Genomic DNA, 144,179 nt, shown 5'->3' on the forward strand with positions numbered 1-144,179 from the left:
CCTGCGGTGCCTGGCCTGCCCCCATGTATGCCCCTTAGAGTTTATTACCCCGGTCTTTAGCAGTGCAAGCAAGCAATGGGTGACAGGTGTCACTCACACCCTATTTGGACTTTGGATTTTGACAGGACATTGGCTTTTGTCTTTTTTGGGACTTTCCCTTTCTTTTTTGAATTTGCTGAATAAAGCATTTTCTGTTATCCTTGTACATTTGATTTTGCTGTACACTATGTTGATGATGTTTACCATGACCTTGATGTGATGATGCAGGATTTTCAATGTCGGTACTGAGGTGTTGATGTGATGTACTCCATGTGGTCCATGAGATATGTATCCTGTTCAGGTTGGTATCCATGTCATACTTTGCAGCTAACTGGGTTTGGCATGATTAACTCATTTAGCACAGGGATGTTAACATTTAATTTGCATGGCCACATCTGTGGCTTGCACCCATGCTCATATGATGGCATCCCATTGTCCAATTTGTATCTTTCACTGACTGTGGGCCCATCTCCATTGGACATGCAGGTGTGGGCATCATTGGTGTAGGAGTCAACTGCCTCGTGTGTGCAACTTGCTAGACATATGTACTGTGACTGTGCAGATGACTTAAGGGATACTACTGTACCCAGGCGGATGTGACCAGTGCCTACATTGGGTGGTACGTGATGGGTGACTATACCAGTGTTGTGCTGACATGACTGTGACCTGCTGGAACTGTGTTTGGCACAGATGTGCTTCCACAAGGAGTTGAGTCACATATAGTTAGTGTGTTGTTCAGTGACATTGCCTGTGCCCATGTTGTGTGTTGTGTGGGCATGTCTGTGTGTGTTCCCATCCCTTTTTCTACACAGGCTACGTCCCCCTCTTATGTTGGTGTTGGTGATGCTTGCTGAGTTGTCCTGTGTTCATCACACATCTTTGTCTGGGCCTCCCAGATATGTGGGTGCACGACACACTACTGTTCATGTGTGTCATCATTATGATTTGTCAGTTCTGAGTAGTGATGTTGTGGTCAGACGCAGATGTTACACAGTCAGGGCTCCCCTGAGCACTTGTTTGTTCGCAATATCATGTAGATGTCCATAGGTGGTAACTTTCAGTGATTCAGACATGTGTGTGTGTGTGTGTGTGTGTGTGTGTGTGGGTCTTCTCCCACCCATCAGGTTCACAGGTGCAATGTTGGCAGGTTACTGCATGTCTGCCTTGTGGTTATCCTTGGCTTCTGCATTGTCCTGGGACTGTGTCAGGGATTCCTAAGGTCAATGGAGGTCTGAAGTCTTGGCCATGTACCTCATACTGTGCAGTGTGTGTGACATTCACCGTGTTTGTAGACTGTCCTTGTGTGATGAGTCTGTGCACCTTAGCTCCTCACAACATTACTGTGTTTATCACGGGTGACAGTGCAATGTTGCCGGTCCATGTGGGCTTCAGTCATGCACATCAGTGCAGTTCAGGGTGTGTGGTGTTGAGGGTGGACAGATGTGAATTGTTGCATGTCTGAACCCCTACCTCCCTTTTGTCCCTGGTTGACGTGCCATGCTGAGTGATTGGTGTTTGTGTCACAAGACACCGGTCTGTGTTTCCCAGTTTGCACGACATCTCCCTTTGACATCACAGTGGACCTTGAATGCAGGCTTGTGTCACCCCAATTTATGGTCCCTGGGGGTAGTGCTGTTGTGGGTCTGTCTCATGCTGTTTCAGTTGATGTTCATTCCAGCTTGTGTCACATGAGTCTGTTGGTATCCCTTTCATATCACGATGCCTGATTCCCCACTAAGGTGTGCACAATTGATGTCATACTTTTGTGTGGCACTGGGTAAAGATCGGCGTCATTGTGGTTCAGCCGCCCTCATGTGTTGTGTAGTTGCCTGGGGATACTGAGACACACACACACACATGTTGTGTGAGATGTGCAGTGTGAGGTTGCTTGTTGGTGTTTGTGCATCTGCACCAGTGCATTGGAATTGCTGTTGTGGGCAATTGTCCGGATGTTGTTTAGTTTATTTTCCCTGCTGTCCCTATGAGTCATATCTCATCATTCTGCACATTGTTCCTGGTTGTCCTCCTGTCCAATTGCTGCCATGGAATTGGATTTTGTGGACTGACACCTACAGTCTACACAGGGTGTATTGCTTTGTGTGTCTAGTTTCGAGATGTGTGTATGCATTATGATGGTCACTTCTGCTTTTGTGTCATTGTACACTGTGTGCAATGTCAGGCCCCATGAGTGTTGCTTTTCTGCACATGGCCGAGTGTATGTTGTGTTTTCACTGCACTATTTGCCTCACCACAACTCTGTGGGTATGTGACACAACCACTACGTTGCCACAAAAGCGTGTGTCATGTTCTGAGACCAGGACTCATACATGCTGTTTGGCATTTGAAGCTATTTCCATGATGCCATTTACCTTTATGTCACTGTGATAATGGGGGATTTACACTCTTTGTCACAATGCCATCTTTTTTCTTGCAGTTTATGCCCACACGGATAGGATCTACACAGTGATGGGGATTTTGAGGCGCATTGGCACAGTGCTATTGTGAAGCTTGACTTGTGTAGCTCACAGTCTGATGTTGGTCACACATGTGATGGTAGTTAAATTGTGTGTTCGGACTCATATTTACTGTTGGGGCTATTTATCAAACACTACACACTGTTGTAATGATGTTATGGGGAATGTATTGGCTGACATACCTGAGGTTGTTGGATGATGGATGTGTTGTCCATCCTATGGGTTGGGGTGTCAATGTTGTTAGACACACACAACCCTATGGGTGGTGGTGGCTGTAGTGGTGAGCAACATGACACACAGCCGCGGGCCGTGGAGGGAGTTACGGTGGGGCAGGGAGGCGGGGAGGGGGAGGGGCGGGGTGGAGGGTGCGAAAAACAGGCAAATGGATCATTGCAGGTAAGTACCCAATTTAATTAATAAAACGAAATTCGTAGCGAGCACAGCATTGCTTTTTGCCATGCAGTGCTCGCTACGAATTTCGTTTTATTAATTAAATTGGGTACTTACCTGAAATGATCCATATGCCTGTTTTTCGCACCCTCCACCCCGCCCCTCCCCCTCCCCGCCTCCCTGCCCCACCGTAACTCCCTCCACGGCCCGCGGCTGATGACACATATGGGTAGGGATGGCAGTAGTGATAGGCAACATGACACATATGGGTGGAGGTGGCAATGGTGGTGGGCAACATGACACATATTGGTGGGGGTGGCAGTAGTGATAGGTAACATGACACATATGGGTGGGGGTGGCAGTAGTGATAGGCATCATGGCCCTATGAGTGGGGGTGGCAGTAGTGATAGGCAACATGACACATACGAGTGGGAGTGGCAGTGGTGGTGGGCAGCATGCCCCTATGGGTAGGGATGGCAGTAGTGATAGGCAACATGACACATATGGGTGGAGGTGGCAATGGTGGTGGGCAACATGACACATATTGGTGGGGGTGGCAGTAGTGATAGGTAACATGACACATATGGGTGGGGGTGGCAGTAGTGATAGGCAACATGGCCCTATGAGTGGGGGTGGCAGTAGTGATAGGCAACATGACACATACGAGTGGGAGTGGCAGTGGTGGTGGGCAGCATGCCCCTATGGGTGGGGGTGGCATTAGTGATAGGCAACATGACATATATGGGTAGGGGCGGCTGTAGTGATAGGCAACATGCCCCTATGGGTGGGGGTGGCAGTAGTGATAGGCAACATGACACATATGGGTAGGGGTGGCTGTAGTGATAGACAACATGCCCCTAGGGGTGGGGGTGGCAGTAGTGATATGCAACATGACACATATGGGTGGGAGTGGCAGTAGTGATAGGCAACATGACACATAAAGGTAGGGGTGGCAGTAGTGGTGGGCAACATGACACATATGGGTGGGGGTGGCAGTAGTGGTGTGAACATGACACATATGGGTAGGGGTGGAAGTAGTGGTGGGCAACATGACACATATGGGTATGGGTGGCTGTAGTGATAGGCAACATGACACATATGGGTAGGGGTGGCTGTAGTGATAGGCAACATGCCCCTATGGGTGGGGGTGGCAGTAGTGATAGGCAACATGACACATATGGGTAGGGGTGGCTGTAGTGATAGGTAAAGAGCCGCTATGGGTGGGGGTGGCAGTAGTGATAGGCAACATGATACATATGGGTGGGAGTGGCAGTGGTGGTGGGCAACATGACACATATGGGTAGGGGTGGCTGTAGTGATAGGCAACATTACGCATATGGGTAGGGGTGGCAGTAGTGATAGTCAACATGACACATATGGGTAGGGGTGGCAGTAGTGATAGGCAACATGACACATATGGGTAGGGGTGGCAGTAGTGGTGGGCAACATGACACATATGGTTGGGGTGGCAGTAGTGGTGGGCAACATGACACATATAGATGGGAGTCGCAATAGTGAAAGGCAACATGATACATATGGGTAGGGGTGGCAGTAGTGGTGGGCAACATGACACATATGGGTGGGAGTGGCAGTAGTGATAGGCAGCATGACACATATTGGTACTGGTGGCAGTAGTGGTGGACAACATGGCACATATGGGTGGGGTGGAGTTCTGGACTTTTTGGTTCCGTCCAGAGGTGTCAGGGATAACACCCGAAGACCCCGGAGTTCTACCTGCCTCGGTGCACAAACAAACAGAAACACGGGCTTCTCGATGGTGGCGTCAAAGACCAAAGGTTTATTACTGCAGGGACACAGAAGTCACAGAAACTACACATGGGCAGTATCTAGGAGCCTGTTCAATTTGTACAAAATGGGTTGCTCCTTAAATACTAAATTTTCTGCTTGGGGCAAATTCTTTACATGCTAGTACAGTTCTAAACATTCGTGTCCTAAACAATAAATATTTGGCATTTACACAAGAATCGTCCACAGTGTCTGATGTCAAAATATTAAGAACGAGGGGTTCCCACTATTCCATCATAATCTCATGTCAGCTTTTCATTCAAGAGCCGGACCGCCTCATCGTAAATTTCGTTACCTCCCCCTAATAAAGGCCCAGAAGGGAAGGAGCAGAGCCAGGTGCAGAAGATAGAAAAGTAGGATAAGAGATGTTTGTAGGTCGTAAATGGGCAAGGTTACCAGCTTCGGCCGCCTAATCATGATCAGGCCAACGGACACAAGAACCAGTATAGCAGGACTGGCCTCAGGCTAGGGAGGCAGCTTTTGCTGAGTCATGCTGCCACAGCGTTGCTTGCCTAAGGTGCACGTGTCACTAGCAAGGTGAATTGCCTGTTAAAGCCTATGTGTCCTTAATTGAAAGAGGTCATTGCGTGTCCATTGACTATGTGAGGGCAAGGAATACAAAATGTCTGCCGTAATCTAAGATGGATGCCATGGGAAGAACAGAAATGTGTTTGTAACAGGAGTGCTCTTGCTCGTAGCATAGCGAAAACACCAGGATATACTAAATGGATCATTTGCGGTTCACTGATACCAAAATTATGTATTTGCGACAATGTTAAAAACACGAGTTCAAATCGTCACGGAACCTCAGGGGGTGGCAGTAGTGGTGGGCAACATGACACATATGGATGGAAGTGGCAGTAGTGATAGGCAATATGACACATATGGGTAGGGGTGGCTGTAGTGATAGGCAACATGCCCCTATGGGTGGGGGTGGCAGTAGTGATAGGCAACATGACACATATGGGTAGGGGTGGCTGTAGTGATAGGTAAAGAGCCGCTATGGGTGGGGGTTGCAGTAGTGATAGGCAACATGATACATATGGGTGGGAGTGGCAGTGGTGGTGGGCAACATGACACATATGGGTAGGGGTGGCTGTAGTGATAGGCAACATTACGCATATGGGTAGGGGTGGCAGTAGTGATAGGCAACATGACACATATGGGTAGGGGTGGCTGTAGTGCTAGCCAACATGCCCCTATGGGTGGGGGTGGCAGTAGTGATAGGCAACATGACACATATGTGTAGGGGTGGCAGTAGTGGTGGGGAACATGACACATATGGGTGGGGGTGGCAGTAGTGATAGGCAACATGATACATATGGGTGGGGGTGGCAGTAGTGGTGGGCAACATGACACATATGGGTGGGAGTGGCAGTAGTGGTGGGAAACATGCCCCAATGGGTGGGGGTGGCAGTAGTGATAGGCAACATGACACATATGGGTAGGGGTGGCAGTAGTGGTGAGCAACATGACACATATGGGTGAGGGTGGTAGTAGTGGTGGGCAACATGACACATATGGGTAGGGGTGGCAGTAGTGGTGGGCAACATGACACATATGGGTAGGGGTGGCTGTAGTGATAGGCAACATGCCCCTATGGGTGGGGGTGGCAGTAGTGATAGGCAACATGACTCATATGGGTAGTGGTGGCTGTAGTGCTAGGCAACATGCCCCTATGGGTGGGGTGACAGTAGTGATAGGTAAAATGACACAAATGGGTAGGGGTGGCTGTAGTGATACGCACCATGCCCCTATTGGTGGGGGTGGCAGTAGTGATAGGCACATGACACATTTGGGTAGGGGTGGCAGTAGAGGTGGGCAACATGACACATATGGGTGGGGTGGCAGTAGTGGTGGGCAACATGACACATATGGGTAGGGGTGGCAGTAGTGGTGGGCAACATGACACATATGGGTAGGGGTGACAGTTGAGGTGACCATGGCATCCCAATGGAGGCCTGCTGCTAGTGAACAGGGTCTGGACCCCCTGGGCGTGTGTGAGATTTGGTGGGTACTTGTCGTTTGTTTGTATGGTGGGTATCCAACTTACCGTCTGCACCGTCCTAGTCTGTTCCTGATCCGGTCAAAGATGTACAGGACTGGTATGACCTGCGCGATGGTATTTACGACACGTTCGTGACGTACCCATTGCTGGCTGGTCAACCTCGAAGCCGCGGATTGTGTTCTGGCGCGATTTGTTCCTGATATGCAGCTCTACCGGATGCTGTGACATGCTGTACGTGGCGACCCATCCGGCATGTAGGAAGTAAGCATCATGGTTGTCCGGCTGGAAATTGCAGTGTTTATGGTGCCGTGAGACACGAATTGTGTGTTTACGGGTAAGGCTCGTATGGAAAAGGCGGATGGCTTTGGAGTGTACGTGTCGGTTGCGAATTTGGCACGTTTCCGCATCGTATGTCCTCACATGGACGGTCCGGCTCCTGATATGATTCGGCCATAAGGTAAGGCTACGAACAGCTCTTGGGGAGGTGTCCGACCCAGATAAGAATCGACCCGTAAGTTCTTATTTTTCAATGATTGCAGTTCTTGACGTTCTTTCAGTGAAAGATTCCCGTTTTTCTTACCATGTCCAATGTTTTCCATAACTTTTAGTTCTACCACAACTAGGTCATGGAAGGTGTCTATTCGATTGCCAGGATGGAGAGCAAGCAGAATTTAGATCGATTTTTAAACCTAGTTCGTGGATGAGTGTCTACTTGGATTCCCATTTCCTCCAATACTTGTGAATCTGTCATTTCTGTCTCATCTATTTCATGTGCCAGTTCATAGGCTGTTCTTAAACTGCTGGTTTCTGCAATGATATATCCTTCAATTTGTCCAGCAGTATCTGTAACTTCTCCTGTTGTGCTTTGAGTTGCATTTGGAGACATTTTGGCAAAGAATGTTTTGAATTTTAATTTACGGATGTACTTGTACATATCTATTTTGGTTTCTAAGGCATCTTGATGTTTTTCGGCACAAAACGTTAGTCCTTTATTTAGCAAGCTACATTTAGCTTGGGTCAAACTGTAGTTGGACAGATTAATTATCAAATTGGGTTCCATTGTTTCTTGACTGTCTGTGTTAATTTCCTCATTACTGTGCGGTTGCCAAGATGTTATCTTTGTATTTCTGCCTCTTTTTGTCTTTCGTCGTTGTCCCCGTTACCTGATGAGCCCCTGCCTCGTCCCCTGGTTCTTCCACTGCCACGTCCTCTTCCCCTTGTTTTGGGGTTTTGCTGGTCCTAATAAAGTAATTTAATTTCCTCTAAAAAGACAATTTCTTTGTTGATGTGATTTTATGTTCACCCTCACTGAGGTCTGACTCTGATTCACTTTGTGTTGTGTTGGGTGGTTCACGTATATTGGTTCTCTTGCTGTCCAGCTGTTGTTTCAAGATGTCAAACCTCTTGGCAAATGTGAATATGGTTCCATTTTCATAATCATACTCTTCCCTTTTGAATTTGCGTTGCTTTCTGTCTTGCACCTCACTTTCGTGCTTATCAACATTTTTATCCATTATCACCCATAGTTTGTTAACGGCTTCTTCTTCGCCTGATGCCTTTATTTGCTGTTCTATATCTGCGATTTGATATGCAGCTCCTCAACATCTTTTTTAGCGTATTTAATAATGATGAGCATCATGGAGCTGGAACAGTCCATGTTGTTTCTGACCCACTCATCAAGCATTTCAGGCCTTGTATCTGGATGATTAGGTAACGTGAATATGCGTAATCCTCGGAGTACGCGACAATATTCTACATATTTTTCCAGCGTGATTATCTCTCAGCTACGTGATATTTCTTTGCATAGCAATCTTTCCAATTGAGTGAATAGTTGTTTCAAAAGTGGTGGCAATAGGATTGGAGGATTTGGCCCCCTCATTTGATTTTATTATATTTGCGGCTCCTTTGATAAACATGCTTTCTGCTTTCTGCATGCAATTTGCTAATCTTTCTTCCATCGTATCAAGCGAGATGGATGAGTGTATTTAATTATTCCAGAAGACTTTGTAGGTCTGTACTTATTTTACTTATTTTCCGGACTCTACAGGAGCAACTTATCACACTAGTGTGGAGATTAAGAGCATAACTTTTATTTAATGGGGGTTTGGCTACTCCCCACGGTCTGTGGTGAAAACTACAGTCCTGTACCAGTAGTCTACCAAGCTCGATCAGCACGCGAATCCTATCCACCACATTAAATGATGCACATTTTATATCCGACAGGTTTGTGGCACCGCGTCCCGCGCAACAACATATACATATGAGGTCGCACCAGCTGCTACTTTGGTATGCGATGGGTAAGCACTACCAAGCCGAGCATTACGTCATGTACGTATGGGGTCGTGCACGCTGCGTGTTGCGTTTTCTCAGTTTGGGAGTAGTAAAGTCAGGACTCCTAACTTTAGGACTCCTAAATGCCTTCTGTGAATACCGAAAGTCTTAAAGTTAGGAATTTTCTCAGTTTAGGAATCCTAAAGTTAGAAGTCCTAGCTTTACTACTCCTAAACTAAGAAAAATCTTAACTTTAAGACTTTCGGTATTCACAGAAGGCATTTAGGAGTTGTAAAGTAAGGACTCCTAACTTCTGTGAATACCGAAATGAGTAAGTACCTTCTGTGAATACCAAAATGAGTAAGTGCCTTCTGTGAATCCCAAAATTGTAGTAAGTTTAGGATTTTGTCTTAAGTTAGTTCTGTGAATCGGGCCCCTCATACTTTGTAAAGTAGCCTTCCACCTGTGATAGCCATAAACATAAAAGTTACATAACCGAAGTTTTCTCCACTTCCAGAGGTAACATAGTTGCATACGCTGTCCACAGCACAATGTAATAATACAGAAAAAAGTTGATTTTAAAAGAACAAAAAGACAAAAGGAGTGGTGGAGGGTCCAAGGGGAAACTGTTTTTATAGACCAAATAGTACCTAGTCCCCCAACTTAGTAGTGAATCTGAGTAGCCGGGTTATTACCCCCAGTGAACAGGAGGTTTTGAATAGAGGTCTCGGCTTCATTCCCACCAATAGCGGAGAACCTTTCCTAATACGAGGAGAAATCGAACGATTCTTCAGAACAATCAGGTTACACTACTTTTTTAAAGACAAAGAGCAAGATACACTGATTGAAGACACTAGCACAGGGTTAAAAGTCAAATCTACCTTCATGCCTTACTCCAGCAAGTACCATCTAAAGTTGGTACCTTTGAGGCAGCTGTACTACAAGATCTCAAATCCATCGATTTTTCCAAAGATGGCAACTATCAAAACCTTTCAAAAAAAGACAGAGTTGCCCTTGAAACCCTCTCTAAGGACACCAAAATAGTGATCAAACCTGCAGACAAGGGGGGTGCCATAGTTATTCAGGACACTACTGCGTATCGAAATGAATGTCTCAAACAACTAGGCAACACACAGTTCTACACCCCTCTTGCTGAGAATCCCACCGCTAGACGCACAAATGAGATCAAACATCTAGTGGAAGAAGCGACCATAGAAGGATGGATCACTCCACAAGAGGCAACTTTTTTGGTTACCAAGTGTCCTATCACCCCATATTTTTACACACTACCAAAGATCCATAAACCGGCCAGACCACCGCCGGGCCGTCCCATTATTTCGGGAATTGGATCTTTGCTGGAACCTTTATCAACTTTTGTTGATGTCTTTCTGAGTCCGATTGTGAAAACGATGCCTACATACCTTCAGGATACGAAAGATGTTTTACGTACATTACCTGAGGTTCATTTCGATATCAATTCAGACATACTAGCTAGCTTTGATGTCAAATCATTGTACACATGTATACCTCAAACTGAAACGCTACAAACTGTACAAGAACTACTAGAGAATTTTTCTGTTGACTTGGTAACACCTATTCATTTTGTAATGGAACTGGCAAGAATTGCCATGACTGAAAATTTTTTTGCTTTTGAAGAATCCCTGTATCTACAGATATCAGGGACATCGATGGGCAGTAAATTTGCGCCCAGTCTGGCAAATTTGTACGTCCACCATTTTGAAACTCACCATGTACTGAATAACAACAATCCACATCATCAGCAATTGATGATGTGGAAGCGGTACATTGACGACATCCTTGTTGTCTGGCGCGGTGATGTACAATCCCTTTTGCTCTTTCAGGAGTGGCTAAACTGTCAGAATCCCTATTTAAGGTTCACCCTAGAGTACAGCAGAACTGAAGTTCCTTTTCTGGACCTTGTAATCTTTCCACAAGAAGGGCATCTGGCCAGTTCCCTATATCGCAAACCAATGGCCCGCAACTCACTGCTGAGATTTGACAGCCATCATCCCCGTTCCCTCCGAGAGAACCTCCCGTTCGGGCAGTTCCTGAGGGTTCGGAGGAATTGTTCTAACACAACAGATTTCCATTCAAAAGCAAAAGATCTCTCCACAAAGTTGAGAATGCGGCGTTACCCTAATACTCTAGTTCGCACTTCCTTAAAACGTGCTGCGAACAATCATCGCGAGGCCCTGTTGGAACCTCCAGTCAAGAAACCACCTATGGATAGGTTGGTATGTGTGACCACGTACAACACCTCATCTTCTAAGATCCAGAAGATAATCAGACAGAAATGGCGGATCTTGAACAGCTCTGGTGAGAACATTCCTCTCCCACTGTTCTCATTCAAAAAAGGTACTAACTTGAAAGACGCACTGGTCCACACGAGACCTCGACAAGAAGTCGATGAAGCCACGTCTACCTTGTGGAACCTTCCGCCAGTGCAAGGACATCATCTTGCGGGAATTGCTCAGTGTGTCCACAAACAACGAAGACCCTAGCAGTCGACATCGGCACCACTCGACCATGGCTACTTAAACGCCATACAAACTGTAACAGTGAGAAAGTCATCTACCAGATTACCTGCCCCTGTGGTTTGAGGTACATAGGAATGACTACAAGAAAGATCAAATTGCGCATACAAGAACACAAGAGCACAATTAGGCGCAATAAGCAGGCGACCCGGCTCACCTCGCACTTTCTTGAGAAAAAACACAATCCTGATGATTTGAAGTGGCTAATCTTAGAACAACCATATATACCTGGTCATGTTACAGATGTCTCACTTTTTCTATTGAGGAAAGAACAAAGATGGGTCTTCAAATTACGCAGTGACACGGAGGGATTGAACGATGACATCCCGTGGATGCAGTTATGAGTCTACTCTTGGTGCATACATCTGTACACCCACTAATTCAACCTCTAGAGTTGACTTCATCTATTAATGTTATAGTGTGACCCAGAAAGAGGCCCTCCAGGAGCTCCTCTAACATCGTTCAGTCCTTTCTATAACATCAACTGAGTAGCCCCTAAGTGTTTCGCTAGACTTTCCACTAGGGTCTCTTAATATTAGGTGGCACATATGTTAAAATCTCCAGAGTCACTTAATTAACATTACAGACCACATTTTACATTTGATTGACTAGTCGTTTTTCAACTGGTGCCCTAACCAATGCACTGTGCGTTTGTTCACTTCTTCAATTACAGATCACTGGGCATAGTGCCCTCCAAGTGTTTTGCCGGATTCCTAATTAAGGTCCCACATTATGAATTAGCACAATCGTCTAAGTCTCTGCATTTACTAGAATACCATCTGACCACACATTACATCTGTGTGATCTGCTGTGTTTTATCTGGTGCCACACCAATGCCTTTGTGTTATTTATTTTCAGCACAACACTGACCTGGCGATCCACACTTTGAGGACGGGCGCGGGTTGCTCTATTATCGCAGCTTTACACCTGACCTTTTGCTCTCACTGCGCGAGGCCTCTACAGTCTATATGTGCCGTTTAACACTTAAACATGTGCGCAGTAAAATATATATAGATATAAGCTTCCAGAAACTGCATGATCATGTGTCATTGCTTTCATTAGTACTAGTTTACATCGGGGACTGTCTGCCTCCGTTTTTCGCAAACAGATAACGAATCAAACGAGGTGGCATACTTCCGGCGGACTAAGGGACAGTTGTTATTGGCTCAGTCTACTAATGTGGGGTGAACCAATCACAGCGTCTTTTTTGATAGTTTCCGCCAAGGTCCGCCACTCACGGACTCTTAAGTCCGCTACGCGCTGATAACAACAGCGGCCCTGTAGTTAACGGTTCCTATTGGTCCTCACTGAACCAATTACAAAACCCCCGTGGACAGCCCTTCCCCGAGTCGTCGTACTGAGGGAAGGCTGCCATTGGTTCAGACCTTTGACACTCAGTGAGCCAATTAGAGCTTTCCTTTCGATAGTTCTCTCTAAGGTCCGCTATTCACGGATAAAATCACGTGTACAACTCTGCGTCACCACCTCCCCCTCGGCTCAGTTTCTAACCCGAGGCAACGACGGAGAGGTGAGTGATCGCGGCTTGATACCATACTTTGAGGTGGCTTCGTTCAGACAGAGGGTTCAGAGATCTCATACTGGGAACTAATTACTTTATAGCTGAGGAGATGGCGCCCTTGGTTCCTGACATCTGTTTACTCTGCTACCTTAGTCACTATGCAAGGCAGCTCAGTTAAGCCAAATCGGGGCTTCTAGTTAGATGCTTTTGCATCCTCATACATTCATAATCTAGGCCTTGCATATTGCCTTCATTGTATCACTAATGAAATGCTTTTAATTTTAATTTTTGTGACTGATTCTGGAGTTAACTTCAGATCTATGCGCTTATTTCTAGTGCGTGGCCTCCTACTATCCTGAGCAGTTGCCAGGTGAGGTGAGGTTTTTTCTCCCTTCAACCAGGGTGAGTGATAATCATTTAATCAAATATGTAACTTTCACAGAGACAGGAGATACATGCGACAGATGTGTATACTTTTAATCCTGTCTTGTTTTTGTTTCCCACATTGTATATACAGGAGAAGATACACCAATTTTCTTTTTCAGAAATTGGAGAGTGGGTGTAGATCACTTATCACATCACATTAAGTAAGTGTTGCAGTAGCACATCATAGGTCCTGACGAAAGCCGTTTAAGGCTGAAACATGTTGACCAATTAACACACATGATGGATAGCAATTCCTTGCATGCTATCATTATACTGCTTTTAATGATACCACATTGATGGTCAGACCTAATAAAGTTTCTTATGACATCAAAGTAGGTATTTTTAAATCACGTGGATCATTTTCCTTCCTTCTTCTTCTTTTGAGCACTGCAACTTTTGCCCCTTCCGCTCACACACTGTCATCTGTTGGTTGTATGCTTGATCATTGGGTCCGAAATTAGACAGCCTCAGATTCTCTCTGAGGAGGAGCCTACAGGATACCATTCTCTAATACAAACAAACCCAGATGACGAGATTCCACTTTTGAGTGGGCTGATGGGTACTTTTTCCAGTTTTTCAGACTCTGTATCTTCTCTTTCTCACTATTCCTGGTATAACAATGTTACTTTTCTGGATCAACTTTGTGGTCTCAGTATGAATGTGGGACACTATTAGGTTCCAGTAGATTCTTTGAATTCAGACTGTTAGTACCTCTCGTGTGATTTTAAAAGAACCACAACTTGTGGTATTCTGAGACACAATCAATAGATCTGAAATAATACACAAAAGGATTATATCATAAACACTGCATCAGTTCTAGTGCACTCACATAGCCACATCAAAGCATTCAGCATGTGCACAGCCAGCGATGATGCATGCTGCGGGTGGGCTGTACTAGGAGCAATATCTGTTGCCATCAACACTGCATCATCTGCAATAGCGAATCGATTTGAATTGTGAACACTGCTGTCTGCAGTGTAGGCCAGACAGAGCGGTCAGCAAAGGCCCACATCCACGTGGCATTAACTTGAGCTGCCCAGTTTGTCATGCGCAAAGCAAAAAAAAAGCTTATGCGGAGCCTGCAATGACGCATATGCGTGATGCGGACAGAGCGCACTTGAGCAATCTCCTTTCCCACAGGACTGCATCATCTACAATACCGATTCAATCTCAAATGTGAACACTGCTGTCTGCCGTGTTGGCCAGAGAGAGCGTTAAGCAAGGGCCCACAGCCACATAGCATTGACTTGAGCTCCACAGTTTTCAATCCGCAAAGCCACAAAGACCGTGTGCGGAGCCTGCAATGATGCGTATGAGTGGTGCAGACAGAGCATACTAGAGCAATGTCTTTTCCTACTGAACTGCATCATCTACAATAGCGACTCAATCTGAATTGCGAACACTGCTGACTGCAGTGTTAATTGAAGGCAGTACTCACACACACAACCATGAATACTTTTTCCCACTGCCTCTTCACAAAATACACCAACATAAATTACGGAAAACTTTGCAATAAATAAATCAAAACAATTTGAATTGCGATTTCATCTGTCCACACTCTACACTATTCACTGTTACTTTTGACTTGCAAGATAAATTTGGTCACTTTACTAAACCTATAACTCATCTAAAAAAGTTTTTCAAGCAAATATACTAAACCAATATTGTGTATATTTCAATAGACGTTGTAGTTACTTGACTACTGGATTCTGTAATGAAACAATCACCACTCAATCTAAATTGTGAACCCTGCTAACCACAGTGTAGGCCAGAGGCAGTGGTCATTAACACCTCACAGCCACGTACCGCTAGATTCAAAAGCATGGAGTTGGTTGCACCTGATCGGAGGGGGTACACAGAAATCAACACAGACTTTAACTTATGACATCCTCAATCATAGAATCAAGACCCCGTTTCATTGTTCGGACCTGCTGTACCGCGGTGTACTCCACCGACTAGTGTCAACCAAGCACAATAATCATGTGCATCAGTTAGCTATGCAAGCACAGTCTGATGCACCTCAACGGAGGGAGTTCTGTGAAAACCAAGCAGCAGTTAATAACGGACATCTTCCATTGTGAGATTAAGACACCATTCCACTGTTGGGACCTAGAGTTGGTTGCATCTGGTCGTAGGGAGTACCTTCATCTCCATTCTCAGATGCAGTTCTAACATTGTCCATTGTGGGATCAAGACACTGTTCCACTTTTAGGACCTAGAGTTGGTTGCTCTTGGCTGGAGGGGGTACACAGAAATCATCACAGACTTTAACTTCTGACATCCTCAATCATAGAATCAAGACCCCGTTTCACTGTTCGGACCTGCTGTACCGGGGTGTACTCCACCGACTGCTGTCAACCAAGCACAATAATGATGTGCAGCAGTTTGCTTCGCAAGCACAGAGTCTGATGCACCTCAACGGAGGGAGTTGTGTGAAAACCAAGCAGCAGGTAATATCGGACAGCTTCCATTGTTGGATCAAGACACGTTCCATTGTTGGGACCTACAGTTGGTTGCACCTGGTCGAAGGGAGTACCTTCATCTCCACTCTCAGATGCAGCTCTAACATCGTCCATTATGGGATCAAGACACCGTTCCACTGTTGGGACCTAGAGTTGGTTGCACCTGGTTGAAGGGAGTACCTTCATCTCCACTCTCAGATGCTGTTCTAACATCGTCCATTGTGGGATCAGGACACCGTCCACTGTTGGGACCTAGAGTTGGTTGCACCTGGTCGAAGGGAGTACCTTCATCTCCATTTTCAGATGCAGCTCTAACATCGTCCATTGTGGGATCAAGACACCGTTCCACTGTTGGGACCTAGAGTTGGTTGCATCTGATCGGAGGAGGTACACAGAAATCATCACAGACTATAACTTTTGAAATCCTCAATCATAGAATCAAGACCCTGTTTCACTGTTCGGACCTGCTGTACCGCGATGTAGACCTAGAGTTGGTTGCACCTGATCGGAGGGGGTACACAAAAATCAACACAGACTTTAACTTCTGACAGCCTCAATCATAGAATGAAGACCCCATTTCACTGTTCGGACCTGCTGTACTGCGGTGTACTGCACCGACTGGTGTCAACCAAGCACATTAATCATGTTAGCTACGCAAGCATAGAGTCTGATGCACCTCAACCGAGGGTGTTCTGTGAAAACCAAGCAACAGGTAATATCGGACATCTTCCATTGTGGAATCAAGACACTGTTCAACTGTTGGGACCTAGAGTTTGTTGCACCTGGTCGAAGGGAGTACCTTCATCTCCACTCTCAGATACAGTTCTAACATCGTCCGCTATGGTATCAAAACACCGTTCCACTGTTGGTACCTGTTGGACTACTGTGTTAGTAGTATACAGAGCACTCCACGCTGCTGGGCCTCAGGCTGGGAGTTGTGTGCTTGTGTCACAGCAGCCAGCGTTAATCTCAGGAGCCTTCCGAGCTTGCAGACCTTGGCCCAGTAGCTTCTGCCGGTACGTGGTGGGCCCTCTTTCACATATAGCAGTATCGAAAAGTGAGCTGTGGAGCATATGTGTGTTGCAGCGGCCATGAAGGTTTCTGGATACCAGCATGCTGAGAGCATCATTCACACATCCACCTTCGCTCACAGCGTCAGCCTCGTGGCAGTGTAACCTACGCAGACCTAGCAGACACATTTGCCATTTTGGAACAAAACCACACCCAGAGAAACCTGCCTCTTCTTCATACCCCTAAGCTACCCTTGCGTACGCCAAGCCAGCCCACTACGCTAAACATTTTGGCGGGGAGGCACGTACGTGTTGCCTTTCCATAATCTTTCCTACTGACTGTACTATCATGGTTGTGTCCACTGTCTACTTCACTCAATAAACCATCAGTGTATGTTGACATGCACATGTCTGTGCTCTGCATACTTAAGTCTGTCCGGCACATCCCCTCAACACTTTGCATTGTATACTTTTATAACCGAGAATTACTTGCCACCTTCGCACATACTTTGCTCCCTTCTCTCCCCTCATTCTGCATTGTGTGGCAGAGGTACCATGCCATGTTATTTTATATACATGGCTAGCCACTGTTCCCACAGTACATAGTGTTATTGTGTCTGCTAGGTGTACATGTTGTTTGTCATGTTGTATGTGATGATATAAAGTAGCTTGTTTATTCACGGGCAGTAGTTTTCCCGTTTACATATCGCTGTTTTTAAGAGCATACAGAAGTTTTTGTCACAGGTGAAAAGTGCGACCACAATGGCAGTCATTCATTACTATCCATGAATGTCCTACTATACGGAGCTTCTAAGCTTACAGCCCCCAATCTTGCGTCCTTTCTTAAAAGGACGCCAACTCCCACAATCAGACCAATATTCACGCAGCTTTCTAACGGCAGTTATCTGCTTCTCAATAACATGCACTCCTACGGAATGTGAGCTGGCATACCGTATGACCTTACTGTTTCAAACCGAGTAACTTCCTGTGGGAATGTCTATTCAAACCCACACAAACTAACTCCCAAACTTCAACTTGGCCTTCATTCCCTACTTTGAAAACAGATTTCATGAAACAAACCAAACTGAAAGCGCTTTTGTTCACAACAGAAGTGCCCGTCACTTCTACAAAATAAATGTATCGACTGCAGATACCACGAACTTCAAGTAAAATACACTCCCTTTTAAATACGAACCTCCAATTACACGTTGCGAATTGTTACACAATTTTCAACACATCTCACACTCAAGGTCTAGCACACATTTTCAACACACTCTCCTCCAGGCTTCTCACATGCTTTTAAACTGTTTTTCTTTTAATACCAGATGTCATTCATTCGATCATCTCTGGAATACCAGGAACAGTGCCCATAATTCTCACTCTCTTTACGGCCATCCTACTACTAATTTTGCTTGTAAAAAATGGCTGCGCTCTCTGTGGTAACAGCCATGTCCAACAGAATATGCCTCTATGCGAAGCTACATCACTACTGAAAAAAATGGAAAAACTTTTCGGCTGCCTGCCTCTATCTATTATCGGAACCAGCTACAACATAACATTTATTTACATGCAATCTGCGTACAACCATCTTTTTATTGCAAAACTTGCCCATTCGACTAGCGAATGGATCTATGCCGTGCCAACATCCCAACAATTGCTCCCGATTCCCAGCAGATAATGCAGTATCTTGAAAACCATGAACTTGATTGTTCAGGCAGTGGAGAAATGGCGAATGCAATGCAAAAAGGTAGTGTGGCAGAATGGGATTTCCGTGCAGCCGTGAAAGATCTCCTGCACCGTGAGAACTTTCACAAGATCGCAGATTGCCTGCCAATTCATATTGCTGCTCCAACATTCGAGGAACATTCCTGTCCCTTCGTGGATATGATTTGGATCACTTTGCTTTTCTCACATGATGGCAGCAATAGCCTTTTGGAACATTACGCATCTCAAGCCGCTGAAGATTGTCTGGACTGGAATCTCCAAGAATTGTAAGAAACACACTTTATTGTTGGATGGATTTTTACCATCTTTTTTACTTTTACCTTTAAATTATTTTTTAATACACTTCAATTGTGCTACTTTAATATAATAACTTTCTAAGTATACTCAGGCATTTGAACTCTGTCTTCATTACTGCCCCTTACATCTCCACTCTAACCAGGGATCGGTGATGTGTGGCCTATGCAAATATGCAATTTACTTACTAAATTAGCCTAAACTCGACACCCATTTAGAAACCATGTCTATTCTTTGTGCACACATCTCTCTGCCTGCCTCTTACCCACGAAGGACTTTCAGACAAATGTATTCATCCTCTGCCTCTGCTCACAACCTGGCGATCAAAATGAAAAAAGACCACATTGTTTGGGAACTGGTTGGCACAGTGTGGTAATCGTATCCTACCTTTATTTTTATTATACAATTTAGTAATGTTTAATAGCTATTATTTATGTCACATAGAATGTTAACATGTGGAATTCACTGATGCAGGAGCTTTGGTTTGAATACAGCAGAAGCGGTTGGAGTTTGCCTCAGCTGGATGCCTTAGCTCTCTGCACAAGAATGTTTTTATGACAATAATGTATGGTTTGACCAGAAAGTTACCAAATGTGCTTCCCAGAAGGGCAATGTTTGTGTTCCTCTGAAAGTTCCGATGTGGGTAGAACTATTACCAATGCTCACATGCACCAGATTTAATCTACTGTTCAATAGATTTCTGACTGTTTTACTGTTGATAAATTTGTGTTAGGAAAAAAACGGAGTACCAGGTTACCTAAGAAGTTTGATAATTACATTTTACATTTTTTTTTTGTTTTCTTAAAGGATACATGTGGTAATCGTATCCTACCTTTATTTCCATTATAAAATTTAGAGTCATTGAAGTGTAATAGGTATTGTTTATGTTATATGGAACTCTAACATGTAATGTGGAATTCACTGATGCAGGAGCTTACGTTTGAATACAGCAGAAGTGGTTCAAGTTTGCATCAGCTGGATGCCCTAGCTCTTGCACTAGTGGGTCCATTTATGGCACTTAAATAAAGACACTTTCTATATAATTTTCATACTCCATCGCTTTATTACACACAGCCACTTTCTTAGACACACCTAATTTCACCATTTGTCTTCTGTGGCATTGCAACAATCATTATTATATTCTTCATGATTATTTCTTCATTCCTGCTTGCTAAAACACTGCATTTGAGTCTTCAGACCGGTAGGGGTAAGTAGTTCGCTTCCCACTCCCTGTATAGTATAAACGCATACTAACACTACATCCACAGGTATGCTACAGCGGCCAATATCCAACAGCGCCCACAGCACATCACTTTACAGCAATCAGCTCACGACTTAGACTCACAGTTTCATCCCTGAGTCCTCAGAGCGGTACCAGTGAGTAGTTTCCTTCCCACTCCCGCTATAGCCAAAACGCATAATAACACCACCTGCAAGGCTATGCTACAACGGCCAGTATGCTATAGCCCCCAGATCACATCAGTTTACAGCACTCAGCTCACAGTTAAGGCGCACGGTTTCATCCCCGAGTTTACCAGTACCTCACCTCAGCACCATCTCACTCTAGGCAAAACAGCACTTTCACACCGGTAAGGGTAAGTACTTCGCTTCGGCCAGTACCAACTATGGTACCGGAGGCCAGAGAGGTCATCTCCAAAAACACGGTTTACAAAAAGAGGGAGGTACCCTACTATTCACAATAGGGACTGGGTGAGTACAACAACAAGATCAAGTATGCCCCAAAAGAATGAGAGAAAAGAGCATATTACAAAAACACAACGCAATTAGGATAACCGAAACATTCATAATGTCAGCTAATATCGGAATAATACACATAGACCCAAAGTTTAATATGTCAAAAAATCATTTGTACAATTTATGACACATATAAAGTTAAAATACAGTTTACTCATAAAATTCATAAAAACATAATCAATTGTTGCACAATTTTAGAAAACAAAGGTCGACGCGGCGTTTCGGTGATTTTAATTGATGTTCACCTTCTTCAGGACAGGTTATCCTAATTGCGTTGTGTTTTTGTAATATGCTCTTTGTTTAAACATTTATGACATACCTGTGTTCATTCTTTTGGGACATACTTGATCTTGTTATCTCTAAAAACACCACACTATCCAGTGGGAGGCGCACCTAAGGAGCATCTGGGAAGCCAAAAGTAGAACTGATCCAAATGTATCCATTCACATTGCATCTGATGATGACGAGGGGCTAATCGTGCATGGGGGAAGTCAAGAACCGACCGACATTTTTTCTGGTACACCCAGGACACCTGGAAGCAGCACTGCAGTGGTAGCGCTCACACCCTCTACCCCTGCAACATGTTTGAGGCACACTAAGGGCCAGATGTAGGTGATTTCGATTTACCGACTCTTAAATACCGACCCATACCGAATCGGTATTTAAGAGTCTATAAATTTGAAGGAGGCAGATGTAGGTAAAAAATTACCGATTCTGTAAGAGTCGGTATTTACCGATTCTGTAAATACCGAATCTGTATTTCACATTGATTCCTATGGGCCTTGACGCCCATAGGAATCAATGGGAAATACAGATTTGGTATTTACAGAATCGGTAAATACCGAATCCTGCAAGGGTGCAGGGGGTGTCACTTTGACACCCTCTAGCACCCCAACTACAGGCTTGTGTGCCATGTGGCACACATACATGCCATAAGGGCATGTCTGTGTGTCACATTGCACAGGTGTGCATGCACACCTGAATTCAGTATTTTACCACCCAATGGAATTGGGTGGTAAAATACCGACTCTTAAGGGCCTGTGGCACTCTCAGGAGTGTCATCTACATATGGATTTACAGAATCGGTATGTTTACCGATTCGGTAAAATACCGAAGTGGTAAATATACCGATTCTGTAAATTCTGACCCACCTACATCTCAAAAGCCAAATACTGGTCGGTAACGGCCGAAATCGGCCGTTACAGACCGGTATTTGGCTACCTACATCTGGCCCTGAGAGTCTGGGAGAGACACCAATGCCAAAAAGTACATCAATGAGCCTAATTGGTTTGAAGAAGTATGCATCATCATCATCACGTAAAACGGTCCAGACCACCATTAGAAGCATGTTTTGGTCGGATGCGCCATTTGAACGCAACCACCCAACGGCACGTCTGTATAACGCAAAGCTGGCTAAAACGCTAGCGCTGGACCTACTCCCTTTTTCTTTCGTGGAAGGGGTGGGTTTTCTATAAATTGTGGCAACAGTCTGCCCTAAATGGAAGGTTCCTAGCAGGTCCTATTTTGCCAGAGTTGCTGTTCCAGCACTACATCAAGATGTGCTGGGGGTGATTGGCGCAGCTATTCAGAAGAGTGCTGTTCACACTATCCACCTGACAACAGACATGTGGGCCAGTTGCCAAGCCCTTGATTACATGTGCATCACTGCACACTGGGTCTCTTTTGCAGGGGTTAAAGACAAGTTAAAAGCAGGTGTTGACACGGACACAATTTTTCAAGCTACTCGGAAACATGCAACATTAGCCATGTTTGCCATGGAGAAATCTCATACTGCACCTAACCTTTTGGAGGAGCTTGACAGGAAGGTCTATGAATGGCTGCATCCAAGAAATCGCATGGTTGGTTATGTTTCCACGGATAATGGCAGTAACATAGCTAAGGCCATGCAGCAAGGTGGCTATTTCAGAGTGCCATGCTTGGCGCGCAGTATTAACATTGTTGTGCAAGATTTCTTGAAAAAAGAAATCACAGTCAGCAAGTTACTGACCACCTGCCGAAGAATCTGCACATATTTCAGCCATTCTTTTAAGGCCCCGAAGAAGCTGAGGAGCATGCAACATGAACGTAGACTGCCAGTCAAAGGATTCATCCAGGAGGTGGCAACACGTTGGAACTCAACCTTCTACATGCTTGAGCGTCTGTCTGAGCAGTGGGGGGTAATCAATGCCCCAAAAGTCAATGGCCTTGACGTACCGGTATTGTTATACGCGGACGATGCCGTGTTACTGTCAAGGACACCAATGGGGCTTCAACGTTTGATGGACAGGTTCTCCACTTTTATCAAGGATAGGAAATTACTCATAAATAAAACTAAAACTTATACCATGACCTGTGGCGTCTGTCGCAGGGGACCCCATACTTATTTTATTGATGGGCACGAGGTCCACCAAGTTGACAAATGGTGTTACCTGGGAGTTATATTTGCAAAGGACTGTACCTGGGCCCATGAAACTACCAATGTGCGTGCTAAGGTGGTAAAAGGTGCCCATGGGGTATTCAAATTTGCAACTAAAAGAGGGGATAGACGCATTAGGGACATGCTACAGATTTATCAATCGCGATACGTGTCTATCTCCCTTTATGGGGCTGGGGCGTGGAGAAACGTCTCCAATAGTAGTCTGCAAGTTGAGGAAAATCTTTTTCTCAAAAAACTCTTGTATCTACCCAAATCTGCCCCAAATGATTTAACCCACAGAGAGCTAGGGATCAACTATCTGTCAGATCTGATATCTTTAAGGCCGCTAATGCTATGGCGGTCAATCTGGCAGAAGGATGAGACAGCCCTGAACAGAGCAGTTATCAATGACTGTCTCTCTGTTGATAATCACCTCAAGATCCCGTGGTTAAAATATATTATCTGTAGTTTCCAGGACATCTATGGCATTAGTATAGTTGCTGACAGCTATGCTGCTACAGCATTGTCAAAACAGGAAATGAAGAATACATTTATGAATTACAGGGCAGAGAGGCGGAAGAGTAGTATTGGCCAACTATCCACTTGTATGTTTTACAACTAATTTGTGGGAAATGAAGGCTATCAAATCTATTTAAGTCAAGTGACCAGAGCGTCCCATTGATTTATTCTAACCAGACTGAGGCTTGGGATTGTACACAACCTGGTGGCCTTTCCGTCTCCTACTAAACATCCAGTTGGCCCCTGCCCGTGTGATGATACCTCAGTACAATGTAGCTTGCATTTTCTTTTGATATGTAATTTGTACAGAAACCTAACCATAGCTTTTTTAAAACCAATTTTTGTAAAATATGGAGTTTGCACCGTGCATGATTCTATGAAACTGCTTTTTAATATGCAACACCCCGACGTTTGTTTTTTTACTGCTACCTACCTTCTTAAATCAAATCATGCGAGGAAAAGTATGATGTTTTAATTGTTTTATCATATTTTTAGATGTAATAACGACCCCTGTAATTTTGTATTATGTAAATATGTGTATGCTATTATCATGCGCTTTTATGGTCATCGTTTGATATGTACCGAATAAAGCTTTATGGAATGAAATGAGCATGTCTATGAACTGAGTTCTACTTAACCCTGGGCGTAGTGGGCGTAGTGGGGCTTCGCGAAGCTACGCAAAGTGGGCAAAAATCTACGCCCACCCACGCACTTCGCGTAGCCCCACTACGCGCCACCCGCCTCCCTCCCGCCTCCCTCCCACCCTCCCTAAATGCTTAAATGACATTATAAATGAATTATAAAACCACTTACCTTGTCCGTCGCGTCCCCCGGGCTACCTCTCGTCATCGCGCCGCCGGCGCGCACGTCTTGGATACTAATGCGCGAGAAATGCGCCTGCGCGGTCGGCCGCGCATGCGCATTAGTATCTAGGGAGGGTGGGAGGGAGGCGGGAGGCGGGCAACTTCGCTACGCCCGCCCACGAAGTGGGCGTAGTGTTGCCTGCTTCGCCTACTTTGCAAAGGGCGAAGTAGGCAACACTACGCCCACTTTGTGGGCGTAGCGATGTTGCCTGCCCAGGGTTAGTTCTACTATGAAAGACATGAGGCTAGAGTTGGAGGAATGGAAGCTAGTTGCAAGCCTGACAGACATGCTTCGTCCTTTTGAGGTTTTCATGCGTGAAGTCAGCAGGTAGGACTGTTCTTTGGGCAAAGCTATCCCATTGTTGCGCATGCTAGAGCACCAACTGAAGGCGGTGTCTTCAACGTTCCGAGATGATGCTGAAAAGCAAGACGCATAACAGTTGGTGGAGAGGTTATTAAGCCGCCTAGTTGACAATGAAAGGCTTAAAAAAACTACATACAGAACAACATTACATTTGTGCCACTATTCTGGATCCACGGTACAAAAAGGCCGTGGCCAGCAAAGCATTCATTCCTTTTAATGAAGCAGATGTTTCAAAGTACAAACATTGGCTAGCTCTGTCAGCCACTCGGTTCGAAAAAGAGCAGCAGAAAATTGAAGAAGCCGGCGGAAGTACTACTGAATCAGCAGGCCACCCGGCGTCAAGTTCCACTTCTGAATCTGTGGCCGAAGGGAGTCACTTTCCCTCACAGCCGTTAACAACACCAGCAACCGTATCATCATCCTCACCTGCACCAGGCTCAGCCATAATATTGTCGGAAGCGGATTGGCTAACTCATCAAATGTTTGCTCGTTCCAGTGATGCAAAGGCCGCAAATGATACGCAAAGTGGAGCAACCCTGTAGAACCTTGAGTCGATGGTGCAGGCCTATCTGGATGACCCAACAGAGGTCTTTGTTAATCAGAAGAAAAATAAAGGAGGCCCCCTTAGGTAACAATTAAGGGACCACGGGAAGTGATGCTATAAAAATCTGAAATGTCCCTACCATGTGTATCCAATGGATAACTCCTTAAGTCCAGAAAGAATCTGTACTTACAAGTTAAGAGTAGTGGATAAATCTATTCATAAGGGTAACCAACCAACCACACTAGAATACAGGGAGAGATGAGTGTATTTACTATCTAAATTTACAGATTAACACACTATGCACAGAACACAAGATATGTAGGTACGTAGCAATTTTTTACCATTAATACATAGTCTAAAAAAAGAAAAAGAAATTGTAAAGAAACATTTGCATTTATTCGGTTTCACAAAAATATATTCATATGATATTAAAAAACATATATATGTCATTAGCCGAATTCACAGTTATACAAGATTTAAAAAAACTTAAAAAACATTTAAAAAAACATTTTTACAATCATATTTAAAATTGTTCAAGAGAACAAATGTCGACGCAGCGTTTCGGTGAAGTTAATGAACACCTTCTTCAGGACTGTTGCTCTGTTCAATGAGACACACAATTACTATACATATCGTAAACATAATTTTCTCCAATGCATATCTATCATTTAGGGGTTCTGGCTCACAACTAACAAATTTTTTGTAAACGTTTGACTAATCTATAGTCAACATAGTAGTTAAATAAACATTTTTTACTTTCATCAGCACATCTCACATATTTACATTTATATTCCTGTAGTTCCACATACTGGTTGGTGAAGGTTCCCAGATTTATGATGTCCTAAATTAACAATATTCGCATATAAAGAGACAATGCGACAGAAATCTGAAACTCATTCTGTTGTGTCTCTTACCTTAAATATCAAGGATCTCGGTCTACTCAAATCTATTGCACAGTATCGCGTCCTCATGTGGTATTAACGTACTGTTCCAGCACTGGCATCAATATTTCTGCCTGATACTGCCTGTTCAATTTCTATATTGATGATATGAAAAGTAGGTATTAGTGCTACTTTTAATCATAGGCCTTCATTGTAGAGGGCAAATCCCTTACATGAGAATACGTCTAATGTACCTGTATTGGTTTGATTCAATCATATATCCTGTCTGGGAGGAGTCACCGATCTTAATTCCGGTGTGGGAAATCTGTGGAGGACATATACATTTTAAATATTAATTTGTGTTCTACTCAATTCCCATACAGGGATCAATCAACCCAATGAAGTCGAACACTCACCGCCTATATTTTTGTATAGGTCGAATCGCTGTAGACGGACCTTTACTGGAAAGACACTCGGCACTATTAAACACTGGGATGGCCTCGGGTTTATATGCGATCTAGAAAAAAGAATTGTGATGTTTAAAGTCATGCTGCGGGGTAATTCAAATGTCTCTTAATTAAAATGGAATCGGTCTAGGGGACTTTTGTGGTTCAGTTTATCTAAATGTTGCACCCATACTTTCTATATTGATATCTACACGGTATGCTTATAATCTTTGCAATTATTTGGCAATTAAACTAATTTGGCTATTCAAAATTAGACGTCCCGTGTCTCATAGTAATACGTCAAGTTTTATCCTTATATACGCACTTGGTGACACGGTACTGTCAGTGTAACCGTGATTCTCAGCTCCATATTGTTCTGTATATTTACAAGTACGCCTAATTTTTACCGAACTTAAAAATGTGACCCACAAGCTCCCACTATGCCTTTCCATGTCTGAGAAAGTATTACGCGGTTGCCTTATTAAATGCAGTACATCGTGCGGGCAAATAACCGACTACCACTAGTTTCTACACGTGGTCCTTATAAGTATGCCCACTTCGACAAGTGAAGTATGCCATGCCCTTACCAGGTTTCGGGTCGTCGGTCTCCCTGCTCCTCCTCAGTCGGCGTTCCTCTTTTCTCATCACGGAAGTAGCGAGGCTTTGCAACGGATGTTGTTTAAATAAGAACGCGTGCCTGATTGGATAACTAAAACGCGATGCTCATTCGTCCTTTTCAGTCACATGCAACATCATGTTTACCTTTCTGTATATATCGTTTTTTTGGTTTGGGTCAGTCTCGAGGTTATTTTTTTGTATTCAATAAAACTTTACTCGTAAGTTTATCTCAAGAAACCCAGAGGGAAGCTATTACATAAGCGTTTTCAAAGGAAACATACATTTATTTATTTATTTATTTTGAAAGTTTTGTATAGCGCGAACAAGATCTTTGCAGATATCAGAGCGCTTCACATAGAAAGGGGGAGCATGAGGGAACATAGTCAAACAGGTAAGTAAAAATGCTAGTAGTACAAGCATGTGGTAGCCTAGAAAATCACATAAATCATTAATACATATAAAACAAATAATCCACGGGGTCGAACAAGGAGTACAGATCAGTGCGGAGTCTTAACAAAGTTCAGAATAGCACTTCAAGTGTATTTAGCCATGAGGATAGCTTTTACTTCTTTCTTAAACAGTGTAGTGGAGGAGATAAGCCTCGTTTCAGGGGGGAGTGAGTTCCAGATCCTGGGTGCCATTCCTGAGAAGGAGCGTTTATATGTTTTTTCCTTCCGGAATCTTCGAGGCTTCAGCAGAAGATTGTTTGAGCCTCTGGTGTTTCTAGAACCGCCAGAGATTGTCAGCTTCTGAGTGAGATAGCTTGGTGAGCTCATGTGGACTGCTTTGTGCGTCATGCAGGCGATTTTCAGATGTATTCTGGCTTCGAAAGGCAGCCAGTTCAGGTGTTTAAAGTCAGGGGAGATATGTGAGTGTTTTTTTGAACCAGTGATGAGTCTCGCTGCAGCGTTTAGAGAAGCTCTTAGGGGAGCAGTAGTAGTTAGGGGGAGTCCGCAGAGGGCGATGCTGCCATACTCTATTCGAGGGATGACTAGTGCTTGTACTGCAGTTTGGAAGTCATTGGCAGGGAGGAAGGGTTTAAGTTTCCTCAGGGTATTGATTTGATAATTCGCACCCTTAGTGGCCTTGCTGATATGTTTCTGCATGTTGAGATTGGTGTCAAGTGTAAAGCCTAATGATTTTGCTGAGTCTACGATGGTGGGTTGGACATTGAGTGCAGTTAGGTCTTTAAGCCAGAGTTGTGTGGTAGAGATCCTGGCGGGAGGTGAGATGAGAAGGAACTCTGTTTTCAGAGCATTGAGTTTGAGATGATTATCGGCAAGCCAGGATTGGGTGCTTCTGATCGTTGAGTTCAGGAGCAAAATGTTTTTGGGGGATTGCAATTTGAGATATAGTTGGGTATCATCAGCGTACATGTGAAAGTGTATATTGGACTCTTGTAACAAGGTGGTGAGGGGTTCCATAACTAGGTTGAACAAAGTTGGGGATAGGGAGGAACCTTGTGGGACGCCTAACGAGACAGGTATAGGCGAGGACATCAGGTTGTTACTCTTGAATTTCTGCGACCTGTTGTGTAGAAAGGAAGTGAACCATTTGAGGACTGTCCCAGATAGACCCATTCTTGTGTTTAATAGTTCGAGTAAATTCTCATGCTTAACGGTGTCGAATGCTGAAGAAAGATCAAGAAGGATGAGGAGAAAGGTATCGTTTTGATCTAGCATTTGAAGGGCGTCGTCAATTATGTGAGTCATAGCCGTTTCAGTGCTGTGCCCCGCTCGGAAACCTGATTGATGAGGATTGAGGAGGCCAAACTGGTCAATGTGTTTAGTCAATTGTAGTTGTGCGCATTTTTCCAACAATTTGGCGAGAGTGGGGATATTGGTAATGGGACGGTAGTTGTTTAAATCAGATGGGTCGGCTGTAGGTTTCTTTAGTAACGGCGTGACTTGTCCTACTTTGAGGGAGTCAGGGATGGTTCCTTGTTGAAGTGAGCTGTTGATAATTTTAGTCCAGAGTGGGAGGAGCAAAGGGATAAAGTCCTTTACAGCGTTAGCAGGGAGGGGGTCTCATTCAATTCATTATTTGATGTCAGACTGAAAAAGACCTTGTAGCGCTTACTATTTATGAAGCAATTGTAGGTTATCTATCAGTAGGTTTAGAAAGGGGGTAACTTGATGGTACACATCCACATTACTTTAAGTGCATCTCTGTGCACGAACCCACAGATGAAAATCAAATAATATTGGTTTGGATATGATTCAAAAAATATCAGTATGAGATACTATACGTACTAGACTAAAAATACAAAGCACAGTTTGTCTGTGTGTATAAACTTACATGTTCTAACATATAAAAGTACGTGTTCTGTTCTCAGTTCATTATTCGTTCCCAGTCTTCTCTATTGTTAAGACCATGTCTGACACTATTGCTTCTAGACATGTAGTACTGTTCTCGCTTCTTCCATTTTTGATTATGATCTCCTCCGCGGGCACTGATCGTAATTGTTTCCAGACAGCACCATCTAAAATCATTAATGGTATGCTTGGCATTCTTCCAGTGCTCTGTCAACGGAGCACCCTTTTAACCATTTCTAAGTGCCGATTTGTGTTCATTCATCCGTATGCGGACCTCACGGGATGTCTCACCTATGTATGTAAGGTCGCACGGACACTTGATCATATAGATGACATTCTTAGTCCGGCAGTTCATAAAGCTGTTGATTTTTAGATCTCCTGTCTGATTTTTAATTGTACTGCCTCCAATTATATCCTTACAGTTTGAGCAGCCTGCACATGGGAAAGTGCCAGTCGGTAGAGGTAGTTTATCAATACATGGCTGGCTAGAGATTGTAATATCTCTATATGTGTGAACTAAACTGTTCCGTATTGTCCGATTCCTCCTGAATGAGAACATTGGCTTTGGTAAAGTATTCTGTTGTTTATCCGTCACCAGATGCCAGTTTCTATTAATGATGTTTTTTAATCTATTGCTGACCTGATTGTAATTGGTAACAAAAATGATAAGGAGAGAGGGCCCTTCTGCTTTTGGTTTAGAGGTGAGCGGTCTATCACGATCATAATACTTGGCACGCTTATATGCATGTCTGACCATTCTTTTGGGGTATCCTCTGTCTATAAATTTTTGTTTAAGGGCTGTGGCATGCTTGTCAAAATCTCTGATGGTTGTACAGTTGCGTTTGAGCCGCAGAAATTGCCCAAAAGGAATGTTATTTTTTTGACAAGGGGCATGGTTACTTTTAATTTAAGCATAGTGTTCTTGTCAGTTGGTTTTGTGTAGAGCTCCACATTAAGATATCCATTGGTATGTTTGATAATAACATCCAGGAACTCACAGCTATTTCTATCAGTGTGTGAAGTAAATTTTAAGTTCAAATCACCTTTGTTCAACCAGTCAATAAATTCAACCAAGATGTCTTCAGGTCCTGTCCAAATAAAAAAGACATCATCAATATAACGGCTCCATTCAGAAATATTTTCATAGAACGGTGCCATTGGGTTGAAAATATGTTTTTCCTCAAACTGAGAAACATAGAGGCAGGATTGAGGCGTGGCAAGGTGCACAGCGAATTGTTTGTATTATATTAGCTGTTTTTGTTGAGGAAGTTTGAACAAGTTTAAAGGATTGGGTGCTCCTTGAGGTAGCTTAACTGTCCAAGTACGCTGGATTAATGAAAATTGCAAGCACACAAACAAAAGTAAGTGTATCCCTGCTGTGGGGCACACCGTGTTGGGTCGTCTGGCCGGACTGACTCCGTAAGGTTATTCAGATGATAATCACACAAACTCAGTTCGTTTATCGATGCCAAGTTTTTATTTTGTAGATATTTCATTTCATATCCTCATTTTATATATCTCCAAGGTTCAAAGTTGACCAAAACGATAACTAAATTACATCACGTAATCTATTTCAAAAGGAGTGTGGAAAAGAAACGTACCGGGTGTTTCTTGTGGCTGTGAAATGCAGAAAATGATTTGTGGTTGAATCTGTTCGGGGAAGAAAACACGGGATTAGGGCGGTTGTTGTGCGCGGTTGGTTCTGCATTTCACAGCCACAAGAAACACCAGGTACGTTTCTTTTCCACACTCCTTTTGAAATAGATTACGTGATGTCATTTAGTTATCGTTTTGGTCAACAATATTTTGCTTTTGACACTTAACCAGACTAATGCTTTATTTATGACTGTTAACGTGAAATTTAGTGATGCACCTCATGTTAAGATGAGCGTATTTGAATCGTATCATTTTTTACCAACAGAGCTTCTTGATAAAGGGCGTAGCCCGAAATGCATTGGAGCGTTTGTGCTTCTCATTACCAATGAACTTTGGAGATATATAAAATGAGCATATGAAATGAAATATCTACAAAATAAAAACTTGGCATCGATAAACAAACATAGAGGCAGGCCAGACTAGGGGCACTGGTGGCCCCCATGCTGGTCCCCTTAACTTGTTTGTAAAGGTCTTTGTTAAACAAGAACAGGTTATTTCTTAAGACCAAGGAGACACAGTCCACCACAAACACTTCGTGGGCAGTCAAATCTCTACCGTCTACCCTAAATAGGGATTCTACCATCTTTTTAGTGGCTTCTTGAGGTATATTAGTATATAAAGCCTCTATATCTAGTGTGACTAGGATCTGATTCTCGGGATTAAAATTGAGGCATTCTGCTTTCTGAATAATCGCTGTGGTGTCCTTTATATATGCTTTTTGGGCAATCACCAGCGGCTGAAGGAATAGATCTACATATTTACTAAGAGGTTCGGTTACTGAACCGATGCTTGATACAATAGGCCTCATGGGCGGATTGGCTATATCTTTATGGACTTTGGGAAGTCCATAAAGGGCAGCAGTTATTGGATTATCATTACTGAGGAAGGCGAGTTCCTCATCACAGATAACCTCATCCTCTCTTGCTTCATGGAGTAACCTTTTGATGGTCTCTTTTAATTTTTCAAGTTCATTTATGTTAGATGGAATATAGTGTTTTCTATTGTTTAAAAGCAAGTACATCCTGTTGTTATAATCACTAGTGTCCATCAAAACGATGCCACGGCCTTTATCTGCTGGTTTTATCGTTAGCGCAATGTTATTTTCTAGATTTCGTAATGCTCCGCACTCATCTTTAGTCAAATTGTGGCTATTCCACTGTTTCTGTGTAAGCAAATCATCCACACTCTTATATACACTTCTTTCGAAGGCCTCAATATCTTTAGAGACCATATTAATACTGGGGGTCCAAGAGGATTTGTTTCTCAGTCCTGATTTATTGATTTTATTCTGCCTCTCTTTACCTTCAAAGAAGATTGCTAACCTTATCTTGCGAAAAAAACTTTGCAGATCTCTTTCCAACGAGTATCTATCTACATTGGAAGTCATGGCAAATCCTAATCCTTTCTCCAGAAGACTAATTTCACTGGCAGAAAGTTTATAAGTGGAAAGGTTTATAATTGGGGCCTTGTTGGAAGTAGCTAATCCCAGGTCTTCTGACTCCTTGTGCGGGGACGTTGCAAAAACTGAGGTACTTGGTTGTAGTTCCCCCTGCCCCTCCCTCTCCCCCTGGGTTGCGCGAAATTTTGATGGCGTTGCTCCAAAAAAGAGAGCCCTTCTTTAGAGGTGCCAGGTGTTGTCTCTCTTTCTTTGGTATTTCTGCCTTCATTAGATGTTTCTCCATCAGAATCCGAACTAGTATACGAGGTGTCGAAAAATCTAACCTTTTTTTTGGGGTGATTACGGGGCTGATTTTGCCACTGTCTCCTAGGTTGGAAGTTCTCTCTGGATCTTTCATAAAAATCTTTTTGCTGGTGGGGATAGACAATCTCATCATTATAGTTTGAGATGTCTTTCCTCAGTTTATTGGATTTTTTGTTAATGAGGTAGTCGCTATAACTGGTGATGTTGTTTTGAATCTCATCAAGCTTTTGTTTTGCATCTAATAGTGCCGTATTGAATGTCTGACATAATATCGACAGACAGAATATCTACATACAAAAATATCGACACAAAAATATCGAAATCAAAAATATTGGAATCATATCTTCATAAAGGTAAGTACAAAAATATCGAAAAATTAATATATTAGTACAAAAATATCGAAATTAAAAATATCGTTTTTTTAAATGTATAAATAATAATGTAAAAATAATTTTAAAATACATATAATTTTACAAATATTAAATAAAAACATTAAAACATAATTAAAAAATTAAAACTAATACATATACATTTAAAATAAATTAAAAACGTAATAATTTAATGTAATTTTATTTTTTTTAATTTCATTTAATTGATTTAATTTAAATATAAATTTATTTTATTTTTACCCTGTACGCCTGTACCCCAAAAACCCAAAACTGACCCTGAACCCTAAAAATACCCCTTTACCCAAAAACCCAAAACTGACCCTGAACCCTAAAAATACCCTTTTACCCAAAAACCCCAAACTGACCCTGAACCCTAAAAATACCCCTTTACCCAAAAACCAAAACTGACCCTGAACCCTAAAAATACCCCTTTACCCAAAAACCCAAAACTGACCTGAACCCTAAAAATACCCTTTTACCCAAAAACCCAAAACTGACCCTGAACCCTAAAAATACCCCTTTACCCAAAAACCCAAAACTGACCCTGAACCCTAAAAATACCCCTTTACCCAAAAACTGAAAACTGACCCTGAACCCAAAAAATACCCCTTTACCCAAGCACTAAAAACTGACCCTGAACCCTAAAAATACCCCTTTACCCAAAAACTGAAAACTGACCCTGAACCCTAAAAATACCCCTTTACCCAAAAACTGAAAACTGACCCTGAACCCTAAAAATACTCCTTTACCCAAAAACTGAAAACTGACCCTGAACCCTAAAAATACCCCTTTACCCAAAAACTGAAAACTGACCCTGAACACTAAAAATACCCTTTTACCCAAAAACTGAAAACTGACCCTGAACCCTAAAAATACCCCTTAAAAAAACTAAAACATATAAAATTTAAAATATTATTATATACTTACCTATACTTACGTTGTAATGGTATGCGTCGTAAAGGTACCTGCGTTGTAAAAACATGCGTTGTAAACACATGCGTTGTAATGGTTTTTGCGTTGTAAAAATGTTGTTGTAATGGTAGTGCGTTGTAAAAGTTGCGTTGTAAAGGTTGTTTCCCCGGTGGATAGCGTAGGGGTAAAAATTTACTATTCACACTCCAGAGGGTGCAACAGTAGGGAAAGCGTTGGATAGCATGGGGGTAAAAATTAATTCCCACACTACTCCCACTTTAACACACAACACACTACACATATAAAAAAGACAATTAATATAAATTTCAATTAATCAATTAATAGCAATTAATATTACTAAATTGATGTATTTATAAATGAACTGAATAACACATATTAATTACTACTTGATTAACAATAAATACCAAAGAAAATTACAATCTCTTTAATTAATTACATTTAATTATATCACACCCTATCCCCCTATAAACATACAACCCACTACACAGAAATAAATCATATCATTTATTCAATTAATAAATATTAATTACCAATTAATTATTATTTAACAATAACAAAAAATTAAATATATTAGCACATTAACTCTAAATAATTTAATTACATAATTAATATTATTTAATTACCAATTAATTATTAATTAACAATAACAACACATTAAATATATTACCACATGAACTCTAAATAATTTAATTACATAATTAATATTATTTAATTATCAATTAATTATTAATTAACAATAACAATAAAGTAAATATATAAGCACATTAGCTGTAAATAATTTAATTTACTAATTAATATTATTGTTTACCAATTAATTAATTAACAATAACAAAACATTATATATATAAAAATTACTCTAATTAATGTAATTAACTAATTAATATTAATTAATTACCAATTAATTATTAATTGAAAATATGTACAAAATTATATAAATTAATTAACTAATTAATATTAATTAATTACCAATTAAGTATTAATTACAAATATTTACAAACATATATTAATTAATTAATTATTATTAAATTACTTCCCACCCTATTCCCCTATAAACCCACAACCCGCTCTGATACTAAAACGCAAAATGTAAACAAATTTACAAATTTTCAAACATACATTACAAAACATGTTTAACAAACATATAAACAACACATTAAAATACATAACACTAAACAAAATTTCAATATTAGTAAAATTCGATATTAGTAACATACATACCTTAAAAAAACGATATTCTGTCTGTCGATATTTTGGACATCGATATTCTTTACTATCGAAATTAAAACATCGATATTATTGTATATCGATATTTTAATTTCGATATTTTGTCTCACTACCGCCGTATTGTCATTGAGTTTGGCCTCTAGGTCTTCTATATCTTTACGCTCCACAATTAAAACCTCGTAGGCTGTCTCAATGATTAAAAGCATCCAGTCGCGACTACAGCGATTCGCCACTAAGGTCCAGTTCTCAATAAATTTTCTGTTGTTGATGAAAATACCAGTCGAGTATAAAGAAGAATACATTTATTTTTCTTCTTTATACTCGGCTTGTTAGTTGAGGAGGCAGTAGTCTGTGCACAACATCAGTGCATTATAATAGTGGATTATCATATTCCACAGTAACATGGAAGGTATTAAAACATTAGGTTACTTTGAAGACCATTTTAACAGAATAATTAATGGGTCTACATCAAAGAATGTTTCAACAATAAGGTTAGACAAAGCCGATGAAGAACAATGGCGGACATTATGGAATCTCAAAAAAAAGGTCATTAGAGCAGAATTACATGCAGACTTCCTCGTGGAGTATTGTAAAAATGGCATTATCCCTAAGGGCCTTCAGGTTATTAATGAACCTGGTATTTTCATCAACAACAGAAAATGGATTGAGAACTGGACCTTAGTGGCGAATCGCTGTAGTCGCGACTGGATGCTTTTAATCATTGAGACAGCCCGGAGGTTTTAATTGTGGAGCGTAAAGATATAGAAGACCTAGAGACCAAACTCAATGACAATACGGCACTATTAGATGCAAAACAAAAGCTTGATGAGATTCAAAACAACATCACCAGTTATAGCGACTACCTCATTAATAAAAAATCCAATAAACTGAGGAAAGACATCTCAAACTATAATGATGAGATTGTCTATCCCTACCTGCAAAAAGATTTTTATGAAAGATCCAGAGAGAACTTCCAACCTAGGAGACAGTGGCAAAATCAGCCCCGTAATCACCCCCAAAAAAAGGTTAGATTTTTCGACACCTCGTATACTAGTTCGGATTCTGATGGAGAAACATCTAATGGAGGCAGAAATACCAAAGAAAGAGAGACAACACCTGGCACCTCTAAAGAAGAGCTCTCTTTTTTGGAGCAACGCCATCAAAATTTCGCGCAACCCAGGGGGAGAGGGAGGGGCAGGGGGAACTACAACCAAGCACCTCAGTTTTTGCAACGTCCCCGCACAAGGAGTCAGAAGACCTGGGACTAGCTACTTCCAACAAGGCCCCAATTATAAACCTTTCCACTTATAAACTTTCTGCCAGTGAAATTAGTCTTCTGGAGAAAGGATTAGGATTTGCCATGACTTCCAATGTAGATAGATACTCATTGGAAAGAGATCTGGAAAGTTTTTTTCGCAAGATAAGGTTAGCAATCTTCTTTGAAGGTAAAGAGAGGCAGAATAAAATCAATAAATCAGGACTGAGAAACAAATCCTCTTGGACCCCCAGTATTAATATGGTCTCTAAAGATATTGAGGCCTTCGAAAGAAGTGTAGATAAGAGTGTGGATGATTTGCTTAAACAGAAACAGTGGACTAGCCACAATTTGACTAAAGATGAGTGCGCAGCATTACGAAATCTAGAAAATAACATTGCGCTAACGATAAAACCAGCAGTTAAAGGCGGTGGCATCGTTTTGATGGACACTAGTGATTATAACAACAGGATGTACTTCCTTTTATCTTTTTTTTTTTTTAAATAAATTTTCATTTCATCAACATCAAAGTTACAAATTCATAAGACATTGCCAGAGAAACAAAAGTACCTTACAGTTCAGAAAGCATTATCTTCGGGTTCAAAACAAATAAATAAAACATTTTTCAAAAACGTAACATAAAGAGCTATGGTCTGGGAAAAGTAAATCATAAGAAAGAAAAAGATTCCTTACAAGAACAATAGAAAACCATCATAAAGAAATATCATACAGTCTTAGTTGCGTTAGACTTTCCCCCTATTTCAACTTATATCTCACCCAGCCTTCGTTTCCATTCAATTATTGGGGCCCATATCCTCCGTCCAACTTCTTTTTTTTCCCTCCCCCTTTTTTCATATAGGGCCATTTCTAAGATATATATGGCCAATACCCGAGAGATCCATTGCTGTAGCGTTGGGGGGTTGGGATCCTTCCAGAGTGTGGCTATGCATAGTCTACTGAGAGTCATAGCTAAATACAGAAATTCATGGTGGAGAACTTCTACACCCTCCCTCACTACACCCAAAATCATAACTTCATCAGTCAAAAATAAATTATTAAACAGAGAATCAGCAAAAAATTGTTCTAAAGATTTTTTATACACATCTAAAGAGGGGCATGATGCAAACATATGAATTGTGTCTGCTTGCGTGGATTGGCATCTTGGACAGATGCCCCCGTATGTTCCCCCCACTGCGCTATTCTATGAGGGGTTTAGTAAAGTTCAAACAAAGTCTTATATTGTTGAGATTGTAGGTTTGCCACTCTTAGCACCGAATTTGACAGTTTTAATGACTTCTCTGCCTCATTTCCTATTAGACCTAGTTTGCCTCTCCACGTCTCATACATTCTGCCACAATCATCCTCTTTATATTTGCAAATTTCCCCATATAGTTGCGAGATAGAGGATCCCCCTTCATCCCTTACACATTCCATCAGCTCAACTCTTTGAAAGTTCATGTCCCCCCCCCTGTTTCTTTAGCAAAGATGACCTCACTTGTGGGTACTTAAAAAAGTCTCTACGCCCTAAATTATATAAGCGTTGTGCCTGCTCAAAAGTATTCAGACAGGCTGCCCCTATAAGATCCCCAATAGTCTTTACCCCTGATGCATCCCAACCCCTCATATCTGGGTCATTAAATACCCCCGGCAGCGATGGATTCCCGTATAGAGGGGTATAATAATTCATTCTCCCTAGTTTTAATTTTCTCCTTATCCCAGACCAGACTAACCTTGCGGCCACCAAAGTCTTAAACCTTACTTTTTTGTAATAGCTCCTTTCCTCATATGTGAGTAGCCATTGATTGGAATCTTTCACTACAAGTTCATATATGTCTGGGACACCATCTCTACCTCTCCATCTATCTATAACACTCCCCCCCAGCATACCTCTGATGTATTGCAAGACCGTTGCCCAATAGTATGCCTTAAAGTCCGGTACCGCCAGCCCACCTCTCTCTCTTGGGAGCGACAACATTTTTTGACTGCGGCGTGTTTGGCCCTTAGCCCAAATAAATCTATTTGTCACCTTCTCTAACTCCCTGAACCAACTATTGTTAAAAATTAGCGGTATGGTCCTAAATAAATATAACACCTTTGGCAAAAACACCATTTTAATAACATTGCAACGACCGATTGTTGTTAGGTGTAGGTTGTTCAATTTATCAAAATCAGTTTTAGCCTTATTTATGATGGGGCTTAAGTTCTTTGACACTACTTTAGAAAGATCTGAGGTTATACGAACCCCCAGATATACTGCTGTCTCTACTACTCTTGGATCAACTAAAGATATTTCCTGATTTATTACCACTTGGGTCTTATTTGCATTTAATTTGTACCCAGATAGTCTTCCAAATACAGCAGCTTCATGTTCTATTTCTCTTAGGGCTGACACTGGATCGCTTGATGTTATGGCCAGGTCATCCGCATACCCTAGGATTTTAGTTTCGTGCTTGTTCAGTGCTATGGGCAAGATGTTTCTGTTCTGCTCTATCCTCTTAATAAATGAGTCTATATATAGAGCGAAGAGTAACGGGGAGCAGGGACACCCCTGCCTAGTTCCTCGTCCAATATCTATTATACCACTCAGCTCCCCCATGGTTCTAACCCTTATTCTTGGATTGTGGTATAGAGCCAAAAGAGCCCCCACAAAACCCGTCCCCAGGTTCAGCTTCTCCAACGCAGCCCAAAGAAATCCCCACAAGACCCTATCAAACGCCTTCTCAGCGTCTAAAAGAATCAGAGCCATAGGGTCTCGTGAGGATGCAGTACCATCGAATAACGTAAGTACTCTTCTAACATGCTCCGCCGTTCCTCTCCCAGGGATAAACCCGTGCTGCCATGGAGAAACTATCTTCCCAATTACAGCTCCTAGCCTATTTGCCAGCATCTTTGAATACATTTTCACATCGCTGTTCATTAGACTTATCGGCCTATACGACCCAGGGCTGGTTGGGGGCTTATCTTTTTTCAGAAAGACTATCATAGTTGCCTCTCCCCATGACTCCGGGGGTATCGCACCCTCTTGTATATTTACAACCATCTCAAATAGTTCTTCTTCTATCTCGGGTAAAAATGTTTTGTAAAATTCCAGGGGTATAGAATCTGGGCCTACCGCTTTACCTGACGGTAAGCCATAGATTGCCCTCTGCATTTCCGTTTTATTGAATGCTATCTCCAAAATCCCCTATCCTCTGTCGTTAGCTTCTCTAACATGACACTCCCAAAGTACCCCTCTATATCCTCACTAGACACCATATGATCGGCTTCATATAACCTCTGATAGTAGTCCCGAAAGCTAGCACAAATACTTTCCGGTGTTGTTGCAGCTCTTCCGTTCTCAGCCCTGATCTCAGAGATATCCCCCTTAGTAGCAGCCTGCCTAGTTCGAACAGCTAACATCCGGCCTATCTGCTCACTATACTCATATTGGTCCTTTCTCCACGCCAGATATTTCCCTACTGCCTTAGACGCGAATAGCTCCCCAACCGCTGCCTTAGCCATAGCAAGCTCATATGTTATTCTGACAATATCCTGGTTCGCCCTGATTGCGCTGCTAAGTTCTTGTTCTAATCTAGCGACTGCCCTTATTCTCGTTTCTACTTCCTCCCTCTCTGCCTTGTTCCGCCTAATTGAGTACCTAATTGTCTTCCCCCTTATACCTGCTTTCAGCGTATCCCACACCACTGCAGGGGGGGCAGAGCCTTTATTTAGCTCCAAAAAATTTCTCATCCATTCTTTCATTAAGGCGATATACGCCGGATCCTGTAACAGGGCTCTCTCAAATGTCCAATTTGTCACCTTCTTTTGTTGGGCAGAAATTTATATATCTAAGATAAGCGGGTTATGGTCAGACATTACCCGGCGGAATATGCTAATCTTTGCAATAGAAGCTACTGCTGGTGATACCAAAAAGTAATCTAGCCTTGCTAAAGCCTTATGAGGGGCAGAATAATATGTACTACCACTCCCAAGTTATTTTGCAACTCCCACATATCTATTAGACCGTTATCACACATCAATTGAATCAATGCCCTGTGGCTTTTCTTCTTCCGACCGAAGAACTTCCCCGGATCGTTCTCCACAAACCATTCAGGCCATTGACATTTAGGTCCCCACAAACTACTAATGGCAAAGGCCAATTGGCTATTTGTGCGTTAACAGAGTCCATAACTTCCGAGTCGTCTACAGTTGGAGCATACACTGAACATAGTGTGAAATTAAAGCCCTGTACCTGACACTCCACCAAAACCCATCGGCCATAGCAGTCTGATTTTTGTATATTTACAACCACACATCCATGCCTTGCTAAGATCGCCACCCCTCGTGTTCTTGTTCCTTGCGTCGTATATGATATCCCAGTTGTTCTAAAAAAACCTTTTGAGAAACCTCTATATGTGTTTCTTGCAAGCAGATCAACTCGGCATGCAAAGTTCTTAAATATTCCCTCATAGCTCTTCGTTTTTTACCATCATTTAGTCCACAAACATTCAACGAGACTAGCCACATAGGCATTTCTGTTTCAATTTCACTCTCCCCCATTCTGCTTTTGTTGCCCTGCCTTCTTTAGTTTCTTCTATATCCTGACGTGATGAAGTTTTTCCCCCTTTTTCCTCCCCGGTCCTCCCTTATCCCCCCCTGACCCCTCCAGCTTCTCGTACCTCCCCCCCTACCAGTCCGTGAGGCATCCTGGGACCGAGGAGCCCCAGGTGTGGGCGATCGAGTGATCCGAACATCACCGCCTGCTTGATCGCCTGAGATAGCAAAAAGTTTGTAACCATATAATGCTTCAGTTGGTTAACTTTAGTTTCCCCCCTCCTATTTTCTTAGATCAGTGAGTTCACGCAGGTAAGCTTCAGCTTGAATTTCGCTAGTGAAGTTCTTTGATGTTCCTTTGTACATTACTTTCAAGCGTGCTGGATTCAGCAAAAAGACGGTTGCTCCAATTTTCTCGAATGGGGCAAAGAGTTGTCTCAGCCTCCATCGGCGTTCAACCGTTGCGTGTGCGAAGTCTGGGCGGACAAAGAACTTATTGCCTTGAAATTCTTTTCTGGTCGTTGGTCTAGCCAAGTCGTAGATTGCTTCTCTTAAGAGGAAGTTTCCAAAACAGACCAGAATAGCTCTTGGGTACTGATTTTCTTTGATAGGTCTCTTAGGAAGTGTCAGAGGAAAGCGGTGAGCACGATGTACTTCTCGTTCCAATTCCCAATTTGAAAGTTCGGGCATGGAAGACTTCAAAAGATTAACAATATATCCCTTGACATCACTTCCCTCTGCCCCTTCTGCAATTCCCAAGAAGCGGAGGTTGTTTCTTCTTCCCCGATTCTCAAGGTCTTCCACCTTTATCATTAGGTCTTCGATAATGGCAGATTGAGATTTTTCTTTCCCTTGGAGTTTAATAATATCTGCTTCTAGATTTTCTGTGCGGCTCTCCACCGAGGCCATTCTGCCCACTATCTCCGTACAGGTATTCTCTACCTTTTTGATAGCGCCTTGGAGTTGTTGAATCGCATCGTGATTCCTTTGACTATCGGTTTTGACATCCGAATGAAAATCCTTTATGGTCTTCAGGACCTGGCTAAGTGATGGTTCTACCGAACCTTCTGGTCTATCGGTATCATGATGCTGTTGTTTTCCCTTGCTCAATTCGACTACCCCTTTTTTAGTATTTTTAAGTTCTATATCTCCTTTAAATATAGGGGTCGGACTCTTCCGGAGGGGTCTATGTCTTTTCTTTACTTGTTCCTGGTTGCTCCCCTGATCCGTTGTTTCATCATCTAGTGATATATGTGATTTTCTATATTTGGATTTCCTCTTTTCCATTTTCTTTTTGGTTGAAGAGTCTCGACCTGGTTTGTTATTGTTCTTTATATCTATTGCTTTCAGATCGGCGGTTGGTGATTTTTCGTCCTCGCTAGCCGCACTTGTGCCTCCAATTTCACTTTCAATTTCGCTAGTGATTGAAACCCCAGTTTCATAGATTTCAGAGTTAGATTCCTCTGACGTATCTTCGCCCCCAGCTTCCGTTTCCTTACCCCCAGCTTTGATTTGACCGTTAGCCTCCACATAGTCCCGTTCTTGATCAATCAGATCTGTAGCCAATCCCACCATTTCTGCACCTGTGGTAGTTGGAGTTGTTCCATCACTGGATCTCTTATTGTTCATTACGTCCTTTAGTTTCCCATTGTCATTAAGTATACTGCTACTATCATCTCCCTTCTCGCCTTCCTTCAAGGATTCCTTTGAGAGTGGCGTAAATATGTTAGATATCCTTGGTTGTGTTTCGTCACACCGACCCGTTAGCTTTGCAGCAGCCTTCAAATTTTTAATAGTTTGCACTCTTTTAGCTTTTTTAAGCAAAAGTTCCATCTTTTCATCAACTTGTTCATCGAATTTCTCTCCTTCGTTGCATTCATTTAACTGTTCTTGTTTCTTCTGTTTTCCCCTTTCACCATCTATCTCCTTCTCTGCGTTTTTCAGGGCATTTTTGCTTTGACTTTTACTTTTGCTTTTCTCCAGGTTGTTTTTATATTTTGCTTTGCCAGTGGTAGTGCCCTCTATACCTTCCTCTCCATTTTTGGCCTCTTTAATTTCTTGTGCCTTCAATCCTCTAGTTTCAGGTCTTCTAGTGGAGCAATTATTTTTTAACTGTTGGCTAACCGGTTGTTTTGAGCTGCTTTCATGATTCACCGTCGCCGCGTTTTTTGTTATTACTTTGGTCGCCTCTTTTGGCTCTTTTGGCTCATTCGGTTCATTTATCTCATCCATTTCATTGGCCTCATCCTCCGAAAGAGCTTTACTTATAGGATTCCTCGAGACTGTTTCAGACATTTTCTGTTCTATCTGCACTTGAGTTTGAGCATGCGGTGTCACCATATAAGCCATATAAGCCCCAACAAGATCCTTGAGATTAAGATTGACAATGCCTGAATCAATATAATAATCCCGCTCTTGTCCTGTCTTAAAGTTGAGCTTTATCGTGATCTGTGTGATCCTGTGTTGACTTACTCTCTGTTTAGGCAGTAATAACTTTTGCAGCAGTCTATGCTTATTTTGCTTGTTCTGCTTATCTTTAAATCTTTTTATGAGAGGCTCCTCCTTGGGCTTACACCCCCTTCCAGATCTTTTTAAGATGATGATTTGAATAATCTGAAGTGTGCACATGTAGACTATCAGGTTCTCTTACTCCCCCGCAAGAGTAAAAAGGTGCCTGCTCCAAAACCCCTAAACAACAAAGGGGCTTTTTTTCCCCCTTTTTTTTGGGGGGGGCAGTTTATTGACGCTCCCTAAGCCCTGTGTACTTGCTTTTAAACAATAGAAAACACTATATTCCATCTAACATTAATGAACTTGAAAAATTAAAAGAGACCATCAAAAGGTTACTCCTTGAAGCAAGAGAGGATGAGGTTATCTGTGATGGGGAACTCCCCTTCCTCAGTAATGATAATCCAAGAACTGCTCCCCTTTATGGACTTCCCAAAGTCCATAAAGATATAGCCAATCAGCCCATGAGGCCTCTTGTATCAAGCATCGGTTCAGTAACCGAACCTCTTAGTAAATATGCAGATCTATTCCTTCAGCCGCTGGTGATTGCCCAAAAAGCATATATAAAGGACACCACTGCGATTATTCAGAAAGCAGAATGCCTCAATTTTAATCCCGAGAATCAGATCCTAGTCACACTAGATATAGAGGCTTTATATACTAATATACCTCAAGAAGCCACTACAAAGATGGTAGAATCCCTATTTAGGGTAGACGGTAGAGATTTGACTGCCCACAAAGTGTTTGTGGTGGACTGTGTCTCCTTGGTCTTAAGAAATAACCTGTTCTTGTTTAACAAAGACCTTTACAAACAAGTTAAGGGGACCAGCATGGGGGCCACTTGTGCCCCTAGTCTGGCCTGCCTCTATGTTTCTCAGTTTGAGGAAAAACATATTTTCAACCCAATGGCACCGTTCTATGAAAATGTTTCTGAATGGAGCCGTTACATCGATGATGTCATTTTTATTTGGACAGGACCTGAAGACATCTTGGTTGAATTTATTGACTGGTTGAACAAAGGTGATTTGAACTTAAAATTTACTTCACACACTGATAGAAATAGCTGTGAGTTCCTGGATGTTATTATCAAACATACCAATGGATGTCTTATTGTGGAGCTCTACACAAAACCAACTGACAAGAACACTATGCTTCACTTTAAAAGTAACCATGCCCCTTGTCAAAAAAATAACATTCCTTTTGGGCAATTTCTGCGGCTCAAACGCAACTGTACAACCATCAGAGATTTTGACAAGCATGCCACAGCCCTTAAACAAAAATTTATAGACAGAGGATATCCCAAAAGAATGGTCAGACATGCATATAAGCGTGCCAAGTATTATGATCGTGATAGTCTGCTCACCTCTAAACCAAAAGCAGAAGGGCCCTCTCTCCCTATCATTTTTGTTACCAATTACAATCAGGTCAGCAATAGATTAAAAAACATCATTAATAGAAACTGGCATCTGGTGATGGATAAACAACAGAATACTTTACCAAAGCCAATGTTCTCATTCAGGAGGAATCGGACAATACGGAACAGTTTAGTTCACACATATAGAGATATTACAATCTCTAGCCAGCCATGTATTGATAAACTACCTCTCCCGACTGGCACTTTCCCATGTGCAGGCTGTTCAAACTGTAAGGATATAATTGGAGGCAGTACAATTAAAAATCAGACAGGAGATCTAAAAATCAACAGCTTTATGAACTGCCGGACTAAGAATGTCATCTATATGATCAAGTGTCCGTGCGACCTTACGTACATAGGTGAGACATCCTGTGAGGTCTGCATACGGATGAATAAACACAAATCGGCACTTAGAAATGGTAAAAAGGGTGCTCCGTTGACAGAGCACTGGAAGAATGCCAAGCATACCATTAATGATTTTAGATGGTGCTGTCTGGAAACAATTACGATCAGTGCCCGCGGAGGAGATCATAATCAAAAACGGAAGAAGCGAGAACAGTACTACATGTCTAGATGCAATAGTGTCAGACATGGTCTTAACAATAGAGAAGACTGGGAACGAATAATAAACTGAGAACAGAACACGTACTTTTATATGTTAGAACATGTAAGTTTATACACACAGACAAACCGTGCTTTGTATTTTTAGTCTAGTACGTATAGTATCTCATACTGATATTTTTTTAAATATATCCAAACCAATATTATTTTATTTTCATCTGTGGGTTCGTGCACAGAGATGCACTTAAAGTAATGTGGATGTGTACCATCAAGTTACCCCCTTTCTAAACCTTCTGATAGATAACCTACAATTGCTTCATAAATAGTAAGCGCTACAAAATCTTTTGCAGTCTGACATCAAATAATGAATTGAATTTATGTTTCCTTTGAAAACGCTTATGTAATAGCTTCCCTCTGGGTTTCTTGAGATAAACTTACGAGTAAAGTTTTATTGAATACAAAAAAATAACCTCGAGACTGACCCAAACCAAAAAAACGATATATACAGAAAGGTAAACATGATGTTGCATGTGACTGAAAAGGACGAATGAGCATCGCGTTTTAGTTATCCAATCAGGTACGCATTCTTATTTAAACAACATCCGTGGCAAAGCCTCGCTACTTCCGTGATGAGAAAAGAGGAACGCCGACTGAGGAGGAGCAGGGAGACCGACGACCCGAAACCTGGTAAGGGCATGGCATACTTCACTTGTCGAAGTGGGCATACTTATAAGGACCACGTGTAGAAACTAGTGGTAGTCGGTTATTTGCCCGCACGCTGTACTCCATTTAATAAGGCAACAGCGTAATACTTTCTCAGACATGGAAAGGCATAGTGGGAGCTTGTGGGTCACATTTTTAAGTTCGGTACAAATTAGGCGTACTTGTAAATATACAGAACAATATGGAGCTGAGAATCACGGGTACACTGTCAGTACCGTGTCGCCAAGTGCGTATATAAGGATAAAACTTGACGTATTACTATGAGACACAGGACGTCTAATTTTGAATACCCAAATTAGTTTAATTGCCAAAAATTTGCAAAGATTATAAGCATACCGTGTAGATATCAATATAGAAGGTATGGGTGCACTATTTAGATAAACTGAAGCACAAAAGTCCCCTAGACCGATTCCATTTTAATTAAGACACATTTGAATTACCCCGCAGCATGACTTTATAGATCACAATTCTTTTTTCTAGATCGCATATAAACCTGAGGCCATCCCAGTGTTTAATAGTGCCGAGTGTCTATCCAGTAAATGTCCGGCTACAGCGATTCGACCTATACAAAAATATAGGCGGTGAGTGTTCGACTTCATTGGGTTGATTGATCCCTGTATGGGAATTGAGTAGAACACAAATTAATATTTAAAATGTATATGTCCTTCACAGATTTCCCACACCGGAATTAAGATCGATGGCTCCTCCCAGACAGGATATATGATTGAATCAAACCAATACAGGTACATTAGACGTATTCTCATGTAGGGGATTTGCCCTCTACAATGAAGGCCTATGATTAAAAGTAGCACTAATACCTACTTTTCATATCAATATCATCAATATAGAAATTAAACAGGCAGTATCAGGCAGAAATATTGATGCCAGTGCTGGAACAGTACGTTAATACCACATGAGGACTCAATACTGTGCAATAGATTTGAGTAGACCGAGATCCTTGATATTTAAGGTAAGAGACGCAACAGAATGAGTTTCAGATTTCTGTCGCATTGTCTCTTTATATGCGAATATTGTTGATTTAGGACATCATTAATCAGGGAACCTTCACCAACCAGTATGTGGAACTACAGGAATATAAGTGTAAATATGTGAGATGTGCTGATGAAAGTAAAAAATGTTTCTTTAACTACTATGTTGACTATAGATTAGTCAAACGTTTACAAAAAATGTGTTAGTTGTGAGCCAGAACCCCTAAATGATAGATATGCATTGGAGAAAATTATGTTTCCGATATGTATAGTAATTGTGTGTCCCTTTGAACAGAGCGATTCAGAAAAGGGGGTGGTGATGAACAGAGTGTCTGAATTAAGCAGACCACTCTTACCCAGTCCAAAGATCAGGGCTTGATCCATCACCGTTATTTATCTCACTGCCCCATCCCAGCTCAGAACCTGGCTATATGCAAATTAGTCTGTCCCTGGCCCAGTGCATCATGGGAACAGGGCAGACCAAACTACCAAGCCAATTCTTCACCAGAAAGGAGACAAGCTACCGCAGGACCGGTTTCTGGCATTTCAGCCTCTTCGGCCCGGCTTGCTTGAATCCTGATGGAGCAGTGAGAAAGGGACTCATGTCTGAGTATACCCTGCCACACCTATAGTGGCCAAAAACGATTCAGAAAAGGGGGTGGTGATGAACAGAGTGTCTGAATTAAGCAGACCACTCTTACCCAGTCCAAAGATCAGGGCTTGATCAATCACCGTTATTTATCTCACTGCCCCATCCCAGCTCAGAACCTGGCTATATGCAAATTAGTCTGTCCCTGGCCCAGTGCATCATGGGAACAGGGCAGACCAAACTACCAAGCCAATTCTTCACCAGAAAGGAGACAAGCTACCGGGGACCGGTTTCTGGCATTTCAGCCTCTTCGGCCCGGCTTGCTTGAAACCTGATGGAGCAGTGAGAAAGGGACTCATGTCTGAGTATACCCTGCCACACCTATAGTGGCCAAAAACGATTCAGAAAAGGGGGTGGTGATGAACAGAGTGTCTGAATTAAGCAGACCACTCTTACCCAGTCCAAAGATCAGGGCTTGATCCATCACCGTTATTTATCTGAACCTTTGAACAGAGCCACAGTCCTGAAGAAGGTGTTCATTAACTTCACCGAAACGCTGCGTCAACACTTGTTCTCTTGAACAATTTTAAATATGATTGTAAAAATGTTTTTTAAATGTTTTTTAAGTTTTTTTAAATCTTGTATAACTGTGAATTCGGCAAATGATATATATATGTCTTTTAATATCGTATGAATATATTTTTGTGAAACCGAATAAATACAAATGTTTCTTTACAATTTCTTTATCTTTTTTTTAGACTATGTATTAATGGTAAAAAATTGCTACGTACCTACATATCTTGTGTTCTGTGCATAGTGTGTTAATCTGTACATTTAGATAGTAAATACACTCATCTCTCCCTGTATTCTAGTGTGGTTGGTTGGTTACCCTTATGAATAGATTTATCCACTACTCTTAACTTGTAAGTACAGATTCTTTCTGGACTTAAGCAGTTATCCATTGGATACACATGGTAGGGACATTTCAGGTTTTGTTCATCAGAACCCATTGCTGTATTGGTATGGGAAAAGGCTTCTATGGCGACTGATCACCAACCTGGCTCTAAATTATTTGTCTTGCCCACTCGCAAGCGTGTCTTCTACATGTGTTTTCAGTGCTGTTGGTGCCATTGTAACTTCAAAAAGAACCCACCTCTCGCCCAAAAATGTGGAGAGGTTAAAACTGATCAAGATGAATCAGCACTTCATACCACCAGATTACAAAATACGTGAATGCACGCTGGAAGAAGAGATCACCAACTTAGGTGACGGAAGTTCTTTTCTGTTAGCTGACCTACTCCCGTCTCAATTCATAGAGTTTGAGGACGAGCTCTACTTCCTTGACACCGAGGCCTGAAAATGACATCCTTTTTTTCTTCCTTATTCACTTCTATTCCTGTGTGTCTTTCTTTGTTTTGCAACTTTTACCACAACAAAACTCTAATCACCTAATATTCACAACAAGTCCATCAGCAGCACTGTCTTCATCTTATTTCCTTATTGATTTGAAGGTGCCGCAGTCTGCATTACTGAGGTTCACAAGTTCACAACTCAATCATGCTCCTCTATCCTCCTCCTCCAGACTCCCCCTATCCATTTCCCTCAAGGCAGCTGGCTGGATTAAGCAGAATAAAGAATCTTTGTCTTCGTAGACGAGTCCCCTCAAGTGGGACTGTAATTACTGACCAAATGCTTGCTGATTGCTGACAGTTACTTCTGAAATTGACAGAAGAGGCTGCCCTGTTGGCCGTCACTTTCAGAAGAAGATGTGGACGAAAAGTGGAACAGGTAATGAATAATGAGAAGAAAATGGCATGCAGTCGACAGCAATGGCTGTCTGACTCTGATGAAAGCAATTGCTGTTTTTGTTGGGCATGAAATGAATCATATGTCTTCTGTTAATATTTAATCTTTTACACACTAAATGTAACTAAAGTTTACTCTGCTTTTTTTTACCTTGTTTAATTCAAATTGTACTTAAATTGCAGGGGCCACTACGTTGCATTTTCCAATATGCAAAATGTCCTTGGACTTACTGTTTGCCAATATACCATGATGATTGATTAAATAATATATCTTTTTTCTTTACAGTCACTCACTGGGATGGATGGATCATCCGCGTCGGTTTACAGAAGAACTATGGCCAATTTGTGAGTGGGAAACAGGTAAACCAATCTACAACAACTACTACAGCAGAACTACATGTCTGTCTAGTCGTTGTATGGAGTGGTCGAGGCAGTGTAGTGTTGTTATGCCAGGCAGAGTCCAGACAGCAGTTCATGTAAAATTGGGGCTATGTGGCTTGCTGCATACAATACAATATGCTTTGTCTGTCTGTGACAAAGAGCCTAGAGATGCTACATCAGGTTGCTTCACTCAGTGGTGCCTTTCTTGACCGTCTGCATGGCCTTGCCGCAAGCATGGGCCAAAAATTAGTTCCGCTCGTGAAATTTGTGGATTTGCGGCGGCAAATTCGCAATCCGCAAATCTTGCGAAATTGCCAAAAATTCGCAATTTCTTGAGCGTAACGGATTTCTGGCCCATGCTTGCAGCTGGGCCATGCAGACGGTCAAGGCAGTCACCACTGAGTGAAGCAACTTGATGTAGCATACCTAGGCTCTTTGTCACAGACAGACAAAGCATATCTAGGGTTTAGGGCTGTTTTGGGGGTTCAGTGCTGTTTACTATGGTTTTTGGGTTGAATTTGGTAGGGTTCCCGGAGTCTCTAGGGCTCAGGGGCCGATGCAGGCTCGTTCATAATGATGTTAGCAAGGTTTTAGTGGGGTTTGGCATTTTTTGGTCCAGAATTGGCTGAATTTTGGCCTTTTTTGGTGTTTTGCGGGTGCGTGTGTTTGGGTGAAAAGTTGTACACTTTCCAATGGATCAATTTTGTTATGCCTTGCTGAGATTCTTGGGAATAGCTAGAACAAGTGTCCTGGTAAGTTTCAAGAGGGTCGAAGTAGTGGAAGTGCTGAAAACAGCAATTTTTTGTCAAGGCGCAATTTATTTGCCATGTTTTGGGGATAGAAGTATTGCAAGTTTTTGGGGGGCTGTTTGGGGGTGTTCTAGATTTTTGGGAGTGGGTTGAGGGGTCTGGGAGCACTGCTGAGATTGTCTAATTTTGATTGCAAGTGCTTTGAAGACAATCCATGGTGGATTTTCTTTTTTTTTAGCTGTATTCCATGTATTTGGGGGGATGTTTGGGGGTGTTCTAGATTTTTGGGAGTGGGTTGAGGGGTCTGGGAGCACTGCTGGGAAGGTCTAATTTTGATTGCAAGTGGTTTGAAGAAAATCCATGGTGGAAAAGGGGGGGTTGGGCCTAGTTGCAGAGAGCGTTTTGGCACGATTTAAACTTAGGCCTAGCAGTACTGCATGTTTTTAGGGGGCTGTTTGGGGTGTTCTAGAGTTTTTGGGGGTGGTTTGAGGGGTCTGGGAGCACTGCTGGGAAGGTCTAATTTTGATTGCAAGTGGTTTGAAAAAAATCCATGGTGGAAAAGCGGGATTTGGGCCTAGTTGCAGAGAGCGTTTTGGCACGATTTTAACTTAGGCCTAGCAGTATTGCATGTTTTTGGGGGGCTGTTTCGGGGTGTTATAGATTTCTGGGGGTGGGTTGAGGGGTCTGGGAGCACTGCTGGGAAGGTCTAATTTTGTGTAAAAGTAGCAGTTTGGTCGTAGGTTGAGGGGAAAGGGGAATTTGGCCCTGTTTCTGTGGTGCATTTCGGCGCATAGGCTAAGATTGCCGGTAATGCGTTATTGCAGATGTCACTGGAGACAACTCTTCTGGCACTTTACGCAGCTGTAGTATAGGAAAAGCACTATACATTTCCCAACGAGATAGCACTTACTGGATTAGCCAGTAGAAAGTACTCCAGTAATAGTTACACAAATCGCAACAAAATCCGTGAGCTTGCGGGAAAAACCGCGAATTCGCCGATTTTTTTTGCAATTTCGCACAAATTCGTGTTTTTTTTTTGCCATTTCGCACGAATTCGCGGACCGCAGATCCGCAAAATTCGCCCATAGTTATTAATTACTATCCTTGAAAAGGAGACTCAGGGTATGCACTTTCGAAATGATGCTTGTATGTAATACTGTCACCTCTGAAACTGAAAGTGTTATTTTTGCACTACACAGCGTACCTTATATTTTTTTCTCCGTGGTGTTTTAATACCACTTCCTGTTTTTCCATCAACAATTACAGGCCGGCTTTAACCCTGTGCCTTGGAACAAACAATTAACTCAGGCTTGCCATTAGCGATCTGCAATTCCGCATCAGGCAGGCAGTGTACAGTGTCTCTGGTCACCAAGATTGATCGACGGAGCGTCAGATGTAATGGAGGAGTACCGCGAATAAGAGGAATGGCTGGATGCATGCTACTTCACAAATTCAAGAGGACAACTACAACATACAGTTACAGTATCCTCTTAGCTTCTCCTTATCTTTTAAATGTAATTGTTGTGAACTTGAATTTCTACGAGTGTGACTGTGCGTTTGTTTGCTCTCTGCTTCAAATTCATCCCTCCAGCTATTTGATAAGTTTCTTTGCTATTTTTAAAACTAATTTAATGTACTAATAAGTGTTTATTCTCTCTGAGGGCAGAGAGGCAAGTGAAATTGCGTAATTATTACTGCAGCCCTGTGTTGTCAAATTGTTTCTTCATAGTTGCTAGTAAGTTGTAGTAAGTACTACTTTTCAGTAACCTAATCATCCATTTAGCAAACAACTTCATGCATGCAGTAGTGCACTTCCTTTATGTCCCTTAAAAGATTTATGGATATCTTCAAATCCAAAGATTTGTTTTTCTTCATTTGTTGCTTGCCCATGCTGTGTTTTTTTTTCCTCTCTCCACAAAACTTTCCCAAAAAAACCCATTCCCATCCAATTTTCTAACCCTAACCCTCTTTCCCCGGGCTGTGTGGTTTTTCATTGAGGTGTGACTAAATGACAACAATAAATTCCACACACTTGCTCGGGAGGATAAGGTCAAAGCAACAGAAAAATCATTCTAATCAGAAATGCATTGCTCCATCGTGGATTGATCATCAACAACATCCTCCTCCTACACGTGACGAATCGAATGCTTAATGCTTATGTTGCTGTGTCCTTTGCCTTAATACTATTTCTTATAGTAGCCATACTCCACGTGATGCAACTAGTACTTATCTTTTGAATACTTTAGCACTTCTTAGGCTACAATTTATGGCACTGTTCTCTACCGTACTATCTATCGGATTGTTTCTAATGCTACGCTCAGGCCAATCAATGTTTCATTTCCTTTTTTTTCATATGCTGCTACTGTCAGTGTGTAACACTACTACTACCAGCACAACGATGATATTTCAACCATCCAGGATTCAAGTCAACACCCAACCTTAATCGCCATTTGCCATGCAGCCAGCCCTGTGCCTAGCCCTATTCTCAAACACGAATCACAGGTATGATAAGCATTTTGGGGAGGTAGAATAATGGGCTAGGACTCGGAGGAGAGGAGAGACTGACAGTAGCTATTGGTACACAGAGGCATTTTTTAGCAGAGACTGTAAAAATGTCCCTAATCATTCATTCATTCATTAGCTGGACGCCCAGCACTAAAGGTACATTTGGTATCACAATCATTGTGGGAGACATTTATGTTGTCCCATAAAATTACCTTATTAGAACCATTGTTATAACATTGGCATGTTGAGCGCTCTATTGAAGACAATGGAGAGCTCCCGGCTTCTAAGGGATGGTAGAAGCTATCCCCCCCCTCGGGCTCCATTAGTCCTTTGTTTTACAGATTAGAACATTCTGCCCTCTATGGTCGTAATATTCTAATAGCTTTAGAGCCCTCCGTAGCCGGGTCTACTATTCATTAAAGCCCCGCTCCAAGGATAAAGGCCCTCGCCTTCTGCTACGTCCTTTAAAGCTGGAGTGGGTCTTTAATTGGGGGGAGGTAGAGCCTGCTAAATTGGGCTCTAAGTCTATAGTGAACAATCATGATGTCGGCAGGAGTTGTAAAACCTCTGAGAGGTTCCCTTGGCATATAGTAGAGTGGACTGGCAGGAGACGGATATTAGGGACCTAAACATCTGTACAGTCCTTCCCTTCTCCAGTACATGGCTTTCCAGAAGAAACTTTTGATTATTGCTGCTACGGATGTCACAAGTCTTAATATCGACACTAGGAAAAAGAGTCTTACTTTTGTATTATCTAGCAATCATAAGAGGATCATGATTTTCAAGAAAGTAGCATTATGTATGAGTCATGCAACCAGAGACATTTTAGGGCATGGGCAGAGTGGGATTTGGCCCAGGGCCCAAGACTTTTAGGGGGTCTGATCTAGCTACCTCTTTTCTGCATTTTGCACTGATGATTTTGTATAATTCCTAAACAGGCTGTAACAGACATTCACACGTCAGCCATATTCAAAATAAATTAAAGGAAAATGGTATTTGAAACAGACATTTTGCAGAGAAATGTTGCATGTATGTTTCATTCTTTCAGATCCTAGCAGGACCTTACATTTTCATATGACACAGATTATTTGCAGTAATATTAGTGAGCTGCTGCTGTTTTACAATATTGAAAACACACCTCTCTATCCCTAAATATTAGATGTAAACACGTGTAGAATACGGACCAGTGAGCCTGTCAACTGCCAGTGACCTGGCACGAAAGAGCTGAAAATGGATCATAAAATCAAAGATGTTCCGAACACCCCCTAAAATACGTTTGTCCCAGAGCCCCCAAAATCCTTAAGATGACCCTGCATGCAACTGTGCACTCAGGTACATTGGTACAGGTGTATATATATGATGATGGAAAGAGAATACCATAATATGAAAGAAAAGGACACATAGATAACTTGACGGCCATTCAAGCACCGCAGCAAACTTCTTTTGTTACTAGACTGAAGCATGAACCCATGATGCCTAAAACATTGAGAAGAGGAAAGCTAAGACCTCTATTGTGCACGAAGAAGTGGCTCATGTCTGAATGTGTACTTTCATAAATGCACCAAGGTCACACCAGGCTTACAGGCGCATGGAAAGATGCAGCAAAGAAACAGGAACATGGAAAGCTAAGAACGACAATGATACGAAGACGAAATGGAGAGAAATAAGAAATAGATGAACAAAGCATTAAAGCACACATATTCAACACTTTGCCATGCATATTTATTAAAAAAATAGACGTGACAGTGGGATGATCTTCGGTTCATTTGCAATAAATGTATTGACCTTTGTTCTGGAAATATTACAAAAAATAAAAGCCATCAGTCTTTAAGTAGAGTGGTAGCTTAACAACTATACTGAGTTTTATGCAGATTATGAACAAATCAAACTCTCGGTGCAGTAGCATTTCCAATCAACATCTGGAATATCTTCCCACATCTGGACTACTACCACATAACCTATATAAGGCTCTCGAAAAAAGGCACTGCCAAGATGCAAAGTCTGCAGAACCAGATGTAGCAATACAGAACCATCCATGAAAGGGCACCGTAAGTTCCTGGCGGATGCACAAGGGAAATTCAAAATACTCTGCATCTTTATAAGGCGCAGACGCGCAGATGCGTGGGTAGGATAAACATTTAACTCACTCTGTGGGGTGATTGATGAAAAAATCACGTTCAAAATATGTCATAATATCTTAATAACATGTCAAGAATATCATTAGAAAATATTGTGTCACAGAATAGCTTTGTCAGGAAAATCGTTTTTTAGGTATTTAATACAGTTTGACGTCAGGAAGGCCATTTCTGCTTGTAGGGCGTGTAAGATTGCGGGGCTGGATGGCCTTTCTGTAGAATTATATAGATTCTTGGGAGAGGTCATAATTCTGATAATGACAACCCTTTTCAATAAAATATTGCTCGAAGGAGTTAGGCCTCCTACCTCGTGGGGAGTAGCCACCATAACATTGATTCTAAAACCTGTGAAGCCCCCGGTCAATTGTGAGTCATATAGACCTATTTCACTATTAAACACCGTCTGTAAGGTTTTTACTAGAATTATGGCCGACAGGCTGGGTGTGGTGGTGGGTGATTAGTTGCATGCATGGGAGAGGAAGGTAGCCCTGTATGTTGATGATGTACTAATTCTTTCATCAGAGGTGTCTTATCCCCATATCATTCGTTCAGCACAGGATTTTGGTCTACAAGTTCCTCCGCCTCTTCGGCTCTGGCGGAGCTGCACTGGCTTCCTGTGAAACAAAGAATCCAGTTCAAATCACTCTGCCTGGTATTTAAGGCCTTGCATGGAATGGGCCCCACCTCTTTTCAAAGTAAATTTGAGGGTGAACAACACTTACAATGCAACTTTTACAACGTAGTGCTTTTACAACGCGGTATTTACAACGCAAACCTTTACAACCCATTGCGCTGGGGGGCGCTCTAGGATAGGGAATAGATTTAATTTACTATCCAACACCTTCCCTACTATCCACGGGGACTGGAGTTGGAATAGTAAATTAAACTATTCACTATCCAGCACCCCAAAGCACTATGCGTTGTAATGGTATGCGTTGTAAAACTCGCATTGTAAAAGCATGCATTGTAATGTCATACATCCAAATTTGAGTGGTATGTTCCTGCTCGAACATTACGCTCATCTGGGGCAAAACTGATAAAAATCCCTAGATTTAAAAAAGTTAGAGTAGGTGGTAGATCCTTTGAGGTCGCTGCTGCGAAGCTCTGGAACACCCTGCCTTTTGAGCTGAGACAAATCAGTGATCTCCTGCTATTTAGAAGGAATTTTAAAAACATGGTTATTTCCTAAGATCTAGGGGTGAGCCTCAGTGGGTTCTGTAGAAGGTAGGCTATGTTAATTCACTATTAGCGCCAGGATGCCTGGCAGGTGACAGTGCGCTCCAGAAATGCTATAAATAAATAAATAAATAAATGCAGGGAAAACGAGATAATGTCAAGGAATTTGCCGGGGTGTCGACATCAAATTAAGAACGAGATGAGAAATCTGGGAGTGAAGATTGTCCAGAATATAGACAAGATCTCGGAGACTAATCTCGTGAATCTTTCAAGAGAATGTCAGAAACTCTTGAAATCCTGGGCCAATCTTCCTCTGACTATTTTGGGGAGAATTAATTTAATCAAGATGATAATCCTCCAAAAAGTCACTTTTCTTTTGAACACCATTCCTTTATATTTTGAGACAGAGGCTGTGGAAAAGTCAGCCCATAACGCTCCTGATGCCCAGGCTGCTGGCGCAGGACGCCTCTTAGTTCCCATCTTGAATAATTACAAAACCAAAAGAAACGTGCGCTGGAAGCAGGAAAACAAGAATAGAGTTTTATTTCTGATGAGGAGAGCCTGTCATTTAGGACACCCGCGTGGTGTCTACAGGGTGTGCTCTCTCCTCCCTACCCACCACACACACCAGTTTCTCTGAGGCTTCGTCTTTTATACACATGTTTATGATGCACAAACATTCCTTATTACAATAAAGACGCTTTGAAGTAGGAAAAGGCATGCTTGGAATCCCAGCTTCAGGCCTATTCCCATACCAGTTGCTCAAAAGTCATCCTCCCCTCCTAAATGTAACAAAAGATTGTGATCTCTCAGCCGGACATTCCTACCGGACACGAGGGCAGGAGGGGATGATCAGATCAAAGGTTGGGCAGGTGATAAGCTCGAGCACGTTGGTTGGTGTATTACGGTTTTGTTATGCTGGGCAGGGAGAAGGGGAATGTACATCCACGAGGCTTGGTCTTAGGACTTGGGACCGGGTCGAAAGGTCAAGTGTAGCCGGGGGGGGGGGGTTGTCAGCTGAGGGGAAGGGTGTTCTTGGGAGGAAATGGGGGTGTGTGGGTCAAGCAGGAGGGCTACTTTTAGAGCAGGGTCACGCAGAGGGAGAGGGTCTTGTGGCCGATGCATGAGCAGTGCGCGCGGGGAGGGGTGCCGGGAACAAATGGGCAGAGAGGCCATGGCTGTCGTGTACGTGTGCATGGGTCTATGCTGGCGGGATAATACAGTCAGGGTTTAGCGATATCCGTTCTGCTTACAACATGGGGTACTGTGAATGGACGCCGCTTATGTACATATACATTGTCATTTTCAACAGTCACCGCTTTTTTACATAAGCTAGTTCAGTTCTATACAGTCGATACGATAGGCGGAATGCGATACATGTGAATTCACATTTTGTCGGGTTATTCATACAAGTCTAGAGATCGGTATAATACTTAGTCGGGGTTAATAAAGAAAAATGTTCAGACACATTATAGAATCAGGTTCTGACTTTCTCTCCGGTGACATCAACATATAGTAGAAAGTGCTCTGATACCTTCGGGTCTTGTCAGTGCTATAAGAGACTTTTGGAAAACTAAATACATGGGTGACCGATGAAACATTTTTGAAAGCAATACAAAATGGTTGAGGGAGGAATTCAGTTCGATACAAGCAATTAGTCAAGGGGGTGAGTAGAAAGTTCAGGAAGGGGGGGGGTCTTCGTCACAATGTCCTTTTTAACAGAGTCCGTCTTCTTTTGTTGGCGCTGTTGAGCACCGGCGGTGGAGCTATAGGTCCAGCTCGGATTCATCCTTACACGTTGCAGGGTGCGATCAGTCCTCTGCTGTTAGATCACAGTCCTGTTTCCTCACTTATTTTCTTAGGGGTGCCCCATGCTGGGCACCTGCGTGTCTTTCTTCTTCCGTGGCAAAACCTTATTCTATAGTCAAAAGTTTATGCAAAAAGGGTGATGTTTGTTGAATAATCAAGGGAAGAGAGGGCGGAGTGGGATCAGATCTTTGAGCACACCAAGGGACCACAAGGAGCAAAGGATGATGAGCAGGCAGTCCCATCAGTCGGGCTCAAAAGGGACGGGGACTTCAGGCACGAGTGGGTCAGCAAATCGAGGGCTTCAAGGTAGCCCTTCATTCCTTAATCTGCTGAGTTTGAGAGTGGTGCCTCGTCCCGCGTCTCGTTGCTCTGTGACTTCACCTTTGGTCGCGGTCACACGTGCTTCATGATCTGTGGCCAGGCTGTGCGTCACGTCCAGCTCCTCTCCTCCGGTGATTGTATCTTTGAATGGGTATAAAGCAAGTTTTAGAAAAACTGGCAGGAGAAGACATTTATACATCTCAATTCCGTCCCCAATCCTAAGTAGGTGGGGGATAGGTTCATCGGTCACAGTCAGAAGTCATCACTTATGGAGTATGTAGGAGGGCATTTTCATTGAACTCGTAAACCTATTTGGCGTTCATTCCTGACGTATGTGGAGAGAAATTGGACTTTTATACACAGTGTATTATAGCAAACTCAAAATCGAGTCCTTATGTAGAGACTCGCCCTTTTTCTTTTTAACCCAAGTACTGACAATATTACATTTCCCTTCGGGGTCGGCTAACTCTTGCAAGCAGGGGCGTTATCGTCATGAAGAAGGGGGAGGGGGCAAATGTTAAACATGCTTTTCTTGGGGAGTGACCGTTAATCAAGGTCATCAATTACGCTTCGGGGGTAGCTGATATGGAGCTGGGGTTAATCGGGAGAAGCGAGGACGCTTTGGACAGGGAGCTGGGGTCAATCGGGAGAAGCGAGGACGCTTTGGACATCCGCACTTAAGTGCAGAGGGGTGAGGTAATCTGGGTACTGGGAATTGCATTTCTAACGAACTGGAAAACAGAAGGCCATTGATGTTATAGTCCCCCTATAAAAAGGCCAGATTAGGGGACATCAGTCGTCTTACCTGTCCTTTCCTTCATTACCAACTCGGGTTCTATCGTTTTGCAGAAAGGAGAGGTAGTAATATGGCAAGTCACAATCGTTTTAGTTCCTGTCAATTTTGCCGAATACCTTTGTGTTCGAAGAGACCCAATTAGGTTTGTGCCGGGGGGGGGGGCACAACGTTACCATGCAAGGGAGGAGGGAACAGGGGGACTTTAGAGAGAGTGAGAGAGAGTGAGAGAGAGAGAGAGAGAGAGAGAGAGAGAGAGAGAGAGAGAGAGAGAGAGACCGCACTCTAAATGGTCCATTCGGTACACGTATGACATGGAGAGAGAAAGAGAGAGAGAGAGAGAGAGAAACGTGTACAATAATGGGCCAGTCAGGGCACACACAACACAGAACAGCAGGGGTTAAGAAATACGGAGGCCAGGCAGAGGGATGCCATAGATCCATATATTACGTACACACAAACTCAGGCGGGGGAGACAGTACATGTATTATATACAAAAATCCAAGACAAGACATATAACCGTTATTGGCCATAATGATCTCTTCCTGTATGCTGCGCATCCTTAGCATCCTAAGCTCTTTTTACCCTTTTCTTTTCTTTCATCGTCGGCTGCCTTTACTGGTCGTTTTGGTGGTACACACTTACGTCCTTGGCAATTGGTCAAGAGCTAACCTGGTCGGGCTAATGTGTTTCCAGGCTGAGGCAACAGTGGGTGTCAGTTGGGAGAACAATAGGGCAGCTTTGAGTTTCCGGTCCATGAGGGTGCGGAAAGGATGTAGTAAATTTTAAACACTGACAACATTCCTAGTCCTCCAAGCGGAGGGTACTTGGGTAAACCTCACCTCGGAATATTCCTTAAACTTTCCCTATTTAATTAAACGTAGGATGCTTATTCATTAGTGAGCGATATTTTTGGTTGTATTATTCGGGGTGCCAAGCAAAGTCACATTTTGTAGTTTTCGCTTCAGGCTGTCCTCCCAAGCGCTAAGTTCAGGGCATTGTTCGCTCATCGTGTGTAGGCACCATACTCGAACCCCTTTTTCCCATCTCTTCGTCCGCTAGATCACCATTTTCTTTTTCGTATTTTAATCGACGTTCCAATGTGACCTGCAGAAAGAGGGAAAAAGAAGGGGGCGGGGGCAGCATTTAAAAACATATTAGCGCGCCTAAACCCGAAAAGGCTTTTACTTACTACATACTCGGCCTATCTCCACGGATTGCAGTCCTGGCCAACTCGGCATTTAAGCCCAGATGGACCTTTTAGTGTGGGAGAGATGATTATCGGAAGCCGGTGGATAGCATAGGTCACCCAAGTGTGGTATTACGGATCTTATGCAGGGAGGTCAGGTGGCACTCCTTCGGGGCGGCTTAGGGGCATTTTTAGCACAATTTTCCGGATACCGGTAGCATATAAAGTATAGGCGAAATACCAGGATCTTTTAGCGGTTGCTTTAGGCTGTACAAAAATGTGCAAAATACATACAACAAACACCTGAATCATTCATATTTGCAATATTTCTGCGTACTATACTTTTTAACCCTTAACTAATCGAGCTGAGCCATTTCACCTGTAATTCAGTTATATCGGAAACAGTGGTCATTTTTTCGAAACTTACCAAGTTACACGTGACAACTACGTACGTTTTCTCCAAAAATCTTTAATAAAAATGTTGGTGCATAAATACGGGCCTACAACCCCGTGGGCCGGCCAGAACTGTACATGTGGGGATACTTATCAGTGGAAAACCTAATGGAGTCGGTGGTCGTTGATTTCATAATTAAACTTCAGTGTGAGCAAGTATCATAAGTGTTGAAATTCGAACTTTCAATAATCATGATGCGCCAAACTTAACAACAATTCATTGTCCGAATGTTCAATCAGCACCCATCTCACTTCAATTCATTGTCCGAACACATAATCAGTACCCATCCCATATCAATTCATTGTGTTTAAAAACTGTATACATATTTCATGACATCAAGGCTGAGCAATCGGGGTACAACAAGGAGTTGAAAGTTTCATTTGTACCAGCGCCATTTTGGGTGCAGCCAGGCAGATCCAGGCATAGTCAAAATCTCTACCAACTCGTGGTTGGCCCAGAACCTCATTCGGCAGTCCAAAAGTTCCGTTAAAGGGCAACAGAAAGGATCGGCAGTATGAACCATCAGTCAAAGGGGGAGGGAGGCAACATTTTTTTCTACCGGGTCACACTGGGTTTTCACCGGAACTGATCCGAACTGTAGTCTGCAGGATTTTAGTCATTCAAATTGAGGCTGGCGTCAGCATGGGAGCGCCGACGTCCCGCGGCTACTTTTTCATCGTTCCGCGGGCGATCATGGCAGTCATTCCCCATCGGGGGTGTCTGCGGGGGTCGGGGGCCCCGCGGCTCCTATAGAATCTTCAAAGTCGAGGAGAACTTTTATGATGGTGGGACTCGTTTCTTAATCAACAAGCAGCCGGGCCATCTCTTCACCCCGGGCCCGCTCCAGCACGGTCGATCGCCATTTTACGAGTGGGCGAACCCATGTCGGGTGAGTGGAGCGTTGGGGGTGCCGCTGGGGGCCTCCACCTGGGGAGGTGGGAGAGGCTCGTTCGCGCCGCCTCTCCCTCCCAGTGCACCCCGCGCCGTTTTTCTCGGCGCTAATATACATGATGGCCGGACCAGGCGATGAGAGGGGGGGGTCGGAGGCATAGGCTAGACATCCCCCCCGGTGGCCTGCAAGGCGCCGCTTCAGGGTCGGACGGGGAGCTTCTACCAAGCCGTGGCTGGACCAGGAGATGCGAGGGGGGGGGGTCGGTGGCACGAGCAAGACATCCCCCCCCAGTGTTGTCGCAGCCATTATTGAAGAAGTGGGGACGCCCGGATCCCGTCGGCCTCGGCTCTTCTTCGGGCCCACCTTACTCGATGACCTCTGGCCGACGGCTGGCAGCAGGACCCGCCCTACACGTGCCGAAGATCTCGTCTTCTGGATGGGCGTAGCCGTGAACCTGTTGCACTTCGGGAGTTTCCAGAATGGGGGTAGGTATCTGTTGACTTGTATCTGTCTCATGTTACCGTTATTGGGGCGTGGCAGGCGGTGGGGCAGACACGTTTGGAGCAGTGAGGGGTGGTGAAGCCTAGTTGCCTCGTGGCTGCCGTGATGTCAAGCTTGGCTTCTTTCACCATTTTCATGTTTCTTATTACGGGCTTATTTCTAACGTTTCTTATTTGTAGCGAAATCATGTGTTTTATCGTGAGCTATTTTCTAACGTTTTCCTATTTGCAGCGAAATCAAAAAACTCATCAGTGGCCTACTGATTTTGCCTTCTTATTTCTTTCTTCCCTTTTTATTCCTAGCGTGTTTCATGCTAAATTTTCTGTTAACAGGATACGATAATTACTTCATTATTATTGCATATGTCCTTTTTAGGTCTCGCCTGTCGATGCGCATGCGCATCGAGCAAGCGAGAGTATTGCGACTTATCCACTCTTTATCCACACTGCAAGGAATCGTGGCGATTCCTTGCAGTGCCCGTGACTTTTAAGGTCAATGCGCATGCGCATTGAGCTTATGCGCATGCGCATTGACCTTAAAAGCGCGTGCACGTCCGTCTTTGTTTACCCGCTCCGCCCCCTCCCCTTCCCGCCGTGTCGCATTTCTCCTCCCCCTCCCCTCTCTTCCCTCCGTCTTGTTTTAGCACTTGTGCCCTGGGTGTAATTTCAAGACTTTATGTTATAAATACATAAATTCCCACTGTCTAAACATTAAACTCGGTCACCACTGACGCGAGAACAGAATGGCTGTGGCTACCACACGCATGTAAGTTTCTTTTTCTTTTTTCGAGTCTTGCGCAGTGTGTGTGTTCTTGCGAAAGGGCTGACCGTGTGCAGAAAAGAACGTAAACTTCTGCAAACCCTTTTAAAGTTGCATCTGACGCATTGGCTGTGTTTTGCTGCTCCTCGTGCAGTGTTTGGTGGCGGGTCCACTCTGAACGACTTCTTCTCATCCCTGGTATGCCTGTGTTTAGCGACCATTTGTTCTGCCACTTACCCGTATTGACACGGTTACATTTCCTTTAATCACAGAGTGTAACTTTGCCCTGTTTTCACGAAGAATGTCGTTGTTTTGTGTTGTTACCCGTTCATGTGCCTGTCATCAACGGGTATTTTGCCATAGCCAAATATAGTGAGCGGACAACAGACTGATATAGATTGTAGCATGCTCAATAGTCATTTTGTTGTTCTGAAATATCAGTGGGTGTTTTTTTTCGGTCAGTCTTTTGCTTAAACCTCAGACTAGTAAATTTGGCAAATGTTGAGCAGCCCGTTCTAAAGATAGAAGCTGTTTGCAAACAGTTTCAATGTGCGGCTGAAAAGAAAATTGCCGTGAATTGTGTAGACAGGATAATGGGCAGTCGGCAGGGTTTTTCTTGTAACCCAGTTCCCACCTCCTAGGCTCCCTGCCGCCAGCAAGCAGAAGCACACCAATTAGAGGGCACGCTTCATAAACTGCCTTTGTGTTCTTCTGTATAATCAAAACCGTGCAGCTCAGCCACATAGATTTTCATCGAGTAGACGTTTTTTCAAAAATATGAAATACTTTCAGAAGAAATATCCGAACTTAATATACATGAATATGTAAAGATTGCTTACTTAAAACTTCTCAAAATTATAATGAACAAGGAAGAGATTAAGGACCCAACCATACGGTGAGCATCTCAGCCATTGTATCATTAGCCCTGAGAGCACAAGAAAAATGTGACAATGCTCTAGGAGACCTCCATTGAATAACAAGGAGTGACGTACCACGCCACGCAGTATAACATAACATAACACAACCTTCTCAAACTAACCTATCATTCTCTGTTTCGACGATCCAGTAGAATGCTCGAGTAGAAGCTAACACTATTTTACTCACCGCTCACTCTCTCTACATGGAGAACTAATCCCGTTAATTTAGATTGCACCGTTTTGTCAGTATTTGGTTGTAGCTTTTTTCATCCTTCTATTGTCATTTAATATTAAAAGTGCATATACATTGTGCAGCTCTACAAGTCCACGTAAAACTGCCCACACATAGTAAAATACACATTTTAACATTCACCATGTAAGGAGTTACATCAAGACCATGCTGTCAGAGCTTACTGAAGACTCTGCGACCTATGGGCATACTGTGTCTTTTAGTGTATATTCAGGACTAAGGCAGGAGTGGGTAACCCTCTTACTTGCAGAAACATCTTTGTGAATCAAGCTTTAAATAGCACCTTGTGCAGAATAAAGATGAAGAAGTGGATGTCTTGGCAGTAATATCTTTGATGCCACCAATGTCAACATCGCCGATGTCCTATACAGGCGGTACCGCCACAGAAGGATTCACTGAATTTGTCTCTTTTGATAAAGCTTAACCAATTGTAATCTCTGGTTTCTTGGTTAATCTGCCTGTAATGCTGTAAAAACTTTGACAAAGAGAGATAGATCCTAAAAATCTGGATATCTCAGGGACGCAGCATGCAGGCATACTTTGGCAGAATCCAGACCATTTAATTTACTAACAAGTTGTTTTTGCATAATTGTGAAAGTACTCCTAGGTATTAACCCCGAGTGCCCATAGCAGCGTTTTAAGTGTACCCTCACCCTCACCCACCCTCACTCACCCTCACTCTCACTCACCCTCAACCCCTCACCCTCACTCACCCTCAACCCCTCACCCTCACCCACCCTCAACCCCTCACCCACCCTCAACCCCTCACCCTAACTCACACTCACCCTCACTCACCCTCACTCTCACTCACTCACCCTCACTCTCACTCACCCTCACTCACCCTCACTCTCACTCACCCTCACCCTCACCCACCCTCCCTCACCCTCACTCTCACTCACCCTCACTCTCACTCACCCTCTCTCACCCTCAACCCCTCACCCTCACACAGTGCAATAGGTCTCGGAGCATTTGAGTTAGAGCTTTTAGAATTGTTTATGGCTTTTTTTATTTGTAATTCTTTAGCATTGGCTACAGGAAACAAAAATGCTAAAGATTTACAAAAAAAACCCATAAACAATTCTAAAAGCACTAACTCTAATGCTGCGAGACCTATTGCATTTCCAATGCTTGTTATTAGGGGTGCCCTCTGATCAAGCCAGGTGACCTACCTCTAATAAATGGTCCGGTGGAACTAGTTTACCAATCAGTGGGGAGTAGATAGGCCCGAGAGATTACAACGGGGGACAAAGGTCCGCATTACCTACCCTTCACTACTCGCAAAGATTAGACAGAATATTTCCTTTCTGTGTTATTTGCAAACAGACAATACCTCAAAAGAACTATTCCTTGAACAATAAATGTCCAGACAATCAATCAATCAATGGGGAGAAAAACAGGCATGACGGATTACAACGGGGACAAAAGTCTGCATTACCTATCCTTCACTATCTGCAAAGGGGGGCAGAATATTTTCTATTCTTCCCTGTTTGTAGACAGAGAATATCTCAAAGAGCAATAATCGATAAAAATCGATAATAACAATCAGTGGGGAGAAAAATAGGCATGACGGATTACAATGCGGGACAAACGTCTGCATTACCTATCCTTAACTATTTGCAAAGAGAGAGGAACGTTCCTATTCATCGCTGTTTGCAAATAGAAAATGTCTCAAAGAGAACCAATACTTCAAATACAATCAATCAATCAATTAGATGGATAAAGCCATCCTACCAATCGGACGTAAAGACGTCCTACTTAATCTTACCCGGACCGGACCGTGTGGGCAATTCTTCGCCTTCCTTTTTCCAGCGCCCCATCGTTCTCTTTCTCCATGTTTTTACCGCAGCATTCCTGTGGGATTCCAGTCAGGACAGTAGGTCACTTGAGAGAGGTCCGTTCGTAATCGGTGAAGTTCATTCAATCGGCAGCCGGACGAGGGCCCTCTCAAGGCAGGTATACTCCAATCGTTTAGATGTTCACCCCATCGTCTGGACCTCTCTTACCGGACCTTATGTCGCTGATGGACCCCGCGTTGGGACGCCAATTGTGGAAAAGTCAGCCCATAACGCTCCTGATGCCCAGGCTGCTGGCGCAGGACGCCTCTTAGTTCCCATCTTGAATAATTACAAAACCAAAAGAAACGGGCGCTGGAAGCAGGAAAACAAGAATAGAGTTTTATTTCTGATGAGGAGAGCCTGTCATTTAGGACACCCGCGTGGTGTCTACAGGGTGTGCTCTCTCCTCCCTACCCACCACACACACCAGTTTCTCTGAGGCTTCGTCTTTTATACACATGTTTATGATGCACAAACATTCCTTATTACAATAAAGACGCTTTGAAGTAGGAAAAGGCATGCTTGGAATCCCAGCTTCAGGCCTATTCCCATACCAGTTGCTCAAAAGTCATCCTCCCCTCCTAAATGTAACAAAAGATTGTGATCTCTCAGCCGGACATTCCTACCGGACACGAGGGCAGGAGGGGATGATCAGATCAAAGGTTGGGCAGGTGATAAGCTCGAGCACGTTGGTTGGTGTATTACGGTTTTGTTATGCTGGGCAGGGAGAAGGGGAATGTACATCCACGAGGCTTGGTCTTAGGACTTGGGACCGGGTCGAAAGGTCAAGTGTAGCCGGGGGGGGGTTGTCAGCTGAGGGGAAGGGTGTTCTTGGGAGGAAATGGGGGGGTGTGGGTCAAGCAGGAGGGCTACTTTTAGAGCAGGGTCACGCAGAGGGAGAGGGTCTTGTGGCCGATGCATGAGCAGTGCGCGCGGGGAGGGGTGCCGGGAACAAATGGCCAGAGAGGCCATGGCTGTCGTGTACGTGTGCATGGGTCTATGCTGGCGGGATAATACAGTCAGGGTTTAGCGATATCCGTTCTGCTTACAACATGGGGTACTGTGAACACAAATGAACGCCGCTTATGTACATATACATTGTCATTTTCAACAAGGCAATTGCTAAACTTCAGCAATCTATTAATTCATTAGTGTGGGCTTATAGAGCTACGAGGATGTCCGGGAAAAAACTAAGGCGTAGGAGGGAAAAAGGGGGCCTCACATTACCAGATTTACAGTACTACGCCTAGGCTTTCCAGCTGAAACACTTTCAAGAATGTTGTTGAAATCTCCAGACTCATCTGAGAGGGGGCAATATTTTTGGCCATGTTAGATCAGGCAGGGCTTTCTAAGGAGCGCTTTCTTTTTAAATATGGAGACCAGACGTTTTTCAAGAAAATAAGGCTGAAGGTCTTAATGAGTACGGCTCGTACATGGGCCAGAATCAAACAATGCACAGGTTTAGGCTACTTTTCAAGTTTGGCTCCACTGTGGGATTCTCCGGGGGCCCCGGGATGTTTGAAGGATAAATTGGCATCCCCTCTTAAAACAGCTGGGTTCCTGGTGTGGGGAGATTTGGCTGTTGAGGGTTCCCTTTTACCTTGGGCACTACTAAATGACAAATTGGAGCAGGGCATGTCTAGGTTTAAATATTTACAACTTTTTAAAAAACCCATAGGCATAGGGAACGTGCTGGAAGAGCAACTGGTACAGAGGCCAGGAGGGAAGAGAGAAGTATCTTTCTTTTATTGGTCTATCGAGGAGGCTATTGATGGGGATTTTAGGTTAGCCAACAAATTGTGGGGATCATCTATACCAGACATAGATTGGGTAGATCTCTGGCAAAATTCCTTTAACACCTTATTTACAGTTGTAAAGCCAGCCTGGTTTTGGAGAAACCACTTTTTTTCTACACAAAGGCTTACCTTTCCCCGGCTGGACTTTATAAAATCGCTAAGGGTCCCCCTGCCAGTTGCAAAAAATGTGGTATGGTGAATGCCTCTGATATACACATCATGGGACTGTCCATCCATCCGTGAATTCTGGGAGAGAGTAGGGAACACCTTAACAGATATTGTGAGTCTCCCAGTACATGTTTCTCTCGGTCTAGTCTTCTTTGGTATATCAAGTGAAATCACACGCCTGAGCAGGGGTTTCCTGTTTTATTCTATCTTATTGGCTAGACAAGAAATATAAAAGAGATGGGTTGAAGTCACACCCCCTACATACTCAGACTGGTTGTCCTCCTTGTATAAAGCCTCTCGGACAGACTTGGCCAGACTAAAAAGTAGTAAAAAGAGAGCTATATGGGATTGCTTGATAAATTGGTCTCCTGGTTGAGCATTAGTTATTCATCTCTCTCTAATGAGCTCAGTAAAATATTCTTCGGTCTTATGATTAAGCCTTATGGGAAGCTCGCAGATGGTGCTGGGCCTTGCCTTTCTGGTGCCCAGGTCGATTTTGGGTGGTCTTTAAGCTACAGTCATCGGTTACGAGTAATCATCAGAGAGTGCGACCACCCTCTCCTTGACAACGAGAGGTCAGCAACATGAAGGGGGTTTGTCTACTACTGGTAGGTGGGCGACAGATCTGCGGAGTATCCATCGAGGGCCTACGTCTCAAAATTGAGTAACATATGTATTGTATGTGCTTTTTATGTTTTTTTTTTTAAATCGAATAAAGCGTGCTTTGACTGACTGACAGTCATACAAAGGAAAGGAGTAACAGTGGTGACTTCCTAACCGTTCTAGTTGTCAGGGGTTGGAGTTGAATGAGGAATTCAAATATATATTTATATAAAAATACAGTTTTAAATAAAATTGTTTTCTCCAGTATAGTTTTCTTAAACTTGATTGTAAATAATATCGTTTATTAACTATTTAAAGATATGCTTGTTAAAGTATTAATTTAAGCTGGTAATATGGGGGAAATTACATTTCATTGCAGCTGTTTTAAGGCATGCTTTGTAGCAACGCATGAATATCACAACTCAATTTTTTACAATGCATAGACCCTTACAACGCATTTACACGAATTTCGTTGTAAAGGCATGAATGGTAAAGGGATATGATTTTCAAATAAAAATATTAGGTAAGTATGGGTTTTGGGGTGGCAAGGGTAATTCTAGGGTTTAGGGTGGGTATGGGATTTGGGGTGGCAGGGGTAATTTTAGGGTTTAGGGTGAGTATCGGTTTTGGGGTGGCATCGGTAAATTTAGGGTTTAAGGCAGGTAAGGGTTTTGCGGTGGCATCTGCAATTTTAGGGTTTAGGGTGGGTATGGATTTTGGGGTGGCAAGGGTAATTTTAGTATTTAGTGTGGATATGGGTTTTGGGGTGGCAAGGGTAATTTTAGGGTTTACGGTGGCTATGGGTTTTGGGGTGGCAAGGGTGATTTTAGGGTAGGGTTTTGGAGTGGCACGGGTAATTTAAGGGTGGATATGGATTTTTGGGTGGCAAGGGTAATTTGAGGGATTAGGATATGTATGCGTTTTGGGGTGGCATGTGTAATTTTAGGGTTTAGGGTGGGTAGGAGTTTTGGGGTGGATGGGCAATTTTAGGTTTTAGTGTGGGTATGGGTTTTGGAGTGGCAAGGGTAATATTAGGGTTTAGGATGGCTGTGGGTTTTGAGGTGGGAAGGACAATTTTATTGTTTAGGTTGGGTATGGGTTTTAGGGTGGCATGGGTAATGTTATGGTTTAAGGTGGCTGTGGGTTTTGAGGTGGCAAGGGCGATTTTAGGGTTTAGGTTGGGTATGGGTTTTGGGGTGGCATGGGCCATTTTAGGGTTTGCGGTGGGTAGGGATTTTAGGGTGGCAAGGGTAATTTTAGAGTTTAGGGTGAGTATGGGTTTTGGGGTGGCCTGGGTAATTTTAGGGTTTAGGACGAGAATGGGTTTTGGGGTGGTATGGTTAATGTTAGGGTTTAGGGTGGGTATGGGTTTTGAGGTGGCATGGGTAACTTTAGGGTTTAGGGTGGTTGTAAAGGCATGAATGGTAAAGGGATATGATTTTCAAATATAAATATTAGGTAAGTATGGGTTTTGGGGTGGCAAGGGTAATTCTAGGGTTTAGGGTGGGTATGGGATTTGGGGTGGAAGGGGTAATTTTAGGGTTTAGGGTGAGTATCGGTTTTGGGGTGGCATCGGTAAATGTAGGGTTTAAGGCAGGTAAGGGTTTTGCGGTGGCATCTGCAATTTTAGGGTTTAGGGTGGGTATGGATTTTGGGGTGGCAAGGGTAATTTTAGTATTTAGTGTGGATATGGGTTTTGGGGTGGCAAGGGTAATTTTAGGGTTTACGGTGGCTATGGGTTTTGGGGTGGCAAGGGTGATTTTAGGGTAGGGTTTTGGAGTGGCAAGGGTAATTTAATGGTGGATATGGATTTTTGGGTGGCAAGGGTAATTTGAGGGATTAGGATAAGTATGCGTTTTGGGGTGGCATGTGTAATTTTAGGGATTAGGGTGGGTAGGAGTTTTGGGGTGGATGGGCAATTTTAGGTTTTAGTGTGGGTATGGGTTTTGGAGTGGCAAGGGTAATATTAGGGTTTAGGATGGCTGTGGGTTTTGAGGTGGGAAGGACAATTTTATTGTTTAGGTTGGGTATGGGTTTTAGGGTGGCATGGGTAATGTTATGGTTTAAGGTGGCTGTGGGTTTTGAGGTGGCATGGGTCATTTTAGGGTTTGCGGTGGGTAGGGATTTTAGGGTGGCAAATTTAATTTTAGAGTTTAGGGTGAGTATGGGTTTTGGGGTGGCCTGGGTAATTTTAGCGTTTAGGACGAGAATGGGTTTTGGGGTGGTATGGTTAATGTTAGGGTTTAGGGTGGGTATGGGTTTTGAGGTGGCATGGGTAATTTTAGAGTTTAGGGTGGCTATGGGTTTTCAGGTGGCAGGGGTAATTTTAGGGTTTAGGGAGGGTATGGGTTTTGAGGTAGCTAGGGTAAGTTTAGGGTTTAAGGTGGGTATAGATTTTGGGGAGTCAAGGGTAGTTTTAGGATGGGTAGGGATTTTTGGGTGGCAAGGGTAGTTTTAGAGTTTAGGGTGGGTAGGGGTTGAGGGGTTGGATCTATATATAGATTTATATATTTCAACAGACATCATTGTGTGTGGAATATATCAAAATATATATATTTTTTTTGCATGTATTTTCAAGCATTACCATGCATGCCATTACTAAGAAATTATAAGTACTTTACAGGGAAATATAAGGAGAAATTATGGACCCAGATGGGGAAAATGGGCTTTGAGGAATATCTCATCACCCTCCTGCACAGGCTGCATGTGTCCACCACTGTCGCCTTAAGTTTTGGTCCTGGGGATAGAAGACTCGGCCTATTGTCTCCACAAGGGGAGTTCACCAGGACTGTATACTGGCCCCTTTCATTTTCCTTCTGTATACAAATGGCCTAGAGCCATCTCTAATTGAGCAGGCATTAGACTTCTCTAGATATGGAGGCAACCCTGTCCCTTTGTTTTCGTATGTGGACAACGCATTCTTAATGGCCTTAATCGCCAATAGCCAACAGAAATCTTTGAATGTTTTTACTAATTTTATGTCAGCATTGGACCTAAAAGTAAATTTTGCCAAATCTTTTATCATGGGGTGTGGCCAGAGTCGAACTGAAACAAGAACATTTACTATACAGGGCAAGACCATTGACAAGGTGTCCAATTTTACATATTTGGGGAAAGTTTTTAACAATAAATGGAACTGGGACCATCTTGTTATAGCTAGAGCACAGCACACTAGTCACATAGTAGAAGGTCTATTACGCTTCGCTTGTAAGTTGGGCTACAAGCCGTTAGTGGAATTAATCACTTTATACAAATCAAAATCTTTGTCTGTTGCAACCTACGGCGCAGGAGTGTGGGGACACAATAAAAACACTCACTTACAAACTTTAGAAAATAAGTTTATAAAATGATCTCAAAAAGTGCTCCCACAGTCTTTTGTCACTCTGATTTAGGGCTGGATTATATAGAGGACCGAATTAACATCACCACATTGGTCCTTTGGGCTACAATTTGGCTGTCAGCGGACTTAAAGTTCACAAGGAAAATTATCAAGGATTGCATGACCCTTGATAATACCCTGGCCATTCCATGGGTTCGCTTTGTCAAAGAAAAATTTAACAAAATAGGTCTGTGGCATTATTACAAGAACCCTGCTAGTATGCACACAAACATGAAAATGATTATAAAAGAAGCATACTTTGTTGAGTCGCCCAATTGCCATCAGCAATCAGGATTGCAATATCATTTAGATTGGTCTCCTTTACAACAACAATTTTATTTGTCTTTTACCATGAATGCATAGTTCCGATTTCTCATGACTAGGCTCCGTCTTTACATGTTGCACTTTCTTGTAGCCTTTCCTAAACAGGCTGGAGGGTGCAATGCAAGAACCTTATTACCTGTCCTTGTAATAACTTAGCCCAACAAAGCACCCTGCACTTCATGCTGTTTTGCAGACTTTACAAAGAGCCACGGGCAAAGTTCCTTACCCAAATTCTAAGAGAAATAAACCATTGTACCTATCAGGAGGGTTATAATTTCTTACGGTCTTTGTCCACTGTTATTTGCACTGCTGTATTAAATTCTATCAGAACTGCACTCTCAATAAGGAAAAGGTATGTATTGTAAATAAAAATTATGGGGTATATTATCAAGGGGTTTTATCTCCGCTTTTTTGGCTTTAAAAGCCAAGAAAGCGGAGATAAAATTATCTCCCTATTACCAAGCTGTCGCTAACACCAGTTAGCGACAGCTAATAGGAGATAGCGACCATCATGGGCCCCACTTTGCATGTCAGTGATATTTATCACTAATGATATGCAAAGTGGGCGTGCCAAGATGTTAGCGACTGAAAACAGTCGCTAACATCGCTATCTCCTATTACCAACTTTTGGAGATATTTGCGCTAAGGGCGAATATCTCCAAAAGCTAACACCTGCCCTGAGCAGTTCTTAGCCATGTTATCCAATGGGAGGTGGATAACATGGCTAAGAGCATTTGCTCGATAATGCATGAATATCGCTGACTTTTCAGCGATATTCATGCATTGCGGGCGTTTTTTATCGCATTTGCGATAAACCTTGCTAATAGCAAGGTTTATCTGCGATAAAAATCGCCGATGTGCGGCGATAATTTTTGTCTCTAAACAAGTTAGAGACAAAAATTATCGCTAGTTGTTGATAATATACCCCTATGTTTTTTAAGCAGTTTGAAAAAAAATCTTTTTTACATTTGTTTTTAAATGTTGAGCCTCAGAGCCATGAGTTATATTATTGTATAAATTGGACACGACAATTTAAAGGATTTTTTTTGTATGTTAAACTTTTATGGTCCATTTGAACCGAATAAAGTTATCTTGACTGACTAAAGCTATAATGTATACATAAATAGCGTTTACATTTACCTGTAAAATACATATTTTTTCAATCATAACTTTAACCACACATATGCTTTTACAAAACATGCTTTTACAACAACATTTTTTGTAAAAGCATGCACTGTAAAGGTATGTACATGGTTAAAGTTTGCGTTGTAATGGTAATGCGTTGTAACAACACTTACGTTGTTACAACCGCTTTGTAAAGGCAAGCGTTGTGGACACATACAACTGTTAATATTCTTACAAGGACTTTATTAAAAACAAATAATAGGAATGGCAGACACAAAAAGGAGTTAAGGAGCGGAAATATAGAGAAGGAGTAAGAGGTATTGAGAGTATTTATTCATGATTTCCTTTCTGTGCAGTACTAATTTGCATCAATAAGAAACAATTCCAGGGCACAGGATATAATCGTAAATACCAACAATGGGCATAATTTGTGTAAAATTTGTGAATATGCACCAGAACCTCAAAGACAAGGATGAAGAGTGATAACTTTTCATAATACACACAACTTTCTAGAGCTGAACAACAGAGCCAGCCACATGTTTTCAGGCATATAAATGTAAATTGATACTTTAATAGCGCACTACACACCCGCAAGGGTCTCAAAGCGCTTTTACGAATACCACTGTGGAACCCATCCTGGCTTTCCTTGTGAGGTGTCCACTCATGGGCAACCCCAAGGTGGAGGTCAGGCATCCTTAGCCTTGTGGGGGCCGTTGTGGAGATTAAGCAAGCTATTGCCCAGAGTTGCAGAGTGGGACTCCATGATTGGAATTGGCACCGAGGCGAGAATTATCAGGTCCGTGGTATTTTGAGCCCAAGACCCGCCGTGGCAGGGAATTGAACCCTAGCCCCGGGCCAAACCTCTGCATCAGGGTCTGCCGCTCTAACCATTGAGCCACACTTCTCCACGATGAAAAAGTTGAATGAATTCTGGTTTCTCAAGCACAAATATACAGATATATGTTATCTCATTTCAAAAACACAAAGAAAAAGCTTGTGAATAGACTAAACTATTGGCAGTCACTCTGTGTATTATTCCAACCCATTGTTTTTGCCTGCTGTGCTGCTAATTGTTATTTTTTTAATTAGAGTTTGAAATAAACAAATATCTTTTTTTAAGTTAAATGAGTGATTCATAATGTTATAGGTTTGTAGGGGAATAGGATGGGAAGTAATTTAAATTATAATTTATTTTATATTTATTATATTTTAATTAATTTTGTAATAATTAATTTTGTATTCCTTAATACTTATATAGATTACTACATTGTTTAATATGCTCTGTAAGTACGTTTATTTAGCTATTTTAATGAATATTTAAATTTAAAATGTTTGTGTAATTTACTTTTTAGTACTGGATTGTTTCATTTGTAGGTGAATAGGGAAGGAAATATTATTTAAATAAAATATTTTTATATCATTGTTAATTCATTTTTAATTGTTACTTGAATGTGTAATTCATCATTATTATAATTAAAGTTTTTATAAATGCTATTTTAATTATTTTATTTGTATAGTATATTTAGATTACAATTTTTGCTAAGAGATATAAATTTGTATTAATGCCTTGTTTGTGTTTTACTGGTATAGGGTGGAAAGTTAATAAATCCAACATTTGAGGAAATTCAAGTCAGACACATTACACTGTGCAACAGCAACATAACAGCTCAGATCGACACGTTATAGATCAAGTCAAGCATTCAGAAACATGCAGAATACACCTTACAGCTAGCAAAGAAACATTAATGCAGTGATCACAGCTCCACTAAACAGGGGTCCCCACTCTCGGGGGGGGGGGGGGGGCACACATACAGTAATATCATCAGTGAGGGGTGCCAATGGGTGGAGGAGCCCACAGGAAGTGAGGGAGCAGTCACTGACCATCACTGGCAGCCGCCGTGGACGCAGGGCCGGCGGGGAGCGCGTGAGAGGCAGCACCGCTGGATTGAGAATGGGAATGGAGATAGGTAACCAGAGGGTCCTCCAGCCAGCTCTCCACTCTAGGAGCAGGTCTACGACCCCAACAAGCGGCCAGGAGGCACAAAGCCAGCACCCCAGGCCAGGCGGAGAAGCCCCGGGGATGACAATCGTGGTCCATAGGTCCAGTCCCCACCGCATGCAGCACTAGGAAGACTCCACGGTCCGGGGTAGGCAAGGCCAAAACTTGCGGTGTCGATGCTGCAGGCCCAGCGTCAGCCACAAATGGTGCCTCTCTGCCCCAGGACCCAGCTGGGAGACAGTGGTTCGATGAATCAGCGCCTCGCGAGCAGGGGAGTTGAAGATCCACGTTGGTGTGCTGCTAGGGTAAGGATGCCTGCAGGATTGTATCTGATTGTCTACCTTGGCCGGCAGAGCCCACTCAGAGTGCGGCCATCTTGCAGCCGGCCAAGCCAAGCCCCCAATAAATGTAACATTTTATGTAATAATTGTTAATTATATTTTATTGATTGGAAATTTTATATATTTTTCCAATATACTAGATATGTTCCTAATTTTTGAATTCTGAATTTTCCATTAATCTACTGTTTTTAATAATTTATTTTAACTGTATTTTAATATAATATATTTAAAAGTTATTATAAATTTTTTTTTAAACAAATTGCATTTCAGTCTAATAGAAGGTAACATTTCAGATGTTTGCTATTTTTGTTTAGGTAGGAAAGTAAGGTTCAATTGATTTAATTTTGTACAGTTTTAATTGTATTATGTATTAATGTTATGTTATATGTATTTGTAGAGTGCACTAATCACCCGTGAGGGTATCCATTTTGTAATTAAAAATATTATTCTTTATACTGTTGCTTAGACTGGAATGGGAACAATACATTTGAGCCATCCAGAGTCCAACACTTTCCCTACTGGTGCTTAGGGCCTTATTATGAGCTTCATGCCACCACGGCTCAACAAAAGGAGAGGTAGGGAGAGTAAAGCGACACTCTTAGACCCCGGTAATGATAAACAAACAATAGAAGAGTGTCAAATGCTATAAACTTAAGCACGACCACACATGGGGAGCACGACAACGGCTTCAGTTAAGACGTTTTTCAATGGTTGAAAGGAAGCCCTCACTCACCACCTAGTGATGACATGCTTCATCATTGGGCCCACCAAAGAGACCGAGTGTCTCTTCGGTGTGCTGCGACGCCAGATCTACTGCGGAGCGGGTTGGTGAGTTTAGGCAGTGTTGTGCGGAGGGAAAGTAACTAGTGAGTGTTGGGTGGTTAAAAACCAGTCCGTAGTGTATCAAAAAATAACTTTATTAGAATGATCACTAGGGAAAGACTTAAAATTATGTGTCTGGAAATTGCGTCCACAATCAATGGAGTGGGAATTTCTTAGGTATCAGTCGACATGTTTCAGCCACGAAACGGTGTGATTTTACCTGGCATTCATCAGGACATTGGTGAAATAAACCCTGGTGGAAATGGACGCGCTAAGGCCCACCCTAACCATGGGACGTGAAAGTGAAAATTAATAAAAAGTGAAAAAGTGCAAAAATAATTAGGGAGAAAAATTGGTTCTACCTAATAACTCCTGGTTTAGGAGGCTTCCAACTTGAGCGTTTCTGCACCTGGGAATATAAAGGACAAGACGTACAGGTATAACAAAACATACATTCAGTTATGATGTTAAGCACTGTATATCGGTAGTGCTCCAACACGTGATTCAAGAGGCAGGGGTGATGAGAATACTGGTATCGTTATCACCACCACAGTCCCCGGGTTCTTAAATGATACATGATGGGTAGTGCTGTGTGCTATTCGTGCAAAATAAAATTCAGGGTAATTAAAATAAGGCAAGAGGTATTACACCTTGTGTCTATCAATTAAAACTGCAGGCACAGCCGTGCTCGCAAGTTCACATTTTCAAAATAAACATATCTCACTTTTCTGGTGTTCAAGGTTCGCACCATGGGTCTCAGGAGGGGGGTGGGAACGTAATTGGCACACCCTACGATTTGTCAAAACAAAGGAAAAAGCAGTACGATTAATCGTTTGGCGCTTTTAGGAATACTTAGCTCGATTGTCGCAAAGTGGAAGGTGGGTGAACTCTACTCACGCCCTCGACGTTCGGCACCCGCTTGGCACCTATGTATTCCCTCAACCGGACCCTGAAGATGTAAGCGCGGGGCCGGGAGAGCGTTTTAATGGAGAGTTTGCCGGGAAACAGGCTTCCGGGTGGGCGTGGTCATACGCTACCACTGCCGCATTGCGAGCCAATCGGGAAAGGTCAGCGTCATTTGACTGAGTTACCACCTGATCAGGAAATGAAACGTTAGGGTTAGTTGCCGTGGCAACCCTGTACCGAGTCTAGTTTTTAACGGTGAATAAGATAGCCCTCCACGTTATCGTATGTTAGTACTGTTGCATTAAGAACCACTTGGAGAGGGCCATCGTCACGGGCAGACTCAGCCTCTGATCCGGAAATGCAACGTTTGGATAGGTTGCCTTGGTAACTCTCAGCTAATGTCAAATGCCTAGTGTTGTCAGAAAATAGAACAACCCTCCGTGTAGGAAAGCCGACCGACTAGATCTGGTGATCTATCCTTGAAACTACTAGTAGGAGAGGCCGCTAAAGGACTAGATTTGACTGAAAATCACTAAATGCTGATCATAGAAGCGCCTTCACGATCTTTATGATTAAATAACGAGGGGGATAACGGTTATCTGGCTGTCTGATACAATAACTTGCTTCTAATCATTTGATCACAGAATTCCATGGTATATCATCATTAAGCCCATGAAGGTGGGTCCCAAGTCTGTAGACCCATCGCTGTTCTTTCTCGAAGAGGCGGGTGGTGATATTATGGCTGTTGTCCTAGTGTTCAATGATAGTCCAATTCATATCATTTGGGGTGTGATTAAGTTCAAAAAAGTGTCTGCTCATTTTTGTTGTTTTTTTTTTGCATCGTATATTTGATCGGTGCTCACAGATTCTGAGTTTCACCCTTCGGCTCGTCATCCCCACGTAGCGTAGTCTACAAGGACAGGTGATAAGATAAATGACATTTTCAGTGTTACAATTTGTATGGTCTCTTTGGGTCCAAGTTTTTCCGGGTTCAAGTTCTAAAGTTTTTGAGTGTACTGTCAAGTGACAGACGCTGCAGTTCGAACATGGGTAATGACCAACCACTCTTGGTAACCCCCAGATGTCAGTTACACTTCTTGGAGTTGTTGTTGTCTGTGGTTTTGGTCGGGTGTGCACCAAGGCATCTCTCAGACTGCGACCTTTCTTGAAGGAAAACAGTGGTTTTTCCCAAGTCCTATTGGTACTGGTCAGGATTCTCCAGTTCTTGTTGATTGATTTTTTTATGAAGTTTGACAGTGTGCTGTGTGTCGTCACACATGTTAGTGGGATGTCTTTCACGGTGGTGATCTTATCCTCCAAAAGCACTTCCCTCGGCTGATTCCGTGCTCTTTTGTAACCTTTTGCCAGAATTGGTTGTGGATAACCTCTCATCTTTAGTTTGGAAGTTAAATCATCAGATTGGGTTTTGAAATCCTGTAATTCGGAACAATTTCGTCTCAGCCGTAGGTACTGACCATATGGGAGATTTTCTTTAAGTGGACGGGGATAAAAACTTGTGTATTCGAGGAGGTTATTTTTTGCAGTTGGTTTATGATATGTCTTGGTTATGAGTCTCGTACCTTTGACTTGTATTGTTACGTCAAGGAACGAGGCCTCAGATTTACTGCTGGCATGAGTAAATTTCAAGTTTCTGTCTCTGGAGTTGACCCAAGTATAGAAAGCCTGAAGCTGTTCGTCATCACCGACCCAAATGATCAGGATGTCGTCGATGTAGCGTTTCCAGAAATAAATGGAACTTGAAAATGGGTTGGGTTGTAGGATGTGCTTAGCTTCAAAATCAGCTACGTACAATCCTGCCACGCTCGGGGCAAAGGTACTACCCATCGAGGTACCAGTACATTGAAGAAAGAGGTTACCCTTGTAAGAAAATAAATTTTCTTTCAGAGCTAAAGTTGCACAGTCCAGTATGAAATTTTTAGAAGCCTGATAATTCCATTCAATGGAATCTAGAGCTGACCCCAGGACCTTGATTGTATCGTCCTGTGGGATGCTCGTATATAGGCTCTCGATGTCTAGAGTGACCAGTGTAACTATATTCTCAGGGAAAACGAGGCCCTGGATTGACTGGAGGAGGCTTTTTGTGTCCCTAAGGTAGGTTGGAGTATGCTGTACAATCGGCTTGAGGTAAAAATCACAAAAGCGCGATAAAGGTTCCAGTAGGGATCCGATCCCGGATACAATGGGTCGTCCAGGGGGGTGCATTCGGTTTTTGTGTGTTTTGGGCAGAGTGTAGAAATACGGAATTATGCTTTCATTAGTACTGAGGAAAGCTGCCTCATTCCTCGAAATTTGACCGTCTTCATCTGCTCTAGTGACCAGATTGAAGATACGTGTTCTCAGGTCCTCTGTCGGGTCAAATGTCAGTGGTTTATAATTCTTTTTGTCATTGAGTAGTAGTTGACAGGCCTTGTCATAATCTGTGGTGTTTTGTATGACAAGACCGCCTCCCTTATCAGCTGGCTTGATCGTGATGCTCTGATCATTTTGTATGGTTTGTAATGCACGGTACTCTGCAGTACTGAAATTGTGATAGATTTTTGGGTCTTGGTAGGTTTCCAGGTCAAGAGATACTGCCTGCTCGAAAGCAACGATGGCAGCCGGTACTGTATGGGGGGGGGTTGAACGTAGAGTTCAGTCTCAGGCTTGTGTCCCCATTGCGAACCGCTTCAATAGGATCTTCTTTCCCTTCGAAGAAGGCCTTGAGTTTCAGCTTCCTGAAAAAAGCAGCGAGCTCACAGTGGAGCAAGAACTTGTCAGGGCGAGATGTGGGAAGAAATCCTAAACCTCTTTCTAGGATTTTTACTTCCACCGGAGATAGAGTCTTATCAGAGAGATTAGTTATTAGGCTCACATGTTGCTCGTTCCCGGTTGTTGTTCCTTGTTGCGGGTGTGGTTGCTCACCGCGTCCTGATCTTCCCAGGTTACTTGATTCGACCCTCTTCTCCTCCCTCTTCCTCTCCGGCCCTGGTCTAAAAAAGGCTGGCGATATTGGGGGTTGAAATGTGGTGGTGGCACAAAGCCCGGGTTCCATCCCATAAATGGGTAAGGCGGTTGGGGGAAAGGGAATTGTTGTCCCATCCCCATCATTTGAGGTGGAGCAGGCCATCCCTGCGACTGGTTATTCTGGGCAGACCGTCCTCGATAATTACGGTTACCTCTATTCCCTCTTTTTCTGCCTTGTTTAAAGAACCCGGAACTAGAACCACTGCTGTTGGACGAAGCATCGTTGGTTTGGTCATTACTGCTTAGGTTACGTGTAGGTGGAGTGTAAGCGGCCGCTGAATATGGGTAGACTTTTTCAAACTCAAATTTGGTCAGGCCTTCATGCCACCACTCCAGGACTGCCTCAAGTCACCGCTGCCCGCCCACCACAAGTAACAAGTAATTTTGTGGTCTGGCGGGCAAGCAGTGTGGCGGTCCTGCATTGTGAGGCTTAAACAGCACCGCCATGGGACTACTAGTGCAGGATCCTGCGAGGGGGTTAATGAATGCACCATGTTGTGCATTCCTTCCCATGCAGGAAGTGGGGGCATAACTACAGGGGAGTCAGCATGTGCCCTCCTTCATGCACCCCCATGCATAGAGGCACAAGGGGGCCCGGTAGGGTCCTCTTTGTTGCCTCACCACCACCTTTTCTTGGTGGTGCGACAGAGAGGCAATTGAAAATATGCTTGGCACGCATATTTTCAATGCAACACCACCAGCATATTTTGGCCTCGAACCGCTGCCAGACTGCCTCAGGATCCTTGATCTGTGTTTGTAGCAGAGGTTCAGTGGTGGTCCGACTGCCACACTTATAATACTGAAGGCCGTCCCGCTGTGTGGTGGTCGGACGTCTACCGCGACTAGTGTGGTCCAATTGATCAATGTGTTTAATTTTGCACTAGAGGTTTTATTTTTATTTTTCATTGTTTGCCAACATGCTTGCTCTTTCATAAGACAGAGCTGGGCACAAAGGTTTTAAGTGGTTTGTAGGAAAGGTACTAGTGTGACCATGTATTATATGGAATAAAAGTTCCCCTTGGAGTTCCATAACCTTATAAAGGAATATTGGCCTTTGGCCATGTTCCTCCCTATGGTTTTGGAGCTCCTTAGTGACTTACAAGATCCTTATGATGTACATCAGGGGTTACTTTTCTCCCGTATCTCTTGTATTCGTTTAACTACCTATTGTGTTATTTAACCTTGTGTTTGATAATTTTTTTTAATTTTTTATTGTAAGTTTTTGATAAGTACATTATATGCTTACAATTGAAAAAAATAAAGCAAAATTATCAACCAGAAACACAAGGTTAAAAGACAAAATAGTTAATTAAGTGAATACAATAAATATATAAGGGAGAAAGTACCCCCTGTATTACATTATAAGGATATTGCAAGTCACCAAGGAGTTCCATATATATCACGACTTTAAGACGATACCCTTTCAGGCTTAGGATGCTGGATAAATTATGCAAAAGAGGAAGCAGGGAACATTTTGGGTAGTTACCAAGTTTAGGCGGAGAGCTCGCTTTATATACATATCCAAACTAGATTCTTCTAATGTTCCTATGGCCGTTTCTTATAGCGGTACAATTGCGGGAGGGAAAACACAGAGAAATCAAGATGCCAATTTCTTTAACCCGTTGAATGGTCGTGACGGCCGTCACGCGTCACGTTGGGCGTGTGCTGAGGACGGCCCCCAGCTGTCCAAAACCCGCCCTTTAATTAAAATCCCCACACAGCGTGAAAATTTGTGCCGCACGCAAGGGGTTAACCCAGCCCTGGAAAAAAAACATGTGCACACCAGTAGATGGTAAACACTGGTGTATATTATTGGCAGAACAACACTCACCCTGGTCAAGGGTTAAGTGATGGCGATATAAAAATATTTCATATTGTGTATTCAAAAAAGTGCATTAACATAAATGACAGATAATAACGGCAATGGGAGCCTGTTTAACATGGATAACTGAGCACCATCTTGAAACCCTGTTATGAGCTGAGGAAAGCTCAATGTGATAATATTACAATACATAATATATTCAATATAGCAGTCCTCAAATTGTGCACAATAGATAGTAATGAACAGCGCAAAAATCTGTAACCGATTCCAATCAAACCAAAATAACAAAATCCCAAATAATATCCATTGAAGTATTGGGCAGGATAATAAATGAGGGTGCTCAAACCCACTGAAAGTTGTGCAGCATACATTGTTTCAACAAACTTATCAAATACTCTGTATTAAGTGGGCAAAATCAAAATAACACCGTAACATCCTGAATAAATAATACTAGTAGCCAACCATATCAACCATTCTGTAAAGTGCTGCCAATAAACTATAGCAGCGAGCAAGGCATGATGTATATACTATATACTATAGAGGGAAGCTTCGCATAAGCTCCGCCCAGTCACGGGCCTATTTTTTTGTTTGGCTCACAGCCTAAATGCTGCCTCCTGATTGTTTTCCGTCTTGTTAGTCCCTCCTCCTGACGGCCATGACGTAATTGGTACACTTCCAAGGCTATTGGCCCCTTTACTGAACACTATTTTTTCCCCTGTGCCCCCCATGCAGTCCGTAATTTTTCGCCTACCCCTCACCCCCACTCCCGTTTCTGTATTTTTTAACAGCCAGTCTCCCATTTCCAATGCAAAACGTCTCTCGTAAATACGAGCCGTATTGCATTGCAAATGCTTGTTTAAAATAGTGCACATTAACATGCGTGCAGTGCCTTAGATACTAGGCATGCGCCAAAAGTCCAATCGCTAGTGGATTCTCTGACTCACCCAGCGGGTGAAAGTGTTTGGTCATTTGTTTGCACTCCTGGATGAGGATGGGTCATGATAAATACCTAAAGATGCTCTTTCTGGGTCAGAAATCCAGAAGGCCGATGCAAAATCATAAGATGGCGTACAGCAGCCTGGTAACTGATATCTGATTTCTTTGGGAACCAAGGCCGGACTGGCCAGCCGGGAAAGCGGGCAATTCCCGGGAGGCTGGAGCCCCAGGAGGCCGGTATTTACACTTAGAGGCCGGGTTCAGCCTTTCGGAATGGTGGTGCTCATTACCGATCCTGGCCGCAAATTGAAAGAGTTGCTTTTATTCTAGCGCACATTAGGACGTCTGCCCATACGGGCTAAATTTTTCATTTTTGCCAGGGCTGTTTTAAGTTTCCAGTCCGGCCCTGTTGGGAACCAGGGGGCACTCTTGCACTTGCGACTACTGCTAATGATTGACTCCTAGCACTAAGGGAGCGATACAAGAGGCAGGAAACGGGCAGGGCTCGAGTCGGGGTACCAGGCGGGTGGACGCCGTCCCCCCACTTATTTTCCGGGAGCTCGATAACTATAAACTGCAACTGAATGCAAGCCAACTTTTGTGACGTTACTTCCTGTCGTGACGTCAGAGTCCCCCCACTTCCTTTTTTAGGACTTGTGCCCTGGAAACGGGACCATTTTACAACTATGCCCGTCACTGGTGATACTTTCACTAGGCTGCAGACAGACTTGTTCTCAGCATTAGAGCAAAGACAGTGCTAGAGTGGAGTTCAGAAAGAAAGAGTCCACGGTCAGAGCGGAGCCTCCAGGGTGAGGCGTGTTCTCCCTAGGGCGCACTGAGCTATGTGAATATAGGGAGTCTGTCAGTATTCCCGAAGGACTGCTTCAGTGCGGGAAGAAGAGAAAGGCGGGGCCGGCATCGGCCCCGCTGCAAGTATGGCGGGCGCTCCGCCCCCCCTCTCTGTGGTGGGGCACGCCCCATCGCATCACCATGATGCGGCGGGCGTGCCTCAACATTGATTGGACCCAAGTGATCTAATCACTTCCGGGTCACTGTGGAACAAAGGCCAGGCCGGTTAGATCCGGCCTGGCCAGCGAGGGGTTAAAAAGGCCAGGGAGCGCGGGAGTCTGCCTCTTTGACTCCGCGCGCCACGGCCTGCCCCTCCAGCCTCTAGGAGGCTGTAATTCTTTTTCACCACAGCAGGTCTTTAGGTCACTTCAGCCTCGCTAGGAGGCTGTCCTTTAATTTTGTTCTTGTTTGTTGGAGGCCGACGAGAACGAGTTTGGAGGACCGAGCCAGAGGTGCGGTGTTGTTGGTGGATAAGGACTCGCAATCAGCAGAGGGAGCAGCCATGACCGGCAAGGCTAGCAGGGTGGCAATCCGGAACCTGTTCGTATCTGGGAGAGCTCCGGATCATGGGACGGATCGCGGTTCAAAGTTAGGGGGTCTGAGGCGCTAGTTCTGTGGAACGTGCTCCCCATAACAGTGTAGTAGGTCATGGGTTCGAATCTTCCTCGGTGGACTGGCCCTACCGTTCATGCTTCCAACTCTGAAAAATGATTTAATGTGACACAACGTGTTGTTGCAGCGCAGGTGACGTACTCTGTTTAAAACACAGACAGACAGGAAGGGGGGGGGGCGCTGTGTAACCGTAGGCTAATGCCGCTTCATACAGAGCATTATCAGTTTGGCGTAGGGTGGGTGATAGCATGCTGAAGCATGGCATAGACTGGTGCAGGTTACAAGGAACACTGCCATAACGTGGGCACAATAAAGGTTGAAACCTATGGCATCGACATGCTACATACTATGTATGGCATGGCATCCCCAGCTGTTCAATCGCTAATTTGTAAGGAGCAACTGCCCACTCAAGTTACTTTGGGTGACCACATTTTTAACAAAAGCAAGTTCAGGTAGGACGCAAGAATTATAGTAGGGTTCCCCTCCTTTCTGGTGAAACTAGAACAATATGTTTAGCCAAAAAACGGCCTAAGAGAGGTTACATCGGTTCCACTCCTTTGTTTGCAAGTGGCAGAATCGGTGTTGTGTATTGAGAATAGCATGCTCTGCTGGTGACCCATTGTTTGTTTCCCGACGCCGTGAGGATACCCTGGTCGTTTTTCCTCTCACCACACCTGTGTCAGCGCTACTGTTTGCCGCTCCCGCTTCGCGGGAGCCGCTTCACGGGAGGATTCGTTGCCAGCACTCTGTTTGCCCCGTGTCCATCTGTGGTGCAGAGAGGCTGCAGGGGAGGCATGCGGCAGGGACTCACTCTCCCAGGAGTCCCTGCGTGACCACACAACATCCGGTCAGCGCCCCCTGCGTGCCCCGCCCACAGCCAGCAAACGGGTTAAAGGGACTTTGAAGCACCAGAGCGGCGTGACCCATTGTTTGTTTCCCGACGCCGTGAGGATACCCTGGTCGTTTTTCCTCTCACCACACCTGTGTCAGCGCTACTGTTTGCCGCTCCCGCTTCGCGGGAGCCGCTTCATGGGAGGATTCGTTGCCAGCACTCTGTTTGCCCCGTGTCCATCTGTGGTGCAGAGAGGCTGCAGGGGAGACGCGCGGCAGGGACTCACTCTCCCAGGAGTCCCTGCGTGACCACACAACATCCGGTCAGCGCCACATGCGTGCCCCGCCCACAGCCGCCTTCCTTCTTATTAAATTAGGTGAAGGACCGTCTTGCGGGACGCAAGCGGGACGCCGAGTGAAGCCCGGGCAAAGGGCGGGCCCTCTGTGGCCCTCAGGGGTCCGAGGTGGACGGGACGGGCCACCCCCTTAACATCTCCCGCTGAAATACCCTGTAACAAGGTAATCCACGTACTAGTTATACGGCGTATAGATACACGTTAATCATATAAGGATGTCTAAAGTCCAGAAAACTCCAATGGCAACAAGATCCACAACGAGATTAAAATCTGTGAGTACTGTGGTATATAAATAAATAATACCGGATCTATTTTTGAATGAATAAATGAATAACAGATAGCTCAATAAATAAGAGTCAAGATTCGAGGTAGTAGGAGTTTTGCAGGTTTATTACAGCATAAAGGACAGGAACAGGACAACCTGCATAGGAATAGGATGGCAGGGCCCAGCAGCTGCTGGGGCTGGATCTGGGATGAGCGCGCTAAGGAAGGAATAACTTTTTAATAATAATACATGAGCATATATACATAACGCAAACACATAGCATTACATCGCAATAGGCGTAGCAGTGGGAGGAGCAATAGGTGTGACGCGTAGCAGTCACGAAAGATAAGGGTGAAAAGAGGTGTAACAGGGCGTATACATAGACATGTGATGCAAACGTAACAGAATATGTCATGAATGGGGCGGAAACATGGAGGGGGCTACCTGAGGAGCCGGGACCTCTGACCTGATGGTGCGCGCAAACTGGCAATGACGTGTTACTAGGAGAAGCTGGGGGCTTCGAACTCTGTGCTAGGAGCAGAGACTGAAGTCTGGAGAGTCAGGGCGACATGTACCTAAGCAGTATCTAGTATCTGGTGTTTAGAGAACATGTTGATATAAACTAGAAGTCAGGAGGGGAAAGGCTAACTTGATTCTAAGACTAGAGCATGCATTATTCTACATGTAGTGCGTGATGAAGAATATTAAATGACCATTAATACAGTATTTCTCTAACATGGAGACGTGAAGGCTAGACAATGACGGAAACTATTGATGCGATTCAGTAGCTTTAGGAATGCAGAGAAGGAGGGCTGGACTGATAACTGGAATCATAACATACTCTTGGCAGACTCAGAGGCAGAGCCAAGCTGAGCCGGGCACTGCGAGGCAGGAAGTAAGTGAAGGGTCGAGGATACAGGTGGGGGCTGTATCGCTCCTCAGCGAGGGCTCAGGAGACAGGAGCTGAAAACTGGTGTCCGGGCCCTTTTGAGGCCTAGAAACAGGGACTTTACAATGGAATAACGTGCACACTGAGAAACGTGGCAACGTGGCTTTACATAGGCCTGATATTCGTAGTATTCACGAGAACTGGAAACTGACATACTAAAGGTGGACACAACTATAATTGCGTCTTTAATCGAACATAGGGAATACATATGCATATTTAATCATGCACACATAACATATGATGGATGACACGTAGGGACACAGAACATGACAAAATTTACTTTTCCACATTCCCTCCTTGTCACTACGTTTCCATCAGGAAACATCAATATTCATGATACCATCTATCATTTCATACAGTATCATTTGCTCGTCTCGAATTATCCTGGAACGGGATTTAGAACGGGGCTTGGGACTAGGAATACAAGAGGTAGCACAAATGCCGCAAATCGCAGGGCCACATTGTATACAGAGGCAGCAGCTAAATATGATCGCTACTGCAATACCTAGAAAGGACAAGACTTTCCATCCCCAAGCGGAAATTATATTCCAGAACCAACCGGACCATGTCCAGGTGCCTGGATTTTGGTGTAACAGATGGGCAATTTTATGGAGTCTGGTTATAGCTGAATAAACAGACGGCGCGTTATTTGGAATGAAAATACAGCAACTAGATCCGATGACTCTACAGGCCCCGCCCCTATCGGCCAATATGACGTCAAGGACGAGACGATTCTGTAAAACGACAAATCTCATAGCAGATTGCTCTTCGGTTAAGTTACCTAGAGCAGAGGCAGTTTCATTGACTACTACTTCAAGGGTTCTTGTTAACCTACGGATTAGCTTACTATTCTGGATAGGTCCTATAAAGAAGAAGAAACCTCTATTGAAATCTGTGTACTGTTCTAGAGCAGTTTCAGTATAATCGACAATTGGGGACTCGATCTCCCTTCTATGTCTAATGTGTACTAGATGTGTGTTTCTATGATAGTCAGGTGGGGCTAGAAAAACTGGTGGCAGTAGGAAGGCAATGTAACAGGTTCCCTCCCAATCGAGGGGCAGACGAACATATGCAGTTTGACCACAAATAAAATAAGAATGACTTGAAGCTTTGAAAATAGATTTCCCACTGTCACTATACTTGACAATAGTAGTACAATCACTATGTCCTACATGTACGGAACCATTATTTCGGACACATAATTCGCCTTTAATTGGTAGTACTGAAATAGCAGGTAAGTCTGGAGTGGTATCAGACTGAACATTCAGGACCATGAAATTCGAAGAATAGTTACCTAAATTATACACTTCATTTTCTAGATCTAACCCGGTTCTGTGGGGGAGACCTTGCTTGTCTGGAAAACATGTACTGTTAAGAAAAGACATATCTGTTGAGGATGACGTTAACGTGGACCATGCTCCACACGAACCATTATGTGAAAAAGGATAAGGAAAAAGTGGCAGAACTCCCTTCGGTGTCTGGAAAGGGGGGAGTCGACCACATACCCAACAATTAGTGGCATTGCTGGTCTGGTGTGAATAATGTAACATGCGGATGAAAGAATTATTTCGCATAGCGAGGCGGTAAGAGAGCTCATGAGGAGGTAGATCACTAAACGTATGCTCTACTGTAGCATTAGCAGACTTATTTACATGAAGAACTGGGAAATACAGGTAAAATGCGTAACTGGTGCAGGAAATCATAATGCTGAGAAATAATATGAAACATAGAAAAACGATACATCGGATTGAGTTTTGACTAACTCTCTCACTATGGGGGTCTATTTTATACATGTCAGAAACAGTCTGACCGTTTCACCTAGGGGAGGACTTAGACAATCAAACTGGCTGACTTATTTTACTAGACCGGAGTTTCAACTTATACTCCTGTTGCGGAGTTTTCTCTAACAGGGGAGGGTTTGTAGCAATGTCTTTTGCGGGACAGTCCTTGAGAACAATATTTTGGCAATCCTTCAAATCCTGGGAAATGTTCTTTGAGACGGGTTTCAGTCCATAAAACTTCTTTATGTGCGAAAGGTGCACCCAGCCTTTGCGACCCTCCAACTTCACGGCTGTACGGGTGGCGAGGAGGACCTGTCGGGGCTCCTTCCAGCGAGGCTCCAGCGGACTTGAGCGGTCAAAATTCCGGACAAGGACCATGGATCCTGGAACGATTTCATGCGGTGCCACCTCGGTGTTGTCTGGAAATGCGGCGGCAACCTGTGAACGACAAGAGTTGAGGGCAGACATCAAGGAAGCTAGGTAATCTGTCAGCATATTACTTGAAACATCGGTAATACTTCGGGGTCTAGGAGTACCCCACATGTTAGGGGGGCGGCCGAAAACGACCTCATACGGGGACAGACCTGATCTGGAATGTGCGACCATGCGCATATAGAACAAGGCAACTGGCAGAGCTACTAGCCAGTCCACACCTTTCTCTTTACATACTTTGGCGATGCGGATTTTCAGAGTCTGGTTATGTCTCTCTACGAGACCGGCTGCTTCAGGATGGCGTACACAATGGAACTTCCACTGGTATCCTAACAATAGGGAAACGTGCTTCATCAACTCAGATGAGAATGGCTGGCCGTTGTCAGAATATACGACTCTAGGGAGTCCATAGCGGGGGAAGAACTCACGGACCAGCTGCTTGGCAGTGGTCGCGGCTGTGTAATCTGGGACTGGATATGCTTCTGTCCACCTGGACAAAGCGCATACAACTACAAGAACATACTTGAAACCTCGACATCGCTCCATCTGAATATAATCCATCTGGAGGACTTCAAAAGGGTGGTCAGGAGGTTGGAATCCACCTTGTTCCACCGGGACACTTTTACCTGGATTAAACTGACAACATATCATACAGGTACGGACTTTCTGCTTGGCTGCAGCTCGTAAATGCTTGTTGAACCAAATATTCTGGATACTGTCTAACATAGCTTTTTCTCCTAAATGTGCTGGACTATGTGCGGTATTGATAATGACTTGAACCATAGAGTCGGGGAGAAACCATGTGGCTTTTCCCTTCGTCACCCATCCCTGACTTGTCTGTACCCCTCCTTGTTCAGACCATTTCTTGATTTCTTCAGGAGTAGCATGTAACTGGATATCTATGACATCTCGTGTAGGGTCCTTAACTGTCATACATGTAGTCGGATCTGGAGTAAGTGTCTGTGTCGGATTAACTGGAATGTCTGGAGTCTGTGCTGTAAGCTTGGCTGTGCGATCTGCTAGATCGTTACCTTGAGAAATGGTGTCAGTAACTTTCGTATGTGCTTTGCACTTCATGATAGCGATAGATGTCGGTAAATGTATGGCGTCTAACAGAGCTTGAATAAGGAGACCATGCTGAATCTTGGTTCCATGAGAAGTCATGAAACCTCTCTCCTGCCAGAGCACTCCGAAGTCGTGTACAACTCCAAATGCGTAGCGTGAATCTGTGTAAATATTAACTTTCAAGTTCTTGGCGTGTATACAGGCTTGTGTCAGAGCAACTAGCTCTGCTGCTTGCGCGGACAGGGTGTCAATACGGTGTGTCTCAATAACTTCAGTATCAGTAGTCACTGCATACGCGGCGACTAGTTCTCCTGTACTTGTCCTCATACATGAACCATCCACATAAAGTGTCAGGTCGGGGTCTGGTAACGGAATATCTGTCAGATCTTGTCTTGGCTTTGTCGTAATGTTTACTTCCACACAGTCGTGTGTGGCAGAATTCGAAGTAACTGATGGGAACAGTGTAGCAGGGTTCAGGATGTTGCAGCGTCTGATTTCTATGTGTGGCTGGAACAGTGTCAATTCATAACCTGTTAAACGTGCAATTGTCAAGTGCTGAGTTTGTGTTCGGTTTAAGAGAACTTCCACGGAATGTGGAACTTGTACTGTCAGGGAGTGTCCTAAGACTATGGAATCACTTTGTCTGATAGCTAGGGCTGTGGCTGCAACTGACTTGAGGCACGCAGGCAGAGCCTGGGCTACAGGATCTAATGTGCTCGAAAAATAAGCACATGGCTTGTATTGTCCTGCTTGATCTTGTGTGAGAACAGATAATGCTGTACCTTCGCGTTCAGTGACGAAAAGTGTAAAAGGCTTACTGTAGTTCGGTGTAGCTAGAACTGGAGCTTGACATAGGGCTTTCTTTAGCTCATTGAAACTAAGTGTATGTTCAGATGTCCAAGGGAGGACAGTCGGTACGGCTGCCTCCTGTGTTGCTAACTGTATCAGCGGTTTAGCTAGAAATGCATACTGAGGAATCCATTGTCGGCAGTAAGAAGTGAGGCCGATAAAAGCACGTACCTCCTTCTGGGTCTTGGGCTGAGGAAGACTCGCTATTAACTGGATACGGTCTGGTGTCAACTGCCTACCCCTCTTGGACAGTAAGTGTCCCAAGTAGACCACTTGCTGGACACAGAATTGAAGCTTAGAAGGGGACACCTTGTGCCCCATCTCGGCTAGGAAATACAAGACTGTAAGGGATGCTCGCTCGCAAGCACGTTCAGAACGGGCCGTGACCAGTAGATCATCGACATACTGGAGCAGGGCAGTGTCAGTTGGCATGTGAATGTTGTCTAGTTGTCTCTTAAGTGCTTGACTATAAATACTAGGACTTTCTGTGAAACCTTGAGGAGCTCGTGTGAACATATAGCTCCTTCCATTTAAACAAAATCCGAAAAGGAACTGGCTGTCTGGATGAATAGGGACACTGAAAAACGCGTTCTTGAGGTCAATTACAGTAAAGAACGTGGCTTCGGAATCAATGGCTGTCAATAGGGAAGAGATATCTGGAACGACTGGGTACTGAGGAATAATACATTTATTAAGTTCTCGTAGGTCAATCACTAACCGATATACTGGGGGTGCATTTGGATCAGTACGTTTCATGACTGGAATGATCGGAGAATTGCATACATTGGAGTCAGTTTCTACAACCACTCCTTGAGCCATGAGCTCGTCAATAATTTTGGATAAGGCTGCTACAGCCTCAGGTGGCAATCTGTACTGTCTGATTCGTGGTAACACCACACCTGGCTTGAGAGTCACACGATGGGGTGTGATTTGCATATAACCAACATCAGTTGGACCTTGCGCCCATAGATGCTGCGGAACATTGGACAATCTGGGATCAAAATCTCGTAATACATAGTGACCCTTGAAGTCACGTAGGAACAATCGTATTCCCTCTGGGGAACAGCATATAACTGCACCTAACTCTTTCAGTGTTTTAATACCTAATAGATTTTCTGGACATGACTTAGTAAGTAACAAATCAGTAGTACGGGACAATGGACCTACTTCTAGAGTAACTGGCTTTGATATTTCATTTACAATGGGTTTTCCTGAAAATCCAAGGGAAACATTTCTTGAGCCTGAGAGCGGAGCCCCTGGAACTTCGGCGTGACTGATGGTGGTCCTACTTGCCCCTGTATCAATCAAAAACTTTCTGTCTTTCCCTAATACTTGACTGTGAACATAGGGACCTTCTTGATCTACAGGTATCTCGATGAGAGGCAAGCCTACCTCCCTCTCTAGGCTGTTTCATGAATATGGCTGGTACTCTGGATACTCAGACTGTGCATACTGGTACATCTGCTGTGTAACGTGCTGTGTTGCAGCAATAGGCTGCGGAGCTGTAACTGTCTGTGGTGCATTCTGTGACTGAGGAGTCTGTGAAACTCGTTCGTGTCTAGGCGGACGTGGTCTTTCTTTAGTCTTACCAGTGGCTATGTTGTGTTTCAGAACTGCACACTCGTTTATAAAATGACCTGGCTGTTTACAATAATTGCAGTTCCCTTTAACGGGAGCTGCAGGATGACTGGCTTGATTCGGACCCCTCTTCTGACTGTCTTGAGGAACAGATTGTGCAACTAGTACTTTCATTTTCGTGTCTTTCATACGTTTTCTCTCGTGTTCTTGTTCTTCCCTGATCCTATTCTGGTGGTATTGGAGCATCTGCAACATCTGGGACGGGGTATTAGCTTGCCAGGTACTTTCGACTTTCAAAACTCGATTTTTAATTTGTGGACTTGAATTCTCGACTAATTTAGTAACAAAAAGGTGAGGGTATGACTCACTACTTGTCTTGAGGCCACTGTTGATGCTAAAACATTTCTCAAATCTAGAATAAAAATCACTAATGTCTTCGTCTTGTTTCTGTTTACAGGCTGAGATTGCATCCCAGTCTTCTTTTCTAGTTGTCAATAACCTAGGCAAAACTTGTATTAATAATTCCGGTAATTCTTTACATTTCGCTCCAAGACCGGTACCTGGTACTCGTGCCTTGTCTTCGGCTTCTAGAACTGCCCAATCGATCTTTTTCTCTCCCACCTCCCATTCTTTTTCCTTGAGCTTTTCATACACCCCTGCGGGCAGCAGAACCTTTAACATTTTAATTATATCTGGATACGTGTATTCTCCCATACGGAGCATGTCTTTTAATTCTCTATGGAACCCTGCTGGATCTTTATCATGACAGGGGATTAATTTTTTCATCTCTAGGAGTTCCATCTTTGTAATCGGAGTGTAAACAAACACTCGTTCTAGTTCGCCACCCGTTCCTCTAACTGGGTGGACTTCTCGTAACGGATTCTGTCTGTCCATGTAAAATGGTTTACTTTCTGGGGGTGAGACATGAACAAAATGCGGGTTCAAAAACGTTCTATATTTGTGACGCTGTTCTAGAATGACACTAATTAAATCGGTACCTAAACCTTTCCATCTATATTGGAGTAACTCGTTCAGGATATCATGTAACGGGCCTGGATCAGAGTGTTGACCCTCATACAATGTAATGAGGTGCTGGATCATATACATACCCGCCAGTCGTTGCTCGGCTGGGGGCATTTTCAGAAACATTTGTGCCACTATTTCGTCTGGAAAAGTGGTAGAATCAGTAGTCCATCGGACTGCTGATCGGGCTAGTTCTTGTTCATGCATAGTACTTAACTCGCTATAACCGATTCGTGATTTCAGAATGTGATCGGTAGCTTGAAACACTTGTTCTAGAGAACCTTGTTCTGGTGCTGGATGATGGAAAGTTGACTTGTGTTCTAGGCGTAAATGGCGATCTGGAAATCTAGATTTTCCTACATACGCTATTCTGTCGGGATTCTCGTCGTCTACCTCTTCAGGATCAGAGTTACTTTCCTTCTCGCTTACTTGCGCTGCTTTACGTTGTTCGTGTATTCTTATTATTTCTTTACGGATTTTCTTGTACATACTCTCCATAGCACCGACGGTCTTGTGCTTACCCTCGGCTATATTATCACTCCATCTTGTCAGGGTTTTCATTTCAGCCGGATCTTTAGACGGGTAATCTTGTTCTCTTATTAGACAATTGATCAGAAACTTTAATATCATGAGCTGGGTCTCAGCTTTCCTTTGAGACATGGCCTCGCCAATGCTTCCTGGATCATCCCCTGTACGGATGAAACGATATATTCTGTCTAGGTCTTCTTTCATATTCGGTAGGGTGACTAGATACTCGGCCACCCTTCTTACACGTAATGAATATAAAACCATATTATCCTCTCCTGGGACTGGATCATAGCCACATTCATTAAGGGCTTTTCTTATTTCTGCTACAGACTGATGTCTGGGCGTACGCTGTGACGCTTGTGTATGTAATTCGGCTGTCGTTAAACGCTTGTGTGGCGGCGGGGTTTGAGGAGTACCTCCTCCTGCGGCCCCTAAACTAGAATCATCGACTGATGCTCTTCGTCCTGGCAGAGTGGGAAATGGAAATGCAGGCTGGACTTGTATGGCGTGCTGGACCAGGGGTACCGTAACAGGAACTCCGGTGTCTGGAGGAGCGGGGAGTGCCTGATTTACAGGGACTGGCGGGGCGCGAACAGGATTTGCATATTCTGGGACTGTGTCGTCCAAATAGGACGAAATGAAAATATCAGCTGCGGTCTGTTTGTGACGTAGCTTGGTCGGAACTAATGGTGGCGGGAAATTACTGGATGCCTCTGGGGTCGCTTTTGGCAAGCCCTCGGCAAGAAGAGGATACATACCCTTAATAAGGGCATGCCTCTGTCTGTCTGACTGTTCGGTTTTAACTCGTTCACCAATCTCGATTAATTCCCTTTCTTGGGCTCGTTCCAAGGATTCTCTACTTAATTCTGACTTTCTGATTTCTTTTTCGGTTCTTTTATGAGATTCTTTGCGCCATAACTCGATGGCATCTTTCTATGACTGTCTGGCTTTCTTTTTCCATAATGCTTCTTCTACTCGCATGATGCACTCGGCATCCCATGTGCCTGATACAGGCCATCTATACTTTTCCTCTAACTGTTTGGTATACTCGACCCATAAGTCTAGATATAGTATGGCACTTATGCCATGCTTCTGATACATAAAATGACCTGGACTGTCCCTAGGCGGGACAGGAACTGCTGCTTCCAGCAGACCTTTTCTAGTTCTCAACTGACGCAGTTTTGAAAAGAGCGGCATGACTGAACTATAATCTGGACACAATACGATACACAATAAACACGATAACTACTTCACACTCATTCCACGACATCAAGATACATGAATAACATTCAGAATAACAGTTCGAACAGAATACTACCTGGAATACGGAAAACAGAATACATGACTTTTCTCGAGAACAGAACTGACTAGAACAGAAACTAGATGCACTGCTGAAACAGTACGAAACTTACCGGTCTCATACAGAGACACGTCAGGACCCGTATCCACCGGAGTGAACACTTCGTTTGTGGGACTGTGTACCACCAACCCACGGACCAGAGTCAATTAGATTGACCCTGTCTAGATACTACCCCAGTAACGGTACTCACCGGGCAGCAAGAACGGAAGGCCTCGGACTGGACTGGACTGCTACGACGACGGACGACGAACTTCGGACTTCAGTTACGGGTGGACCTCCGGATACCTCGGACCTTGGACTCTCGGCTTGGGCTCTGGTCGGGACTCGCCGCGTTCCTCCACCGTCTCGTCTGGATGCTGGACCGCCTCCTCCGTCTCCTCCGTGGGCCTGAGGGATACTTGAAGCAGAAATATCTGCACGTGCACGGTATGGTTCCATCACGGCTGCAGAGGGTCAGGGGGTCGGCGTGGCTTCACCGACGCGTGGGGAAAGGGCAAGTCCCTATTCGGGCGCCATTATGTGGTATATAAATAAATAATACCGGATCTATTTTTGAATGAATAAATGAATAACAGATAGCTCAATAAATAAGAGTCAAGATTCGAGGTAGTAGGAGTTTTGCAGGTTTATTACAGCATAAAGGACAGGAACAGGACAACCTGCATAGGAATAGGATGGCAGGGCCCAGCAGCTGCTGGGGCTGGATCTGGGATGAGCGCGCTAAGGAAGGAATAACTTTTTAATAATAATACATGAGCATATATACATAACGCAAACACATAGCATTACATCGCAATAGGCGTAGCAGTGGGAGGAGCAATAGGCGTGACGCGTAGCAGTCGCGAAAGATAAGGGTGAAAAGAGGTGTAACAGGGCGTATACATAGACATGTGATGCAAACGTAACAGAATATGTCATGAATGGGGCGGAAACATGGAGGGGGCTACCTGAGGAGCCGGGACCTCTGACCTGATGGTGCGCGCAAACTGGCAATGACGTGTTACTAGGAGAAGCTGGGGGCTTCGAACTCTGTGCTAGGAGCAGAGACTGAAGTCTGGAGAGTCAGGGCGACATGTACCTAAGCAGTATCTAGTATCTGGTGTTTAGAGAACATGTTGATATAAACTAGAAGTCAGGAGGGGAAAGGCTAACTTGATTCTAAGACTAGAGCATGCATTATTCTACATGTAGTGCGTGATGAAGAATATTAAATGACCATTAATACAGTATTTCTCTAACATGGAGACGTGAAGGCTAGACAATGACGGAAACTATTGATGCGATTCAGTAGCTTTAGGAATGCAGAGAAGGAGGGCTGGACTGATAACTGGAATCATAACATACTCTTGGCAGACTCAGAGGCAGAGCCAAGCTGAGCCGGGCACTGCGAGGCAGGAAGTAAGTGAAGGGTCGAGGATACAGGTGGGGGCTGTATCGCTCCTCAGCGAGGGCTCAGGAGACAGGAGCTGAAAACTGGTGTCCGGGCCCTTTTGAGGCCTAGAAACGGGGACTTTACAATGGAATAACGTGCACACTGAGAAACGTGGCAACGTGGCTTTACATAGGCCTGATATTCGTAGTATTCACGAGAACTGGAAACTGACATACTAAAGGTGGACACAACTATAATTGCGTCTTTAATCGAACATAGGGAATACATATGCATATTTAATCATGCACACATAACATATGATGGATGACACGTAGGGACACAGAACATGACAAAATGTACTTTTCCACAGTACGCCACTACCCACGATAACTGTTATAGATCTTATGCTACAAAAAATGATCACTGTAGTGGCGGATGCTATCCAGGATACAGAGAGACGTCTTTCTTTGACCCCAGACATGTGCTTTCCAAATTTGTCTTTGCACACTACTGACAATACACATATTTTGGATACCACAATTAACTCTCAAGAATCATTATTAATGCAGTCGTTTACAGATTTACCAGGATCGCATATTAAGGACACCACATCTAAAACGCTGTTTACATGCCCTACAGGGAACACCATGGAGAGCAACTCCCTGGTGTCGATTAGTCCTGGTAGCAAGATAAGCTGTCTGAATACAACGCCTCCAGATTTAGACGTTCAACTAGTGGAAAGCTTCATACCTGCCACTCAGCTGGAACCGATGATAACTCATGTACCAACAAGTAAAACTCAGCGTCAAAAGAAAAAACGAAAGACAAAACATCTATCGAAAAAAATTCTCTGCCCATTAGGAAAACCGAAACACTCAATCAAAGATATGTGGCAGAAACTTAAACAGGGGAAATCCTCCGTAACACTCATAAATGGGCCCCTGCCTACATCTACCCAAGACCCGGATACACCCCGAATTGAAAAAGATAACATCGAGAGTATTTCGGGTCAAGATCAGATAAGGCAAATAGTTCAGACACCTAAAATGAAAATACCTTCTCTGAGTGAAATAGAAACTTTGGTCAAATCTCTCTTACAGCCCATCAGTAATCGAATTGTCAATATAGAAAAGGCTATAGGAAAATTCGAGAGAGCACAAAATGAAGTATCCTCTAGCATTCTTAAATCGTTAAAAATGCCTAATACAACTTTCACCTTTGTTTCAGCAAGTACAACCCTCAAAGATAATAACATTAAAATTGTAAGAAACACTAGCGCTATAACAAACAGTACTGACAAACTGATATCGCCTCAGCAACAGGGATCTCCAGTCATAACCCATCCAGTAACGATTACACAGGTAGTACCCAACTTACCGCAGTTAGTAGCCACGCCTGCAAATAACACACAAATTACTAATGTATGTGATGAGATTGATGACAGTGAATGGGCTGCGGAAGGTCACTCTCTGGAAGCAGGTATAGCAAATGGGGAGACACTGAGGCACCCTACCTTATTAACGGCCAATATTTCCACCAAGACGGCAGGAGTAAATCAGCCTAAACCGACGATAACAAAAAGACCCATCCATACAAATCTTCCACCTGAATTGAACGCATATAGAATAGTTATGGTTGGGGTCCCGAAACTGGCTGATAATAGGGGGGAGACCTATGTGGAACTAAAAAAAAAGGTCATGCAATGGCTAACCACACACAGGCCACTCCCCTCTCATATAACTGGGACTATTTCTTATGTGAAGAGAGTAGATTGGGTGGGCTCTAGATTTAAATCAACAGAGGGAGACTCCATAGTGGTCAACTTTAAAGATAGACGAGTGGCGAAATTCATCGTTAATTGGAGGAGTCCCTCGACAAATAGCCTGATACGTACGATGGGTCTAAGCTATTTCTAGCCTTATAACATAAACGGGCTAAATAATAACCCAAAACCTTATCATGGCTACGAGGGGTCTCTGGAGCCTCAAGCCCATTTTCAATCATGGGCACCCCCCTTTGCTCAAAACCAGGGGACAACCTTAGACATAGAACAGCAAAGACATGTACACTTATGGGAAGGTAGATCACACCACCACCCTCCTCAAGTAATGTATGAGAGAATGGAACCGGTACAACATCAATATAAACGAGATCATGTGTTTCCCTATTTGTCTTTAAATCAATTTGAGATTCCAACATCAAATAGATATGACGCCTTGTACTCCTATGATTACTTAGACGAGGTGGATTGACTGACATCTGTCTTGCCCCCTAGTATTCTATCTGACCTGTCAAACTGCAAGGAGCAAACTAATAAAATAAGTACTGATAATCCAACAAGTACCTTAGCCCTCGCAAGAGAGGAACCAGTTATCAATACAATAGAGCCCGTAACTCCGTCCTTTGAGAATCTCTCCACACATATCGCAATTACTTTCCCCACTCCCGAACTGGGTAGCTCCTCTTCTAACATAGCCCATAACCTGCTATATAGTACCAGTAATCAACCAACAGCTGTAACAAGTCAACATAACCGAAACCTGTACCTGCTATCTACCACGACTCAAGAGCTACCGAATGATCATGATGAACCTAATACCATAAAAATCCTGTCGTGGAACATTGCAGGATTGGCCGCAAAAGTAAACGATCAGACGTGGCTGAAATTTGTTAGGAAATTCACTATACTGTGTTTTCAGGAAACATAGCTCATAGATAACAACGTCTTCATTGAGGGGTTCCAGAGTTTCTTTGTCCCAGCAATTCCATCGCCCAGTGGTAGATCTAAGGGAGGCTTAGCAACATTCATTAGCCTCTCCCTCATCTCCCAGGTCAAGACTAAACAGTTGGACAACAGGAACATCCAGATCCTGGAGATTAGGAAGGGCAAAAAAGCATTAACCTTGGTTAATTTTTATAATTCAGTATCATCAATAGGAGAGTGCAACATCATCAAGCTCCACAACTACTTGCGAGACAATTTGGTAAAATCGCCCCGGAACAAAATAATCATTGGTGATTTTAACGCACATATCTGTGGAAATCCATCTGAGACAAGCTTGGACTCTTTGGGATGTGGGAACAGGTCAGGCCCTCATTTTGCGCACTGTCCGCGAGGAACCAACATGAATAACTTAATAGATGACCTGACCCTGAGTATTGCAATGTCGTTGAAAGATGACTTTTATTTTTGAAGTACCAACTTACAAAGGCTCTGAGCACGGCTCTTTCATTGACCATATACTTTTTTCTGTTGATCTGGCAAATTTAGCCCTAAATTTTAAAATACATGAAAGCATCTTTAGTGACCACAATCCAATCTCAGTGGAACTAGGTGAGGGTCTTTTTGAACTACGGAAAAATTATAAAGACACGGGTGCTTTAAAATTGATCAGCAGTAATCGCCGTTTGAAATGGTCCAGGATAAACAGCGATTCTCCGTATAAGGCTGTCGAATTGAGCTGTAAAAAGGAACTCAATCTCTGTGTCTTTGAGTCCACATCACCTGAATCTATTCTATCTGCTTTTGCTGTGGTAGTTCAAAGGATTGACCAACTGTTAACTGTTCCAATAAAAGGCCGAACTGACTATCAGCCAAGATGGTTTGATCATGCCTGTTCAGCAGCAGGCCGAAATTTGAAAATGGCTCTCAAGGTAAAGCCAAGGGACCCCGCATATATTAAAATCATGCGATCTGAATATAAATCTACCTTGGCATCTCGCAAAAAGGACATAAAAGCAAATATCTGGGAGTCTTTGCTTGACCCATCAATTCTGGGAAACAGCTCCAAGTTTTGGAGCATAATTAACAAGCCGATGTTTGATGATCCCAATGCTGCTAGCCTTGGAACTAATATACCTGAGAATGAGTGGGTTTCCCATTTCAGTCAAATCTTTAAGAGCAATGATCCTCAGATGACACAAGCAACCAAATTTCAAGAAGAAGCACCCCTGTATTTTACAGACAAAGAAGTCGAAAAGGGGATTCGTAGTTTAAATAGTAATAAGGCCCCGGGCCCAGATGGCCTTCCCCCTGATTTATTTAAATCAAACATCTCACTTTGGGCCCCAATCCTCACTGCGGTTGTCAACGCTGGAGTTGTAATCGGGACCCCAAAGTCCTGGGGGGCATCAACTATAGTACCCGTTTATAAAAAGGGCGACAGAAGCAATGCAACATGTTACAGGCCAATCTCTTTGATAAATTCAGTTGCCAAAGTAGTGGGAGGGATAATTTTAAATAGGCTGACCACGTGGGCTAAAAACAACAATGTTATGTCGCCCGTTCAATACGGGTTCAGACCAGGACATTCAACAATAACTCAATGTCTGAACTTATACTTAATCAGTGGCAAGTACACTTTGGCTAGAAATGGATCCTTAAATATGGCCTTTATGGACCTTTCATCGGCCTTTGATTGTGTTGATAGAAATAGACTCTGGGACGTCCTATCAAAAATGGGGGTTGAGAAGAATCTGATCAACTTTTTAGCCGACCTCCATAGTGACACGCGAGCAAATGTCCGTTATACTAAAGATCTGAAAGTAACCAGTGATTTTAAGATAAATCGGGGGTTAGGCAGGGCTGTATTTTAGCACCTTTTCTTTTTAATTTATATATTAATGGTCTTGAGGAGCATCTTTTAAAAACAAAAACTGACTATCCATACATAGGGAGAAAGGGCGTTCCTGTTCTGCTTTACGCAGATGACGCAGTCCTTATCTCCAGAACCGCATTAGGCCTTCAAATACTACTTGACTCTTTCTTCCTATTTATGAAATCACGGGGCCTGTGCATCAACAATACTAAATCATTTGTTATGAAGTTAGGATCTGGCTCAAAAAAGTCTTATCCCTTTTCCGTTAATGGGGAAAAAATACCAATAACTAAGACTTTTTCATACCTCTGGGTATTGTTTGACCAGAAACTCACATGGGGTCCTGCAGTAAGAAAGAAGAAAGGAGAAATAGTAAGGACCAACGCTGCGATAATTGATTTTGCGCGTAAAATGGGAAACACACCAGTGGTTGCCTTGATGAAATTGTACCAAGCTAAGAGTACTGCTCTAGCTTGTTATGGGAGTGATCTTTGGGGTTTTGTCCCAGTGGGCGATCTTGTAACTATCGAAAACAATTTCCTAAAACAAGTCTTATGTTTACCCAAAGGCACAGCCAACTTTTCTACTCATGAGGAACTGGGTATGCCTTACATAGGGGACAAGATTGCTGTAAACCCCTTGTTGTGTTGGTTAAATTGCTGGATGAATAATGAAATACCATTTACACAAAATATTCTCCTCGAAGCACTTAACTGGGAAGGGAAATTTAAGATACCCTGTTTAAAATATATCAGAAACTGTCTCCATGATTTGGGTCGGCTGGAACTCTTCCTAGCACCACAGCAAGTATCCAAACATGACGTAACATATGTGAAGGACACTTTTCTGTTGAAACGACAGCTTGCTAGGGAAGAGTTAGAGCTGAAAAAGGGAAGTGTGAGGAGGCATGTTTTAACAAAATCATGTCTGCAAATTGAACCATATCTATCCTGGCCCATCTCTAGACATGAACGCTTCCTGTTGTCTAGATTTCGCTTTGACCTATTTCATTTGTTGCTAGCTGTACCTAGTGGGGCCCACAAGGGACAAGTGTTGCCAGCTTGTGGCTGCGACAGTAAGTCTCCGCAAGATCTGGCACACTTTTTATTTGTATGCTCCTATTATTCGATACCACGAAAAATGTTTTTAAAACCGCTTTTTAAACAATTGAATTTTGTGCAAATAAGGCCTGCATTACTCTATCTCCAAATGCTGCACAGTGAAAGCACCTTGTTTTTATGTAACTTTTTAAAAACAGCCTTGAAATTTAGAAAAAGTATGGAAGGTTAACCGCTATATGAATCACTTCCCCCCTGTAAATATGTCTCTGATCAATAGTATAGTCACCTCTGTATTAGAAATTATATGTCCTCTTGTGATTCCTTGCTCTTGATGAACTGTCTTTTTTATATTGTTATGTATATATATGCTTTTTATTGTACTTTTATGACTGTATTGCACACAGTCGAATAAAGGAACTTTGAATTGAATTGCATGCTCTGCAAAGTACAGAGTGATCAGTTCCAGGGATCGTGGCACACTGCAGTATAAGGCAAGCTATGCCATGTGTTTGTGGGCAGGTCTCTGTTCAATGCTCTGCTAAATTTCAACTGCCCATAGCAACAGCGCAGGTATGCTTTCACCCGTTGGGGTTGCTACGCGCTGCGGTAGCAGACATGTTTTATTAAGGGGTTGATTACCTGTTGAATTTTGCAGCTCGGATCAGCCTTTCATATTTCAGGGTCACGACATTTTGCCACATACAGAAAGTTATATCATGGGGTGTGGGCGCGGGTTCTGGGAACGCCCTCCAATAGTGAACAGTTCCTGACGATGTTTCCTCGCTGATGGTTAGCAGTGCAGCACAGGCTTTCACCCTGCAGGGATCGCTACACTTTGCCCTACAAGCACTTTAGGATCATGTATTTGGGGGGTGGGGCAAGGGTCTGGCATGCTCCCACAGGGTGTAAAAGCTCCGCTGTATGTAACAGGTTAGTGTTCTGGGTATTTACGAGCATGTTTTCACTTCGGTGCACAAGCCCTGATCGGGTTCGATTATTGTACAGGGTAGCTCAGCCTTGTTTTACAGGGGTTGATACACCATGCCATATGAAACAAGGTATTATCATCTGGAAACAGGACTCTGGGCAATGTGAATTTTAATTTCTAATTATGTCTGGAAAGTATCTTGATGAGAGGGATGCCTTTTATCTGCCTTCAACAGAAGACACAATCGGAACACATAACATAGGAAATAAGTTGCATCACCCCAGACTCAAGGTTAAGGACAGGAAATGGATGCCTCAACATGTGCACTGTGCTAGGAACAGTTTATAGAGTTCGGGTGAATGTGCGATAAATACCTGCAATTTATGAAGCGCCTAATGAGGAAGGGAGGAAAGTAAGTAATAACCAACCACCCTGACTCGTGTGGATCTGTACCTGAACTTAGGGCTCCATATCCTTCTCTTGTTATAGGATGTAGAGCTAGGGCCAGAGCTACCGATTCTTGGAACAAGAAAGCTGGTAACAATGGCCCACATGCATCAATATCGGCTTTTGCGAGTTCTAAATTGCGAAAAATAACGATTCGCAATTTAGAAATCGCAAAAGCCTATGCATGAATATTTTTGCTTTTTTTTTGCAATTCGGTAAAAATCGCTATTTTTACCGATTTGCAAAAAAAATGCAAATTTTCAATTGCGAATTCACAATTCCCATTCATTCCTATGGGCCAAAATGCCCATAGGAATGAATGGGAATTGCGAATTCACAATGTGCAATTGCAATTCATCAATGCATTTCAAGGGTGGAGAGGGGGGTCAAAATGACCCCCCCCTGCACCCATGAAATGTACTTTTCAGCATAAGTTACATACACACATGTCCTAAGGACATGTGTGTCTGTAGCTTAACAGTTTAAAAAATGCATTTTTGTGCATTTTTAAACAATTTCGCAAATTACCACGAAGTTGAACTTCGTGGTAATTTGCACTTCCAATTTTAAAAATCGCAAATTTTTCTGTAATGATGCATAGCATTTAAGAAATCGCACAATTGCGATTTCTTATATGCTAACGCAATTTTAGAAATCGTAAATAAGATGCGACTTCTAAAATGGCATGATGCATCCCAACAAGCACTTTTGCATTCGCAAACGGCCGATTTTAAGGGATCGCACCGTTTGCGACTACAAAAATGCTTGATGCATGTGGGCCAAAATTCGCAAGGGCTCAACTGACTTTATTTTGGGCAATTACTTATGCCACCCATCAACGCTGTGCTCGGCGGTTGTACTCTAATTTCTCAGGGACACACAGAGTGGAAATCTGTGGACAATACTGAGGGAAGATAGATCACAAGAGCTATGGGAGTTGGAGTGTAGGGGTATTTGTGGTAAAGAAGTGCTGGGATGTTTGTGACTTGAGAGGGAGGGCAGCAGACTTCAGCTGGAATTGGTCCTGTTCGGACAATTATACCTTTCCACTTCCAATGCTGTCTGACGGCGCGTGTGCGGCAGTGATCAATTCACACCTTTCAGTCTGTAGTTTTCCCATACTGATCTTGAGCCAGGAATACAGCACAATGATCATGGCATAATATGGCAGGGATTCGGTGTCACGCTCTGGACATCCAGTTCACGCATTCCCCCAAGCGCTAGGAGGAGTCGCTCTGAGGCAGAATATCGTGCCTTTGCCCTTTGGGGTCACATGCTCAGCCAACACAAGGGTTTGAGTCCAATCACTGATGGTAAGTGTCAGAAGGGCGTGGTTGCGGCTAAATGGCTTTAATACTTTCTATAAACAACCGAATCAATGCGGAATTAGCCTCAAATGTACATTATACCAGTGCAATAGTATCTCACGTGTGTGAGCACCCCTGACAGGACTCGCACTAGTGCGTCCACTTCTGAACCGTATTCGTGTTTAGTCAACTTGATGTCTTCCAGGTGGGCCCATCATTTCCCGGTGGATCATCGCTCTTCATTTCTCTAATAAGCAGCTTGTGGGAGATGCGGTTTGAAAGGCGAACAATGGGAAATGCTAAAGGGGACTACACTTGGTAAATCAGAGCGTCTCTGTAATCCCAGTGATTTACCATCAGCTGTAATGTAAACAGACAGCCCCGTTCTGCTTGCAGACACAGGTCTCCCATCCCCAGCCTCTTTCAGAATCAAGTTTCATAACCTTTTTATGGCACTGTGATGAACAATATTCCCAGGAGTACCTCCCAGGGAAGTTGTTTTCCCCTTAAATGTAGCCTTTTACTCTTGGGTGCTAGCGGTCTGCGAACAATGGGGCTAGCATGTGAAATATTTTCTGTTTGGCCAAAAAATGCCAAGAGCATTGATTTGTATGTGTTTGTGCATTTAATTTATGGCAGGGTACGAATGACGACTAGGAGACACATCACAATGACGGCATGATTCCTGCAGGAAGTGGGAACAGAGGTTCCATGACCGCCATCGCCAGTAGAAGCAACACAGGTGGTGAGCGCACTGGAAGAAGTACCCAGGACCCAGTGTGCATGAGGAAAATGCTGCAACCCACGCGCTACGTTGAGGAAATAGAGCTCAATAGTAAGCCTTGTGCCTCCAGTGGGAAAGAATCTTGCAAGACAATTGTTCAACCCCTGCGATGCTGGCATGTTGTCCTCAGGAGGCAAATGTCCAGATATTGTTAACTGAATTTAGTGGGAGATATCGAAACACTGCTGTAAATAAAATTTGTCAGCAGGGGGTACTTAAGTGTGCTGTCAATCGAATTTGTCGTCAGCAGGGGTACTTTAGAGTCCGCTGCGAGCCAGGGAACAGGTGTGGAGGTTGGTATAGATAAGGCTACATCAGGAAACATAGCTCAAGGGTAAATCAGAGGGTACTTATGTGAGCTGTCAATAAAATTTGTTGTCAGCAAGGGGCATTTAAGAGCCCGCTGCGAACCAGGGAACATGTGTGGGGGCTGGTATAGATGAGGCTACACCAGGAAACATGGCTCATGGGTAAGTCAGGGGGTACTTAAGTGGGCTGTCAATAGAATTTGTCGTCAGCTAGGGGTACGTCAGAGTCTGCTGCGAACCAGGGTACATGTGTGGGGTCTGGTATGTATAAGGATACACCAAGAAATATAGATCAAGGGTAAGTCTGGTGCTTCTGGGGACAAACTTTCTCGCATGACAATAGTTGACCCCCTAATATGCTGTGATGTTGTCCTTAAGGTGGCAAATGTCCAGATACTGATTGTAACATAATTCATTGGCAAATATTCTAACACGGTGGTTAATAGAATTTGTCATCAGAAAAGGGTACTTCAGAGTCCCCAGCTACCCGGGGTACATGTCCTGCCACCAGGACCAAACTCAGGGGCTGCATACGTCTGCAGCACCCCGGCGGCTTACGGAAAGGGTATGCCATTAGGCAGTATGTTTGGGCACGCAGGTGCCATCAGCAGTCCTCTGCGATCCAGGGGACAGGTCTTGCCAGCAAGGCAAATTCAGTGGGCCATTTACAGCTTTAGCACCTCAACAGCTGGATGAATGGGTACCTGCCATATGGCAGTATCTTACTGCACTTGTGCACGCAAGTACCATTAGCAGTCCCCTGCGACCCAGAGGATAGGTCTTGCCAGCGGGCCCGATCCAGAGAACAGGTCTTGCTAACAGGGCAGGGAGAGGATGTGGTTCATCGGCTAGACTGTCGACTTTGGTGATAGACACCAGGGTTCGAGCCTCGGGGTCGCGTCCACATCTTGTGATTCTGGGCATACACTTAATCTCTCTGTGCCTGACTGTGTAATGTAAATACGGTGCTCATGTAAAGCACTCCAATACTTTTAAAAGAAATTCAGCGGGCCACTTACAGCTTCAGCACCTTGAAAGCTTGTTGAACAGGTACCTGCCATAAGGCAGTACTTTATTGCACTTGTGCACACAAGTGCCATTAGCAGTCCCCTGCGACCCGGAGGATGGGTCTTGCCAGCGGGGCCACTGACAGCTACAGCACCTCGGCAGCTTGTGGATCGGGTATCCGCTGTCAGGCAGTATTGCATTTCACTTGGGAGCGCAAGTGCCATACGCAAGGGGGAGATGCTGCGCGGCTCTGAAATACTTTCAGGGCAGCATGTTAGATGTTCAGCCATGTCAGTTGGGCAACTTGACCCTTCCTGCATGCTGGCTGGGGTAACAAAAGTTTTAGGGCCACAATACTATGCCTCTGTCTCTCTTCTACCCCTTCCTCTCCTTCCATCTTATCCCTGAGGTCTGCCAGAGCCACCCCCATCTCTTCCACTTTCTTCAGTATATCCTCCATATTCACCAATGTCCTCATCATGATGGAGACTCTACTCACTGAAGTGGGTTGGCTAGCGGGGACATCGCCGGTGCACCATAGTTTGGTCACAGATTATACCAAGATTCCAGTGGCAGGGGGGAAGAATTAATACATGCCAGGGGTGCACCATAGTATGGTATCAAATGGTACACAGATGTACATGGAGGGGGTACGATTCTGTAAAAGCGTTGAATCATTCAGTAATGAGGATCAACACTAACAAGCATTTACAATGCAATAGGTTTTGCAATTACTAGATTTTGAGCTATTGGCATTGTAAATGGCAATGCCTTTTATAATATTAAAAGGCACTGTCATTTACGATACCAGTAAGTCAAACTTTGACAAAAGGGAGACCTATTGTATTGCAGAACGGGGTGTCCTTGAAGCGGGTGCCATGCTCACCAATAAAGTAAAAAATAAAAAAAAATAAACTGAGCGTAGTGTCCCTAAAGTGGGTGCTGCGCTCAGCATGCTCGTTTATTTTTAAACAAATAAAAGATAAAAGAAAGTGCCTCTCAAAAAGAATAACTGTCCCCAGGAAGCTTCAGGTGATCATATGAATTAAAGCATTGACTGGCTCCTAAGGAACCTTTAGAACTACCAATTAACTAACTGCACACATTTACATTTCTTTCTGGTAACAGGACACCCTGGAGAGAAGGCTTGTTTCTTCTTTAGTTGTCTGTTTGCTCTCTCTTGGCAGTGCAGGGGACCTATGTTAGCCAGAGGTAACTCATGCTCAGCACTGACCATACAAAACAAACGTTGTCTTTTTTTCCAACAAAAAGTATGGGAACTGTTTTGGCAGCATTTTAAAAGCTTAGAAATGTTGTTGCCAATAGACCCTTTCCACTTCAACCTTTGTGAGTGGCTACAGCTTGTCACCAACTTCTATTCGCACCCATTTGCCATCATTTTGCATATTTAACAGCATCACTACCTCAAGCATGTTGCCATATGGATTACTGGGCCTTCTCCAATTACTCCCAGCCCCTTTTTATGCGCACACACAATGCATCCCACTGACCCTTTGGATACCTGCCTACATATTTTAGTCTCCACATCAACGAGAGTACCTATAACATAAACCTCTAGTATAACAAAAACTTAGAAACATAACACTGGACTTCTAAAGTAAATTATAATCATCAGCTTAATACAAATATTTTTCCACGCCTATGCATCGCACCTCCTAGTACATCACACTGCTAGGCAAGACAGGAAAAAAGCACACATCTGATCACTCTTTGGTGGCAACATAGGTGTACAATAAACACTGTTAACAACGCGCTCTTCCCAGTGTCGCCTGTTACCCGTCAGAGAAGGCGTTCCACAACTGAGTCTGAAGCGCTATTTAAATGCTCAAATAAAATCAGTGCTTGAAATGGAAAACCAAAAGCACCGGTACTCACTATCCCAGGGTACCTGTTTGCTACTGAGAAGTACTGCTTCTCTCCAATTAAAAGTACAGCAGCCGTGCTATGAAGTGCAGGTACTTAGCAACTGTTCATTCAAAGCACTGACTATAATGCATCTACCGAGAACAACAACACACTCAAATTCCCATATCTGGACCACGTTCCTTACCTTCTTTGTCCTCCTGTTCGGAAACCCCCCAGTCCCGACCTGATGGAGAGCCGCCCGCTTCGTCCTCGCCTCTGGACCCCGTGCTGAAGTCGATGTACCCACCTCCTGCATCTGCTTTTCGCAGGCCGACTCAATGCTGATCCGCACAGTGGGCATGGACCCTGGGCTTGATATGATCCCAAAAGTGGTGTTTGCTAACGGGGTCAAGAAGAAAACTGCACCGAGGACCACGAAACAAGAAGGTGTGCAGATGAAGCCCAGTATGGATGCCCCGCCAGGACAAAATGCTCATGCTGCCTTTACTTCTGAGTAGTTCACTGTTAACTAGCACAGTATTTCAGATGGCGGCGTTGAAGCGAGGTGAGGCTCCTCGAGCGGCCATTACGAGCGTGCAAGACAAAAAAAAAAAAGAAAAGAAGGGTGAATCCACAGCATGCGAGGAAGTCCCCCCGGCCTCAGTAAAAAACAAAACAAGTCAGGTCCCGGGCCGCGCTGTGATTGGCTGACGTCACGGGGGTGTCCCGGGCCGGCAGCCAATCACAGCGCGGCCCAGGAATGACGTCACGGGGGTGTCCCGGGCCGGCAGCCAATGGCAGCGCGGCCCGGGACAAAGGGGCGGGGCTTAAAAAAAGCACCAGAAACGCCCCCGAATCGCGTTTTCGAGAGAAAGCGCGATTGACAGCCTCTGCCTCCCAATGGCTAGCCTCCATTTATGGAGCTAGCCAATGATAGGCAGAGGCGGGTCATCACCCCAGATAGAAATCAAGAGGTTTTGCTAGCGCATGCGTACTTCGTACGCATGGCTAAGGCAAAACCTAAAAACTACATTTAACTGTAGCACATGGGGAAGTAAGTGGAGCTGAACCCCTAACAGGATTGTGGACTCAACACACTCTACGTTTACTCTCGAATCTCTCCTTGTTACATATCTGTTGGCGTCATGCCATACGCTCCTGTTTTGTCTCATGCCTCAAATAACTACATAAAAGGTGCACATAGTCCATTGGCCCAAGATAGCGTCGCTTCTTGTTATGGTGTTGTGCATCATATTGAGTTTACATTGATTTTTAAATCCAGACTTCACTTTGTAGTACAGCACGCTCTGCATTCCTCCCTTAATAGTACGGAATGCAGAAAATGTAGCCTTAAGATGTTCAGTACCATGCACTGCCCTTTCATTATCATGCACTGCCCTTTCATTGTCATGCACTGCCCTTTCATTGTCATGCACTGCCCTTTCATTGCCATGCACTGCCCTTTCATTGTCATGCACTGCCCTTTCATTGTCATGCACCGCCCTTTCATTGTCATGCACTGCCCTTTCATTGTCATGCACTGCCCTTTCATTGTCATGCACTGCCCTTTCATTGTCAAGCACTGCCCTTTCATTGTCATGCACTGGCCTTTCATTGTCAAGCATTGCCCTTTCATTGTCAAGCACTGCCCTTTCCTTGTCATGCACTGCCCTTTCATTGTCATGCACTGCCCTTTCATTGTCATGCACTGCCCTTTCATTGTCATGCACTGCCCTTTCATTGTCAAGCACTGCCCTTTCATTGTCAAGCACTGCCCTTTCATTGTCATGCACTGCCCTTTCATTGTCAAGCACTGCCCTTTCATTGTCAAGCACTGCCCTTTCATTGTCATGCACTGGCCTTCAACCTTTCATTGTCATGCACTGCCCTTTCATTGTCAAGCACTGCCCTTTCATTGTCAAGCACTGCCCTTTCATTGTCATGCACGCTCTACTTTCGCTTCAAAATGTTCCACAGTCCGTATCTCATCTTGCTTCCTGCTGCAGTGTGGCATCTCCTGCATTGCTGCCCGCCTTGCATGGCATCGCACCTCCCCGCACTGCTTCCCCACTCACCTTTCCTCTTGGTGATGATGGTGACCATGGGCACGCTCGGCCGGTCGGAGAACACCTCGGCATAATTGACCATAGCGTCGCGCACAGTGGGGAAGTCTCCCAGTATTACCAGCATGCGGTTCCCAATGAAGAGACTGAAGATGTTGCCGTAAAACCGCCCTAACTTGGTCAGGAAGACGTGGGGGGCCAACTCATCGCCCTCGGTGGGCACCCCGATTCCGCGGTGCGTCTGGCCCGTGCAGCGGCGCAGGAACGCCAGCAACCGCCCCGGCACCAACAGGAAGCCGAAGTTTCCCACCAGGGGCCAAGGCCGCGGACCCGGCGGGATATTGCTGGACATGAGACGGCCGTAGGACCAAAGGCGGCTGACCAGCCACTGCACCGCGAACAGCAGCACGGCCAGCAGCAGCAGCCGGGCGCAGGAGGCGCCGCCCGCCGCAGAGGGGGGCACCAGCCCCTCGGGGAGCAGCCAGGCCATGGAGGGCCACTGGGCGCCCGGCTCCTCCAGCAGCTTCGCCTCCATACTCCGGACTGTGGTCAAACGCACGAAGAAGGTCACGCCGGTGTGGACTCCGACGCAATGCTCCCTCCTGTGCTTCTGACTGGTCCCATCAGCCCTTTATAACGCCGCTCAGGGCCATTGTTTACAAACAGCCAGAAGCCCGCCCCTTTGGACACATTGCCGCGCTCTGATTGGCTGGCCGCGTGACAGCGAGACGCCCCGTTTCCTGGAAGCCCACTATCTTTGACCCGTTTTCAGTTCCTGGTGTCACCGGAAAACGAAAGTCCAGGGACCCCGCGAGTAAACAGTGCAGTGCAAAGGGGCTGAACGTGTTAAATATGTATTTGAAGTTCTTGAAAAGGCAAGCCATGCTGTAATGTGTGCGTGGGGGAAATACCGAACTGCATTAAGTGACAGTACATGCATGGCACGTATGGCTTTCTGTGTGTGAAGGGTGAATCCACAGCATGCGAGGAAGTCCCCCCGGCCTCAGTAAAAAACAAAACAAGTCAGGTCCCGGGCCGCGCTGTGATTGGCTGACGTCACGGGGGTGTCCCGGGCCGGCAGCCAATCACAGCGCGGCCCAGGAATGACGTCACGGGGGTGTCCCGGGCCGGCAGCCAATGGCAGCGCGGCCCGGGACAAAGGGGCGGGGCTTAAAAAAAGCACCAGAAACGCCCCCGAATCGCGTTTTCGAGAGAAAGCGCGATTGACAACCTCTGCCTCCCAATGGCTAGCCTCCATTTATGGAGCTAGCCAATGATAGGCAGAGGCGGGTCATCAGCCCAGATAGAACTCAAGAGGTTTTGCTAGCGCATGCGTACTTCGTACGCATGGCTAAGGCAAAACCTAAAAATGGAAAATTTGTTTAGGTCTCCTCAACTACAGACGATTGCACAAGGGTGTATCCGGGGGGAGCTGTGCTTCTTTAAAGACGGGGTCCATCTGACTAGGGAAGGGAATGAAAGCCTGTTAGAGAATGTAGTTGCTTAGTTGGGGAGTTTTAAGAGACAGGACATGACCTTTCAGTGATGCAGTTTGGGGGGGTCAGATATTCGGTCAACTATGCTGGCCTATGGCGGTAGGGTCATGATTGGTGAGCAGTGAATTTAAGGTCCTTAGAGGGCGGCGCTATTCCTGAATGGGGTCGCCCAAGGGAAGGGACAAGTGGTCTCTCCTAGAACTCCAGGGGCAGTTACAGCCTGTTGGCTATATGGGTTCGGGGAGGGGGGAGTCACGTTTTCTCTAGGCTAGTTGGCCACCCCGCATGAGCACAATGACGCCAGTAAATGGCGCAGAGATCCAAGGGCCCTCTTTAATGGAGTTAAGAGAGCATACAGGGGTAACCAGGGGGGAAATACCACCCTCACGGAAAATGGGCCCTCTGCGCATGCGCACTTCGACGGAAGGGTGTAGTTAATAGGGCGTAAGGGGGTAACTGGGGGGAATTACCCTCACGGTAAACTGACCCTCTGCGCATGCGCACTGCAACAGGAGGGCGTGGTTTAAGTGATAAGGATCTGACACCAGTTAGTGACCTTGCCGTAGGCCCAAATAGGATAAGGAGAAAAGTAATTATTGTATAATTGAGATTGATTTGTTGGATTCAGATAGGAAATACCTTGTACTAGAATTATGTTAAGGTTAGCCATCTGATATCTGTATTTATCAATTGTAACCAAATGTCATGGAACATTTTCTGCGTAATTATGAAAATATTGTTTATTTAAATTTTGATTTATTTTCATGTTTTAATAAATACGGCCAGGGGTTGTACAACCCCAGCCGCCAAAGAAATCCCTCTCGGGTCCTTTTAATAATGTTTGTTACCGGAAGGGGGGGTCCTCCGGCAGTCCATGGCCATAGAGAAAGGCGTGCGGGCATCGGCCCCACCGCAAGTATGGCGGGCACACCGCCCCACCGCTCTCAGTGGTGGGGCGCGCCCCATCGCATCACCATGACGTGGCGGGCTCGCCTCAACATTGATTGGACCCGGGTCCCCTAGTGACCCGGAAGTGATCTAATCACTTCCTGGTCACTGTGGAACAAAGGCCAGGCCAGTTAGATCCGGCCTTGCAAGCGAGGGGTTAAAAAGGTCAGGGAGCGCGGGAGTCTGCCTCTTTGACTCCGCGCTCCACGGCCTGCCCCTCCAGCCTCTAGGAGGCTGTAATTCTTTTTCCCCACCCACCATCCCCTTAAGCAGATGATTGGTATTGTGTTTTATGAAGGTTTTCACTGGTTTGTTCCAAATGTATATAGATGACAGGTGTCTCGTACTAATATGTTTTTGTTCCTTAGAACTTTATCCCATTTACAGGTCATCATTGGTCGTATTTAATGCTATTCCTTGGTCAGGCGTTAAGGTCATGATTGGTGAGCAGCGAATTTAAGGTCCTTAGAGGGCGGCGCCATTCTTGAATGGGGTCGCCCAAGGGGATGGACAAGTGGTCTCTCCTAGAATTCCAGGGGCAGTTACAGCCTGTTGGCTACATGGGTGTGGGGGAGGGGGAGTCACGCTTTCTCTAGGCTGGTTGACCATCCCGCACGTGCACAATGACCCCAGTAAACGGCATAGAGATGCAAGGACCCCCTTTAATGGAGTTAATAGAGCGTACGGGGATAACCGGGGTGGGGGAAATACCCTCACGGTAAACGGGCCCTCTGCGCATGCGCACTTCGACGGAAGGGTGTGGTTAATAGGGCGTTTGAGGATAACCGGGGGGGAAGTACCCTCACGGTAAACGGGCCTCTGCGCATGCGCACTCCGACAGGAGGTCGTGGTTTAAGTGATAAGGATCTGACACCAGTTAGTGACCTTGCCGTAGGCCCAAATAGGAGACGCAGAAAAGTAATTATTGTATAATTGAGATTGATTTGTTAGATTCAGATAGGAAAGACATTGTACTAGAATTATGTTAAGGGTTGCCATATGATATCTGTATATATCAATTGTAACCAAATGTCATGGAACGTTTTCTGCGTAATTATGAAAATATTGTTTATTTAAATTTTGATTTATTTTCATGTTTTAATAAATATGGCCGGGGGTTGTACGACCCCACCTTCAAAGAAATCCCTCACAGGTCCTTTTAATAATGTTTGTTAACGGAAGGGGGGGTCCTCCGGCCGTCCATGGCCATAACGTTCACGTGCAGGATGACCTCACCTGATACGCGGCCGGTAGCGCTGGAACACAGGGACAGTCAGTCACATGACACCCCACGTAGCCTTGTAACGAGGCACATATCAGTTCGGTGTCTCCCCAAAACTTTTGCAGTACGTCACATTTTTTAGACTATTTTTTTCAGGTTTTCTGCCACGTTCTGCCACTGAAGCAGGCTTACCTCTGTGTGTGCGACATCCAGGCCACTTGGGACGCTGTTGCAATCAGGGCTGGCTTTAGGGCAGTGTGACTGGCGTGGTCGCATTGCACGCTAATCTGGGTGGGAGGCGTTGACCTCAACGGGTGCGCTGTGTTAAATGTACAATTTAAAACAACCTTATTCAGAATTCCTTGCCCATCCAGCTTTTCGGCAGCAATATAATATCAAGGTAACTCTTGTGATTAATGTTCGTGCTAGAGAGCGAGATCAGAGTTTTGCATGGTGGCATAAAGTAGCTCAGAGGGTTAATAAGCCTGCTTCAAAGAACTCATATCAAACAGATCCCAGATCCTTATTTTATGTGCATACCTGAGAGGATTCCTGCTTTAGTCACAGAGATCCTTTTTGTTATGCAGTTCATAAGATACAACCCTAATTTAGAACAGTAACTCCTACAAACTGTCATCAACAATTACTACACCACACACGGAGCTTAGTACAACACATCTTTATTCTTCTGTGTGTAACCACAACTTCAACATTCTAAACCTACATTAACTTCTCTAAACTTGGATCCTAAAGTCACAGTTTGTCAGAGTCCATCAGGATCCACAAGGTTTCCATCATTACAAACTCACACAGCGTTACAACAAACCTTAACGAAATTCTCACAACTAGTTTGCCAATCAGTTCAGCTTCTGTATTGAACGTTTTGGGTTCATCCGTCAAGTGGGCACTGAGAAGAAGAGGGTACTAAAATGCAATTTTCCGTAGGGATTTTAAACACAACTACAGCCCATACTGCTGGACGGAATTACACCAAATTTAGCTGAAATGTTGCTCTTGGTCTAGAAAAAAGCCCTTTCTGTGATTTGTTGTAAATCCGTTCAGTAGTTTTGGAGTAATGAAAGAAAGACGAAATGTGTACATCTAGGGAAGCAAATTCTCAACAGATCCAGCAAATCTCAAGCTGAGATCTGATTGGCTGCCAATACTTCAACCAGGAGTTGTTGGCAGCAATCTTGGGACTTGAACTCATCCTAAGGTAAAAGACAAAAAAAAGAAGGGGGCAAATCTGAAAAAAAAAGCAAGCGTAGTTGTCCACCTGTCTTTTCCCCCTGGGTGGGTCAGGTCCGAGGGGGATAGAAATTGTATATTAACATAGAGGGAGCCCATGTGGATCCCCATGCTGATTTCGGCCACAGTGACCCAACCTCATGCGGTCTAGCAAAAATAAGAATGCAGGGAGGGAGGCTGCATTTAGGCATGGGGCCTCATCTCCTAGGGTCTGGCCATTGATAGGAGCGGGAGGGGGGCAAGTGACATTCCTCCCAGAGCCATTAATGGCTCTGGCGGATCCCAACCCCAAGGGCCGGGCTCCTGCTGAGTCCATGGGTGCCCAACACCGGTACATATCAGGTTTGCTCTTGTTTAGCGGGAGTAATTTTTAAAACTGCCATCAAGTGAGAGCAAACACCAAGTCCGCTCCCAGTGGACAGGAGCATGTAAAATGCTCCCGCCAACTGGGAGCGGACTTTTCATCTGTTTCCCTGACTGCAGTGAAGTGGGCAGGAAAATAGATTACAAAATTGCTCCGTACCCGCAGGGAGCAGCATGTTTACCTGCTCCCTGCAGTCTAGAGCAATTCCAGCTCCCACCAAGGTATTGGCCTCCATCAAAAAGAAACTGGGTGTCCTGGGTGGACATCAGGGCATCCACCTGTTTCTGTCCTGCTAAATCGGCCCGTGAGGGGCATCACACTGCCCCCAACACAATTAATTTCATTGGCCATGGGGGATGGTATCCCTGGGGCCACTATTGGCCCAGGTAGGGGGGCTGCATGCTCCCTTCTGCACACTTAGGGGTCCATTATGATATTGGGCGGATTGCCTCCGCCAGGCTGGCGGTAGCCACTGCCGGCCTGGCGTAGGCTGTGGCGGGCACATCCTAATAGCACCCCTGGGACCCCCGCCCTTATGGCGGGTGGTCCTGATTTATGATGGGATGACGGGCGGGCAAAGTCCGCCCGTCATCCTAATGAGGCCCTTAGTGTGGTGGGGTCCCAGGAGATGGAGTCCCTGGGGCTGAAATCAGACTGGGGGCTGCGCTGCCCCCTCCCCAATTAATAAAAGATTAGGCCTTGAGGGGTTGTGGTCTCTAGGGCCAGAATTGGCCCAGGGAAAGTGGAGGAAGTCCCCCTACCACTTATAAATATGTCTGGGCCCTGGTAGATGGGGTCCCCAGGGCCAGAAATCGAACTGGGAAGGGGGCTGTGTGCCTCCCTCCCCATATCCGATAAGACTGGGCCCCGGGAAATGGGGTCACTGGCCCCAAAATACAGCCTAGGTAGAGGGACATGTACCCCCTTCCTTAAAATATTTGGTAGGCCGCAGAGGATGGGACCCTGGGAGTGGTTCTGCCTTCCCCCTCTCCCCCCTGGTTGGCTGCCTTTGGGTGGTTTGCCGCAGGAAGAGGGCAAAGGGTGAGAGAGAAAAAGGGGGAAGGAGGAGAGGAGGCATGTTGCATTATTATCCAGGTTATTATTAAATATATTATCCTATATAAACAGATAGCTTTTTATCTTTATTGAATCCTCCAGGTGATTTTGTGCAAAGTTCAATCATATACCTGGATTCTAATTTGCATAGGTCTTTGTCTCTGTTTCCTACCCGGGTTTAGGGATGACCCTGTCAATACCCAAAAAAGGTTATCAGTTTACTGTCTTGATTATGAATTTCAGCAATTTGACGAACTATTGGATAATTAACATCAAGGTATTTAATTATTTTCAAGTGGTCCAAAATCCATTTGCGGCCAGGAAAAAACGGTTAACAGGTAAAAACTGGTCTTAAGTTGGCAAAACGCAGAGAAATACAATATTTCTCCTCATTTTTGCTTTTTCCATGAAAGCAAAATGCCATTTTTGTTTATGTACAGGAAGGTGTTCCTTCCTGTACATAAACAAACTTTTTTTTAAAAAGCCATTTTGTCACTTTTATATGTGCTGCATGAAGCAGCACGCATGAAAGTGACAGATTGGCATTTCTAGGATTGTTTATCTGCAGGAAGGGACACCTTCCTACACCTAAACAATCCTACCCTGCACACATACACCCTTGCACTATGGTGCAAGTATGCTTGCATTTTTGCTAAGTTGCTAAACTTAGCGCCGTTGAGGGGGAAACGCAAGTCTGCACCACATTCTTGTAAATATGGTGCAGCCTTGCGTTTCAGAAGTGGAGGAGAGAGGTGTTAAGCCAGGAAGGCTAACGCCTCTCTCCTCCACATCCTTGTACATATCCCCCTTGGAGCCATGGCAGGGAATGGAATAACTTTTCAGAACCAGATGTTGGGGTATGCAGGGCATTACCCTCACTTCAAAAACTGGCATCAGTTTAGTATACTCCTGGACCTGTGGCCATCAGGAGAAGGATTGCACTGTTGCTTGCTTACTGACTTGTTCTCCAGCGAACTGCCCTGCTGCCTGAGACCTGTCTTGTTCTCCAGAGGCTGCTGGAGACATGTCCTGCTGTCTGAGAAGGAAGATTGAACCTGCTCTCTTCATCCCAGTTGAACCTGAGTGATTCCAAGGGTCAGATGGCTGACCTCCTGTTCAGAGCTACAAGGGCACAACACACTCTAGAGGCCTCCTTGCAACTGTCCAGCTGACCTGCTGCAAGTAGACCTGCCTGGACATGTCTGAGTCCTGCTGGCCTCCGCCAGAGGGTGTTCCGATCCCCGAGAGGTGTCTTCCCAGGTCCTGGACACTTGGCTGGCATCAGAGTTCACTCCTGTGGAAGACAAGGAGAAATGCTAATGTTTTGGGCTCTTCACGACTCCAAACGGGCTAATTCTCACCAAAACATCTGCAACATCCATTGCGCTACAGCAACAAGCATCCTCAAAACTCTCCCTGCTCCTTGTAACCTTCTCCACTCTAAACTGGGCTCTTCTCACCAGACTATGAGAAGGTAACTTTTTCAGCGGAACTGGCCTGGTACCGATATCTGGCCTGCACCCAATCGCAGTTGGACTGAACTTGTGACTTCTCCCCAGTTTAGCACAACCAGATGAATGCGAGTGGCACTTTTTGTGCTTTTAGTCACTATATCTACTTAAAACCTTGAAACTGCATATATCTACTTATACTGAGTGAATTATTTTCCTTCAGGTATCATTTTATTTATTGAAATCTACTTTTCTAAATTGGTGGGGGATCTATCTTTTGTTATGTGTTTACTTTACTACTTAAATTCTGCTTAGAGTTGGATTTTGCAAATGTTTTTCTTTTTACAAATTTTGGTCTTGTCTCACATCCTTTCCAACAATGGAGATGTAGTTGATTAACGATGATGACCTCAGCAAGGCAGGGCTTCAAAACCTTTGCAATGAGAGGGGACTGAACATGGGAATGAAGGCTACGAAGGTGGACATCCAGGTAACACTCAGAGCCTTTGAGCAAGCTGTTTGTCTATTGGGCAATGCCAACTGTGCCATGTCCAGTGAGCTCCGCCGCTCTATTCTACTGAAGCTTGACCCTAAATTAGCGTAGTTGTCTTCCTCTGAGTCAGGTCCTTTGACACAGGGTCTTCTATTTGGTCAACCTTTTTTTGAAAGAGTTGACATAATTTGTCGCTACCTTCAGTGGCCTTGACAAGGTGCAAGGTTTCTTAAAACGGGCTTATCGTCTGATTTTTGGACGGGCCGGACGGCATCGGGGGCGGTCGTTCGGCCGCGGTTACCAACAAGGCACCCAGCGAGGCTATAATTCACCACATGGGAAGTATCAAGACTCCAATTCCTCCGCCAACTTCTATCCCACACGTGGTTCCCGTAACTACACCAAAAAGGGACGCTATGTTGGTAACCAGGGGGGTCAACACGATGCCGCTGCTTCAGGTGAGCCTGCTTCCTTTTTCAGAGGTTCAATTGGGGGGCTGACTCCAGTCTTTTCTCAACAAATGGCAAGAGATCTCGCAGGATGCGTGGATCCTGGAATCTGTACAGGGTTACAAAATCGAGTTTTTTCATTCCCCCTCTCAGACTCTTCCCCCGCGTGCGATAGTTTTTTCCCATCAAGATAAGGTCTTCATTTCCAGCGAGATCGAGTCTCTGCTGCAGAGAGGGGCCATAGTGCAGACGGTTCATCATCCCCAGGGCTTTGTCAGCAACGTCTTCCTGGTTCAGAAGAAGGGGGGTGGATACAGGCTTGTTTTAAATCTCAGGGAGTTCAATGGATGAGTTGTATGTCGTCACTTCAAGATGGATAGGATCAATCTTCTTCGCGATCTTCTTCAGGAAGGGGTCTAGATGGTCCGCTTGGATATGAAAGATGCTTATCTGTCAGTGCCCATTTACAGACCTCATCATCATTTTCTTCAATTCCAATGGCAGGGAACGTGGTACGAGTACAAAGTCCTTCCTTTCGGCCTCTCGTCAGCACCTTGGTGCTTCACGAAACTGCTGAGGCCTGTAGTCTAGTTTCTTCGTACCAGAGGCGTTTGCCTCATCATTTATCTAGACGACATTCTCATCATGGGTCAGTGTCCTTGTCTGGTATTACAATATCTTGCCTAGACCGTAGACCTATTGCAGAATCTGGGATTCCTAGTCAACCCTCAGAAATCTGTGTTGATTCCTTCTCAATCTGTGGAGTTTCTGGGCTTTCTGGTCAATTCCCTCACTTGTCAACTCCTCTTACCCCCTCAGAAGATCAGATCGATCAAGAGAGAGTTGAGGTTGATTTTGAACAAGCAGACTGTGTCCTTGTGGTCTGTATCCCGGGTCATCCGGTTGTTAGCATCTTCTATACAGGTGATCTTACCCTTCATTACTGAGCACTTCAACGGCTCAAGATACGCCATCTCCAGAAAGGCCTCAGGTATTCTGATCAGATTCCTCTCTCGGAGGAAGCGAGGTGGGAGATGTTGTGGTGGCTGGAACATAAGGGGTTGTGGAACGGTCGAGCCCTGTTCGGCAACATGCCGGAGGTAGTCATCGAATCCGATGCCAGTCGGTGGGTTTGGGGAGCCCGGTGCGGTCAAATATCCACAGGGGTTGGTCTCTGGAGGAACTGTCTCTCCACATCAATTGCCTGGAGCTTCTGGCGGGTTCCTTTGAGATTCGGTGCCTCTCACCCCGTCAGACGAATTGCTGCATCCTTCTTCGCATGCACAACGTGTCTGCGGTTCATTATGTGAACAAGTTGGACGGGACCCGGTCCCGACTTCTGGCGGAAATTGCAAAGGACTTTTCGCACTTTTGCCTTCAGAACAAATTGTTTGTAGTGGCGGAGTACCTTCAAGGGTGCAGCAACCAGGTTGCCAATTGGAATTTCCGACATCTACGGGATTTCAGCGATTGGCGGTTTCACCCTTGAGTGTTCCGATTGTTGACCAAGATGGGCGGTCCTTGTCAGATCGATCTGTTTGCCTCTAGACTCAACACACAGATTCCAGTGTTCTTCAGATGGCGTCTGGATCCGGAGGCTCTAGCCATGGATGCTTTTCTGCAAGTGTGGCCTCATGCGCTTTGTTATGCGTTCCCTCCGTTTGTGATGATTCCGAGGTTCCTGGCCCAAGGCAACTGTTATCAGGCGGAATTGATTCTGATCACTCCTCTTTGGAGGGCTCAAGCGTGGTTCGCGGTATTTCTGGAAATGTTATGTGCGGTTCCTATCCTTCTTCCCCAGCGGTGGAATCTGTTGTTAGACCCTCTTCAATCTCCGCATCCGTTGATAACATCAGGTCAACTCATGATGGTTGCTTGGCGAATTTCGGGGATCGCTGGAAAGTCCCAGGCCTTTCGAGAGACGCTACCAGATTTATCAGTGAAGCTTGGTCGCCCAACACACACAAACGTTATGCTACAGCATGGAAATGTTGGTGTGATCGGTGTCTCAACAGGAGGTGGATCCCACTTCAGCAGATGTCTCCCTGGTAGTGAACTTTCTTGCGTCCTTAGCCACTTCAGGCCTTGCTTATCGCACTGTTAATAATTTCCGGTCAGCCATCTCGGCGGGTCATGTGCCCATTGATGGCAAGCCTCTTGGTGAACATACATTGTTGTGCAAATTACTTAGAGGTACCCGGTTGGTAAAACCTCCCTGTTCTGAATATTCAGAGCTTTAAGATGTCTCCCTTGTCTTATGTCTCTTGGACTCCTGGCCTGTAAATCAATCTTTGTCTCGTACGTCACTTTCTGCCAAACTCGCTTTTCTGCTTTGTCTAGTATCCTGTAAACGCGTTTCTGATGTTCGTGCTCTTGATCTAGCGGGTCGCAGATTCTCTCCAGAAGGTGTTACTTTTTTGATCACAAGGCACACTAAATGTAACACCTCATCCGTCACTTATCCTGCATTTCCTGACAATCCAAAATTGTCTGTGGTAAAATGTATCCGAGATTATGAGGTGAGTACTGCAGGTTTTCGTCAAGATATGACGGGTCAGTTGTTGATTGCTTTGCAGAAACCATTTCGCCCAGTGACCCCAGCTACGCTAGCAAGATGGGTGCGATGGCTCATGGGCGAAGCGGGTATTGATGTTTCTAGATTTGGTGCTCATTTTGCTCTTAGTGCTGTGGCATCCAAAGCCTTTTTTTTCTGGGAGTCAGTTTATTGGACATTATGAAGGCAGCTGATTGGTCCTCTGACTCTACCTTGAAAACATTTTATTACAAACCTATTGTTAATGTTGTATTTGTTGTGGTAGCTCAGCTTTGAACAAGCATAATCGGAGCCTCCGGTCCTGACATAGAGTTCAAAATTTGCGAACATTCGTAACAAGAATTTTCAATTCTATTAAGGACACGAGGCGAGGATTATCAGACCCATAATTCAGTACTATGATGTCTGATTTGAATTGTTTATATACTGCAATGTATATTTATGCTGTTTTTTACCCTTCCCTTATGATATAGCTCCTTTTGGGAGTCTGGTATTATGGCTTTTTCTTTCATTTTCAGGTTATGACCTCAAGTAACGTTTGGTGTTGTTCCCCTTTACGGAGAATCTTCGTGGTCACAAGTAGCATGCTGTTTCATTGAAGCTGACTTCAAGTTTTCGTTGCTACCCGTTGGCCGGTGGATTTCCTTCTGAAGAATGGATTCTTCTTTCCTGTGGTTCCAGATATCGGACTGTGTTTTTTATTGTTTGGACTTAACTGTTATTTCACTCAAAGAAAGAGAATGTACTAATCTCTTATGCTCCTTATATAGGGGTCTACTCTATGGTTACCATGTGATACCCACTAGGGTTTATGGGTATTGTAGTGCATATTTTTTGTTTTCACTTTTCCGATTGGCTGCTGAGAATTTTCAGTAAAGAAAATTGAGACGCATAATCCTCCCCTCCGTGTCTTGTTACGAATGTTCGCAAATTTTGAATTCTTTATTCCATGTAAACCCCCAAGATGGCCGCCATGTGTGTGTTTCAGCTGTGCCCACCACGTAGCTGTCATGTGACCTAGTCCTTTCTTAATCTTGACTTGTTGGCTCCACTCTCGCGCTTTAGTCCTTTACAGTTGCAGTAGCCTTCACGTCAGTTTGTTCCGAATTAGCAGCGTTAACTCAGGTTAGTGGTATGAATAAGGTTTTTCACTCACACGACCTGAACTATTAGCTACATTTTAGATCATCACCGTCACTCTTATATTACAGGTGACTGATTTCCTTCCCTACAGAGTGGGTAATCTACGCATCTATAGGTATTACACCACCTCTCCTGCTTGTACACACTCTAATTTTCTCTTTGTGCCATAGTAATGTTAGTCTCTTTGTGCACTCTTCTATTAGAACTACGCTCACCGTTTTCAGGACACTTTGTAACTCCTCGTTGATTGCAACTTACGCTTTACAACTTCAAGGTTTGTTGCAGATGTCTGGCACTCGCGCCTCGCACCCGTACATTCATGCACGAATATTTTCCTTTAAGATTTCACGTACGCACTTTTTAAGAATGCTTGGGAGAGGTTTCTGTTTCATGATTTCAGCGTTACGATATGCATATTATCACATTCATCTATTCTCACATGCCTCGAGTTTTAATGAATTTCTGCACTGGTATCTACAGTACACACTCTTTCAAAGTTTCATGTGGATTCTTAGGTCCTTAGGGTATCATTGGGTATTGATGGCTTATACATATACTTGTATAGTGAAACTATATGGTTGTACATTGCCCTGTATATTAGGGATTTCTTCTTGCCAAATTATTTCATTTTCATTAACAGTGGCCCCTGAGGAAGGGATACGAGGTCCCGAGATGCATCGGGCCGAAGTTCATCAATCGTCACTGATTTTGTTTCAATGTTGACACTGTGACTATGTGTAACTCACGTTGCATTGACAGTCATGATGTTATAAAAAATTTAGTCATGAAGTAATGACAAAAGAATTCAGACAGATTTAATAACATGTAAATCTGCACATGATCAGAAGTAAATGATAACTAATTGAAAGATTATTGTGAGATTATCAATTTGTGTTCGTGTAACACTGCATGGAAGCTTATACATTTCATGTAAACGTTTAGTACAGACAGAAAAAATTGCTCACAGCAGTGCGCCCTATATATTCAAGACACTTTACCTTGAATCACCAATTAGCATGTAGTCAATCAGTACCAGGCTGCCTTGCTGGATGCAGCAGCTCCAGGCAGTAGTAGCATATCAGTGTCCAGGGAAGCCGTGGCCGGTGCAGGTAAGATAGGGGAGGCGGTGGGGAAGGGTTGGGGGGATCGGACAGACGACCATGAGAGAAAATTAAATAAATAATTAACTTTACCTCGTTGTTGTCTGTCGAAATCCCCCTCTCCCCCCACCCGCCCCACCCATCTTACCTGTACACGCCACGGCTAGTGGTGTGTTGAATGGCCTCATAGATGCGGGGTAAAGCAAGGCAGTACAAATCCCTGTGTTGCATTACTCTGTGTTCGAGAGGAGTTCCATGGGTGTTGTAGTGGATTTTCCTGTGCAACACCAATGAATTTTGACACGTCCCCACATTTATAGAGCATGTAAACCTGGGAAAGTGCCAAAATCTTACGCCTCCTGAGCTGCGGCGAATTGAGGAGAAATAACTTTATTTCTCCTCATTTTCTCCTCTTTCTTTGTGTTATGCATTCTACAGCACACATGGAAAGAAGAAAACACCTCTTAGGATTGTTTCTGTGCAGGAAGGTGCCACTTGCTGCACAAAACCAATCCTGCCTACAACACAGGCACCCTTGCACCATTGAGCAAAGAGTGCCTGCATTGGCCTTAGGCTGCCGAAACTGCACAAGCGCAGGGGAAAAGACAGGAATACACCATATTGAATAAATACGGTGCATTCCTGCCCTTTCACTTTGGCGCAGGGTTTACGCAGAAAGTTGACTTGCTGCACTGCCCTACACCAAATTCCCATAAATGAGAGCCTGAATATGCGCCATCTAAGAAGTTGTGCTTTCCTCACAGGCAGATGCAGTAACGGATTCCATCTGACTCCAGGGGGAACACTATCCACTCTTTATACTTAACCAGTCTTCAGCCAGTAGTGTCGGTCACAGGTTTGAAACCACAGCTCTGGATTTCACTGCAGCCCAGAGCAGCTGAATTTTGTATGCACCAGGGCCATCACATTTTCAACAATCGAGTGCACTGCCCCATTTTGCACTGCAGCACACCCAACAAGGGTGCAGATTGGTACAGGGCACTCGTTATATAAACAACCCTTATTGTCTGAATTTGGTAGCATGGGCTTTAATTCTCATAGGTCACATGACTGACTTTTAGGGGCTTATTTAAGAGAGGCTTGCACTGCCGGAGCATCACTTTGTTTTACCCTATGGTAGCGCAAGCCTTTCAATTGAATCTATGAGGTGACGCAAAGCCACTCTGCCTGGGTTTGCATGGCCTCATAGATATGGAGTAAGACAAACTTGGGGCAGCGCCGAAATCTTACACCTCACCAGAGCATGTGTTCTGAGGAGAAAGGTATTTATTTCTCCTTGTTTTTCCTCTTTCCATGTGTGCTGCATTCTGCAGCACACATAGAAAGAGAACATTCCTCTCAGGATTGTTTTTGTGCAGGAAGGGGCTCCTTCCTGCACAAAAAGATTGTGCATGCAGTTGAGTCACCTATGCACCATGGCGCAAGGGGGCCTGTCTTGGCGCTAGGCAGCATATTGTGCACCAGTGCAGGGGGACAGGACAGGAGTGCATCGTATTTCATGAATACGGTACATTCCTGTCCCTTCATATTGGCGTAAGACAGCACAAGAAGACTTGCAGCACTGCTCTGTGCCAATTCCTCATAAATGAGGCCCTTAGTGCGCCTACAAGGCTGATCAATAATAATAAAAAAAAGAAACACAACGACAATTACAAAGAGTTCTAACAATATTGTTACATCACTAATCCCAATAGCAATCATCATAATAATAGTGTCATGCTGCTGTTAACAGTATTACCAGTTGTTCCTTTGTAAAAAAAAGAAAAAAATGATTTGCTGGGCGTTGTGCTCAAATGACACAGAGGTGACTCACGCAGCCGTGGATGGCAACTGGATGCTGTAACAATGTTTTACTCACTTTCTGTGACGCAAACTATAATTGCTAAATGGATTTCTTAGAGAATAGTGTCAGTCTTTAAAGATAATGAAGAATAACTATGTGCTGTGGAGAAACCTGCACTGCACATCTTCGACGTCATTCTACTTTCTAAAGAAACTATTGTACAGTGAGGTGAAATACTCCAGCTGTTTGCAATTCTCTTATATGAACGTCAAAGGAAATCTAACAATAAGAAGATAAAAGAAACGAGGGAGTATGTTACTGAGCGCCAAAAGAAACACTTAAGGAATACGTTCTACATATGATCTCTTGCTTGGACCTAGTGCATGTGAGTGAGCATTCACAGGCATGTAAATGAAGATTTTACACTGTAGTTTAGTTTGGAGCCTGGGTCCCATTCCATGTGTTGTAACGGAATGCTAAAGTGGGCAATCATACTGTGCCAATCAAAAAGTAATCACCTATCAGCTCCCCAGCAAGCACAGTGTGCACTGTGAATCACTTCTTTGCAGCAAGTTCCAAGCTAAAAATTTCCCCAAGTTAACAGGTTCACATGACCCAGAGTGCATCTTTGGCACGTTGAAATGTGGTACTTTGTGGAATTAGAGAACCAACCAACAACCACCGTCATCCATGGCTTTCTGCAAATATGTATTGACAATATATTCCTTTCCAACTTCCTGAACAGTTAGAATAGGTTTTGCCCCGGCAGGCATAAGAAGTATTACACTGCTGTGGCACAGGCATTTGTGTGTTGAAGCATATGCGGAAGAGTTGGATTTTGGACCTAACATGTTGTGTATGTTAACTAGGGTCTGTTTTAGGATGTGGAAGATGGGTTATCATTCCTGCATCATGGAGGAACTGATACGTCCATCAAGCTGATGGAATACGTCCACCGTATTGAGGGCTTAGGTTGAAGGACTTTCATCTGTCATGATGGAGGACATTCCCTCAACAGATCCTCAACCCTCTGTTGTCGGTCTCCCAGTCCACCGTTGACCGATACAACTCCCTCACCATTGGAAATGTTGCGCTTTAGCTGTGAGAGTGGTAAGGGGGACCCTCGCAAAGGGGAACAGCATGGGCGGATGGGGTGTCGAACTGTGGAAGTGTCTATCATCTTAATGGACACATCTGTCAACACACACTTGCTCCATTCAACTTCTCCACAACACCTGCACTTCACATTACAAAACACGCTCCGCAAACCACTTAAACCTTTTACCACTCACAACGCAAAGCATCAGCAGTAGAGCTTTGTCAGCTTCTCCTTTCAAAATATCTGGAAGGGGACAATCCAGGTTCTCAGAAAATGAGATAACTGCTAAGGTGGATGAGATCATTAGTTTTAGCCACAATTGCATGGAGCCCTGGTTCAGACAATAACGAGGACCCGGAGAAGGTAAATGTGGCACAGAATGTGGGAAAATTTGTATGCTATTTCCAACACCAGATGCTCACAGGAGGGCTCCTGCAAGTGGTGGAATGCACTGTGAGGGAAAGTACATTCTCTCCCTTCCAGGGCACACAAAGATGCCTTTGCAACTGGTGGTAGCACTTCCAGGCCTTTTCACCCCATGCCCTGGGAGGAGAAATTGTTGTCCATATTCCACAATGAAGGCATTGTGGGAATTCCAAACTGAACTTAAACTGGTAAGTATAGATACAGCCTCTGTCGCATTAACACATTCAGCTTCTCTGGCACCCCTGTTCTCTAACATAAATCTCTCCACTAATAGTATCTATTAACACAACTTTCAAACATGATGTTTGTCACAAATAAACACATAAAACGTGCAAAAGGTGATGGGAGGCCACTTGCAATAAGTCTAGCCACTGGCAATAGCTCGGGCAGCCCTCCAACCCATTGTTCTTTTGCTCACTTCACCACCTCAGTTTGGACCCAGCCATATGCAAATCAGTCTTGACCCTGTTCCTCATGAGAACAGTTGAGCTCGAAAAACCAAGCCAGGATCTTCCTGAACCAGAACATCAGCAACCCACAAGCAAATGAGCCAGAATATATAGCTGCTAGGGTCCCGAAATGATCTCCTGTGGGCCCAAATTTAAATCCACAAGTGTCTGCACTTTAAATTCTGGGGTGGCGAAGGATGGCTTTAGAGCATTATCTGCAGCAGGGTCAAATTTATCTGGCTCTTTCAGTGGTCAAGCAACATCTACTGCCAGTTTGGGCTCAGAAACATCTCCAGTTGATAGCTACATAGAAAGGAGGACACTGTTGTCCATAAAGCCATCTGTCACCACCTTTCCAGTTGACACTCAGGCCATTGAAGTGACCCATGGGAGGAATCATTCAACTGACCCACTAGAGAAACAAGCTGGGGCCAAAAAGAGCTCCACAGGCCAAATACTCTCTCCACAACATCCCACTGAATCGGATTTGCTACTGCAAAAAAGCTCCGAGCAGAAGCAACTTGAATATTTGACCCAGTTGCAATGTATCATCATCAAATCGACTTGCGAGGTTTGTCCCAGGTTTTTCAGGAGGTAAGGAGGAGTACACTTGGGCACAGCCGAGGGTTCCAGAACCTCAGGAACAGCACTTGTGGGTCAATAGTAACTCCAAAAAAAGCAACCAGCAGGGTGCCCAGCAGATCTGATTTGACCTGGCCAGCTAATCTCTTCAGAAATAGGGCTTGTAGCAGCTTCTTGTGTCCCTACAGGCTCAGGAGTTAGCTACATCTACATGTGACAGGATTTGAAGTTTATTAAGTTCTTGGACACAGCTCAGACCAGACAAGAGCAGTTTCTTAGATTAATTCCATAGGATCTGAATTTCCTCCTTACAAGAAAAAATAGATGTCAAGGGAGAGTCGGACAATACCTAAAAAAGTGAGCATTGCCATATATGTAAATTCACCGAAATGCTAGTATTACCAAAGTGACTTCACTCACCTTTTGACCTCATGACACTACAGGAAGTGACATCATCAGACCTTTGACTCTGAGCCCCAGGAAATGATACCACATAACCTTGATTTTAACGACATAACAACAATGTATGTCACTAAAGCCTAATGTACAACTCAAAGAAAAAAAATGCACTGATAAATCACAGGGTGATTCACAAAAATAATAGTGATCATGCCCATCGTTAATAAGTAAGAGGGGCAATATTTTGAATATGAACTGTATTATTGGCTTGATTTACTCTTTAACATTAACAAGTTTTGATTCATGATCACGTGTAAGTGACTGGGGGGCACATTAACAAGGGCTTTATCTCCACTTTTTTGCCTTTAAAAGCAAAAGAAGAGGAGATAAAAAATATCGCCCTATCAACAACAGGGTGCTAACATGCAAGATTGCATGTTAGCACCCTTTTTCACTACGCTTCCCTTTGCATTTCTAATGAGATGCAAAGTGGGTGTTCCAGTGCAAAATAATAGGAGAAATGTCGCTAAGCGACATTTCTCCTATTCTCAAGCTTCACGCTAACCCTGTTAGAGACAAAAAAAAGCAGCGCTAACCACGTTTAACCCTGCTTTTTTACGTCTGCTAATTTTCAGATTTAGCAATTTAATCCAATGGGAGGTGGATCACATGGCTAAGTCTACCATGGGCTATGAACAAGTATATCCCTAGCCTTGCAGTTTTAATGCTGCATTACCAGCGATAACCTCCCAAAATGCCCCTATCGCTGGATTTTTTATCACCTAGGCGCTTAGCGTTGTTAATAACGCGATAAACAGGCGATATTATCCAGCAATAGCGGGCATTAAAAAAATTAACGCTAAGCACCCTTAGCATTAATTTTCCTTGTTCCTTGTTAATATGTCCCCTATAAGACCTGTGAAGCATGGAGGTGGTTGGTTTTGTTCAAAACAACTCTGGGTATGACCTTGATCCAGCCTTACCATTTTACCACCCTCATGCAATGAAATAAATCATGAAAATAAATGTATAGATATTTGCATACATAGAGGGACTGGACTTTGGGTTAGCTCTCAGTAGTCTGTTCCTGTTGCTTGGGCCCACTGAAGAGCATGCCGCATGGTGTTCCTGCACAAAGAGCTGGCGTTCCATATTTCTTTTGTTTATGGTGTGCCTGTGCCCCTCCTTGTTTTTGGAGTGACGGGCCTGCACCCTGCCCCAACCCACAACAGTGACTGTGTGCGTGGGTTCCCCGGGAAGGAGTCACAGCCACATATTCTGTCTCTGCATCAGTACACCTCATATGCCCTTGGAGGCACACCAGTGGCGCTCTGAAATAAGGCATACAGTGTTAGTATGTCATATACTTGACCCTACTCAAAAGTGCCCGTCCATTAAGAGATAGGGACTGTGGGATCCTTGTTGCCATACATAAAACTATAAAGATATAAAGAGACAGGGCTGTGGAATCAATGTTGCCCACTATAGAACTGTCAACCTTCTCGGAGGTGGGGCACCATCTTCCCTCAGGTGTTTTGATGCAGCAATGCCTGTTTTGCCATGTAAATATGCAGAGGTGGGTATAGACCCCTAGACAAATGGTTGGCACTCTCTACCGTAAATGTTCCAGCAACTGTGTTCTCCTTAGTAACTGCGTTATGTATAAGTGTCCCAAGACTTGTGCAAATCTGTCATTGGTGGGAAAATCCAAGAGCTGGTTCAAGAGCATGACCTTACCATGAAGCAGGGACATTTAAATAAAGTATATCAATGAATAACTGGATCACTTACAGTGAATCATTTGACAATATAAATATCAGCAAATTGAACTCATTTTAGAGCATCTCTAATGTAAAATGCATTGCTTGATGGAAATGCCAGCTGGAGAACAGCACACTTACTGCATCCCATGTTATCTTCACCTTCATCGACTCTAATTCATGTATTGGAATTTGAAAGGCTCCTTTAAGGTACCACAGCTATTTTCTGAGGGGAAAAAGCATATTTGCTACACATCCCATTTTTGATCTGTTGAAGGGTGAGGCAGATGCCACGTCAGTGTGGGAACTGGCAGCTGACTGAATGGCTTTTGAGAGAAGCAGAGGAGATCCAAGGATCATGTCAGTTTCATGTGAATCTCTTTCACAAATAGCACTATGCTATGTCATTCCCAAGCTCTGTCAGTTCCATCTGGACATAAAATCCCAAATAGCTTGGCTATAAGAGGATGGCTTCTGCACTGTGCTACTATATTAGTGCACACAATCTAAGAATATGTTCACAGGACTCCCAAAAAGATCTGCTTCTGCTGCCTCACAGACACTGTAGCTGTGGAATGAATGAAATACTTGGAGACTGATGTGTAAATGGGCTGAAAAGTGCTGCAACCCAAAGGTATCAACTCTGGACATGATGAGTGCTGGCAGTGGATGGGGCCTGATTCACAGACTTTTTAACACACCTGTTTCTCTTAGGCCCTTAATGGTCGTTTGCGGGAATTTGGTGCATACATTTGGGGAATAAAGGAAGGGGGGGGGGAAATCTCAGCACCTAATTTACTATTCAGAGTGTTTTTCCAGGAACAGGGAATGATGCTTTCTCCCAATTCTGAGACACATCAGCTGACATGTCCAGCCTTTTTGGAGCAGGTCAAAAATGTCAGCAGGTGGAGTTGTAGAGTGGTGGTAAGGACACTCTTTGGTGAGCTTTGTAAGGTCCCCTAGTGTAATGTTCTGCACAATGGAAGGGCAGGACACGCAGCCCAGTGCGTTGCCGCTGGTCCTGGACTGTCCTATTTCTGAGGGGCTTGTGGTAGGTTGGTCGGAGAAGGGATATGGAACCTGCTTCCTGGGAACCTAGTGGCCTATATATGATAGCGCGTCATCACTATTACACCAGGTAAAGTGGTCCATGTCTGACGCAGGACTCTCATAAAGATTTATGAAGCCACAGAAAGCCTCTCTGCATGGCTTTGAGTGGCCTCATAAATCACGAGCAGGGAAAGGCAGCGCATATTGCTCCGGCACCTCACTCTGCGTTTGGTAGGTATTCCATAGGCGTTGGGTTTTTGTTACATTTAACACAAGTGCAACAGGAGTGTTGTTGCATTTGTCTTCCAATGCAATGGCACTGGTGCGTGCCTCCTGTTTGTGCGTAGTCTACCTTGTATAATGTAGCTGTGTAACCAAGAAGCACGTAGTTTAAATTTTGCGCGCTTGCTTCATGTTACATGTGCAATATTCTAATACATGGATAGCGTGTTTTAAACGGTTACGGGGATATATATATATATATATATATATATCCAAAACAACACAGGAAGCCCATTTGAAGCAGATCCACACGAAGTTGAAATAGGCACATTTCTTTATTTGCACCCATTTCACAGCTCAATCCCCAAGCTGCTCCGGGCACCACCTTCTTACATGAGAGCCTAACGCGTTTCAGGAATTACCCTTTCATCAGAGGCAAGGTTCGAAAGTTCTGAGAAACAGTCTTTGGTCGTACACCTCTTCAAATACAAATCACCTGCCAAGTGGGCGTGGCCAATCTTGCACTGCATTCTGTGCCTTATAGTGTACTAACCCTCTTCCCACAGTGGGGCTGCTTCTCTGACTTCTCAATAACCACTATTGTATATATATATATATATATATATAAAAAAACAAAGTGCCCAATGCTTTAAGAGGCACACGACAGTTCCCCGCCCTTCGGGCTTCCAATTATCACATGACTTCCTGCTCCTCTGTGTTAACTTTGCTGACGCGTTTCATGGAAAACCATCACCTTCTTCATGGGCAATTTGCGGATGATATATATATAGGGTATTGAAGCAATCAAACACTATTTGGGACAAAAATCTTGTGAGTACTATGGGCACAATGAAATACTGTGTGACCTAGTGATGTGGTGTCTCAACAATAACTTTTTTATGTACGGTAAAGATGTCTGGAAACAAATCAGAGGCGTTGTGATGGGATCTTGCTTCTCCCCCAGCTACGCGTGTTTACACTTGGGCTGGTGGGAGGAGCGGGATCTCATCGCAACTCCGGGTTTTAGTAATGTCAAATATTGGATGCGTTTTATTGACGACATTTTCTGTGTGTGGGAGGGTGATATTTTGAGTGCACACCAGTTTGTCCAAACTCTCAACACCAACAATAGCAATTTATGTTTCACATCTAACGTAAGCAGACAAACAGCCCAATTTTTAGATGTCCAAATTGATATTGAAGGAGTTAACATAATTTTTTTTTTTATATATTTTTATTGCAGAGTTAGAAACAAGACCGCAAAATAGACCAACCAGTACACTTGCGGCATCCCGACAGTTAACATGATAGAAATACACTACACAGCCAGTCAGCCCACATCCCGGAGGCTGGGCGGCGCGCCAAACTTCTGTTCCCCGTATGATGCTTCAGTGTGTGCCCTCCTCGGGTGGCAGGTCAGTTATACCGTGTAGTATCTGCTTTTACCCCTCGAAAACCCGCCCCCCTCCTGCACCATCAAGCCCCAGACTGCATCCTTGTTCATGTCCAACAATTCTTGTCCACCACCTTCCTGGCCCATCTGGATCTAACAGACTGCTTCGCGGTGCTGAACCACCCACCCCATGAACACCCCCCCCTTCCCTCCCCCCCCACAACTGCTGCTAATGCGGGCACCCATAACCCTTCCAAGCGCTGAGGCACGTCACCCATCAGGATCCACAGTCAAACATTCGATCCACATGGAATGCTATCCTATCGCTACTATCCCTCTGCATCGTCCATCATATAATCCCGCAGCGCTTGAACCACTAACTCCCAGGACCTCGCCAGCTCCAGGCATTTCTCATTGCCAGTCCTAGTTGCCTGTCGCATCCTGATCACACTCTCGCATCCCGACCACTTCAACAGCTCATTCCGCCATCTCCTCACTGACGGGCCTTCTTTAGACTTCCAATGCCAAGTTATTTCTCGCTGTGCCAGCATGATCCCCAAATCAATAAATTTACTCGTTATTTTGGTCTTCCTAGTATGCGGGAACCAGAGGAGCAGGCACGCCACCATATCAAAGTCTACCTCCCTATCCGTGACAGCATTCAGAAATTCCCCCACTTCCGGCCAGTACTCCCCCTACTTCGGACATCCCCACAGCAGATGGTCCAGACCCACCTCTGGCGCCAAACATCTCGGGCACACGGCGTCAAGCACCTGGAGGTGCCGCCGTAACCTCTCCGGGGTCAGGTACGCCCTATGGACAATGAAAAAATGCACCTGCTGAAATCTTGCGTTCCTCGTTCCCTTCCAGGTCCGACGCAACACCTGGCTCCAGATGGTATCCGGTATGGGTTTGCCTATGCTGACCTCCCATCGTGACTTTAGTGCCAACAAGGGCGCCAGTCCTTCATTCAGCATTCTGGTATGGAGGCAAGTCACTGCTTTGACGGTGCCCGCTGCCATCACCACATATTGGCATGCCATGGTCACCTCCGGCTCCGTCAGCCCACCCCCCCCAATATCGCTGCATCGCTGCCACCACCGCCGCGTGCAGTAGGAAGGTTCCGTCCGGCAAGCCAAATTGCTCCTGTAACGTCTGATACGGGACTAACGTCCCATCAGTATATAAATCTCCCACCACCTGCAAGCCCAGCTCCTCCCCCGTCAACAATTGGGACCAATCGCCCCCATGTGGTAGCGCGGTCAACATTCCCAGCGGTATCTCCGGAGCATACGGCCGGTCCCTTTTTGCTCTCTTTAAGCTCCTATTCCAACACAATTTAAGCGTCCTTTCCTCTATCGTAAGCTCCTTCACATCCAGTTTCTGTTGCATTATGATATAAGACAAAACATATCTCTGGATGCCAATCCCCTGTTCATGGTCAGGACCCCTGAATTCTCTGGCCACATTCTGTGTTAATACCTGGAGTTGTGCCGCCAGATAATATAACTCAAAGTCGGGGACGGCCATCCCCCCTTCGGTCTTGGGCCTAGTCAGAGTATTCAGTGCTACCCTGCGCCGTCCGTGGCCCCAGAGGAAGCCGGTCACCAACGTCTTCAACTCTTTAAAGATCCTCTGCGGGATCCACACCGGTAGTGTTCGAAAATATTAGAGTAGTCGCGGGAGTGCCACCATCTTCAACAGCGCCACCCGACCCAACACAGATAGAGGGAGGGAGGCCCAGAAGTCCATGCAACCCTTCAGCGCGCGAATACAGCGCTCCACGTTCCCCTCCAAGAGGTCGAAGGAGTTAACATCATGACATCATTATATCGCAAACCCACTGCTGGCAATAGCATATTGCATGCCAGCAGTGGACACCCCTGTCATGTAATCGAAAGTATACCTCTGGGGGAACGTTTGCGTCCTAAAAGAATTTGTAACAGCACTGAAAAATTTGACGAGGGAGCAACTTTGATGTTAAAACGCCTGAGGGCTAGGGGGTATAGTGAGTCCACTCTATCCAAAGCAATGATCCAAACTAAGGAAAGATCAAGAGATTCTCTCCTCACGCCCAAGCCCGATGAAGCTGAGATCTGTGATCAATCTCCCAGGCTGATCACCACTTTCAGTCAGCAACAACGTCAGATTAAGTCCATCATAAATAAACACTGGTCTATTCTTAAAACTGACGGTGTACTGTGCTCAAGAGTTTCAGACAGACCAATTATCACTTTCAGAAGAGCCTTCAGCATGCACAGCAAGCTGGTTAAGCCTAGTCCAGAGCTGGTCAGTGGCAGTGACTGGCTCATTAGGAAAGGCTTTTACAAATGTAGTTCTTGTCGTGCGTGCAAGTTTGGGCAAAACACCACGCATTATGTCAATCCCTTTTCAGGCACCAAAATTGCAATCAAGGGCAATTACAGCTGCCGCACGGAGTTTGCTGTGTATGTCCTGACGTGCACCTGCGGCTTGTGTTATGTGGAAAGCACGAGGTCGCAGGTGCATGTGAGGATTTTGCAGCATCTCCGGGCGGTTGTGAACCATGATACAGCCTACCCCGTGGCACGGCATTTTAATTCAATACGCGACAGGGACCTGTCGTGCTTGAGTTATTATGTAATAGATGCAGTGCCTGCACAAAGAAGGGGTGGAGACAGGGACAGAATGCTAAGAAAGTTGGAGACTCAATACATCATAATGTTGGACAGTAAACAGCCCTATGGGCTAAACGCGACCGAGGATCTCCAAAACTTACTTTAAACATCACCTTTACATTGTCCATTGTCAGTTCTCGCGTGGTCAGTATACATTTTTTATTAGTTCTGGCCTACATGATATGTATGTCAAAGTGGAACTATAAACTTGTGCATATCTAACATTACCTATCAAGCTACACTCAGGTACATATGAAGGGTGTATTATGAAATGAATATACCAGACTAAGTACCATTTGTGTGAAAGGAATTTTTATCTCTCTTTGTGTAAATTCTGTATATAGATTGTAAATCATACATTTTTGCATTAGCTTTTTTTCACAGCGGGCTTTTTCTCTATAATTCTTTCGTTGTTTTTTCACTTATTAGTAAGCACATGTACAGAAAAGCACATATATTTTGATTTTGAGTATATGAACTGTAAATAGGTCTTAATATTTATGATGTACATAATTCGAAGTTTTTGAAGTTTTAATAAATATTAAGGACATGAGCTTGTGGGAAATAGGGTGGTATGCCACCACATACATATCAATTTGTCACATGATTTGTTCGGTTTTAATTTTTTTTTTTCCAATTGTCATTCTATATGAATTAGCACTAGTCACTTTACATACCTTTGGGTATATGCATTCATGCAGTAAAGATAAAGCACTAGTCACTTTAGTAGTTCCATGGCATTTGCATTCATGCAGTTATCATATTGTTAAGGACATCAACGAGATATGTGCAATTTTTGAAATAGGGATAATTTTCTGATGCAATATTGTATTCATCTTAAATGCATAAAACCGACTGTAATTTTGAAAACAGGATTGACTTGTTTCAAAACTTGAATTGGTTTCAGGCAAAAAGCATCTTTTAAACTGAACACAATGTAAATAATCGTCTGTTTTTGTATTCCAGTTTGTAATTTGCACCTTTTCTATGCCTATGGTCTAATGGTCATGTGATTCACGTGAGAAGGTGTGGCCCATAGGAGGGGTTAGGGAATCAAAGCATTCAAAAATAACAGGCTGTTTGATCAATTGGTGTGTGATCAAGAGTACATGGTATTCGAAACGCGTCGCCAGAAAGGTTACCAATAAATGCAACATCTTGCCTGAAGCCGTGGGGTCTGTCTCCTTCTTTCGCCACGCCGTGCGGTGTGGAGGTTTGAGGATTTCGTTTGGATATATATATATATATACATGTGGAGGAGCAGTTTACAGGAATTCATTGTATGCTGTACTCATGGTCTGACATGAAATAAATCATCAACCTGTACAATACCAATTGACTCCTGGTCATTCTTCTGATACCTCGCAGTGATCTTTTCTTACAGTTTTCCCATGTAACACCCATGGAATTTGATGCTGCCTCAGATTGACAAAGGCATTTAAACATGGGGAAGTGTCAAATCCATACGTCTCCTGAGGTGGGGAGACGTAAAGAGGAGGAATATGTTAATTTCTCCTAGTTTTTCCTCTTTTCCTGCGTGCTGCATTCTACAGTGCACATACAAAGATAAAAATACCTCTCAGGATTGTGCAGGACGTTGCCCCCTCCTGCAAAAAAACAATCCTGCCTGCAAAGAAGGCACCCTTGCACCATGGTGCAAGGTTGCCTACATTCACAATAGGCTGCCAAAACAACACCAGTGCAGGCAGCAAGGACAGGAATGCACCGCATTGCTTAAATATGATGCATTCCAGGCTTTTCACTTTGGTGCCATGCTGTGCTGACCTACGCCAAAATGCCATAAATGCCATACATGAGGCCCTTAATATGCTACCTTCAATGAGCTGCACAGGCTGGGCAGAAATCAAGCTGTGCATATGCCCTCAACATCAGCCCTTCTGCCAGTAGCTACTTCAATGGGTACACATCCACACTGGGTGAACAGGGGCGAAGCGTCTCTGGGCCCCAGCAAATATCAGGTCCAGATTTTGCAGAGCTCAGATTCCTATTAGCTGAGGCACAGAATATTGATTGATAGAATTGCACTCCGAGTTACCACTCCAGGTGGAATGCAGCCTCGTATAAATGAACAAAAAACAGCACTTACAAATTTAAATTTCAGATTCTTAAAATCATAACTGCTGGAAATTTCCATATGGATGGTGCACTTCCAAATATGGAAATTCAGCCAGTATAGTAGAAATCAAACTTTTGCAAGTTTAGGCTGAAACTCTGGGATTTTCTGTGTGAAGCACTGCTGTGCATTAAAGATCCAGGTAAAGAAGGAACTTCAATTTAGGTGAGTTTATTTCAATATGTCATCGGTGATGTTATCAGTGATGTCACTAACCATGTCATGAATGATGTAATATGTGACATCATCAGCAGTGGATTGTGGGCGCGCAAGTTATAGTTAGTACAACTAACTATAACGGGGGAATTTCAATGGTTTTGTACAAGTGAAATGTCCAACTAACTATAACACCCCTAAAGCCTATGGTTTTTTCAGTGAATATATATATATATATATATATATTTTTTTTTTTCAGCAAAACTGTCTCCATAAAGAAACACGCCGCACACTACTCCGTTTATCAAGTATTTTGGTTTATTTTCTGTGGGTTTCCCACCACCTACGCGTTTCGGACATAGATCTGTCCCTGGTCACGGTACAAACATTAGTCCTTCATTACTTTTTAGGTTTTATACCTGTGGTCACCACCTGGCAATTAAGGTGCATTGTGGGCCCAGTAGTTTTGAGGAATAAAGTGACTCCAAACTGTGCGCTGCACCATGCCGGTTCCAAGCATTTCAACGACATGATTTATTACTCGATTCTAAATAAATGTGGTGTTCACCGATGTGCACACATTGGTCTTGTAGACATTATAAATGTGGTACAATTAACTCACATTATTGGCACATATATGTGCCACCAAAAGAACAATTATAGGACTGAGTGTCCAAAGCAAATTGTCATGGCTAAGTGCCTACGAGTTGCATCATGTCGGTTCCTGCTTGGATCAACAGCATTCACAGAGCACAGAAAGTTAAAATATAAATTATACTTATCAAATGTCACAAATATTAAATTCATGTTGTTCATTCATCATTGTGTCAAACATTTCACTGCTGATGTCTGTTTTTATACTCAGCAGTAAACAGGGATTCTGGTATTTGCATTGTTATTATAGTTTTGAAATTATAAGTGTACATAAAGTTCCTCATCGGCGTTCAGACCCCAAGGGTTCCTGGTTTTGAATCTTATTATCAATTTAGATTCCAACCTCCTCAAAGCAATAATTCGATCACCCCCTCTTTCATTTTCACCAATCACTGCTATTCCTGAATATTTCATGTCCTTCCAGCTTCTTCCAGGATGTGAATTCAGGTGTTTGGCTGTTGCATAGGTTGGATCATTGTTTTGAATTGCCCTTGTGTGTTCAAGAATTCGTTTCTTGAGTGGACAGATTGTTGAGCCGATGTACTTTTTCCCCGCAGAAGCACTGTATTTGATATACAACAAATTTTGACTCACACGTTATTTTGTCTTTAATAACAAATGTTCTTCCCCTGGGATCAGTTATTGATTTTAGATTCTTCCCAATCTTACATGCTTTGCACGTCATGCACTTACTGAATCCCAGTTGTCCTTTTTCCAGCCAGTTTTTACTTTTTGTTCTTGTGAAGTGGCTGTTTACCAGTGTGTCGCGGATTGATGGAGCTTTGCGATATGTTACCAGAGGTCTGTCGCCAATTAAACTGCCTATTTCACTGTCCTTTTTGAGAACATTCCAGTATTTGGACAGGATTTGGCGGATTTTGTAGCTTTCCTTGGAGTATGTTATTATTAGTCTTGGTTGTTCTTCCTCCATGCTGTTTGTACTCAATTTTGGTCTGGTTATCAATGTTTCCTCTCTTGTTTTCGCTCTCGCTTTTTGTTCTCCCTTTATTATATCAGCATGTTTGTATCCACGTTTGGAGAAGCGATCTTTGGTCTCTTTGAATTTGTTCTCCATCTCACTTTCATCAGAACAATTCCTTTTCATTCTTAAAAATTCCCCGTACGGGATGCTTTTCTTGAGGGAGATAGGATGAAAACTAGTTCCATGCAATACGCTGTTTGTTGACGTTGCTTTTCTATATACAGTTGTTTCAAGCTTGTTGTTCTTCACATACACTTTAGTGTCCAGAAAGTCTATTTCTTCCTTTTGAATGTTTGACGTGAATTGTAATCCTACTGAGTTGTCATTGAGGATTGCAATATATTTTTGCAATTTCTTTTTTGAACCTTTCCAAAGGAGGAACAAGTCATCTATAAATCTAAGCCATATAACCACATCCGTGGTGTATGGTTCGTTTTCTTCCCTCCAAGCTATGTTTTTCTCCCACCACCCCATGGTGAGATTCGCATAGCTTGGAGAGAATGAAACACCCAAGGCACATCCGCACGTTTGCCTGAAATTTTTTTTGTCAAAAGTGAAAACGTTATTATCTAGGCAAAAAGTCATCATATCAATTACCATGTTGGTATGTCGTAGTTCTGATATAGGTCTTTGGTTCAAGAAATATTTAGTTGCAGTTACTCCCACATCCCGCTGGATTGATGTGTATAGCGAAACCACGTCTATGGTTGCTAGCCAGTACTCTGGTTGCCATTGAATTCCCATTATGATTCTGAGGAAATCCCCAGTGTCCTTGATATAGGAGCTAAGTGTAGGAACGATTGGGGCTAGAAAAAAGTCGACATAGGAAGATAAGTTCTCACACAATGAGCCGCAGCTAGATATTATTGGACGGGCTGGTGGTTTTACAAGAGTCTTATGAATCTTTGGAAGAAAGTATATTGTTGGCATTATTGGGTGTGTGGTTGTCAAGAATCTCTTTTCTTCCACGCTTAGTAGGCCATTTTCTTGCCAAGTTTCTATGCATTTGTGTAATTTAATCATCATGCTGGTCGTTGGATTGTTTTTTAGCACTTCATAGTTGGTTACATTGTTGAGTTGGCGGTATGCTTCTTCCAAGTAGTCTCCTTTGTTTTGAATTACAATATTCCCCCCTTTGTCCGCAGGTTTTATTTCTATGGCGGCGTTGAACTGTAGATTTTTTAGGGCTGCACGTTCTTTTATTGATACGTTTTCATTTTTGTTATTGATGGTATTATTCATTGTTTCTAATTCTGCTACCACCAAATCATGAAAGACATCTATGCGGTTGCCCGGATGTAAAACAGGGCAGAATTTGGATTTACTTCTTAAAGTTGTCTTTGGACGTACTCCTACTTCATGACCCATTTGGGAGAGTATTTGAGTGTTTGTTAGTACAGTATGGTCAATTTAATGCGACAGTTCGTAAGCCGTTTGTAGGCTGTTGGCATCCATTACTGTGAACATTTCTGATCCATTGTTTATAGCTGGCTGAATCACTGTGTTTGATTGTTCAGCACGTTTGTTTTTGGAAAAGAATTTCTTCAGTTTCAATTTTCGCACATACTTGTACACGTCGATCCTGGTTTCCACTTGGTCCTGATGTTTGTCAGGGCAGAATGAAAGACCCTTATTCAATAGCGTCTCCTCTGCTTTGGTCAAAGTATAGTTTGAAAGGTTGATTATCAAATTGGGGTCTATTTTGAAGATTTCCTTTACTTTCTTGCTGTCCTGTTGCGGAGTGGATATCTTTGATTTTTTTCCTCTCCGGGTTTTCCTCCTTGGATTGGATTTGCCATTTGTCCCCTTCCACCTCCTCTCATTGGTGCATTTCCGCGTCCCCTTCCCCTTTGTTTTGGGGTTAGTTGATCTCTGTGGAGCATCTCTAGCTCCTCTGCGAAAGTGAGTCTTTTTGGCGGCACTCTGTTTGATTCCCCCTCGCTTGCTTCAGATTCAGTCTCACTGACCGTGGTGTCATATTGTACATTCCCTGGTCCAGGTTTTGATTGTTTCAGTGCATCGAAGCGTTTAGCGAATGTGAATATAGTGCCATTAGCAAAGTCAGCCTGATCACGTTTGAATTTGCGTTGTTTTCGCTCCTGGATCTCGTTGTCATGTCTGTCCAGGTTTTTATCCATGATTTTTCGTAGGTTAGTCATCGTTTCATCATCTTCTCCTTGTGCCTGTATTTGGTCTTCTAACTCTTTTATTTTGATGTGTAGATTGTCCACATCTATTTTGGCATGTTTGAGTATTATCAGGATCATTTTACGCGAACAATCCATATTGTTTAAACCCCACTCTTCTAACATTTCTCGGCTGGTGTCTGGATGGTTGGGCAGAGTGAATATACGTAATCCTCTCGGAACTAGACCCAATTCTATGTATTTATCCAGTGTCAGGATTTCCCAGCTCTTTGATATTTCCTTCCTCTGCAATTTTTCTAGTTGCTGGAATAGTTGTTTTGTGGTCGGTTTAGCATCAGGTGCATTTTTACTGGTTGATGGATTGGGCACAGTTGCATTTATGGAGAAAATGTTCTCTGCTTTTTCTCTTCGTTTGACTGTTCTCTGCTCCATTTGCAAGGCTAGGTGTTCTTTCGGGATTGTATAATTGCTTTTCAATTTAATTTGTGACGTTTGCTTTGTTTACGTGACAAATGTCTGTTCTGGGGGGAATTCCTGCTAGATTTGTGCTTAGCGGAACACAGCTGTTCCTTTCCCTCTTCAGAAAATATACTTGAACGGAGTATGTGATTTACAGTTTCCGACCTGGA

Source organism: Lissotriton helveticus, chromosome 4_1 (genome assembly GCF_964261635.1).
Source record: "Lissotriton helveticus chromosome 4_1, aLisHel1.1, whole genome shotgun sequence".
NCBI lineage: Eukaryota > Metazoa > Chordata > Amphibia > Caudata > Salamandridae > Lissotriton > Lissotriton helveticus.